The sequence below is a fragment of the Gymnodraco acuticeps genome, unplaced genomic scaffold, assembly GCF_902827175.1.
Source record: "Gymnodraco acuticeps unplaced genomic scaffold, fGymAcu1.1, whole genome shotgun sequence".
In the NCBI taxonomy this organism is placed as follows: Eukaryota; Metazoa; Chordata; class Actinopteri; order Perciformes; family Bathydraconidae; genus Gymnodraco; species Gymnodraco acuticeps.
Genome location: NW_022990459.1, coordinates 3919795 through 4063973, shown reverse-complemented (window position 1 = coordinate 4063973; position 144179 = coordinate 3919795). Strand labels below are relative to the sequence as shown.

The 144179-nt window shown below is 41.8% G+C and overlaps 5 protein-coding genes and 2 long non-coding RNA genes across 12 annotated transcripts; 5 read left to right on the top strand and 2 right to left on the bottom strand.

Annotated features, from left to right (window-relative positions):
• The first annotated feature begins 8847 nt into the window (after positions 1–8847).
• Positions 8848–9647, top strand: LOC117552422. Its single transcript, XR_004569964.1, has 2 exons — positions 8848–9037; positions 9196–9647. It is a non-coding gene; the product is annotated as an uncharacterized LOC117552422 (long non-coding RNA).
• Positions 9648–27847: 18200 nt separating this feature from the next.
• LOC117552534 (amphoterin-induced protein 2-like) lies at positions 27848–31296 on the top strand. The gene is made up of 2 exons (XM_034226091.1): positions 27848–27995; positions 29200–31296. The coding sequence occupies exon 2, from the start codon at positions 29282–29284 to the stop codon at positions 30782–30784; it is 1503 nt and encodes a 500-aa protein (XP_034081982.1). The 5' UTR covers positions 27848–27995; positions 29200–29281; the 3' UTR covers positions 30785–31296.
• Positions 31297–39442: 8146 nt separating this feature from the next.
• Positions 39443–42915, top strand: LOC117552546. The gene is made up of 3 exons (XM_034226120.1): positions 39443–39665; positions 41047–41211; positions 42215–42915. The coding sequence occupies exons 1-3, from the start codon at positions 39461–39463 to the stop codon at positions 42505–42507; spliced, it is 663 nt and encodes a 220-aa protein (XP_034082011.1). The 5' UTR covers positions 39443–39460; the 3' UTR covers positions 42508–42915.
• A 504-nt stretch (positions 42916–43419) lies between these two features.
• On the bottom strand, positions 43420–45441 carry LOC117552543 (protein ANTAGONIST OF LIKE HETEROCHROMATIN PROTEIN 1-like). Of its 2 annotated transcripts, none has more exons than XM_034226111.1 (2): positions 45091–45441; positions 43420–44538 (listed from the first exon to the last, which is right to left on the bottom strand). In XM_034226111.1, exon 2 carries the CDS (start codon positions 44157–44159, stop codon positions 43479–43481), a length of 681 nt encoding a protein of 226 aa, XP_034082002.1. In that variant the 5' UTR covers positions 44160–44538; positions 45091–45441; the 3' UTR covers positions 43420–43478. The 2 variants fall into 2 exon arrangements, with proteins under 2 accessions (XP_034082002.1, XP_034082003.1); XM_034226112.1 differs by having other exon boundaries at positions 45117–45434.
• Positions 45442–50758: 5317 nt separating this feature from the next.
• LOC117552462 (anoctamin-4-like) lies at positions 50759–132004 on the bottom strand. 5 transcript variants are annotated; one of them, XM_034225909.1, is made up of 29 exons: positions 131602–132004; positions 127813–127887; positions 107374–107598; positions 96740–96940; positions 95894–96051; positions 95621–95770; positions 83009–83109; positions 81597–81641; positions 81377–81508; positions 81178–81284; positions 80669–80724; positions 80397–80518; positions 67488–67622; positions 65567–65663; positions 65241–65301; positions 60178–60260; positions 59513–59653; positions 59162–59326; positions 58487–58523; positions 58273–58384; positions 57983–58040; positions 56204–56301; positions 55933–56075; positions 54911–55063; positions 54659–54806; positions 53803–53922; positions 53240–53345; positions 52699–52905; positions 50759–51373 (listed from the first exon to the last, which is right to left on the bottom strand). In XM_034225909.1, the coding sequence occupies exons 1-28, from the start codon at positions 131825–131827 to the stop codon at positions 52711–52713; spliced, it is 3450 nt and encodes a 1149-aa protein (XP_034081800.1). In that variant the 5' UTR covers positions 131828–132004; the 3' UTR covers positions 50759–51373; positions 52699–52710. The 5 variants fall into 5 exon arrangements, with proteins under 5 accessions (XP_034081800.1, XP_034081804.1, XP_034081803.1 ...); XM_034225913.1 differs by having other exon boundaries at positions 54911–55027; XM_034225912.1 differs by having other exon boundaries at positions 83009–83073.
• LOC117552464 lies at positions 79022–79555 on the top strand. Its single transcript, XR_004569971.1, has 2 exons — positions 79022–79139; positions 79211–79555. It is a non-coding gene; the product is annotated as an uncharacterized LOC117552464 (long non-coding RNA).
• On the top strand, positions 116644–118630 carry LOC117552463. Its single transcript, XM_034225915.1, has 3 exons — positions 116644–116674; positions 117546–117738; positions 117910–118630. Exons 1-3 carry the CDS (start codon positions 116658–116660, stop codon positions 118594–118596), a joined length of 897 nt encoding a protein of 298 aa, XP_034081806.1. The 5' UTR covers positions 116644–116657; the 3' UTR covers positions 118597–118630.
• Positions 132005–144179: the final 12175 nt, after the last annotated feature.

The following is a 144179-nucleotide window of genomic DNA, read 5'->3' as shown; positions in this document are numbered from 1 at the left end:
CGAGGCTCCCCCCATTGACAGTTTACGTGGGCTGGGTGCAGTGGCGGACTGGCCATCGGGACGAATCCCGATGGGCCGGTACCGAAGTGGGCCGGTCGGATAAGTCACGAGCACATCCCCCATAGGCGGCGCGTGAGGCTCAGGTTTGGGAAGGTTAAATAACTTTTTTTACCTGACGCTGCCCGCCTCCGGCGTCTATAGAAAAGAGATCAACTCAGTGTGCGGAGTTTAAATCTCTCAAGTCATATTACAGGATAAAGGAAATACAGTTTAAACTGCCGTATGCAGAGAAGACGCCGACGTGTCGCACTTATCATTCATATTACATCATCAATCAGATTATCGATCATATAATATCATAATATATCATATATTTCCTTATCTGAGTCAGCTTCTCCAGCCGTATCTGGCCGTGCAACACTTACAGTGTCACATACTGTATGCAGAAGGATTATTTTAACACATTATGTTGACGAAACACTCGAGTCAAATGTAATTAAAGTCAGATCCACTCGTGTCTTAGACGTGAACGCGCTCTCAGCTGGTGAGAGAAACCCTGGCTTGATTTACCGAGTTGATAACCAGCGTTGTAGGACCGCTTATAGCGAGATCTCGTTTGTTAGTTTGTTGTTGTTAGTTTGTTTGTTACTCAAACATATCCAGGGTATGTTGAACTGGCTTCGTATACAGGGCACAGGTGGCTTGCAGCGCTAATGTCAAAGACACAGACATTATACATTATATTTGTATTTTACCAGGATGCAGTGACACAAATATTTACATATTTACATTTACTATCTACAGCACCCGCCGCCCCTGACATCCCCCACTCCCCCCGTTGACAATTTACTAGCGGTACCGAAGTGGGCCGGTCGAGAGTCCCGGGATGATTTTTAGTCCCAGTCCACCACTGGCTACATGACCGTATGATCGCCCATATTGACGCACTTCATTCCTAAACTTCTAATAGATACAACATAAACCGATCCTTCAGCCTCATATGAGCTCTCAGACACGTTCAAAATTAAACTGTCATCGCAGTCTGAGCTTGCTGCTGTGTGCACCATCGTGCGTTTACATGCAGATGCTGGGATCCTGAACGGTGCAGCTGGAGCGCTGTGCCCGTAATGACGTCACAAATAATTTGGCGGGATTTGAAGAATCCCCGAGAAGATCCAGAAAATGGTCAACATTGAAGGGCAGATTAATGGTTATCAAAGTACAAATATCCAAAATCAGTTCAGTAACGGTTTTCAAGGGGACAATATTTACTCAAATTGATGGGTTTGGATGATGGGGGAAACTCGTGTCACAGGCTCTTTAAGGTTATTCTAATAAACAGGCACAACCACGATCTTTTTGTTGCGGACGCCATCCGCCACCGAGATGTTGGGGAAAAGGCAAACAGCATACTCACAGGGCTCTTTGAAATTGGCCACACTCCAACATCTGCACTGGCAGTCCTGAAACACAACCTCCAAATGGAGTATGGGCAGCGATATGTGTATGTGTCGGCCAACAGGGAGATTTGCCCCGACCTGCCTTATGTACAGAGGTGGGTATCACATCTGGAAACATGTTCAAGATACCTACTACCCACTATATAAATAACGATGCAATAAAAACTATGATGTATTCAGTGAATACAAATACGCTTTTCTACTGCATGTACAGTAAGTGACACCCATACCAACTAATTCATTTTCTACCCAGACTATTCCACAAGGTGTGTAGGGAGGAGTATGGCACGCAAACAGGTCCCACGATGTTGGCAGCGCTCAAGCTTCAAGTGGAGATTCACAACAATAAATGTAATGACACCTGTGCTATGCTCTTCGATATGCACATGTGTGAGTACATATAAGTGTGTGTTTATATATATATATATATGTTTATAAATGAATAAATGTGTGTATATATATATATATAAAATATCATTAAATAATGCTGTTAGATAAATGAAGTACACAGTAATAGTCAAGGTTATATTCAATATTCTGCACTTACACCAGCTGATAAGATATTTAAAACGTCTTTTGTTTGTCCTGAAAACGACATTTGAGAATACACACAGGCTATTTATAGATGATAAAACACCAGTAATACAATCTCAAGACTCTTATATGCAGGGCTGCACATAACTGGTGCGCAGGTGCGCATGCGCACCTCCGCTAAAAAAAGAGCACCGGGTCATTTGAAAAAAGGCGCATTTGCGCACCAACATTGAGAGGGAGAGAGAGAGAGAGAGAGAGAGAGGAGAGAGAAGAGAGGAGAGAGAAGAGAGAAAGATATTTGCGAGTTGCATATGAACTCAGGGCCGGCCCGTAGCGCTGGCGTAATAGATGTTCGCCTGGGGCGCCAGATCTGTGGAGGCGCTGTGCTGGCAGTTTTGGGAGGGAAAAACATTTTTTTGACCGTTGGTGCTCATCCTAATTTTCGGCCTTGATGTAACGATATTCACAATTAAGTAAATGTACACCCTTTTCACCCCGGTTACACGTTTCATTTGCCCTGTACGATGGGCGCTGTAAGTGATGAAAATGGGGGATATTGGCTTATCTGGCAACCGCAGCTCACAGCCAAAATGCGAGTGAGTGAGGGAGAGAGGGAGGGTGCACCGGTACCGGCGCTGTTATTAGAATCTGGTGCTAGCTGCTCTAACGGATATAAGAAGAAGATGTTTCTAGAATAATGTGGAGAGAGAGTCCTCTCCAGTCAGACTGAGAGGCTGATAATACAGCTCAGTGAGGTAAAGTAATCTTGAGTGTTTAGATAGTTAACTTTAGTCTAAGTTCAAACGATTTGGTCACAATTTATGTAAACACATATTTCCAAGGCACTCCTTTATAATTATTGGGATAAACAGGTTTGAAATCATTCCAATGTATACTATAGGACAGTAACCAAAAAATATCCTTTAAAACTGGAGAGATAAAAAAAAAAAATTATAAGGTAAAATAAGATATGAATGAACAACACAAATAAAATAAGTTACATTCATTTGTTATTGGCTATAGGTTATTGGTTATGTTCACATACTTATTTGATTACATCCACTTGTCTAAGATGACAACAGATACTTTCGACCCAAACCCAGCTGTTGACTTGTGGATGCAAGCAGCTAATCGCAGACTCAACCAGAGAGAAATAAGTAGACCTACATCATCAGCTACCATGTCTGACAGAGAGGAAGACAGTGAGGAGAACAGTCAGGAGGGTAGTGATGACAGCTTGTAGGATTACTGGTCGTGCTAATGTTGTCTTGTGTTCACCTCTGCATGTGTGTTCTGTGTTCACCTCTGCATGTGTGTTCTGTGTTCACCTCTGCATTTGTGTTCAGTGCCGTGTGTCTGGCAAATAATGACCCCCTCAAAAGTTACGGTTTATTTCATTTTAAGGATGAGCACCAAGCAACATCTCCAGGTGCTCCTTTGAGAACCAGGGCAAAAAAGTTATGTGCACCCCTGCTTATATGGCTTTGATTACAGGATTGTTTACTTTCAGTCAACAAATCCTTTGGAAAGACAAAAAACAACTATTCAATATCCTGCTTTACCGCGACCGCTGCCGAAGATGAAGTCTATGATCAAAAATAAAATAAACCCTGTGAACTTTGGAAATTACTCAATAACCAGCTTGGCTGCAGTAAAAAACTCAAAACGAGATTTTCGAACTTAAACATAAAGACAGATAACCGGCTCATCACAGACAAACTGGATGTGGCCAAGTACTTGAACACTTTTTTTTCACAAACATAGCCACAACTCTTGTAAATAAATTACCCTCCCACTCAGGGCTTTTTGGAGTAGATCACATCATGACCTACTACAAAAACCTAGGGGTACGCAAAGATGATGTCAGTCTATCAAGGGTAACAACAGCAGAGGTACTCATTAAACTGAGCGCCCTCCAACATAACAAGGCCACTGGCCACGACAATATCCCCTCCAAATTCCTCAGAGACACAGCAACCGCCATCTCACCAGTCATAGCTCACATAATTAACCTCTCCATAAAACAGGGAAAAGTACCCAAAGACTTAAAAATTGCAAGAGTAACCCCCCTGCACAAAAAGGGCAGCAAATTGGACCCAGGCAACTACCGCCCTGTTTCTATACTTACCTCCATCTCGAAAGTCATGGAAAAAATAGTATATGAACAGGTCGAAAAGTACCTCGCGGAAAATAAACTAATCTTTGAATTTCAATCTGGCTTTAGAACATCCCACTCCACTGACACATGCCTTCTTTATTTGAGCGACCACATCAAACAAGAGGTGGACGAGGGCAAGTACTGCGGCATGGTGATGCTGGACCTACAAAAGGCTTTCGACACTGTCAATCACCCCATTCTGATTGACAAGCTAAAAGCAATTGGTTTTGATAAACTATCGGTGAGCTGGATGCGGTCCTACCTGGAGGGGAGAGAACAGATGGTGGAGGTAAACGGTACTCTGTCCCCCCCCCTCCCAGTGAGCTGTGGTGTTCCACAAGGAAGCATATTAGGTCCGTTACTGTTCCTAATTTATGCAAATGACATGTCATCAGCATGTGACTGCAACTTGTTCCTGTTCGCGGACGACTCAGCCCTGCTGGTCTCTGACAGGAGCAGATTGCAGGTTGAAAAAACCCTCAGCTCCGAGCTCGGCAGAATCTGCACCTGGCTCGCCGATAATAAATTATCATTACACCTGGGTAAAACAGAGTCCATTCTCTTCGGTTCGAAACATAATCTCAGCAAATCCGACGACTTCTCAGTTGCAGTGGGTGACATTATTATCACAAGTAAGAAGGAAATTACATACCTAGGATCTATTCTTGAGGCAAACCTCTCCTGTGACAAAATGGCATCCAATGTAATAAAAAAAGTCAATCAAAGAACTAGATTCCTATACCGGATCTCCTCTCTGGTAAACAAAAACACCCATAAAACTCTGGCAGGAGCACTCATTCAAGGGTACTATGACTATGCTTGCACGTCATGGTACCATAGCACCTCCAAGGCGTTAAAAATAAAACTTCACACATCGCAAAATAAACTGGTCAGACTACTGCTTGACCTTTCATCTAGAACCCACCTCACCTCTGCCCACTTTGACAACCTAGGATGGCTTAGAGTAGACGACAGAGTACAGCTACTTGCAATGGGCCTGGTCTACAAGATCCACTATACCTCTATGGTACCCATGTACATGTCAACATTATTTCCAAAGGTCAAGGAATACTATGATCATAACACCAGAGGGAGCTCCACAAATCATGTGAAACCCAGCTTTGGCACAAAAAAGGGGGAATAGACGTTTCGCAATTATGCCACATCAAGGTGGAACGCTCTTCCCACAACTGTAAAGGAAAGTAAAACTATACTTACCTTCAAAACCTCTCTTAAAGAGCACCTTCGGGGGAGAGCATTGCAAAACTGGCCCCGGTAATGGTACAAATCTCAACCTGTCGTACAATGGACAGCTTCCCCCCCCATCTATGTATATACTCGCATTTTAGACTCTGTTACTAACTGTATATCTGTAGACTTGGTATGTCTTAAATGTCCGGTTAGGATGTATTAGAACGAAATCTAAAATGAAAATTGTAAATAAGCAATCTGTATGTAAAAAACCACCTGTTTGTAAATTGTAAATAAGCCATCTGTATGTCAAATATGTCTTATATGTCTTAAATGATATGATGAATTGGAAATGGGGGACCCTGATGTAAACAAGACGAAAGTCTTTCTCTGGTCTGCATCCCCTTAACAATTGTATGTTTTGAGCTGTACACTGTACCCAATATACAAGCTGTTAATAAACTTTTCAATCAATCAATCAATATGACGCTATCGCGTAGAGCTACGTTCTTGCGTAATGCGGAAGTGGGCGTGGTTACATCTAAACTGGGTTGGAAAAATGATAGACGCGGCCCGGCCAGCCTTCCATCTGTGCACAAACTTATCTCGTGACCTCATTGGTCACGTGTGTGTTGGAGGAGGGGCTCTGTAAGGAAGTGGCAGATTTTTTCTGGCTGTGTATTTTCAAATTCTAGCCCACTCGAGCTGGTTTCTCCAAAATTACCTACCCCACCTTTAATAGCTACTAACTTGAATTTTTATTAAAATTAATTAATCAATTTTTTTATATATTTTATTGTAATGTAGAGACAAGGCTTTTATCATCATCATTACAATCATGTAACGCTAAAAAAATAAATAAATGGGAACCACTGATCTAGCTCATACTGCCAGTGACCATCTGAAACTTTATAATCTAATTGAACAAAACTATAAACTGTATTCCATATGTGAATTAATCACTTCTTACCTGATATTTCAAGTCTCAAATACTCTAACCCTATCTTAGTCTTTGAAATGCCTTCTGCAACACCATGAACGTTAGAGTTCACCAACTGTATATAACATCTGAATATATAATTATTCCTGTATAAAATGCTATCTGAGGGCACTTAAGCCTCTGGCAAGTCCCAACAAGCAGAGCTCTCTTTCAAACTCAAAAATAGCCATTAGCTATTTTTGTCCCTATGTGACCGACAAAACTAATGGCGCGTTTCCACTGCAGGCCTCGCTCGGTTTGGTTAGGCCTTATTAGGCCCGGCTCACTTTTGATTGATTGATTGAAAAGTTTATTAACAGCTTGTATATTGGGTACAGTACAGTACAGCTCAAAACATACAATTGTTAAGGGGATGCAGACCAGAGAAAGACTTTCGTCTTGTTTACATCAGGGTCCCCCATTTCCAATTCATCATATCATTTAAGACATAAGACATATTTGACATACAGATGGCTTATTTACAATTTACATACAGGTGGTTTTTTACATACAGATTGCTTATTTACAATTTTCATTTTAGATTTCGTTCTAATACATCCTAACCGGACATTTAAGACATACCAAGTCTACAGATATACAGTTAGTAACAGAGTCTAAAATGCGAGTATATACATAAAAGGGGGGGGGGGGAGCTGTCCATTGAACGACATCATCTTCAATGAGAGCCCCAGAAAAACAACACAGCCATTAGCTCTTAGCACTCAGAGCTCACAGCTCTTCATATCTGTTCAGAAACTAGACAAAAGTTAAACAAGTACAAACCACAGACTGCCTGTGTCATGGCAAATACAGTCGCTGGTTTATTTATGTCTGTATAGGCCGTTGTTGTGAGTGTGGACGGTCGGAGCATATATAACGTTAGCTTAGCCAAGCTACATTTAGAAAACACGCATTTTAAAAGGATTTTTCGCCTGCCGTCTGTCTGCAGACTTATCAAAGCATTAATTCATGGTTTTTACTAACCGGTATCAGTATGTTGTTACTTCGGCATCATTTTGAAACGTGTATTACAATTAAATCACGGTCAAATATGTTCATCTTGTTGTAGTTGTAGCCCCCTTGCCAGCGATTCTCTCTCTAGTTTAGCATACTCAGCTCGACTCAGCCTGGTTGTTCCTGGCCCTAGAACCACAATTTGATGGGGCCAGAAAAACTGTGAATTAGGACCCGCTAGCCGGTACTAGGCCAAGTGGAAACGCAACCAAAAACGGGCCCCGCATGGCTCGGCACGCTTAAAGCGAGCTACCCGCTGCAGTGGAAACGCGCCATTAGGTTAGCCAAACGGTATGTGCTACAGTGTGGAGCCCCTTTAATGTTTGACATAAATAAACCCCTTTGCATCACCTCAGCGTCGGGGGCATTGGATAAATGATCTGACATGAGTTTTTTCAGCCATGGCATGGCTTAAGGGATGGCAACTTTGGTCCACATTGAAATATCTTAGCAATGGTTTAATTTCCATTGAAATGTGGCATAGTTATTCACTTTAGAAAGAAAAAAAGGGCAGGAAACTTACAGCGGCAGAGCAAAACAGTGTTTTTACAGTTGAAAATAAACAAACGGTTAAAGCAAACACATGAGATGGTGTTTACGGCGTTGTCTAAATGAAACATACCTACTGAACCTGTCAGTTGATTGATGATAGCCTGACTAAAACACTTGTGCACATGCAGGTTTTAGAGTCAAGAGTTAAGCTGGAGAATCAGAAATATGCAGCTTCATAAATGACAAAACTAAACAAGAGTTGTGAGGCATTTGGCTCTTTACGACCACTGGCATTTCTTAACAATAGGTTATAGCAATATCTTTTGTAAATGCCTGGATGTGAGGATTTCAGGGTTATATGTAGCGCAGAACAAAATATAATGATTCTAAATGGATATATACAAGATATATTTTTGTGTTTCAACCTAAACCTAAGAATGATATGAATGAACAGGACCTCAGGATTCCATGGAAGCAGATGTCAAAGCATTAATTCATGACCCGGATGACCGGTATCAGTATGTTGTTACTTCGGCATCATTTTGAAACGTGTATTACAATTAAATCACGGTCAAATATGTTCATCTTCTTGTAGTTGTAGCCCCCTTGCCAGCGATTCTCTCTCTAGTTTAGCATACTCAGCCCGACTCAGCCTGGTTGTTCCTGGCCCTAGAACCACGATTTAGTCGGGCCAGAAAAAAGGTGAAAAAGTAGCCCCGGGCCAAAACTAGGCCAAGTGGAAACGCAACCAAAAACGGGCCCCGCACGGCTCGGCACGCTTAAGCGAGCTACCCGCTGCAGTGGAAACGCGCCATTATGGCGCGTTTCCACTGCAGGCCTCGCTCGGTTTGGTTTAGCCCGGCTCACTTGAATGCTGCGTTTCCATTACAGTTTAGGAACTGGGGTAGTTACCATAGTAACGCAGTGTAGGCGGGGCGATCAGCTTTTTGGCGGGCGGAACGACGCTGCATACAACTGCCGTGATGTCATCTTCAATGCGACACAACTCACAAAACAATGGAGGATGTGGAAGCCATCGTGTCCTTGCTTCTTGGTATGTGGTTTTTTATCACAGCAAGAAGGAAAACTTTGTTTCGGAAAAGGCTGCTTATAGCAAGACGTAATACAGAAGAAGCTGAGGGGAGACTTATGGCAATCGTACAACGCGGCAGAGACTACTCCAGGACGACTCAACGACAACGCTACTCGGTAAGCTAACGTTCGCTAACTAGCAATGTGTTTCACTCTCACTATACGACCAAAGTGTTTCATGCTCATTATATGACAAAAGTGTTTCAAGTATTTAATTAATTGTAGCTACCACTTTTACGTATTAAAATATGTATGCTTTTGTTTGTGTATTTCAGAAGTTAGGTTGCCACCGCAGACCATGTGTTTGGATGCTTGACCGAGCAACCGAGTGGTGGGGTGTGATTGTTCCATCTTTCACACACACTCAGGATGTCTGAGGAAACCTACGTATACCTGTGCAACAAACTGCGGCCAGCGATGGAGACAGGACACACCATTCCGCGAGTGTATACCTCTAAAGAAGAGGGTGGCCATCGCAATGTGGAAGCTTGCGACCGGCTTAGAGTTTGATGCGCTACCTGAAAAGCTACATATTCATTGTATACAGGAAACTTGAATGTTTTTGGTTCATAACATCATGGTTCAGTAAGTTGATATACATTTCTTGTGTTTGTCATTATAAACACGACATTGAAAGATTGTGGGCCATTAAGGCTAGTGACATTTTGTTTTGTTTTTATTATTACTACATTGTATTGAACATAAATAAATCTATTTTTCTCTTTCACATATGTGTTTGTCAAATGATTTAAACAAAAAAATGTTATCAGAATTGACTATTTAGTAAATATTTGATTTTCAAGCACCAGTAAGTACTTCCCCATAATAAGAACATTTGAGCAAATATGAAAGTAAACATAAATACAAATGATCTCTTATCCCCCTTCTCTTTCTGTTTTTTTCTAAATACCCCCTTCCAATTTATTTGTAAAAGGAAATATGTTACTTTAAGTAATGTGTCAGTTACCAAATAATGTTTTAGAGGGGGGACCTCAAGCAAGCAAACTCAATTTCTTGCTTTAAATCTCTTCTTAAAATTAACTTTTATCTTATGGGCTTTTTCCTAACTGATGGTGTTTCTTATTGCTTTATAAATGCATGTATGTTTATATCTCTAGATCTTAATTGGGCTATTTTTACAATTGTTTTTGAGTGATATTGTAGGCTTGTTTTTAAAGATCCACAAATATTATTAGTAATTGTATTAGTTGTAGCCTATTTTTATTTAGGAAAAATATAGGCCTATAACTTCTGCCTCATGTGAATCTGAGTTTTTGTTCTGCTGATTTAAAGCCCTTTAATTGTACATTTCAGTTTATGATTGGATTCCAAAGCTGTAATTTTGTGTGTGAGTGGCCACCCAGTGACTTTGTTTACATGCTCACGGAAATAAGTTTGTTAATCAGATGATGCATTTATCAACAAGATATAAGATGAGAAGTACTTTATTGAATCCCAATTTGGGAAGTGTTTTTTGTTGCAGCATAAAAAGGCATGGCATTGTACAAATACAAAATAAAAAAATGTTTGTATTGCAGCAGCATAAATAGATATGGCATTATAAAAAAAAAAAAGGAAAGATAAGAAATAAACAAGAAAGTATAAATGTTGCATTTAAAAATTAACAAAAACAAGAGATGAAACTGAATAATATTAAAATTACAGAGGTGGTTCGTCTTCCTGAGGAGACGGGCCACGTCGGCTGCCCCCTACAACCTGGCCGAGAGTGCGCAGGAAGGCCAGGTTAAACGCATGAGTTTGAGCGTTCTCCTCCCTTCTCAAGGCCATTTCCTCCTCCCTCGCCCGGGCAACAGCCTCCATGGTCAGCTGCCAGTGCCGATCCACCTGGGCCAGGCTCTGTTCATGGTGCCGTGCCTGCTGTGCAAGGTGCTCGTCTCCTCCTCGTTTCCTCTTGCCTGTATGACGATAAGATAATTATAGCAATAAGAATTAGCAATAACAATGAAAAACAGAGGACAGGTACAGGTCACACAAGGATACAATACAATGTATAAGCAGAACAACAGTAAGGATGAACTAAAGACAGTTATGCCCTAGATGTTTACAATGATTGTGAAAGTGAATTACATTATGTCCAGCCTGTTGATAATGTATATGTATATAATAGGATGTCACAAACAATTGTACTAGCTGCGTACTAGCTAGTTTGTAACAGAGCATTTCCACACAGTGGTATAGCTTATTTTACTTAATGACGATGGATGATCTAAAGTTTTGCCTTGCCTATTTCTTACCTAGAACCACACGCTGCGGTGTCGTGATGGCACTCGGCGTTGGTGTCGGTTCTTCGACTGGTGTCTGTGGTCGAGTTGAGGTGTGTTCTGATGATGTTGAGGACGGAACACTGCCACCACCCGTTGTTCGGGACTGTTCCTCCTCACTAGTCCCAATGGCATCATCTAGAACAGCAACATGACTTGTTAATTCCACAAACTACTGTAGCACAATACTAAATAGCAACAACCAGGGCCGTATCCAGAATTTCCTAAATACCGAGGTCCAAACATGCTAGGGGGGTTTGGGGGATACCCCCCGAGATTTTTGGGATTTTCATGATCTAGTTATGGTGCTTTTTAAGTCCTATGGGGGGTCACAAATTGGATAATATATCGATTTCAAACCATGTCAGTGGGCTGACAATGTCAGCATCAATTATTTGAAAGTGTAATACATAATAAGAATCAGTTGATTGTTACTATTAATGATCTGGACATGCAGAAGAGGCTAAAATGAAGGGGTTATTATGCCTACATTCTTTTGTGTGACTGTACCTGCAGTTCCTCCCTGACTTCCATCACTTTCTCTCTCTCTCTTTCTCTCTGCCTGTCCTGTCTCTTCCTTACCAAAGCTGAGCTTCGACTGACGTAGTCTTTTCATTATATCTGAGTCAGTGTAAAAACAAAACAAAACAATGTTATATCTTCAATGTTTTACTCAAATTGAAATAAAAGAAAAGCATTACAATGTTTGTTAAAAGGTAATCCTTCTGACATTGGATGAATGTAATTAACTGTAGCTCTCTAGCTAGTTTATTCACGCTATTTAAACCAAAGTATAGCCTATAGCTGCAATATAAGTTAGTGTGCATGTTGTCGGACGTCCACTGACTAACGTAGAGCGTTCACACAGGATCTGCTGCTTATATGATGTCCTGATGAACAGAAACACAAGCAGCCCGCTGGACTCAGATCTCTAGATACCTCATCACTCCTCCGCTGCTCCGGTTCAAGTCCGGTCTGCGGTGATTTGTTGATACATGTCGTCTTCTTCTGTTTGCTTTAATCGAGGCTACGTAGTTATGCAGCGCCCCTATCGTCAGTAAATGGAAGTACTACAAAGAACCCCGTTTAGTGTAATTATTTCACAAGTTTTGTTACACAGCTCGAAAAATATTACCGAGGTCCGGACCTCGGTGACCTCAATGGTGGATACGGCCATGGCAACAACAACTGTAGAAAAGAAGAACCTAAACAATGGCGCATGTGGTGTTAGCAAACAATAGCTCTAGCTAATGCTATCTGCCAGCTAGCTATGTAGCTCTTCGGGGCTCCATAAAAGCATGGGTTGTCGAACATAAATGTAAGGATAAAATACTTGTTTGTTAGAAGTGAGCTTTAGAATAGATAGGGACACAACGCTTTCAAGCAAATAACAGAGCGTTAGCAAAGACTTACCATGCAGGGACTCCAGTAACGCGGTTGCAGAGTCCAGGCCTCCCTCCCTCCATCCCAACGTTGGCCGGGCTATGGCCATAAATAGCGTCCAACAGGTCGAACCACTTCCAGCTTTTCCTATCTGAACCACTCCGGCCGTTGTGGTCCTTCACGGCTCTATACTCACTCTTAAGCTTTTTCAGTTTTTCCCTACACTGCTGGAAAGTCCTTGAGAATCCGCGCTCGGACAACAGTGCAGAGACCTCCTGAAAAACGTTTAGGTTGCGAGTTGTGCCGTCGAGCTCCCGCTGGATTGTATCATCTGCAATCAGCTGGAGGAACGTCGCAACTTCGTCAATCGACCACGGTATGTTTTTCTTTGCCATTTTCTTAGGTTTACAAAAATGCTGCAAGCGTCCCTTGATATATGCGACACTAGAGATTAAGTCGCGCGAGAATTGTGACGATTCTCTCTGACCAATCAGCAGTCGTCACTAGTTTAGCATATTCCGCCCGGTTGTTGGCCCCGCTTGTTGGCCTCGATAGAACCACGATTTAGTCGGGCCAGAAAAAGGGTAAAAAAGTAGCCTCGGGCCAAAACTAGGCCAAGTGGAAACGCAACCAAAAACGGGCCCCGCACGGCTAGGCGCGCTTAAAGCGAGCTACCCGCTGCAGTGGAAACGCGCCATTAGTTACCTTCACCAGATCCACAAGCTAAACATATTTCCCTTTGGCGTCTTCCGCTTTTAGTCTGATCGGAGGTGCATTCACTTTAGAAGAGAGGGGGTTGGAACCCAACAGAAGCCATGAATGGAGACATTCCTGTGGCGGAGCAAACCAGGGAGTTGTGGGCATATTCAACCCAAGGCAGGTGGGAGGCCCAGGAGACTGGATGGTGAGAAGAGACACAGCGAAGGGCTGCCTCCAGGTCCTGATTCGCACGCTCAGTCTGGCCGTTGGTCTGCGGGTGGTAACCTGATGACAGACTGGCCGACACCCCCAATGCCTGGCAAAAGGCTTTCCAGACTCAAGAGGCAAATTGCGGACCCCTGTCAGAAACAATGTCCAGAGGAATGCCATGCAATCTAAAAACATGCTGGGTGATTAAACCAAGAAACCTTTGGAGTTGCTTTCTCGTTGTAGGAGTGGGCCATTCGGCCACTGCCATGACTTTGGCAGGGTCGGCTCTGACCTGTCCCTTCTCTACCACAAAACCCAAGAATGAAACAGAGGAAACATGAAAGGCACACTTCTCAGCCTTAACATAAAGTCTGTTCTCCAGAAGTCTCTGCAGCACCAACCTCATGTGTTGGACATGTTCTTGGGGGTCACGAGAGAAAATGAGGATATCATCAAGATACAAAGACAAATCTGTTAAGCATAGTCTCCATGGCCTCCCTCTCCGGCTTGGAGATATTATAAAGTCTGCTCGAAGGCAAGGGAGCACCGGGGAGCAAGTCAATGCCACAGTCATAAGGTCGATGAGGTGGTAGAGGCAGGGCACGATCCTTGCTGAAAACCTCCTGGAGGTCATGATACTCAGAGGGAACTGACGTGAGGTCAACAGGTCTGGGGGGAACAGGTTTTGAAGTAACAGTGGTGGGTATGGCAGAGTGTAAACAGTGAGAGTGGCAGAACAAACTCCAATTGACGATGGATAAGGTGGCCCAGTCTATGTGTGGGTTGTGGAGTTTAAGCCAGGGGAGACCTAACACCAGCGGAGAAAGGGGTGAGGGAATGAGATAAAGGGAAATGGTCTCGTGATGATTACCTGAGAGTAACAATGACACTGGGGCAGTATGGTGAGTTACACGGGCAAGAAGCCTACCATCAAGGGAAAAAATGTTCTTGGGCTCGGGCAGGAGTTCTGAGGGGAGATTAGACTGGAAAACCAGGTCAGAGTCAATAAAATGTTCATCAGCCCCTGAATCAACGAAGACTTGAAGGGGAAGGGAAACTTGTGAACTAGAAACCGTACCCTTTAACTGGAGATGGTTAGCGTGGGAAGGGGAGACAGAAGTATGGCTCACCAGCGCCCCTCCCCCGGCTGCTGAGCCTGCTCTTTTGGCATAGCGGAACAGTTGGCTCGAATGTGGCCAGCCTGACCACAGTATATGCAGAGCCTCTGGAGGAAACGGCGTTCCCGTTCCGCAGGTGAAAGCCTCATTCTCCCCAGCTGCATAGGCTCTTCTGGGCTTAGGGATGAGGAGACGGTGGGTGGGTCCCGGTAGGAGAAAGGCCCCAGGCGTTGGTGAGGAGGTGTAGACCGTCCAGGCGGACGTGGTGACTTGGGTTGGGAAAAGGGGAGAGGGAATCTCTGCCTGTCTGTTCTCTCCCTACGCCTCTCACGGAGGCGATTATCTAAGCGAATGGCCAAAGAAATTAACTCCTCAAGGGACGAAGTCTCATCTCGAGCAGCTAGCTCGTCCTTTAACTGGTCGTTTAATCCACGGGAAAAAGCTATCTGTAGAGCCGTCTCATCCCACCCGCTCTCTGCTGCGAGAATGCGGAAATCAATTGAGTAAGTGGAGACTGACTCAGAACCCTGGCGTAAAGAAAGGAGCCGATTACCGGCCTCCTTACCCTGAAGCGGGTGGTCAAAAACTCGATACATCTCGGTCTCAAACACAGGAAAAGAGTTATAGATAGCTGGGTTACTCTTGGCTATGGCTACCGCCCATGCAGCTGCTTTACCCGATAACAAATTCATAACGAAAGCTACTCTAGTTCTGTCAGAGGAGTAAGTTAAAGGCTGCTGATCAAAAACTATGGAGCACTGGTGAAGAAACTGACTGCATGTCCCTGAATCACCTGAATACCTCACAGGGGTGGGGATGAATGGTTCACGGGCTTGGCCGGGATGAATGACTGGAATCTCAGGAGGTGGGGGCGGTCGCGCAGGAGCTGGAGCTGTCAGCGTGTTGAGCTGGATGAAAGACTGGTCCAAGCGGCCGCTGAGTTGAGTGAAACCGGCAGTAAGGTTGTGGAGGGATTCCATGATACCTTGTAGAGCTTGTTCGTGCTGCCCCACACGAGCTCCCTGTGTCGAAAGAGCTTGCCTCAATTTCTCAGTCTCTGCTGGGTCCATACTTTGGCCAGATAATTCTGTTACGGCCTATAGAATTTTGGACCCCAAAGCAAAAGACTGGAGAGAGATGGTCAATAAACAAAAAGCTTTATTCAAGCAGAAAACAGAAAATACGGCAGTGGAGTCAGGAAGTTGGCTGGCACTGAGTCGTCAGGGACAGGAGGCAAAAATCCAAACAATTAATCCAAACGACGAGGAGAGCAGCGAGACACACCGGAGGGTCGAAACACAGAGGAATTATCTGGCAGGGAAGTGGCATGAGGACCGGGCTTATAAATCTACAGGTGAAGAGGTGAGTGGAAACAGGTGTACCTCGTCTGCTCCTGGGAGGAGCCAGCCAACTCCCTGTCACACGCCAGCCCTGCAGAGGAACACAGAGAAGAGAGGGGTGAGACAGGAAAAAGCACACAAAAGCACACAACAAAAATAAAACTAAACAGAATCATAACACCTCTCTCAACACCCATATGAAACAGAACTCTAAACAGATTTACTTTTTCTTTATGGATATTTTACAAATCACCCTTTTAAACTTTATTCTTGTTTTACTGTCATATAGTATTTCATACCTGTTTTTCATGTATTCTCTTATTTTTGTATAACTATAATGATCATATAAACGTGTGCCTCGGAAATAATTGTTTACATTAATCGTGACCAAAACGTTTGAGACCCACTGAGATAACTTAGACTAAAGTTAACTATCTAAACACTGAGAGAGTCCTTTAGCTCACTGAGTCTCTCAGTCAGACAGGAGAGGACTCTCCTCCACTTTGTTGTTGAAAAAACTCCTTATATCCGTTAGCATAGCTCGCTAGCACCTGAAGCTAACAACAACGATCTCCGGTACCGGTGCGCTCTCTCTCTCTCGCGCACACAAAATGGCTCGTTCCACACACACAGAGCCGAGCTTTAATGAAATACAGAGACCCAGACGTAATAGTACTGCATCATATTATTTTCGAATAAATAATTTTTCAATTTATCTTTTTTTTAAATCTTTTTTTTAATTTTTTTTCCTAACCATTTTTCCTCCTTATCTCTCGCGCCCCCCCTGGCATACCTCTGCGCCCCCCAGGGGTTGCGCACCCCCCACTTTGAGAACCACTGTCCTAGAGCAACATTGTGTTCTTTTTAACCAAATATCTCTCAGAGGGGCGTGGGGAGGGGCTCCTTATTTTCATCTAAAGTAACAGACAGAGAATCAGCACTTTTGAAACAGGGCTGAAACAGAGGGGTTTATGGGTTGCCACAATGCATGATCTATTTGGTATTTAATACTATAATAGACCTATAATATTTTGATGAAAAACAGTATAATAGTGGACCTTTAACATTGATTTATTACAAATATATATATATATATATTAAATAAAACTAGGCTAGTAAACTTGATTCTTTTTCTGTCCCTTTAATGTGTATGTGTTACTCGTCATGTTCTTTTCCTGTCACCACTCATGATGAGAAGCTGTCCCTCGTGAGAATGTTTGCACAAACAGGCATCTGTCTGATGGAACGTCATGCGCCAGTTGTTTTCACAAATTGAGTTGCGCTAATTCTGCACGCAGAGCTCAGGAAGAGAGTTTCTGCCATACAGGCGAGCTAAAGCCCTGTACTTTTCCATCAGACAGCTGAACAAATGCGCTGGCCCTCTAGAAGTTTCTAAACTGCCATGCTATATCAAGGGGCATCTCCCCCACCTCCTTCTTTTTCTCCTTGAGCTTTTGTCCGTACGGTTTGAGGGGGGTTGGAGGAACCAAAAGAAGTCCCTGCTAGAGAATGTCATTGTTTCCGGAGGTGCAGATGACACGCTTCTTACAGCCCATGGAGGTCTGAACGCCTACCCCCTGCATGGGCCCCGCAACCTTCACGTCAAAACTATATTTTTGGATTTGACCCTCTGACCTTCTAAGCTGACGAGCGGGGCTGACTTGGTGTGAAAATAATCTGCGGCTGGTAAGAGCAGTTTTGCAAGTTTAATACAAAATTCAAACATAAAGCTGATACAACTGAACGTGTGTGTAGTTCGTTTCAAGGACAGGCCTCATGTTCTCCACCTGGAATGTGCACTCTCCAACCTCCACTAAGCTACACCTTCCCCCAGTGGCTGCTGGGTAAAGAGGGGACTGTGTGTGTGTGTTGAGGTGGGGGGGGGGTTGTCTTTACCTTTAAACAGCGATGATAGTATGATGTATGACGCACAGCTTTTTCACCTCCCACAGCTGTCACTGCGCACACGTGTGTCAACATGCAGCAAAGGAAAATGATCCCTGACAGAAAGGGCCACACACACACACACACACACACACACACACACACACACACACACACACACACACACACACACACACACACACACACACACACACACACACACATGTTGACAAACAGACACTGAACACACCTGTACACTGCACACAACACATTGTCACTTTAGCATTTTAATAGGTTTCTCTTAGCCCAGAAATAACTCTATATAGTTAAAGGTTAAATATTAAAGATGTAATTTACTCTAATAAGAAACCATTACGAAAACAATTACAAAAGAGGCAATTTGGAGACGTTGTGAAGCAGTGGGATCATGGGAGTTTGTCATTGCAGTCAGCTTCTCCCGCTTAGGACTCCTTTTCTGTAAATTGGTCTTGGTACACATTTAATTAGTCATCTACTTCCTGTTTCCCCCTGCATCATTTTCTCTTCCTTATGATTATATAATATTGAAACTGTTGTGTCCAGTATGTGTGTGTTTCTATCTAAAAATGGTGTAATTGTTGTTCATTTCCTGTGCCATAATAATAATTGACTAAATGTGAAAGAAGAAGCTTCGACATAAAGCTATTGTTTCTTAGTAAGTGCACTCTAAGGTCCCTCATGGATCCACATGTAAAACTATGTGGCATCACAAAACAAGAATACTTCACGCTGACTGAATAACATGCCAAAAATGCTCATGACTCATAGGTATCCTTTAAGCTGTTTCATCTATGGGTCAGCGTCTACTGCTTGTACGATTTATGATCACATAAACACAAAGGTACGTTAGCATGAAGCACAAGGACACACCAAAACTCAACAGCAGTCAGACTTAGTAAACATTATGTGTGTGTGTACAATACATATTACAAAATGTCTGCTTTTCTGAGCTTCAACTGATTGCAATTATTTGCTGCCATTTGGAACTTGTACATTGTTATTTAATCCAGCCTTGCAATAAAAGCTTTGTAACAAAGTGGCTTGAGTATGTTATAATGATTATTTAAAGTGTCAAAAGCGTCAGGCATTATGAAATATGATCATGTACAAATAAAACATGAATAGTGTGGTGGTGGTGGTGAAATGTTAACAATAAGGTTTAGTTATGTTTATTTGCTTATGTCACTCACTGCCTACTATCAAATGTTTAAATACATCATGTTTTTGGATTAATATTACTGCTGCATTAATGTTTTATGTTGCATTTTACAGCTGTATATTTTTTATTTATGCTATGTTGCTTTCCTGTACTCAACTTTTCAAGAGTGAATAATAACCCTTTTTTCAGCTTTTGATGATGCTCTTCTCCAGCTGATCCAAGAGGCTTTTTAAAGACTTTACATAGTTTAAGAGGAGAATTTCCCCCAAACGTAATCCCAAATTCGAAGTAACCACATGTGAAGATAAATGTTTTCCCTGGACAGAAAAAGGAATACAAATATTTCATTTGAAAAGTAACTAAAAGCGATCCTATAACTGTGCCTTATCGTAGCAGTTTTGCTGCAACAATCCTTTTGTCCCTTTTATGATTGTCTTTTTGTTTGTTTTGCTTTTAAATATTATGTGTTAACGCCTATGTAAAGCACTTTAAATTGCCTCTGTGTCTGAAAATGTGCAATACAAATAAACTTAAACTTAAAAGCTGTCAGACAAATGTTGTGGAGCAGAAGTAAAATAATAGACAAAATAAAAATACTCAAGTGAATTACAAGTACACCAGACAAGAATATGACTGCTCAGTTATACACATGGAATTAGCGTTAGTGTCCCGCATGTGACCACCTGATGGCGCTGTTTCTCTACAGTAACCACCACAGAGGCAGAGTTCAGTGGAGGTATTGACCGCCTAAAGTCTGAAGAGATTTAACTGCTATTGAGTAAATGAATCCATACTAATTGAACATTTTTATATTGTTTCATGTTTTGGGGTTTTTAACGGTTTCACTTCAATTAGAGGATGCTTCCGTCTTCTGCAAATAAATATTTGTTCAACGAGATTGAAGAGGATTTCAAATCCTTTCCAATCCTACTGAAGCCAAAAAGCATTCTCATCATTAGATTAGAAATGTAGCTGCTAAATGGAAATGTTCTTTCAAAACTGAATATTATTCCCTGATCATGTACGCTTCAAATAGAGCAAATCAGATTGAAAGGGGAACATTGTAGGTGCAATCACAAAGACCTAAAACTGTCATTGTGTTCGTCCAATTGCATTTCTAACACTACGATTACAGCTAATCCCCCTGGTTGAGAATGTAAATAGAAAAACAATCGAGAGGATATCTTTAACATTCCGAAGAATATTGAGAGCACCTGTCAATCAAACACTCTCAGGTGTTGTCCTCTGCCCCAATGAGGGCCAGTCTAGCTCTTAGCTCTTTGTTTGGTGGTGGTTTCAATGCCAAGCTCTTCTTCTGCTGATCTCAAACAAAGACAAAAACATTGCATTCTTATTTCCTGAACTATGATGATGTTTGTTTTGCAGTGTGTTAGGGTTAGGGGTTAGGCCGGGGTTAGGGTTGAAAACACATTTTAATCTATCATTAAAGTAACTAGTTCAGTGCACAGTCTGCTGATTGCCTGCTGGCAGCTTTCTCCAGAACTGCTCATTTATTCAAATTACCGTCAACACTCTGTCTCGGATCCTGAACAATACACCAGGCAGGGTTGAAGTCCACCGGATGAAACTCAAAGGACAGACATACAGACAGACAGGGACTCTTTTCATTTGTAGTCCGCCTTATTCTTGGTGCTGGCTGCAAGACAACAAATCTATAGCCATGCTAGCCAACCCTGTCTTTTTACATTTCCACAAGTCTAAACGGCATTCTCTATTATGTTAAGAAGGAAACATATTTGTTCTACTATTTTGTAAAAATAACTACTGTATTGTTATTTAACTGACGCAAATAAAGTAAGAAAAATAAGTAAACATTGACTGTGATGAGATATTTCAATTTGGATTAAAGTGGACCAACCGTCAGACTGAAGGAGCCGTGTTGCTAGCACGACTTTAAAAGTTGCATTAGGGGATATGTAGGATTCACAGTTTTTAAAGGTTGACCCAAGAGACTAAGCTAAGAGTAAAACCCCTGTTGCCTAAATGTGTCTTTTAAGCATCCTCCGACTTCGATATTCATTTGTTATGTATTCGCCTATGGGATTGCAGTCAATGCTAAGAAATGTGGGAATGCCAATCTGATTATGATTAACCTTCTTTTCCTGTTAAATTACATACCATTTTTTAGCTGAGGCTTTTACCCCAAAGCAACTTACATCAATTCCTACAGGAACAATTTAGGGTTAGGTAACTTGCCCAAGGACACATCATTTGAGTGCAGGGGATAGATTGTAGTGTAACTCATCACAGAAATGGGGACGGAAAGAAATTGACACAGGATTTAAATTAATGATTGGTAATTTTGTACTTTGCTTGAAGATATCTTCCAGGTGAGAATTCCTACAATTCAACCGTCCTGTCTTCTATTGCTGACATGTAGTACAATAAACTTAGCTGTGCCCTCACATTAACCCAGAGGTGAAAGTAGTTCAAAAGAATGTATTGACGTACAACAAAACGTCACTCAGGAATTTCACATGACGTGTGTCTGACTTTTCAACTTTGTCAACACAGGCTCATGGGTTGAATTTTAACTTGAGGTTATGCTCAAATGTATCCCCTTGAACCCAAAAAAGGGTCAAAGATAACATGAAAACGAACGTGATTTTGATTGCCATGCCACTTTGGACAGTGTGGTTAATAATTCTCAGGGTTTTTATAGATTAAATGTGCAATATGGGGCTTTAAATGTTATAGGCACTTGAGCTGCGAGTGCCTGTGAGGTAAACAAATCCAAAATGTAATTGTAGTGCTTGATTTTTCAGCACCTACATGAGTTATAAAAACGTAGTGTAAGTGTAAGAACTGACACTCGTGCATAGAGTAAGATTAACTGGTCAAATATGTAGAAAATTATAACAACAACATCATAATAACAAAGATAAGAGTAAAACAATTACATGTATTAGTAAGTAGTGCACTTTATAATAACCATAAAAGCAAGATAAATATTTTAGTCAAAAGAAACAAACACTTATAACACATTGATTAAGTGTTTATTTTGTTGTGTGGTTTGATTAGTTTTTTCATGGATTGATATTTTAAAAGTTTTGAATATTAAAGACATCTTTACACTGGGTTCCCTGCATCCGATCTTAGTGCTCTCCCTCCAAGACGGTAGCTTCTAAGGCAAAATGCTCATCTACTGCATAATGGGAAGTGAGGGATTACTTTCTTTTTGCCCTAGAGTCACTCTGAGACCCTCAACCCTGTCAAAGCTTCCAGTGTTCGAAATGGCATTAATTTCCTTGTTAGAAATATGCATGGCAACTCTTTCTCCAGTGCATCCTGCAAAATCTGGAAAATGAGGACGAACAATCCAAGAAAAATACATTTAAAACTAGTTGAGGTTTAGCAATACCGCATATATGCAGTTAGCATAATTTCACTTTCTAAAGGAAATGTAAAAAGACAAACAATGATGTGTTTAATGGTTTGCTAGTGTTTGCACTCAGATGACGGGTGGATTCCCCTTTCTATCTGTAGACTTGTTCACACTCACCTGCTGATAAAAAAACACAGTTCAGTTTTGGATATCCAGTCCTTAATAGCTCAAGTTATGCACTTGATGGCTGTGTGTGTTTATAAGTATGGAAAATAAATGTTCAGCAAAAAATGAAACCATTATTTTTTTCTCAACCTTCTTCGAGTGCTTAACCTCTGCACCATAAAAGCTGTTAATGTTTTGTTATGAGAACAATACTTAGTCAAAAGTGCCCATGGTTTGCTTATGTTAGCATAGCAGAACTGGAAACAAGCTGCTATTGGGTTTGTGTGCCTGGCTGAAGTGACTCCCTTGAGCCTCCATTGGTTTTCATGTGACTTCACAATCCTATGGGAACGCACAAATAAGCAACTCAGCTTTTACCACACTGTAAACCGAAGAGGAGAAGCTTTGGCTAGTCTACAAAATCCCATGTCAGAAAGATATCCTGTTTTGAAACGAAAGAGGAGGAGATGATGGCTTTATGCAATTGCATGTGCAAAATCCCTCCTTCCCCACAGCAACCCACAGTAATGGTCATTTTAACTGAAAGAATGGTTAACATGAAAATGGAAAACAAAGTTGATATCATCTATAAGATTTTCAGTAAACATGGTTATTTTATAGCTCCTACAGTGACCCGGCTGTTTTTGGTTATTGATTATAGTAACTCGTACCGCAAATGCGTCACTTGAGCCCAGACTTACACTTTGTCCTCTTTTTTTTTTTAAATGATCTAAACAGCCATGGGATGTCCTGTAAGTTAGCGGTTTATGTATTACTGTAATTTAACGCTTGTGACGTTGATCTTATTCTTTGTGTCATGACCCATCCTTTGTGGCCATAGGTGAGGGTAGGATTTAGGAACAAAGATGGACCCGTAGATTAAGAGCTTTGCCTTCTGGCTCAACTCTCTATTGTCACAACGGAGCGGTAAAACAACTGCAATACTGTTCCCACTGCTCCAATGCTCCGGGCCATCTCACGCTCCATTGTGCCCTAACTCGAGAACAAGACCCCGAGATACTTAAACTCCTTCACATGGGGTAAAAACTCATTCCATACTCAGAGGGGACAGTCCATCGGTTTCGTGCTGAGAACCATATGAGTGAAATAGGAAAGTTAATAAAAACCACAACATGTCGTGTTTTGAGTTGAAGAGGGATTGGTTTAGTAGATTTTGTCTTCATCGGACAGAGACAAGCTATCTATTTACCAATTCTTCCATTCTGTGTGCAGGGCAAAGCTAATCATCTTCTGGCTGTCGCTTGATATTTAACTGACAGAAACTGGGTGGACTTGATATTCTCATCTAGTCAAGGCTGTATTTTAGCCCAATATCACAAAGCATGCCTAAAAAGACTGAACTGTACATATAATGAAAACGACAACGAGCAACAGCTAGCGGCTGCTTGGAAGCAGGAGTGGGAGATAGCCGGGTCCTCCCGCATCCATCGCTACATCTGGGACCCAGGAGATGGCGCCATAGGAGGAGACGACCAGCAATGGCTGGCAATGGACCACACTAAACCGTCTACGAACTGGGGTCGGTCGCTTCAAAACATCAATGAAGAAGTGGGGCCTGGCAGACAGTGCTGCATGCGAGTGCGGTGACCCTGAACAGACTGCCGAACACATAATAACCACCTGTCCTTTATATAGACCACCCTCGGAAGCTAGCCTCTTCGACTTAGGACCAGAGATGCGGGCATGGCTGCATTTTAAATTGTACAGCGCTCAGTACTGCTGTTGCTCCTTCTATTCATGTCACCAGTGACTAATGGTTGAAAAACGTACCCAATTAAATGGATTTGACTGGTAAGACCAGCAGGCACCAGTGGATGCTCGCATCTAATTAAGAGAGTATGCTTCATATTCTGCACATCACTTCCCTCCCATGTTCTAACCACATTCCTGTCATCAAGAGCCAACTCTTAAATGCAGAAAATCGACACATGTATATCAACGGCAGGATCCTTGTGCGTGGTTAGAGACACTGGCAAAATCCCAGGAGGTCTTCCCCTTTGATGGTGGGCGCCATGGAAACATACAACGATTTGCCCATCACTGTGTCCTGGGTGCAAAGCTCATAATTACAAGTACATTGTGATTAGAGTCAGGATTATAAGACAACAGACCTTATACTCAGTTGTCTTTCAGCTAATGGAATGGATTCATCTTCTGATATGAGAATTATCTTATATTCCCCCCCTCCCTATTTTTTTTATGTTGCCACGTATTGAATTGGATGTGTATGAAAGAAACACAAGACTGTACATGAAAAGAGGAAGTGGAATAAAAACCGCCGATGGACATTCAAGGTCACAGCTACAACCTTGAGGTAACTGATTAGGTGGAAGAATACTTTCATGTGGTATGAAAGACACCATCTGCAATTTTTCAACTGAAAATCACACACACACACACACACCACACACACACACACACACACACACACACACACACACACACACACACACACACACACACCACACACACACACACACACACACACACACACACACACACACACACACACACACACACACATACACATACACACACAACGGCACACACAGCTGGTAAACAGCTCCTGAAGGACAGACAGCAACCCTTTGAGAAAATAGAGCTTCATGTCAGAGTAATAGGGAACACTTAAGACAAAATGTGACCACATAGTGAATTAATAAGGCTGCAGCCTACATTTCATACTCCAACATGGATAAACGCATATTAAAAAATGAGGGGGATTATGTAAACCCTTTCCACAGCTTAAACATTTCTGAAATATTCTGCCTCGACAAGCAAATCCCAACATTCTGCTCTTCTTCTACAGTAAAATAAATAAATAATCAAAAAGGCAAATAGATTTTTGCAAGCTGCAATAGTGTTTGTATTTACACAACTCAATCTTTTTGTCTGGTACATTATTAGGTCTTGTATAGACCTTCAAATTGACATCATCATGCTGCACGGAAGATTTTGGTTCTGTTACAGAAAATTCAACATTTTGAAGGTCATGTGTAATTACACTGATGTTATCTGCAAACAAAGGCGAGCCAATATTAACAGCCTAATGCTGCAGTGCAACGGCAGGCTGGGCAATCTTTGCACGGTTATGAGCAGTCAGTTGTAGTTCAAACTAACACTGTTTTGTGGATTAAGCTTGTGTGATTTGAATTTAGAAAGAAAATAGAAAGGTGCACTGCAGTGGCGTAGCCACCATAGGGCCAGGGCCCAGGCCCGCCCAGTTTACTCATTGGCCCGCTCTGAGAAAGCTTCGGTGTAATTTTTATTTTGTTTTATTATTATAAAAAAATGTTATTCACCCATTGACAATATTCAAGCATTCAAAGTCAAATTGAAGTGAACAAATATCGAGTAGAATTAATGTTGTACCTGTTTTATCCCCTGAACGGAACTAATTTCCGGTCAAAACTGGTTGTTGGTTCCGGCCCGAGCCCAATTAGTAACGTGAGAGAGCTGCCTGCAAATGATGCTCTCCTCTAGCAGCGATCCAGGGCCAGGCTCTCCGACTCCGGAGACTATACAGTTATGGCCGCTTGCTCCACGGCGCTAGCAGTGCTCCCTCCACGGCGCTAGCAGTGCTCCCTCCCGCTCCCGGTCGTCAGCATGAAGCAGGTGTAGGCCTACCCGCTGATCTGTCTGCACTTGATGAACCGCCTTCACAGCCAAAACTGAAGATGTTCCCCTACACTGTTAATCATGGAAAAGCAAGGTGCTTCTCGTCGAGGTGGTATGAAGATTTTCCCTGGGTGGAATACAGCGCAAGTACACACATTTCTGTAAAAATTTACAGACATTTCCCCAGCCCAGGAGCTGAAGGTACATTTACGAGGGATGGATATGTAGACTGGAAGCACCTGCGTAACTTGTTGGAGAGACATAACAAAAGCGAGGACCACGTCAAGTCCATGAGCAGGTTTGAATGCTACAACCTATTGTTGCTGTTAGTGCAATAAAAGAGTTACCTAACTATTGTAAATAACCCAATTTGTGTTCTGTGAAACTGAAAAGGATATTACATTGTTTTTATTACTTTTGTTGCAGTTGTATATGTCTTAAATGTAATTTAAAGGGGACCTATCATGCTAAATGCACTTTGTGATGTATTTTATACATAAATATGTGTCCCCGGTGCGTCGGGGAACTCACGCAGCGTCAGAAAATAAAACCCTCTCTCTTTTCCTCCGTACCCAAATCTTTTAAAAACAGGGGTACAACGAGCGGATACAGATTTGCTGCCGATCTGACATCAAATCGGCAGCGGACCCACAGAAAATTGCTATCAGAAACAATGCCTGACGTGTTTTGGACGTAATCTCGTCTTTGTTTACATTAGCAAGCCTCGCTAACACTCAGAGCTAACCTGTACTGAAGAGCACATGTGTTTAAAAAGCAGGAAATAAAAAAAGGAACTCACCTTGTGATAAATCCGCAAGAGAAAAAGCATTTGAGCTCCATATTATTTCAGAAATAATCTTTGATGTGGTTTAGAACAGGATGGCGTTTTATCACAGCATAATTTAACTTTATCTCCGGTAGAATTCTGGTCAGGCATTAGCTCCGCCTCCTCTTTTTTTCTTTTATTCAAGCTAAGGACCCAAAATCCGCATTTCTCTAACAGGGCTGCAAAAGAGGGGTATGAGCAGTATGAGGCATGGCTACAATGGGTGAACTGTTTGGTATTTTAAGCAAAAAACTACACAGACATGTTTTGTATAGGTATGACCTAATATATTTTCCAGCATAATTGGTCCACTTTAAGTTAACTTACTGTTTTATTTAGATGCCTTTATTGTGAAGGCGAGTTTACGCTGTTGACAGGAAGTTGTTGTTGCCATGGAAACAACGTGACGGAGAAAAGGAGCGGAGATTAACGGAGAAAAGTAATATCTACATATGAAGACGGAGACAGTAAAGGATAAAGTTTGTTTAAATTTAGCACCCCCCGAAGAGGCACACGGTTGGTTTTAACTATAATATAAAAATGTGGGTTGTTAGGCTATGCTGTTTTGTAGCTTTGCTGTCTGTTTACAGTTAACATTTGGTAGTTTGCTAAAGTGATTCTAATACGGATGGAGCCTAAATGTATTTGTTATTTTTGTTTCTGTATAGCTCTTACGTTGATATTGGAGATTTCAATAAATTCATATCATCAGTCAAGTCTTCGACCATTATTTGGAGGGAAATGGTCCCCCCACCTCTCCCTCTCACAGTATTAGCTCGTGGTATGTTCCGTATTTACTCCCAGAGTGACCCCTCCCTCAGCAGCGTACATCCCGAGCTTCAGGTGAGCAGAGCGGCTGCAGCTGCTCCTCAAAGCCGGCTGGATTACCGCGGAGCTGGATCACACACAGGACCCGGAGCTGCATCGCTTCCGGGGAGCGCGAGCCGATCTGTGGGTGCTGATGATGTGAAGAGGCTGCCGACTGGTTTGTTCCCTTTCTTTTGGTTCTAGAAAAGTCGTTGAACCTAGTTGTTACCTCCCTTCAAGCCAGGATTACATATAAAATGAGCCCATAAAAACAATTTGGAATAATTATTAATAATTCATTTCACTCTACAGGTTTATGTTCTTACTTCCTTAAACTTTACCGAGGCTGTAACAATTAATTATTGACAGCATCATGTCATTTACTAATTATTTTTGGTTGATTGATCGTTTAAGCATTCAGAACATAGCGACGTCATCTTCATCAAAAGTCCTGCAAATAAATATGTTGCAACACAGAATAATAATTAATGACTTAAATGATTATAAGGAACATTTATTCATTTTCCAAATGTTGCAGATCAAAAATTGTATTTGTCCGATAAAGAAAACAGCTTCATGTGGAGATTTAGAATAATACATTTGTGTAAATTAATTACAATATGAAATACTGCATGAGTTTGTGTATAATAATCTTAGTGTAATATCACATTGACTACTACAATCAACTGTAACGCTATATGTTTTAAGACAGAGACCCTTAAACATGTCAGGTGTTATGCAGTAGATGTTAGGATTGCCTTAAGTGAAACTAATTGAAAACACTTAAGATGTTGTGAGCAAATGCAAGAAGCAATTAGCTTGTATTATTAATGGGAATATGGTGGAGGTGTATTCATTACTAACCTCTATGGATTAGGTTGCACTTGTGTAAACAAATACTAACAGTTAATGTGTGCAGGTGATAGTACTACATGTTTTTTCACACACACAAGACTGCATTAAATCCAGACAGTACATACAAATAATAAATGTGACAGTAGAGGTTAAGAAGCAGACAATAACATAAAACAAAGCAACAACCTATTAGAGAATATATTAACAAAAGATAAATGACCACAAGAAGCAGAACAAATATGCAATGAACCAACCATAAGACACAAATCAATTAAAACAGAGAAATGAAAAACAATATGGGGAATAAGAAGATACAAAATGAAATATGAACGTCAGGATGAAATAAATATCAATTTGAGTTGCATGTAATGCCTTTATAACATGTTCTTACTGTTCTTGGTGTCTTTTTAAGTCCATAAGGCTTCACTTCTTGTGACTGTCAAACATAGTAGGAACTTTGCTTAGTGCCAACATTGAAGGAAGATTGATTTAAATGTTTCCTCTTCTTTGTTTCCTGTGTGCTTCAGTTTATATTGGAGGCTTGTGACCATGACATGTGTCCACCCAGCGAGACAGTAACCTGAGAGCCCTTCCGACGGGAACACCAGGATGCGTCTCACTGCCTCACAGCTTTTAGGGAAGACCAGTGTTAGAGGCAACCGCTGGAACCGGGCCACTGCAGCCTTGATGCTCTCCCTGTGTCTTGGCTTTCCTCCCTCTGTGGCCATGTGCCCACCCTACTGCCTTTGTGCCAGTGATATCATTTCCTGCAGCGGGCGCAATCTGTCTGTGCTACCCTCTGATCTCCCAAGCTATGCAACACGGTTGGACCTGAGCCACAATGCCCTCACTGCCCTGCCTGTGGACTGGACTTCCGGACCGTTTGACCGGCTTGCTACACTGATTCTCAGCCGAAACTCCATCAGCCAAATTGAGGGAAATGCCTTCACGGTGGCGCCGTATCTCATCCACCTGGACATCTCTTCCAACCAACTAACAGTGCTGAACTCGTCCATCTTCTCGGGGTTGAAGGAACTGAAAGAGCTGCTGTTGTTTGGCAATCAGATCTCCCAGATTAATCCCGGGGCCTTCAGTGATCTTTACAGCCTGCAGAGGCTCTACCTCTCCGGGAACAGACTGAACGCTTTCCCCTTGGGGCTTTATTGGGAACCTGGGGGGCCTCGTAATCTGACCTTCCTTGATCTTTCAAACAACATGCTTTCCAAGGTTCCCGTCCAGAGATTGCTGTCTTTACCCCTGCAAGGTGGAAATTATTTACAGGAAAATCCTTTGGTCTGTGACTGTGCTTTACTCGCTTTGCTGGAGTACTGGATGTGGAGACAGTATCGCCCCCTGATAGTCTTCCGCGGTGAATACCCATGTAGAGACGTTTCAGGACCTAAATGTAGCCAGCAAGTAGTTTCAGATATGCCAGTTGAGGCAAACACGTACCAAGTAGATCCCGGTAAATGGTTAAGTGTGCCATGTCCAGGGTTGACTTCTCCAACTCAGGACGTGTTCTGGGTTACCCCAAAGACTGTGCTGAAATCATCAACCAACGATACCAGTGCTCGCCTAATAGTCTCCCCCAATGGCACCCTTGAAATCCAAGAAGCCCTGATGGAGGATTCTGGTGTGTATGTGTGCGTGGCAGCTCGAGGGCGTCACTTTGGCCCCAAAGAGTCTCCTGAGGTGAATGTTGTGGTTGGAAACCAAAGCACGGCCTCCAGAAGCGGGTTAACGCGCCGTAAAGGGGCCGAGCATTTCAATACTGCATTCACAACCCTGGCTTCCTGCGTGGTCAGCATCATTCTGGTGCTGCTCTACCTCTACCTCACTCCCTGTCGATGCCAGAAAAACCGGGGTGGGGCATCGGGAGGGTGCGGAGGACGAGCATTTGTCCTCTGTGCAGACCCCAGAGAGGTAGAATCAGGACAGCGGCGGTCAAACGGAAAGAGAGTGGCTTTCTTAGAGCCTCAGTTAGAGGACTCTGATGTTGATGGTCTAAAAACAACAGCCATTAATTTGGGTCATGTTACCACTGAGGGAATTCTCAAGAATGGAAGTAGGACAGTGGGACAGACCCTCACAGACCCTACTCAAATGGCATAGCACAAACACATTCCTGTAGTCTTGTCTAAACCCTGGATGTTTGTTGCAGATGAGAAAATCCATTTGATGTGATTTAATGTAATGTTGTTCTTGCAAAGTAGTTATGTGGGGTTTAAGTCTAAAGCAGGAAGTGCACTCATTTCAATAACTTCTCAACTGTTCGTGCTGTCTGTTTTTGATATTACGTGTTCTTATGTAAATGTTACTGTTACCACAGGAAATTGTAATTGCAAAGGTCATGTACACATGGGTAGTGTTTTTAATTGGACTGAGAGGAATATTCTCACCTGTTTTAATGAGCTGCTAGAGGCATTGATGGTCATTACACAGTGTATGCTTTGTGAACACTGCCACCACAGTGACTCTTGTGATTTTTCACCGCCTCTCTCGTAATGTGGATCATTATCCAAAACACGTCAGTAACATTTGTGAAATTACATGAATTTTAATGCTTTGCAGATCATGCTGTGTCTGCTTCACGTCTTCTTTGAATTATGTAAATCAAGTATAACCCTATGAAATGTCCTTTAATAAAAGCAATGAAATGCTTCAAAGCCTGCCGTGATGCTTTTGGGTGGAAACCTACAAAACATGAACTATGTCAAAAGGAATGCAAACTTGTTTTTAGTCAAACACAAATGCATTTAATTCATTCAAAATTGCGCAATTCTCTTAAAGAGGAGGTTTGGGGAGAAACACAGTATAGGCACACGATTAAAAAATGAACCTAAAAATGAGCATGATATGTCCACTTAAATGTTGTGCTGGCGGTTCATTGCTAATCAACCAGAATTATAAAAGTGAATTTTGGACTCACCAGGTAGCTGGAAACAAGAATCGAAATGAACAGCAGTCTTCAAGTCTGCTTGATGTGTTTGCTCACACATCCAGTATTTTACCTTATCAGGTGATAATATATCAGTGTTGTTATTAAACGTTTGTCTCACTGCACCCCAAGTGGCTAAAAAATCTATCAATAATACTCTTATAAAATAGCATTTGGATGATGCATTCTCGCTAAACTCATAATCCTCAGAGCTCACTGTGAACTAGGGCAGAAATGAATTGTTACATTTTTTTTTTTTTTTACGTTTCACCTTTCAAAAACATCTTGAAAGGGTCATTCTAAAACTGAAATGATTGAAATGATTCAATACTACTCAAGTAAAAGTCCCCTCACACTCTTGTTTGTTTTGGATTATCTGTAGCGACACATTTTGCCCAATTTTTGAAATGCCCCTTTCCAATGTTATACCATACCTTTTATTCTATTGACTTCCATTGCATTGTGGAGCAGGCAAATGTAAAGTATCTGCATGGCTGGATTAATATGGATGGATGAGTTTTTTTTTTTAAATCCACGAGGATTTGAGGTATTCACACTGCCATTATTCGAGCACCATATCAAACATGTAAACGTTGTACAAGCTGCTGTCCTCAGATGGGACGAGAGCGCTCTGATCTGGACCAGTGCGTCCTAGTTTGCATAAACACTTGATCACTCATCCTGATCTTATTCATCCTGTCAAAAATATAGTTCCTTGCTAACCTTCCACCTTGTTACACTGACACACAGCTTTACTAATGGCAGATACTCAGAAGAACTGACCCTTATGGGATCAAACGAGGGGGGTTTGGGCTCAGGGATCAGCCCATATTAGTGTCACAGAAATCAGAGGGATTTCGCACACCCACATTCGTCCTCAATTATTTTATATGTGGAATAATGTCTAAGAAGAGCCTTGTTCCCTTCGATACACATGTCCTTTCTTCAATGTCTGTATACACTTCTGTTATGTTTCAATATGAGTGTCTTTTATCCTATTGTGAAGGGAATGTAACAGCAATGCTCATATCTGACTTGTGCTCTATTTATTTCCATCACATTTCTATAGAGATCTGGTCAAAGCTGTTTTTCAGTATTACTCTGAGCTCAAATGAAAAGAGGCCGTTTGGGTGAAAAATGAAAAGTAGTGTTGCATCAGAAGGATTTGAGCATGACAAATAACCTCTGAGTGAGTCAACAAATCGCATTTCAAAAATCCTCTTACAAGCCTTTTGGATGGCTAGTGAAACAAAAAAAAGCAAAACCCTTTTAGAACCTTATTTTTCTTGTGCATTTCTCAGGGGGGGAAAGGTTTGGTGATTCTTGTTTGGGGACTGATGGTCAACTGGCATGTGATCATAGGCGGCGCGTGAGGCTCAGGTTTGGGAAGGCTAAATAACTTGTTTTACCTGACGCTGCCTGCCTCCGGCGTCTATAGAAAAGAGATAAACTCAGTGAAAGCACGGGCACCGCCTGATCAGAGCTCAGTGTGCGGAGTTTAAATCTATTAAGTATAAAGGAAATAAAGTTTAAACTGCCGTATGCAGAGAAGACGCCGACGTGTCACACTTATCATTCATATCACATCATCAATCAGATCATCGATCATATAATATCATAATCTATCATATATTTCCTTATCTGAGTCAGCTTCTCGAGCCGTATCTGGCCGTGCATCACCTACATTGTCACATAGCCTGCCCTACTGTATGCAGAAGTATTATTTTAAGCAATACATTAAGTTTGACGAAACACTCAAGTCAAATGTAATTCAAGTCAGATCCTCTCGTGTCTTAAACGGGGCAGTTATGTCATACACCTGTTAATGTGCGCATTCAGACACTTTTTCTTTTACCAGCTGTATTCACCTTGCAGTTGCAGCTATGTGGCTTGTGTCCTGGATTATATGTTTAAGTCATGGATGTTTAAAGTTCATATTTGTCTAATTTTAGTTTACTTTTCATTAATGAAGTATGACGCTGCTAAATGTTGCTAACCACGCCCCTTTCACGTGAACGCGCTCTCAGCTGGAGAGAGAAACCCTGGCTTGATTTACCGAGTTGATAACCAGCGTCGTATGACTGCTTAGCGAGAGCGCGTTTGTTAGGGTTAGTTAAGATAACTCAAACATATCCAGGGTATGTTGAACTGGCTTCGTAGTACAGGGCACAGGTGGCTGCATAGCAGCGCTAATGTCAAAGACACACACATTATACATTATTATTTTTCTTGCATGCAGTGACAAAAATATTTGGGAAGGCTTAGCCTTCCCTAGCCTGCAGTAGCCTACCCGCCGCTCCTGCATGTGATCGAACAATAGCATCTTATATACATACATCATTTAAGGGTGATGATATGGAGCTCTAGCGTACGAGTCAGGAACTGTAATTTCAGCTTCCTCTCTGATTCATCAGCCACGTCCATCACCTGTGTCCAAGCGGGGATTTTGTGTTGCTGCTGCTCAGACACACGTCCATCGATTACAAATACGTTTTGTCAATCACTTTTATTTAAATGAACCCTCTGTCCTGACTGTAAGGGCAGTGAGGACACAGAAAGCCTTCAGAGGCATGGTGTTGAATAGAGACCTCAGCTGACAGATCCCACTGGGACTCATTTATATGTCCCGCACCTCTCACCGTGACGTAGGTGCTTTCACAAGTCCAGATGGACATTAGAGTGTTGCAGGTGTTGTCTCTTCACTAGAGAAACTACTGCTTTTCCCATTGCATCTATTGATCACTTCAGTTAACAATATCAAGCTAATGCCTGTAAAAATGGTAGAACCCTAATCCTGACTTAATTTCTGGCATTTATGTTTTTTTTTAAAGTTTTGAAGGGGCATATAATATTTAAAAAATAGAAGCTTAAATACAACACATTTATGACAGAAAGACCATATAGCTGGTGTAAAAATCATACAGTCATATAAACGTGGAAGACCTGTTTATGTAGAATACAGCAGTTTGACATTAATATCCGTTTTTCCCTTAAAGGTAACAGACATCTTGGTTTGAGGAACAAAAAACGACATATTTTTTATTAAGGGTTATTTTAAATCCAAATATGTTTACACTATACTATTGCAGTTTTTGTATTATAGCAGCACTGTACTATCAGCGTAGGTGTAATAATATAACTTTACTTTTACATAAGTTATGAAATTCTGTGGAATCCTGCAAAATTAGACAAATACAGTGCTACACCACAGAGGCGTTTTAATCTCTGAGCCCGATCTATATGAAGTAATTTCATGACTATCCATAATTCAGAGGCTGAAGGAGTGTAATGGATGTGTGGGTTGTAGCTGGAATAGGAGCATTAATATGTTCACATTTTAGATTGTTTGATTAACATGATATTATTAATGTTGGTCCATTCCTCATGTTCTGACAGTTACATTAAAAGCTATGTGACGAGTTGTATTATCGTGATTTTTTGCAAGAAACACGTGTGATCCTGCTTCCTGCATATCTATGTTTCATAAGCAAAGATAATATGATACTTTCCACAATTCTCCTTTGACAATATTCGTATACAGCATACACGAAAAATGAATGCCAGTTGATAGACACTTCCTCTATTTACAGCACAAAGCAAATCTTTGAGTGGACATTTGGAGCCCCATGGGGGTTGACCCTATTGTGCTCTTATCACACCTTGTACACCTCCTACTAGAGTAATGCTGCTGGCATGAATACAAAATCTCCTCGAAAATGCATTTATATTTCATGTTTTTCATAATGATTGGAAGTGAAGAATTATTGACTCGATAAAAAATGTAACAGATGAATAATTGAAAGCAGCAGTTTAACGAGAAGTTAATGTGGAATACCTTTGAGCTTCTAACGCATATGAAAAAGGACATTTAAGATAACACAGAAATCATACAACCTGCAGGAGAACATCTGTAATAACTGTGAGAAGCTGCGTCAATAAGCTGTGGAGCATGTTTTTGTCAAGCATGCAGGATGGACTCATGTTGTGATGTCCTACTTGTTCCACTATATCATGCTTATCATGCATTTAAATCAGCTACAGTTAAATCAGGAGAGACCTAATTTTTTGATTTAAAGAACATTTATTGACGAATGCGGCATATGATATAAATGTTTACAGTCTTTGGCGATTAGACCCCAATACCGATATTGTATATCTTAAGGGAGAAACGGGTGGTGATGCTGAAGATCTGGATTTGATGAGGAGATGGGAAGAAGAGGAGGTGTGATGAGGTGTGGTCTTTGGATTAGCTCTCCTGGGCACTGGACATTATGACAGGAGGTAAATGGGGTAGAGGCGGGCCCAAAGTTTGACTGCAGCACGATGATTGGCTGCTGGAGATTGTGGTGAAATATAATTGGTTAAAAGGGAAGACCTATGATAAGATGATTATATGCAGCTGTGGAGTGACTGAATGTATAACCAGTCTTCCTGCTTGAACTTGAGGCATAAGGGGGATGTTTGAATATGTAGAATAATAAATGGATAAAGTAATTTGAGAAATAATGAGTTTATTTAAACTAGTATTTACAAAAATGATTCAATTCAATATGAATCATCTGCAGTATGCATCTAAGGGCAGCCATTTCATTACAAGTTACTTGTTAGATGCTTTTATCCAAAGCTACTTACATACTCAATGCTGTGGACAATCCCCACAGGAGCAATTTGGGGTGAAGTGTCTTGCCCAGGGACACAACGACATGCTGACTGCAGTGGGGCTTGAACCTGTGCTCCCCTGATCCGAACACCAACGCACTTGTCCACTGCGCCACAAGCCACATTTTCAAACCTTTTTATTTGACTGCCTCCAGACAGCTTTAAAGATGAATATGAAACCAACACTTCGAACTATAAGACCAATACTGTATGAGTAACCCTTTTAAGGAGTTCAAAGATCATTATTAAAGGTCATGAACATTATTTAGAGAGCTTATAATGATGAAGTGCTTGAGAGTAGAGCAGTAGGAGCTTAGGATAGAGACATTATGTTTTCTGTATGCTTTAGTTTAAGAGGCCTGTCGGTGAAAGTGGGGGAGGCAGAGAGAGGGGAGTGTGTGATTCAGTGATGTGAGAGTAAAGTGAGCTATCTGGTGAAGGAGTGAGTGTTCAGCCCACAATAAGATAGGGAGGAATGATAATGACTGATAAGCCAGGCTGTTGTGGGACCATCGGAGGGAGGAAGGAGTTGGGACTAGAGGTCATGAGGTCAGATTGTCATTAAAATGTACAATCTGGAAACTGCCGCCAATTTACATATTGTCTTGGAGTCACAGTACAGTATAAACAGAACATTTATTATAAGTTAACTCTCTCTTGAAAAAACTTGAATTGACAAACTCTCGCAGCTCTTAAGCCCAGTTATGTATTTGAGGTGTTTGTGTGTTAGTGACATTTCCTCTGAAAGAGACAAGAGAAGGTCACATACTCAGTCTAGTGACAGCTTAGAATGAAGATCATTTGCAATAAAAAGCTAATGACGGCAGCTTAATGAAGTGAAAAGCAACACGGCTGAGTTTCAGACACAGGGAGTATACAAGGACACAATTAATTCAGCCTAATTTCACCTCAGGCTTCCTTGCTGTAACCATAGCAGTTACCTCCCCCCCATCACACTTTACCCAGTCATATTGCTGGAGGGTGCATTGTTTGTCAAGTAACCTGAATTTACCTAAAGTCCAAGTGACTTCACAAGGGCATAATATAAGAGATGAACAACTTCATTTCAAGAACTTCTGAGTTGTGTTGCCCTGGAAACCGCTTTGGTTCTTTTCATGTTGTTTCTTAGTTTTCCTGGCATGGCAGCCATGATCCAGGATGTGACATCAAGTCGTTGTTCTCGAGTGTCTGAGTGCAAACAATCTGCCCGCCAGCAGACAAACAGCCCTCCTTATCTGAAGCATGCAGTGATTCATCTGTACACCATGAAGCTATCGTCTGATGTGTTTTGGCCTCCAGTGGATGTAAATATTCCAAATGAACAATGACGTCAGGACATGAACACGTAAATATTTGGGCAATCAGATGTATTTGATTTCAAGCTTAACTGAGCCTTCATCACAGACTCTCCGAATGTTTAATACCAACCCAGTCTCATGGCATTTCGTGTTCACCAACACGATTTTTAATCTATTGATTCGTGTTCACCAACACGATTTCCCCCTTTTTTTCGTGTTGCACAGCACGATTTTTAAAAGCAATGTATTTCTACTGGTAATGTGTTTCTTGCCTGCAGCACGTCTTTAGAGGCTTCTCAATACTCAAATTTCCACGACAAATTTCCATGACAGCTCTGCATGCATCCTCTGGATCTCTTTATTTGCTGTAGTAGGCCTACAAAGAGTCGATATTTTTCTAAGACCATTTAGTGCGTTACATAATAAAATACACAACGGCTGTAGCCTGATTATGCTTTAGGAGCTGTAAGTGTGTGTTGTAGGCAGTGTGTATGTGTGTGTGTGGTACAGTATGTAGGTGTGTGTTGTACAGTGCGTAGATGCGGCGGAAAGACGGGTCTCAGTTGGTTTGGTGTCCTCTGCTTACTTTTAATTTAATTTAATTTCAAATCTTTATTTATACAGATAAATCCCATTGAGATCATTGATCTCTTTTTCAAGGGAGACCTGCTCAAGTAGTTCCACATGAAACATAAAAACATAAATGGAACAACAAAAGGACATCATACAGCATCATTTACATAATTATCCACATAAACAGGTACCAATAGCTTCCGATTGAGTAGCATCCAACCGAGCTTTAAAAACATTTAGTGGCACCAGATTGTTCAGTTTCCATTTAATTTGCATACTATTCCAAGACAGAGGAGCTGCGCATCTAAAAGCTGTCTTCCCTAAGACAGTCCTAGCAGTTGGCACATTTAATAAAATGCATTCGATCTCAGGCAGTAGCCTTTACAATTCTCCGTGAGATCAGGGAGCAGATATAAGATGGAAGTTTCCCTAACATGGCTTTGTATGTTAGGGAAACTTCCATCTTATATCTGCTCCCTGATCTCACGGAAAATTGTAAGTGGCTTATTATTATTACAAGTTAATACTTGTAAATACAACTTTTGGCCCGTAATTTCAATTCCCCATTTCAGCGACCAAAGAGAGGGGGGGGGGGGGATATATCCAGTCTCTGATTGTGTTACGTTATTATGAGAGTGCTGAGCTCTCATACTTTAAATTGTATATATTTATATAAATATATTTGTGTGTGTGTGTCCGCATCTGTGCCTGTTATTGTCTCATTATACGGTATACCGCACTCTCAATGAATTCAAAGTAAATATGTGGGGGAACAATGTTCAGCTGATCTAACAGAGATTATAAAATACAGCGCTATGACAAAACACTCGACAGCTGATGCAGCTGTTGCCACGTAATAATGAACGGACGTCGCTTTAAAATGACCGCTCAGAGGAGAGGAGTTCTCATTTCTTTAAACGTCTGCTGCTTCCCCTCCTCTCTCCTCGGTTCCCCTCCTCGGTCCTCCGCTCGCATCTCCTGTGGGCGGGTCTAATGGCGCGTTTCCACTGCAGCGGGTAGCCCCGTTTAAGCGTCCTTAACCGTCCTCAAGCGGCCAGGCCGGTTTTTGGTGGCGTTTCCATATAGCCTAGTACCGGCCAGCGGGTACTTTTTCCCTCTTTTTCCGGCCTCATAAAATCGTGGTTCCCTCAGACCAGGGCCAGGGCTGAACTAGTGACGTCAACACTCTCGACTGCTGATTGGTCAGAGAGAATCGTCACAAGATTGCGCGCGAGTTCATCCCTGGCGTCGCATATATATCTAGAAGCAAGCTTACAGCATTTTTATACACAGCATTTTGTAAACGGAGGAGCTGCAAAAATGGCTACTTCTAAGAAAAGCACACCGTGGTCGACCGAGGAGGTGATGACGTTCCTTCATCTCATTGGGGATGATAAAATCCAGCGGGAGCTCGACGGAACAACGAGAAATGTAAAAGTGTTCCAGGATGTCTCTGCACAGATGTCCGAACGCGGGAGGGAGGGAGGCCTGGACTCTGCAACGGCTTTACTGGAGTCCCTGCAAGGTACGCTCACTTCTAACAAATAAGCAGTGGCGTTTTCTCCCGGAGGCCAAGGGAAGCCAGGCTTCCCCTGTTTTTTCGGATTGTAGTTATAATTTAAATAAATAAATAAAAACACTTTGTTTTGTTTCGATAATTCTCCTTTGCTGTGTGTTGCTGCCGGCCCGGCTCTCCCCCATTCTCATTGAGTATTTTACAAAGAGTGAAACAAACAGCGCCCCTCTAGATGTTATGGTGAAACAGTAGATTGCACTCACTGTTGCGAGAGGAGGCCAGCCGAATCTAGCTTCCCTTGGTGAAAAAAAATGGAGGGATTGACCAATCAGATGAGGCCCACGTGATGCCCCTGCCAACCTGTGATTGGTCAGGGCCATGCCAAGGGAAGCTAGCCGCCTCTTGCTTCCCTTCAGAGGCGGCTGGCGGCTGGCGATTTGATTGGACACTGCCATCCAATCAAATCACATCAACATCAGTTTTAATACTGTAACTGTCATCACCGCCGTTAGAAATTATCAAGCAAATGAAGCATTATGGAGGGTGGAGATTTGGCGTACTTAATCAAACATAACTTTACTAAACTTCCGCTACAGCAGCAACTAAAAATTAACTCAGATGACAGGCAAATGCCCGCACTCGAGCTGTGTGTACGCAGAGGAAAAAGGGAGAGAATCGGACGTTCAATGAGGACAATTATGTCCGCACGGAGTGGCTAACTGGAAGCGCTAAACTTCAGCGTCTAATTTGCTGGCCATGTCTTCTTTTTGACAAGGATTCGTGCTCCCTGAACAATCCTTGGGCAACTTCAGGATTCATCGACCTTGCCAACCTGTCACGGGCAATTGAGAGGCACGGTAAATCCAAAAATCACATAGATTGTGTGATTGTCTGCATACATTAATAAGTAAAATGCTTAAATTAATAAGGAGAGAGTTTCAGCTGGAGAGTGCGTGCGGACCTGTCGGTTAGATAACAGGCGTGTGCAAGTCCTGCATCTGTGTGATACAAATGTGTGTAAAATGATACCGGGCGCTGTAATCACTCATCTGGTTACGTTATTGACCACCCCCCGACCCAAAAAATGGGCTTCCCCTACATTTTTCCCCACGCCACGCTACTGCAAATAAGTCTATTTTATTCTTACATTAATGTTCGACAACCCATGCTTTTATCGAGCCTCGAAGAGCTACATAGCTAGCTAATGCTTTTATGGAGCCCCGAAGAGCTACATAGCTAGCTAAAGGCAGATAGCCTTAGCTAGAGCTATTGTTTGCCAACACATATGTGCCATTGTTTACGTTCAGTTTTTCTTTTCTATAGTTGCTGTTGCTATTTAGTATTGTGCTGCAGTAGTTTGTGGAATTAACAAGTCATTTTGCTGTTCTAGATGATTACATTGGGACTCGTGAGGAGGAACATTCCCGAACAACGGGCGATGGCAGTGTTCCGTCCACATCGTCATTGCATCCAGAACAGACCCCAGCCGAAGACCCTAACCCGACTCAACCACCAACACCGAGTGCCATCACGACACCGCAGCGTGTGGTTCTAGGTAAGAAATAGAAATGACAAAACGACTGGAATTGTGTTTTAAAGCTTGGATCATCCATCGTCAGTAATTAAAATAAGCTATACCACTGTGTGGAAATGCTCTGTTACAAGTAAAGTCTTAGCTAGTAAGCAGCTAGTACAGTTGTGTGTGACATCCAATCATATACATATATGTATATTCATTATCAACAGATAAAGTGCTTTACATATGCAATAAAAAAGCAGAACACAAATTAAAATCAATGGAATACATTTAAAAAGATGTTGCAGTTATCTGCTTAAAACACAATGCCATCATATTAATTACATCCGGCATTCAGGCATGGTATTTATTGCATATCAGGTTAGGAAGGTGCATCTGCTAACACTTCACTATCTGCACATTTGGAATATAACACAAAGACAATCAGGATATGAAAATGATGGTGTCTTTGTGTTGGTGAGCTAACAGTCTGTGAACAACAGCCTGGAGCTTCACTTCCTGATAACACATTTTTCTCACTAACAATTTTGAGGATTTAGTGCCAGTGGGCCAGAGCTCTCCCGAATTTCATAGCAGAGAAAAAAGCTACTTTTAATTACAGCATATTCATAAAATATGAATTAAAAGACACACCCCAAGTGTTTTTATGCATTTAATACAACATTTCTATTCGAATTGGTTTAAAACATATATTTTAACTTTCAACACAGATGTCAGCTTTGTCACTAGTCAAGTTTCTTTCTACAAGAGCATCAGCCTGTAAAGGATGAAACTGTAGAGCAGCCTTACCATTTTAATACACCTGGCTCATGTTCATATTCTCATATATTTATATTCATTACCAACAGGTTGGACATAATGTAATTCACTTTCACAATCATTGTAAACATCTAGGGCCAGCACTTTCTTTAGTTCACCTTACTGTTGTTCTGTTTATACATGTTATTCTTATATCCTTGTGTGACCTGTACCCGTCCTGTGTTTTTTCCTTATTGCTAATTATTATCTTATTGTCACCCAGGCAAGAGGAAACGAGGAGGAGAGTATCAGGCGCAGCAGCAACGGCACCATGAACAGCACATGGCCCAGCAGGAACGGCACTTGGACTGGGCCAAAGCGTCTGCTGAGCGGAGATGGGAGTTGGATGCCGCCTTGAGAAGGGAGGAGGCCGCCTTGGCAAGGGAGGAGGCCGCCTTGAGAAGGGAGGAGGCCGGTCAAACAGAGACCTTCAACCTCGCCTTCCTGCGCACTCTTGGCGAGGTGCTAGGGGGACTGGGCAGCCGACGTGGCCCGTCTCCTCCTCGTCCAACATAAAATAACTATGATTATCATATATTAGAAAATAATGAATAATTTAGAACTGCGTTAGGCTACTATTGTTTATGCTGGACAATAAATGCTGTAGTGTTTTGTTAAGAGTTATTATAGTACATTCATGATGATACACTGGCTATTTGTAAGAATAAATACCAATATCACATCTTATTACAATTTTTAAAAACTATTTTTCCTCACAAACATTTGTCTGGGTTTTTGTCATCTGCATTTAAATGTAGTGTTGTTTATTATAAGACATGGGAAGAATATCTTTAAGATTTTCACATGACATGTATGTGTCGTCATCTGAAGTCAAATACCACTGTCATTATAAGTCTTTACTAAACAAAGGTTATGCAAAGACAGCATGTTACTCAACAAAAAAAGATTGATTGAGTTGAATTGATTGGCTAATTCCCAACTTAGCCTACTTGGTAGACACACACATAACGATCGACAGACATTACATAAAATAACCTTAATAGTTATTGTACCTATTTTGTTTTTCTAGTTATTTTTTAAAAGTGTACTTTATTTGTTCTTTAAAATCTTCATTTTATTTTTACACTGCCATGTGCCATAATTTTTTTTATTTGTATGGTTTAATGGCATGCCTTTTTTATACACGCTTTTTTTTTTTGTATACTGCCATCAATAAAGTACTTATTTGACTTATCTCTTGTTGATAATGAATTGCACCTTGATTTAGAGAAGATAGTTTTGCTGTGTTGTACACTTTGTTTATAGTTAGCTTTGATATTCGCTTAATTTATTAGAAATATTCTTTTCATGATCTCATATTTCCTCAAATGTTCTTATTATGGGGCAGTACTTACTGGTGCTTGAATTTCAAATATTTACTAAATATTCAATTCAGATAATATTTGTTTAAAACATTTGACAAACATGTATATGAAAAAAAAAGAGATTTATTTATGTGAAATACAATGAATACAATACAATGCAATTTACATATTCAGGTAGCGCATCAAACCCTCTCTGATGTCAGTGCCCTCCTCCTCTGCACCTTGAGCCACTGCTACCCCAGGCTCTGCTGCTGATGCATCCCACCCATCATCATAGTCCTCTCCATGACTCTCGCAGAGGTTATGCAGAGCACAGCATGTCAGCACCATTGATTTAACAAGTTTCACATCACAGTCATTTCTTTTCATGAGGCAACGCCACCTTCCCTTCAGTCTACCAAATGCATTTTCAACCACTACCCGTGCGCTGCAAATTTTCTTGTTGTAGAACACATGTTCTGCTGTCAGCCGTCCAGTGTCTGGGAAGGGTTTTAAGAGCCAGCTTTGCAAGGGATAGGCATTGTCTCCCAGGATGTAATAGCCAGCATTCACCCCACCAATGTCCCTGGTGCAAGGTGGAAAGTAGTTGCCACGACTGGCCAACTCCCACAATGAGGACAGCCTCAAAAACCGACCGTCATGCATGCTCCCAGGCATTCCTGCAAACACATTCCAGAAATGTCCCTTTCCATCTACAACTCCTTGAAGGATGATGGAGTGCCAGCCTTTCCGGTTGAAATAGTCACAGTGGTATTCCTGTGGGGCCAAGATGGGTATGTGTGATCCATCAATAGCACCTACACACTGTGGGAGCCCCCACCGGTTCTCAGTGTAGGCAGCCATTTCTGCAAACTTCTGCCGGTCTGGTGAACGAATTAATTCCGGTACCAACAAAGTCTGCAGCAGCACAGAAGTCTTGCACACACCGGCACACAGTGGTGTTGCTCACTCCGAAAAGATGTCCAATGCTTCTGTACTCTGAGCCGGTAGCAAGCTTCCACAGTGCGATGGCCACTCTCTTCTTTAGAGGTATACACTCGCGGAATGTTGTGTCCTGTCTCTCCATCGCTGGCCGCAGTTTGTTGCACAGGTAGGTGTAGGTTTCCTCAGACATCCTGAAGTTATCCACCCACTGAGTGTGTGTGAAAGATGGAACTATCACAGACCACCACTCGGTAGCTCGGTCGAGCATCCAAACACATGGTCCGCGGCGACGTAACTTCTGAAATACACAAACAAAAGCATACATATTTTAATACGTAAAAGTGGTAGCTACAATTAATTAAATATTTGAAAACACTTTGGTCGTATTGTGAGCGTGAGCCTAAACACATGGCTAGTTTCAATTCAGATAATATTTGTTTAAAACATTATTACATGTTTATTTTGTAATGGTTATTAAGAATACATGATAAATACATAATACATAAAAGTAGAAATTGCTCAATTGTAATACCCTTGTTCTACTAGACTCAAACAACACATTCCTTATATATTTCAAAGATGAGAGAACAAAAGAAGAAACCTATACTGTAACCCATTCAAGCAAGCTTTTAACATGTCTAGAAGAAAGATTGAGGTTATATTTTAATATTATTTTATGTTGTGGATACTTTAGCCTCCATCCATGTTTACGATTGTCCACACTATTTTACACTTGCATTTATTATGAATATAGTTTTGCTGTGTTTTACACTTTGGTATTTATGTTTAAAGATTTTCTTTTCATGATCTCATATTGCCTCAAATGTTCTTATTATGGGGCAGTACTTACTGGTGCTTGAATTTCAAATAGCTTACCGAGTAGCGTTGCAGTCTGTTCCTGTTGTAGTCTCTGCAGCGTTGTAGGACTTCCAAAACTCTCTCGTCAGCTTCTTCTGCATTTCGTCTTGATATACGCAGCCTACTTTGCATCACATTCCTGTTTGCTGTGATCACTTTCCTTCTCGCTGTGATCCCTTTCCTTCTTCTTGCTGTGATAAAAAGCCACACACCAAGAAACAAGTACACGATCGCTTCCATATCCTCCATTGTTGTGTGTGAGTTGTGTCGCATTGAAGATGACGCCACTGCAGTTTTATCTCAACGTCGGTCCGCCAAAAAAGCCCGCCAAAAAGCTGATCGCCCCGCCTACACTGCGTTGCTAGCCCAGGTCCTAAACTGTAATTGAAATGCGCCACGGCCTGGGCCGGCCAGCGAGGCAGCCAGAGCGAGGACGGGACGCTTAAACGGGGCTACCCCGCTGCAGTGGAAACGCGCCATAAGTCTCGAGGAGGGGAACCGAGGAGGGGAGTCGAGGAGGGGAAATTTGAGTATTGAGAAGCCTCTCTTTTCTCCGGTCGGGTCGTGGAAGACCGGAAGCTGTGTGGTTCATAAAAACATGTTCTTACTCAATATCAAGCCACAATTATTGCTTTTATTTTAAATCGTATAATTTCGGACTTTTGTTGCCGTCTGTGAGGAAAATAAATGGGGCTCAGAGGCTCAGAATACTGAAATCTGTATTTTTAAAATCTTTTTTTCCTTCTAATTTGATATTCTTTTCAAAATAACACACTGTTATTAGGCTTGTTTGAGACAAGCGAGACCTGCGCAGTTGCGATCAACGTCTTGCTAGTGCGTTGCATGATGGTTAGTCATTTTGTCCGACTTGCTCTGGAGGCCCGCCTACATGAGACGTTGAAATCTCGCGGGACAAAGACGCCCGCAGCCTTGAGAGCGAGGCGCGGCGAGGCGGCGCAGTTCCTCTCCACGGGCTGCGGAAGCGAAATGCTTGATGGGAAACGACTCGCTGGTATCTCGAGCTGAGCGCTCATTGGTGGTTTTTACCAAGTGCTGGTGATGAAACTCTCCAATTGGCTCGGCAAAAGTTTGTTGTTGTTTTGTGTCAGTTTTACGTCGCCACATCCATTCCCATTTTTCATCATTGTTCCACAATGTTTATCATAATGAAATGAATATCCATATATTTTATACTATACTTGCACTGCTTACCGTTTTCATACTTTATATATCTTAGCATATTCATACACACTGTTCATACTGCTCACAGGCTGATATCTAGTGTATTCATACCCCTCACTGTTTATTCATCATTCAATTAATTCTATATTTTATTCTGTAGATTGTGTACATTACTTTTCACTTTACTGCTTGTTGCACCTGGTTTGAAGCTAAACTGCATTTCGTTGTCTCAGTACCTGTAATATGTGCAATAACAATAAAGTTGAATCTAATCTTGAGCAGGAACAAATGTATTTACTTAGTACATATCTGACATTAACGATTAAACACATGTGTGCATTCTTTATAAATGCAAACCGAGTCAAGCCGACTCCGGAGGTGGCGGTATGCACCTTAAAGTTGTTTGCAATCCGCCAAATAACCGAGAGAAGAAGAAGAAGAAGAAGAAGAAGAAGAAGAAGAAGAAGAAGAAGAAGAAGAAGAAGAAGAAGAAGAAGAAGAAGAAGAAGACTCGTAGCTGTCCGACTTCAGGCGAGCTTTTTGAGACCTCCCCCGGCTGCGATCGGCTACTCTCGTCTACTTTCGAGGCGAGCCGCAACGCGTCTCAAACAAGCCTACTTACCAATAACACACAATTATCCTTGTTTTTATTTATTGGTTTAATTCCATAATCTCGGTTTTTTTTGGCGTCCGTCAGGAACTGAATTTCAAAATAAAAATAACAGAAGTTGCCTAAAATATAATGCATTTGTCCAAGAAAGAGATTCAGCACAATGCACATAGAGCGTTTCGTTCAGATGGGATATGTTTGTAAGAATGATGGACGAATCAAATAAGGTCAGTTGTCTGCGGTAGAGGAATATCACCGCAAATTCCAAAATGTTTGTGTGGTGGTTGGTTTGTGGGATAAGATGTAGCAGGTCAAGACGACAGAGACTTTGAAGACTTTACTCTCCGTAACGGCCCCAACAGTTCCCAATGGCCTTCCCTAAACAAAGGGAAATGTCTGTTTTGCTCTGTATGCCCTGCCACCTTTGCTAGCTGGTCGCCATGTTGCTTTGTCACAGTGGGGTTATCAGCAGCTGGGAACTAAAGGGCACTTGGAACACAGATATTTTCTAAAGCCAAATGCCCTATCCGGCAACGTTAACCCAAGTGAGAAATGATTTGTGTTGCCATCCCGTTATTTGGATCTGCAACAAAATGTAATGCGTTCTAACTTGCTATACACCCTTTCAACAAGTGTCATAACAAGTTCATCCAATCATTTGTCACTTATCCTGCTGACAAACAATTTTAAGTGACATAATGACACTGATTAAAGCTGAGAGAGTGAACCAAACAGTGAAGTTAAAGGCTTTTAAACCAAAACAAAGAGCTGAAAGAATATCCAGGGAAAGGATGAGCATCACCTTTCACATGACACAGTTATTTGATCCATTGTTGATTCAAATATGTTTATGAACGCAGATTTAATATGGAACATTGGACATTCCAAGAACTGAAATCAAAAACTTATATGTCTCTTTTTCTGAGTCAAGCTTTTTTCTTTACTTTGTTGCTTCATAATTTCCCCCTGTCCTTCTGAAGTATTCACATAATTGAAACAGCACTCAAATTAAATAAAGATGTTCATTGTTGCCTTAGTTTCTTTTCAGAATCAGAATCCATTATATTACTAAGTGGATTTTACCAATTTGTTTTGGTGTAGTGGTGCATAACATTTGAAAAAAATCAAAGCAAGTTTTGCAAAGATCAAGAAACAGATAGAGAATAAAGGAAACACAAAATAAAAATATGAAAAACATATATATGTAGCTGTAAATGCACTGTACGAAGTATACAAATAATATACAATATAGTATTTATCACAGAACCTATGCTTTAGTCAACATATATTTTAAAATAGAGAATTAAGGTGACAGGTCCTTCCATGCTAAATATAAAAGTCATCATTACTGTTTAGTGAGTCGACATATCTGTCTTTCTTTTACAAACATCCTAACCGATCTACATTCCCTTAACTCGGCTGCCAAAATGAAGGATATGAGGAAATGTCAGATGTTATCCTCTGACTGCCTTACATAACTCCTAAGCGTGTGTCCGGGATAATCCTCTTAGGGAGGAGAAGAGTTCCCCTGATAGAAAACAAAACACAGTTTGCCTCCTCTGTCCCCTGCTTTTAATAATCAAAATGGAGTTTGTGCGGATGCCACCAGAGTAATTAATCTTTGCTGGAGGACAAGCCCCTGATCTCTAATCTATGATTATTTGTATGTTCAAAATGAGCAGATAGTGATAGATGTTGTTGTGTAAATGCATGTGTTTGGGATTTGCATTGTGTTAGACACTGCTACAGATGCATTTGAAAGTGAAATTATAGAAGCACTTTCCCGTGGAGAAGCCCATAGAAATACATTATTGTGGAGGCAGTGCTGTGTTTCATCAAAACGTATGGAGCTTTAATTAATGACTGAGGGGGATAACAAGCTGTTCTTCCTTTTGGCCAACTGCAGCATGACATCTGCATTTATATTAAAACATGTGTGATGTTAAAGGATAATCTCCCCCTCCCTGAATTCACTCAATTTGCATTATGTACAAATTGGGAAAAGTATATTGTTGTTATTGTTATTATGTAATCATGAGAACCATGACAATAACTTAGTGTGACTGTACGGTGTGCTGAAGTGTAAGCACTCTGATCCCCTCTGGTGGTGTGAGAGAGATTTACATCAACAATGATGTTTACACAGAGGCTGATTTTAGCAACCCTCGAGGAGTTTACACTCAACTGCAAACCTCTGCTTGGTGGGTAACAGCTGATTACAGTGTTGTTAAAGTGTTTTCAAATATGTCAAAAGTATAGCAAATAAATAAAGGCCTAAGCAATTTCTCCCCAGTGTTGATATCACAAAGTGGCTAAGGCTTTGAATCAGCACGCACTATGTTTTGTTGGGAAATAAAATTCCCAGAAGGTGTAATCATATGTATTATCATTATCTTAAAGGGCCGATTTCTGCCTTTGCAGACCATTTACATAAACAACTACATATATAACACAATACAGGAAATGGAAACCCTAAAAAAAAGCATCATATGGCCCGTTTAGGCCTGCTTTTAGCTCAAATGTCATTTAAATAAATCTGCTCTGTATTAAAACCCGTTATATTTAAGGTGGTTTTGCTTCTAACCTGGTCAACACTAGAATCTGGTGTAACGGTTCACAGAAGTCACGGTTCGGTTCGTACCTCGGTTTGGGGGTCACGGTTCGGTACGGGTTCGGTACAACAAGAAAAAGCAAAAAAAAGTCCCAAATGCATAATTCCAGGTTTGTTGTTATTTATTTTTGAACAGTAGCGCAAGTTTCAGTTTAAAAATAAGGAACTCTGGCATTTTGAATACTTAACTGTTTTTAACTGACTTTTTTCTCACTCGTAAAAAAAAAGGCGTATACGTCGTGTGACTGCATGTGCCGAACCGTGACGTCCGAACCGTGACGGTACGTGACGAATACGGATACCGTTACACCCCTACTAGAATCATTACATATTTCTTGCACAGGTATATCTTTTTAGGGAGGTTAAAAGGGTTGTACCATCTCAATTCGACACAAAGAAAGAGACAAAAGTCAAAGTCAAATTAATTTACAATAAATAATGTTTATTAATGCAGTTATGGATCTAAATTCAAATGGGAAGCATTTTCCATTCTAGCCAGCTGTAGACACTGCCACATATTTCATAGAAGAGATATCTAAGTAACTTTTATTGGTGGGATTGCTGGGCCAACATTTATTATCCTTTTTCTTCTGCAAACCTGTTCAACTTCATTTAAACGTCAAAATGTTCAGCTCATCCACGACATTGTCAGAAATAATCGGTGAAGCATAATCGGTCAAAACTTTTCTGGCATGTTGTGCAGCGTTAAATAAAAGCATTCAATGTTTTAAGTTAGTTGGGTTACATTTCTCTTTAAAGTTTCTCTTGAACTTATTCTCTATACATTTTAGAAGCAAAACAGCAAAAAAACATTAAAAAACAAGTAAACAAAGAACCAGGAATCGGGTTTCCTGACATATATATGTACCTGATTTACAGGTATGAAGGCATACAAAGGCTTTGACGCTTGGTCGTGCTTTAAGGAACGATTTGTTGGCCAAATGTGAGTGAATCATGGATATTTGTATGTGGATATCTTTTTATTTGGAGAACTGTAAGCTAGCGTTGTTTTTACCTAACCCCGCCATGCACTCACTTTAAAAAGGTAGCTCCAAATTCTAATTCAGTGAATTTGTACAGTCAACGGGTGTAACTGCAGTTTAAAATATCACACGCACACACACACTCACGCACACTCACACGCACCTCAACTCCTTCTTTATACAATTTATAAGAAAAGCTTTTATTGCTCGCACTATATCATTCAAACTCTTCATACTTCTTTAGCTGCCCCTTAATACACATTTTAGCCATAAATGCAGTTCAGCTTCAAGCTCTTTATTAAGCAATGCTACTCAGCTCCCTAATACACATGAGGCAAATACATCTTCAGCTTTCAATCAACACACTTTAGCTACCGAGGCGAGTACAGACTCATTTATTGTCAGTAGCCAGCAATAACACCGCAATTTCTTCAGAAATTGCATTCTCAGTTTTTTATTGCACTAGCAGAGCAGATGGCCTGACATTTAAATATCTTTATTTACAATAAAGCAATATGTGAACTCCTCAAACAAGGAGAAATGTAAACAGGGTTTGTCATTCAGTAAGCTGGGAAGAGTTTGTTCTCTTGTTTAAATCAAGAAACAGTTTAGTCTTGCTTGGAATCTACATTCAGGATCTGAAGACATACGCTGTAGCATAGATGGTCCAACGTGGTAAAAACACACGGACAAAAAAAAAGTAGCAAAAAGAGGACATCCGTTATGTTTGAAGCCACAAGGCCCGCTCGATGCAGTTCATCTACTGTCCTCTTGGAGGTGCTGGTCTGACATGGCTTGAGGAAGGAATGAGGGTCCATTATCATGCAGGAAACCCAGCGCTCCTCCCCTTTCTCCACTGTGCAGTGAATATCAAACACCAGCTGATAACCTGGGAACAGGAAAAACGATATGGTAAGGCCTGTTAACACTGGAAAAACATTGAGCATTATATAAGTCAACAACTCTGAAAGGTTTAATATGAGTTTGTCGTTCCTTTGTTGCTACTTGATTTTGGCCACAAATTGTGCCAACTATTCTGGCATGTTGGGTTAGGGTCAGACTAACCCTAGACTAACTCTAACCCAACCGGTTAGCCTAACCCTATCCCATGTTTTACAATGTAAAATATATTTACCTTTAACTACTTGTGGACTAAGGCTGGAAAGAGTTCAAATTAAATAAAAAACTCAACTTAACCAAATAACTTGTTATGAATCTTGTGAACGTTAGCTGAGCTACTTTCTACTTAGATTTGTATTATTGTATAACACATACAGGATGCAATACATTGATTACTGAGGCTTAGGGGAGCACGATTCAGGAAATCTCACGATTAGATTCACAATCGATTCACGATTCAAAATAGCTCAGGAGTCCGCCCTGTGAGGCATGAAGGGCGGACAGAGTGAAGAGGATTTCCTGGTGTGCTTCCTGGTTGCTGCATAAAGTCTAAGTGCCATGTTAGCGGGAGATTACGGAGCTCACGAGTCCGGCCTGTGAGGCATGAAGAGCGGACAGTGAAGAGGATTTCCTGGTGTGTTTCCCTGGATGCTGCCAGTCGAATTGCCATGTTAGCGGGACATTACAAGTGCCACATTACGGAGCTCACGTCGTAGAAAAAATGGAAAACAGTGTTGTGGCAAGAAAAAAAATGTGAATCGATTCTTGGAATTTCTGAATCTAATCTGAATCGGCAGAGATAGAATCGCGATTCTCTTATCTTTTTTTGTGCACCCCTAGCAGACATTACACTCACTTTCAGAATATTTTTTTATTGAAATGTGGTCTTTTTAAAAGAATAGGTCCTTGACTAAACAACAGACGGTAAACAATAGTAGACTTTCTAGCCACCATCCCTTGACTTTCTCCGCTCGAATAGCTGCTGTTGAATAAGCTCCAACACAATTATTTGAAAAACTCTTCTGCAAAGTTTGAATCCATCCAGCTTACACAAATTAAATAGCCAATTATATAAGATGGCTCTTAAATGTACATTAAACATGACACTGAGCTAACAGAGGCTAAAACTGTATGTCTCCGGAAAGCCTGGGCCAATTATACTTCTAAAACGGTAGTGTACATATCTTTTAATAGTTGAGCTGCTAACATTGGCCAGGCTTCCACACAGAGAAAACCCTACAGTTTAACCCGAAAATAGTCATGAACCGAGCTGAATAATGTCTTATAAACTGTTTTCTGATTCTCCAACTGTACCAGTTGTTGCGTTCAGGGCCATTCCTTGTGATGGGCCTGTTCTTTCTTCTTCTTCTTGTCGTTTTTCTCCTTCTGGAGTCTCTCCAACTCGGCCTCATACATCATCTCCTGGATCAAGTATTTCTCTCGACGCATTCTGTCCCGCAGGTCTTTGGGGAGGTCAGGGATCAGGTATGCAATCAGCGTCTTGATGGAAAACACCATATGCTGCAAAAACAGAGCACATCATCACCTAACCCTAAGGCCAGAGCCATGTCTCCTAATAAAAAAATGAATTAATGAAATACTAAAATGATGAGGTGGGAAACATCAAACACAGGGAATTTCGAATTTGAGACATTGACATTGATGATTAATAATAATGATATTAATACATTTTATTTATAGCACTTTTGATGGTACATTAAAACGCTTAGTGAGGAGATGGGCACTCAATGGTGGAGAAAGAAAGCTTAAAAGCATTGACATCAGGATATGAAAGAATCCATTTCCAAAGCCAGACTGCTGTCTGTTATCATTAGTATCAGAAAAAGACGCTGACCTCAAATACAATGATGAATGCTAGGCGGGCAGCCAGGACGTGCCAGAACTGCAGAGTGTATGCGTACGGCTCAGCGTAGTCCGGAAGCTCTCTGTAGTCCCGATACCTGATGGGTCCAACAGATGGGTTCAAAGGTCATCACAAAGTAGCACTAAATAAAGTCATGTCAGTTATTCATTGGCCAGCAGAAAAATCTCTAAAGCTCAGCATGTCGACACAGCTTAATAAACACAAGAAGGCAAAACCAATTTGTATTTTTATTAAGACTCAAAACTAGAATTATTGTCTTGCCTCTCTGCCAAAACGTCAAGTTTCAGTATATATTTACATCAGTCCAAAATCACTTCATCATTTTATTATATGTTAAAACAAAACTAACTAGCTGTTTTTTACTGCAAAGCTGCACCCAATCTCGTAGGTAACACTATTGCAACAGCAAAAACATCTAACTCTTAAAAGGCAGAGACTTAAAAACTGAAACAAATGGTTGCATCCAATTCTTCTTAAAAATGCTCCCAACAAACGTTTATTTTTTAGTGCAATAGAGACTTGTAAAATCTTACCTGCAATACTTCACAGCTTCTCCAAACAGTTCGGAGCCATTAGTCATGGACTGTGATTTCCCCTCGAAGTCAGACACCCGGAATATTGAGAGACTGGCGTTAACGTAACCCATCATACACCTGTAGCACATTAAGGAAGTCATTAAGAGGGCACTTTATCACTATATACTAACTCAGAAACTGTTATTTTAGAGTTGTATTCAATTACTTGTAGATGGTTTAAGTACAAATGATCTAACAGAGTTCAGTGTGTTAAAGGCGTCCCACAAGGATCAGTTTGGGGCCTTGTTTTTTATACAGTTTATTAATAACATTGTTTTGTCTCTACTTGTCCTCGTTTATGCAGTCAACGCTATTTTGCATTGTTTTGCTGACACTGTACAACTTGCTAACCTTAACCCAACATAACATTTTCCTTTGGAGCTTTCCAAAATGCACTTCTCAAACTATCAAAGAAGAGTATAAATATTTGTTTATAAGATCGTTGGTTGGTCATTTCTGGTGTGATTAACACCTGTCCCTTGTTATCCATACATTAAACTTTTCAGACGTTCACCACTAATTCTAACATTTATTCTGGACTGGAGCACAGTACCCAACCAAACTCTACCATATTTTTTCCCTTCGATTTTGCAAGTCTATTCTGAACCTGGAAAGTCTGCCTATAGTTTCTATGAACCAAATATACGGAATTATGCTTAAGGCTTCATTAAAGTTTTGAAATGGATTTTAACCAAAACGTACATTACGTTTTAAAAAATAAATAATGGAAAGGGACTGACGGCATTAAGAGTCCATCTTTTAACTAACTAGTATTATACGAACCAAACAAATAAACAGTTAATTCCTCACTTACCCCTCCCCTGCTCGACCCTGACCAGCACACGGTCCGTACTTGTAGGCATAAACAAGGCGAGGGATGAAGTCTGAGGTAACAGCGATGACAAAGGCATTGGTGATGACAGACAAGATGCCAATGCCCTCCAGAATGCCATACCAGATTCCTACGACAAACGCATCATTAGACATGAAATTATAACTTCAAACCATTGAACTCATGAAGGCCAACTTCAAAAGATTTCTTGTAAATACAACATTGTGAATTCACCAATGTCTTTGGCTTGTGAGGGCAGAGGGCGCCGCCACTGTGTTACAAACTTGTAGGCGTCCAAACGGATCTCGATAACATTGTTGATCAGCGCTAAGAGAGGGGCCAGAGGAAAAGCTGCCACAAAGATGGTGGTGAAACCAAACTGTAGAACTGAAACAAACACAAAACCATGAGCCTCCAGGTTTCTAGTGCCTGCAGAGGTTCAACATACAGTAACTCACACGTTAGCAAACAATTGGGTATTTACACATTCAGCAGGTAGGAGCAACATCAGCATTCATTCAGAGTCATGTTACTGGACACATAATGAATTTACGTCCAGTAATCACTCTCCTTCAGCTCTATTTTCTATCCATCAATACTTGAGGGAAACATTTGGCTCTGTTAGCAGTTAATGCTCCAATTTGCCAACAAGCACTTGGAACAATGCGCTTATGTCCCATTTGGTCTGTCTGTAATTTGGTGTGGGGCAGGAAGTGTCATGGTAGCTCATAGCAGTGAGAGTGAACATTTTTGAGCTTAGGAAAACTAAAAATATAAGCTGAAAGAAGATAAATTGCTGAAGAGAACACTCCAGTCGAGGGATAATTATTTGTGGGTTCGTCACTACGAGTTACCTGTACTGATAACCTCAGCTTCATAAATAGAGAGAGTTTGTGTCACCTACATACAGTGTTGTAGTCAAGTCACCAATTCTCGAGTCCGAGTCACTCTCGAGTCCTCACTTTTCGAGTCCGAATAGCGGGGGTTTGAGCGGTACGTGGCCTCGCAGAGTTAATCCGGACTCGAGACAAAACTTGTTTCAGTCCGAGTCCAAGTCTGAACTTCAATGTGCGAATCCGAGTCATTGTGCGCGAGAATTCACAAGTCCGAGTTTGAGTCCGAGTCCATCAGTGTGGGAATCCGAGTCTAGTCACAAGTCTAAAAAATCGGCCAAAGTCCAGGACTCGAGTAATCCAAGTCTGCCTACATGAGTAAGGTAATTACTATCTGTGAATAACAAAATGTATGCAACATACTCATTTCTAGATATTCATCAAAGAGTCCATATTCATTCATTGGCTGTAGGTTGTAATCCTTCTCCCACTGTGGAAAGCTGGCCTTGGCATTCTTCCCATGCTCTCTCCTCAGCCTCCGCCGTGTCCACCAGTTCTGAATCAGCCTGGAGAAACAACATACTTGGTATAGGGAAACAAATAGATCAAATTACAACAGCTTTTACTTACAATACAATGGCACTTTATCTGACCAATTTATCTTGGTGTTTGTAGGTTCTTAAAAAGCACTCACGGGTAGCCGAGCTCCATGAAATTGTTCCAGGTCTGTTTCAGCACCATGATGATCCCCATTTGCATACAGAGGTCGATGAGACAGCCACTTGGATGGCACTACAGCAACATGATAAATAAATTGCACATGTTGGCGAAAAAGCTCTAAGATCTAAGAAAACAAAACAAGTATGTACTATTTTGGAAAAAACATTTTGCCTACACTCTTTAAATGGCGAGGAAATCCCGGTATCACAGTTTGATTCATGGAACAGATCAAGTTTATCTAAAATGGTGTGTAAGCCACCTATTATGCAAAATCCACTTTTTCATGTCTTTTATACAAAAATATGTGTCCCCTCTGTGTTAAGGGATGTGGAAAGTTTCAGGAAAAAAGGCTATCTCTCTTTGTCCCGATCTATCTATATAAAAATCTGAAAATGATCTATTCAGATTTTTTACATTTGCATTTAAAACTACAGATACAGAGGCATGCTACAATACATGTTCTGTTTGGTATTCCAAGCCAAAAAATATCTGGGACCTAAAATATATTGTAAAAAAATAGTATAATAAGGAACCTTTAAGGGTATTTATGTAAATGTACACTGTATACAACTAATGTCTCATATGGAATTGTAAATGACTGTTTATTTAAAAACATTTTGCAGCTGTGAGAAGCTTCTTCATTTACCTTAGAGATACTTTATGTGTGGTTTTAAAGCTTTATATTGTACAGAACTTTAGCAGTCACCCATTCTATGGTACTTGTTGGTATTTCCCTTTTCCCAGTTGACTTTAGCTGAACGTCACAGTTCCCCTGAGTTGATTGGAGGTTATTCAGAACACCTGTTGGCTCCTAATGAAGAACTGAGAGCAGCAGGGTGCATTTCCCCTCTCAGCCAATCACAGTGTAGGGCGCCCCCTCGTTAGGGCATAAGAGAGCCAGAGGGTGTTTCTCAATGTCGAGTACGCTTGCTTGGTAGCACATGTCTTCCGAGTCACTTGCTTCAGAAGCGAGGCAAGAATACTTCCTGGCATTCGGAAAACGAAGAGTGGAACAGGCGAGCAAGTGTGCGTCATATGAGAGCCTTACATTTTCCGCCACAGATTTGGGGAAATTGTTCCGTGCGCAAAGCATTGTGGGGATTTTAAGACCGCGGAGTCTACACATGTGCAGCCTCGAAATTTCTCGCTACGAAGTACGCCGGGCTCGGTAGAATTCCAAGTATGCTGGACATTGGAACAGTCCTTCGGCGGCACTCGATGACGTAGTATGCTTGAAATAGTGGCTCTGGAGCAGCTTTTTCTCGACATTGAGAAACACCCAGAGAGCTGACACCACAACCATTTTGATCTTCCGCCATTTAATGAATATCTAATTTCAGCAGAGACACAAACAAAGCCTACTCTTTAGTCCCTTATCACACTTCTTTGCTATCTGAACTTCTCTGATTTAGAGTATTACTCAGATTTCTGAAACCTAGCTGGAGTGAATATCACAACTACAAGTAACTTCACACTGCAGGAAGTTAACTTCAGCAAAGCTATCCAAGGGAGAAATCGAGTTTGTTTAACTAGAGCTGCTTTTTCACTTATTTTAGTGAAATAAAGAATAATCAATGTTTATGAAAGCCATCAAATTAGAACACCTTTTAATATTTCCCAGCAGCTTTTATCAACTTTGCAAATGTAAATAAAATCCAATTATCTAAATAAAATGAATTTATAATTTATAATTACTTAATATTCATAATGCGTTGCTCTTACTACTCTGAAGGATAACAAAGTGATTACTCACTTCTTCCAGTTTCCAGCGGTTGATGAGGCGTAGATATGCTCCAGGCCTGCCAGTAAATCTGTCAAGCCAGAAAAAGAGATATAACTTTAAAAATAAACTATTTATCTTTTCTTTCAAAGACATTTTACCCAAGACACCAGTTGTAAAATCCTGTGCTGGACTATTTATGTATGGGTGTGCAGTGTTTAATGCCTAAGAAGCCTTCAGAACATCCAACAGAACCGTTTACATTGTTTTAACACAGGGAAAAGTGTTGTAGTGAATATGTAAGTTCTCCAGGACTTTCTCACCTTCCCAAGAAGAAGGCAATGTAGAAAGTTGAACTGTTGAGGTTGACGAACTGGAAAAGGAACATCTTGAGAGTGAAGCTGTTCTCCCACTCAGACTCTGTCCTTGGCTGTTCTGTGGAAAGAAAGCAGGAACAGTGAGATGAACCGATAAAATACTTTGTTACATAACACATAAGCTGCGAGAACATAAGATCTGCTGGGACAGTCAACTTACCTAAATTAGTGAGAAGAAGAGCAACTTTTTCATAGAGCTAGAGAGGGAGGAAGTTAAATAGTTGTTTTATTGACTAGAAACAGCCTATTAAAAGGTCTGTTATTATTCAACCCAGTCTCACGGCATTTCGTGTAATAGTCACGAAATAAATGCAATCTATTGATTCGTGTTCACCAACACTATTCTCTCGTTTTTTTCGTGTCACAATGAACGATTTTAAAAGCAATGTATTTCTATTGGTAGTATGTTTCACGCCTGCACCACGTATTTTTGTCCGGTCGGGTCTTGGAAGACCAGAAGCTGTGTGGTTCATAAAAACATTTTCTTACTCAAGCCATGATTATTGTTTTTATTTTAAATTGTATAATGTCTGACTTTTTTTGCCATCCGTGAGGAAAATAAATGGGGCTCAGAATACTGAAATCTGTATTTTTTAAATCTTTTTTTCCTTGTTATTATTTGGTGCAGGCACGAAACATACTACCAATAGAAATACATTGCTTTTAAAATCGTTCTGTGTGACACGGAAAACATGGGGAAATCGTGTTGGTGGACACGAATCAATAGATTACATTTTGTGACTATAACACAAAATGCCGTGAGACTGGGTTGTATTATTATCAATGCCTTTTGATCATTTCACCTGTTGCACCACTGATGACAGCAGACACTCACCACGTTGAGGAGCATTATCATGCAGAAGTTGATGCACACTGCCGTTCCCGTGGTCGCCACCTGAGAGTTGTTCCTTATGAGAGCCCAGCCGAAGGCGGCAAAGGTGCTCACGGTGATCACTCGGTAAATTACAATGCCAAACACAGCGGCAATCACCACCAGTATCTGTAACACAATGCAAAAGATTACCACATTGTATTTACATGATGAAAGTACTTTATTGTACAAATATAATTAGATTAAAGCGCTGTAGTAGAGATAAAAATGGCAAAAGAATGAGTTAATTCCTTTAGTAAGTGTCATGAAATACACACACCAGCTGCTTGACATTTTTTTGCCCCAGAAACTCACCATGAAGAAGATCCCAGATGCCGAAACGATAAGTCGGCTATATTTGTCAGTGAAAGCTTGGTACGGTTCAGGCTTTCCAGATATAGGGTTCATCCTCTCCTTCTTGGAGTATTTGGCCTCAAACTGAGGGCGTATTTCGTCCTGAAAGACAACGGACAAGACACAAGTGAGCCAAAGAAAGAAGGGAATGTAGAGGGCTTTAATACACATAAGGCTATCATGAGAACAGTATTTCTGGCTAAAACCATCAGAATCTGTTTATAAACGCTGTCCTTTCTTCTGTTCTGTATAACCAGATTGAGAATCACTTTCACACCGCCAAATCACAGTCTTTTAAAGAACATCTGCTCTACAAGATCTTTCATTATTGAAGTGTTATAATGGTATGCTTTTTTTGAGTCATGAATTAATTTGAACTCCCTTGGGGCAGGCACTCAGTAAATATATTCCGTCAAACTGGTTTAGAGCCAGAGCTGCTGTGCAGGCAACAATATTGTCAGTGTCAAAGCCAAAGAGTATCAGGTTGGCTGAATTGAAGTGCAAGGAAAAAACTCAATATAAATATAGATGGTAGCGAGTTTCCTATTTGTAATGTCTTCCCTGCGTTCAGTAGTTAAAAAAAAGTAGCTACAGAAATACAATGTCCTCATGAAGAACACAATCACCTCCTCTTCCTCCCAGTCAATAAGGTCCCAGTCATATGCAAGGACAGCTCTGCGCCTTTTCCAGAACTCTAAGAAGACCGTAGCTGAAATACATTAAGAAAACATATTCAGGGAATTCATGTGAACCGTACTGAACTCCTCATTGTATCTGATTTTACAACCTTTTACATATCTGGTAACGTTCAGGGTAAAACACCATGATGTCTTTGCAGAGACACATTTTCAAGTTTCCTTGCATGAAGTCATTCTGGAGGATAAACCCTTAAACAAGTAGGCATCCTCCAGGATTTGGAGTACATGCAAGACATGCATATAGTTCTGTGAACTGTTTATGAGATGCTGCATTATCTCTTCTTCTTGAAAGAGCAACATTTTTTTTTATAATCCATACCATATTCAATAACATGAGAATATTGAACATGTTATACATAAGTCCAATATTTATTTCCCTCTACGTGCGCGTTTTTGGTCTCAAATACAGTCCTGAGGGAAACTAAGCTAATAGCAGCTAATTGCTCCACTTTGCTATCTGCTAACTGTGCAATATGGTGCTAAGCAGGTATTGTGCCACAAGTTTTTTTATTTTATGGAAATAAGGTTGGTGGAAATACTTAAGTAAATCAAACAATAAAAGTGCGGACTGCTAAACCAAAACATAGCTGAAATACACTAACATGCTTTGTAGAGCTGAGGGGAGCCACTACAACGACCACTTTCACATTACACAGAGTTATCTGACTCATTTTCAATACAAACATATTGATTAGTGCAGCTTTAACCTAGCAGGATAGCACCACCCTGGTCAAAATGTCAGAATATGTAACTACAATTTAACAACTGTGTTCAGCATTTCATGTTACATGACATATTCTGTTGGAGGACGCTCCCAACAAAATGAAAAGGTAAAATCGGCACATAGAGCTTTGATGATGCATTGCCCAACAGACTAACCCTACTGTACAAAGAGAGAACAGTCACTATCAGCTTAAAAAAGAAACATTTACAAAAAAAAATTCTCAAAGAAAGGTGTTTGTCATGTCTAGGAAACTAATAGTAAAAGTGTATTCTTTATGTTAGTTTTGTCATGTCCCTTTGCCCTGTGCCTTATGTTTATTCCCTTAATTAATCATCCCTCTCATTTCAGGCCTCCACGCTCCCCGCCCCCTTCTGTCTCCTGCGTCCTTGATTGTTTTCCCCGCCCTGATTGTTTCCACCTGTGTCCCCTTTACCTGTGTATATATTGTGGTAGCTTCCTCCTGTTCATTGTCAGTTCGTTGTCTTACTATGACCCACGTTCCTGATTACCTCACGGACTTCCCACGGATCTACCTCATTGATCACTTGCTAGTTTTCCTCGAAAGAGTATATTTGTTTTCCTTGTTTTGATTACTGTGCTAAATTCCAGTAAAGTCTTTATTTTTTGAGAACACTATCTGTGTCGTGCAATTGAGTTCATGCCTCAGATCCCCTCCTTGACAGTGTTGACATATTAAAATGTTCTCTGTGCATGTGATGCTGACTGACAAGTGATATCTAGTTAAACCAACTGGTTTAAAGCCAAGATAGTTAGACTTTGTGAACCTGCCTGTGTTCGGGCATGGAGGGAAGCTATTGCTGAACAAAGTCCTTTGAATAGTTTACTGATTGCACAACTAGCTGCATCTCCTCTCAACTCTGAAGCTTTTATTCTCAAACCAATGCTTGTCTTTTTTGATTTTCTCTTTGGTTTCCACCTCCGTACATAGAGCAGCATGTCTTGGGTGTGAGGACTCATCTGTTTGAGAAGGGCACCACTTCCCATGAGGAGGCAGCAGGGGAGCACACTTCTAAAGAAACCCTAATGAAGGGATTTGAGCTGCAGAACTTCAAATATATTCATTTAGACAGCAGATTCCAAGAAGCAGTTACTGTAAGGTCAGTACCTAGAGCACTTTCAGACATTTGAAACACTTTAATCAGGATAAAAATGTTGAACTTGATACTTATTTATTTATTTTAGTGTGTCTGGCATGTCTTCACAGCTGTGAAAACAGCTTCATCTTCCACAATGCTCTTTAAAGACTTCAGCTATGCTAGTTTAATATCATGTTGACATGTTTTAAGTCAGATTATTTGTGTGACGATCTGTGAGTGTGTATTGTCTCTTTTTTTTGCAGAAAAGTTGTTATATATTTACCTTTTATTTGGAAAAACTAAGACATTTGGTTTTGTCTTACTTGTAACTTATATACTTGTCTTTCAGTTGCTATAGTCTGTCACAGTGAATGACAAAATTACTTAATACTCCTTCAACACAAATTAAACTCCTACCCTATTTCATTTTGCTGCATTCCATTAGTTTGCAGTGAGCTAAGAGTTCTGTTACGTAATAAAGGTTGTTAAAGTTAGCTTGCAGACAAGCTAGAGATAATTGGATATTTAAAGTTCAAATTTGACCTTTTTACTTCCGAAAGAAAGATCTATTATAACGCTGATTGGATCAAATTGTCTTTAACCCATTATGTACAACATTTGTAAATGTTAGTACCTTAAAATCACCTAAATTTTAAGGTACTGGACTCTCCAGCATTCATAGTTCACACAATTTAAAATGCAAAAAAGATAAAAAGCCAAATCGAAAAAATAAATGTGATCCTTTTAGTGTGCAGAAGAAATCGTTATTCATTTAAGAATGTTTACACAAGCAAATGGCTATTCCCGGCTACACAGGGAGGCTCCTGGAGCAGCGAGGACTGACTGATGGAATTTCTGCAGAACCCAAACCTGACCCAGCCAGAGGTCACCCACTGGGAGTCAACCCCACTCCTCTCCTCAACTGGTACTGTGACATTTATCATCAAAGCTCATGTTACCTTATAAGAGATCTACTGTTGTCAGTCAACGTGATTACATTCTTCAAATTGTTCATACATTTTTACTTTCCTTTGACTTTACATTTGTCCCACTATATCTGCAATTTGCAATACAATATTTATCAGTGTGAAACTGATATGTTTTCCACTGTCCGAGTGTCTGAATTATTAACACACACTGATACAACAGGGCCTTCACTGTAGATTAAGTTTAACACTTAAAACATGGCCTCACTTTTGAGTTCCATATTTAAGCTTTTGGAATGATGTTTAAATGTGTGTAATTTCCCCAAGAGTTTAAAAAGTACTCTATAGAACTGCATGAATCTTAAAGATCCACTGTTATACTTTAGATGCAAATGAGGCTGCTGGCCACGCCCCTCTGCAAGATGATTGGTTTAGAAAAACACAATGGTGCTCTAGGAGGATATTCAGGTTATAAGGTGGGTGTTACCTTGGTTGTTTATTGGCTTAACAACCCTAAAAAACATTGTGACATCACAAAGTGGCCAAAATCTGATCAGCTCATTTTCAGACAGGTTTTTATATAAATGGATCAGGACAAAAAGAGAGTGAGAATCTTTTTTGAGGAAAACGTTCAGACACGAAAAAGTGAATTTTGCATAATAGGTGACCATTAAGTATACATGAAAGATGTCCTGCTAGTGTTTGTTTACTTCCTTTGTATTAATCTACACAACCTCATTAAACCTCCTGTGCTCTTTCCCCGAAACAGTTAACAACACCATAATGGTGCTGGGCGTGTTGACCTTTGCCCTGCAGCTGTGTTTAGTTCTGCTCTTCATGCTGAGATGTTGGAGATTTGACAACAGAGTACAAGAGGCTCTCAAACACCCGGAGACTGCTGGCAAACTCATCGGTGAGCCTTTATTGCTAGTTCTTGTTTTAGGTTGGCCATTAGAAAACAAATGATACAATTGAAACTTCACAAGTGGTATGACTTTTTATTTTTCAACTAAGATACTGAACTGATGCCTTAGGTCATGTTTTGTAGCATATTCTGTATTAGTGTTATAAAGATTTAATCATGTTTTGGCATGGGATAAAGTGAGAGAAGCAGCATGAGTTAGGTATGTTGTGAAAGCCATCTTACTTGAAAATGGCCTGTCAACAATTGTATTTTCTTCACTACAGTCATTTCTTATTTCTTTATTTCTATTCCTCAGCCCCCTCATCCTTCCACATAGAAATATACAAACAGGCCAGCTTTCAGCAATGTGGTGAAATCACTGCCACACCATCACCGATCGTGACAGAATCACCTGAAGAATATGAACCCTTCAAACACCACCTGTTTGCACCTTCCATACCCTGGGACCTTGTTCAGCGCTAGTTATTGATGATAAGAGTGAATGCATCCTTTTTATATAATGTACAATCTACATGAAATGCGATACTCTGTCATTTAAAGCTGCAATGTGTAAGAAATGGAAGAATTTAAATGCATAACATAAAAAAAGTGAACTAAAATAAAGGTGAAGCTGCACTTTTGATATGAACAAATGCTAATGTGTATAACTTGGAAAGTGTTCATAGTGACAAGAGAGAAAATGATCCCCCACTGCAGAACATCCCCTCAATTCTAAGCTGCGTTTTAGCATCTTTCAGTTTATTTATTTAGTTTTTTACAGCCTGCAACTTAAATGTTTTGCTTCAGTCCCACTGCTCTTATCAGTTACACTTACAGTAGCAGTAGGCTCTGATAAATCTGCAAGTTTCAACTGAGCTAAAAGAAAACATTTAGTAAATGTGTTATTTTTTTTCTCTCAAAAAAGAATCTTGTCCACACAAGCGCTGTTTTAAATATCTCCAGCCAGATTAAAAGATATCAAAGTATGTATGCGTTAAAATATAAAAAGTCCTTTTAGGAGGTTATTGGGCCATGTCCAGAGTTCACGGATGTTTTAAAGCCGGCATTGTATTTTACGTGGCCTCATTACTTAAAGAAGAGTTACAATTGCCAACGCTGAAGTTTACAAGCCAAAAAATCTCAGTTTTCCCATATACACAGCAGGACTGATAACTGAGTTTCTGAAATATTGACACTTCGGTTGGTGACATGTCTTCATGAAATATCTGTTGTGCAACCCCTTGTAGCAAAAATACCTGTTAATGCATTATTAGTACATATCTAAGGAGCTTCTCTAGGAGGTAGGAGTTTTTTTCAGAAATGTCAGCTGTTTGACTTACCCCATACAGCCATGAATACAGCAAAGAAGACTGTTGCACCATTGTCAAACAGATGGGTGACCTGAGAAGATGCAGGAATATGACGGGATGCCACAACATGTTATAAAAACAAAATGTAGCTTCAGGTTCCCAGTTAATACTTAAGCAGTTTAGCATCAATCACTGACCAGTACATTTCTGAACACACCAGAGATATCTTTAAATAAATCATTTAGGTGCCTTATCATTAAGGGTGAAAGTGACATATTAAACAAACATTTCCATTAGTTAAAAGTGCTAATAACTTTTCTAGGACATAGGATATGGTGTTGGTGTGTGGACAGTACCTTGGCATAGATGCAGCTGTCTGACAGCCTCAGGTAGGGGCAGTACTGGTCGCAGATAGGGCACATGATGATGTCTGTGGCCTGGCAGATTTCCTTACTGAAGGACAACATGTAGCCCATTAAACTCTGGTAAAGTTGGTATTACAATATCCAGCAACATAGTACTAACCCAAACTGATGCCACTTCTTCTTCTGAAAAAGTAATTTGATCACACTTTTTTATTCCGTGCTTCTGAATAGTGTTTTTAAACTGTGTTTTATGAAGTGATGACAGAGCACAAATGCATCTACATCCTAAGTACGCACATTTTGTTTCCAGATCACATTTAAAGAAAGCTTAAACTGACCAAAATGTCATACACATGACAACATTTTAAGAATTAGTGGGCGAAAGAGTTGTTGTTTATTACCATAAAGGAAAAAACATGTGAAAATTAACATTGAATTCCTGTTAAGAATGTACTTTAAAGTGGACCTATCATGCTATATTTGAAACATATATTGTAGGGCTATACCTATATAAAACATGTCTGTGAAGTTTATTTTTCAAAATACCAAACAGATCATGCATTTTAGCCATGCCTCATTTCGCTCTATTTGCTCTTTTCCAGCCCTGTTTTTGCAAGGGCTGATTCTGCTTTTGTGGCAGACTACAGCGCCACGTACCCACAGTTTCCACCGGGTCCGTCTGCGCCGCGCAGCGCCACGCGGTCGTAAGGATCGCGGCCACTCTAGTCAATGGGTGCTATTCCACCACACGCGCCGTGTTACGGCTCAGACGCGTCCCAGAAGCGTCCCAGAAGCGTCCCAGAAGCGGCTCGGCGCAGCGCTTAAAATTAGGATGAATCCTATTTTTGCCGCAGCAGTAACGTAAGGTCGGGCAGGCAGCCCCCCCTCGCAGGAAGTGGAAAGGTGAGCATCCGGGCCAGGCCCATCCCCCACATATACTAATTTAGCAGACCCTCCTCCTTCATCACAACACCTCCACTATGATACGCACAATGGACGACGAGGTTTTCATCATGGAAGTGGACTATTACAATTATTATTAACTGTGTCTGTAGACTACAACACAACAAAATAGGAAATTTATAACAACAATAAACACAATTTAAATAGACACAAAAATAAAACATTTAACTACGTAGCCTACTTACTTTCTTGTAGAAGTACAAATGTCCAGGATGCCCGAATCAATAACAAAACTGCGAGCCTGCACGCACGACGCTACGCTTCTGAAACGCTTCTGGGACGCGTCCGGTGGGTTATGGCACTAGAGGAGGTCGGACCAAAACCGTGACGTGACGCGGCGCAGCGCAGACGGACCCAGTGGAAACTGGGGGTTCCAGGCCTCGCATATGTACTACAGCGTCTCCAGCGCTTTCGAGCGGTCTCTCATTCCCCTGATAGGTGGAGAGTTGCCCATATAGGCGGAGCACCCCTTTTCTGACGTCAGAAAAATTCAAATAATAATCAGCTCCGTTGCAGCCCCGTTTTTAGAGATTTGGGTATGGAAAAAAAGAGAGAGGGCTGTGTTTTCTGACACTTGGTGAGTTCCCAAGAGTTCCCGACACACCGGGGACACATATTCATGTATAAAAGACGTACACAAGTGCATTTTGAAAGATAGGTCCCCTTTAAGCAGAGAATCCTGAATTTCCTTTTATTTTATATTACAAGCTCAAATACTATTAGCGATAAGGGACATATCACATGACGATGCCCTATCCATAAAACCAAATTGGCTGTGCATTAGGAACAGTGACATGTCTTCCTTTCTAAATACCATTACCATGGTCTGTGCTTGCCGAGTACATCTGAAGCATAAATCAAGGCTTATTCTTCTGTAAACTCTAAGAATATAATACTACCCGCTCTGGGGACACTTACATTTATCAGAAAAGAGAGGAGGTGTGTTTACCTGACCTGGCAGTGCTCTAGAGTGAAAACGCCGTACAGGAATACAAAAAGGCCGACCAGAGCTGCAGGAAACAGCATCCCTGTGTACCAGCCCAGCCAGGCGAAGTACAGACCAATCTTCTCACCAAAATACCTCCTGAAACAACAGCAGAGCAAAAATGGCTTGTCAAATTCAAGATGTAATGCGCATGATAATAAAAAGGGGCATTGTGTAGTTTTCAGGCATGTCCACTCTACTACTTGCTCTATACAATCTAAATAAAAGGTGCAATTATTACATATCTTTGTAGGTCGATCTGGAAGTAAGCATAGCAGGGGCTATACAGAAAGCAATGGGATTTTGGAATATTACAGAAAATAAGATCTGGGGCAAACACGTTTATGAAGCTAACCTATTTTGTTAAGCAGGATAACCTCTAAAACCAGTTTCATGAAAATTGAAGCGCATATGCAATTGCAACAACTATAGCCAACGTAATGCTGTAAACAACCCAGTCACATGGCTTCACTTCTACTAAGCTAAAGGGGGTGTTAGCATGATGAGGTAAAGTAGCCTCATTTAGTCACTGTTAGCAAACACATTGAAGGCTTCTCAATACTCTAATTTCCCCTCCTGTACTCCTATCCTCGTGTCTTGTCCCGCCCGCAGGAGATGCGAGCGGAGGAGTCGAGGAGGGGAACCGAGGAGAGAGGAGGGGAAGCAGCAGGCAGTTAGAGAAATGAGAAATCCTCTCCTCTGAGCGGTCATTTGTCTGATGGACAGAACTGTGTTCATGATGACTTATATATTTACTTTTAATTCATTGACAGTGTGGTATAATGAGACAATAACAGGCTACAGATACGGCCATATACACACACACACACATATATTTATTTAAATATATACAATTTCAGAATCAAAAGTATGATATAATAATATAATAATATATAATACCTAACACAATCAGAGACTGGATATATCCCCCCCCTCTCTCTGGTCACTGAAATGGGGAATTGAAATTACGGGCCAAAAGTTGTATTTACAAGTAATGCTTACTTTTAGTAAGCATTCAACACCAAACCAATGAGACCCGTCTGTCCGCCTCATCTACGCACTGTACAACACGCACCTACACGCTGTACCACACAGCCGTTGTGTATTTTATAGGGCTGTCAAACGATTACAATTTTTAATCAGATTAATCACAGCTTAAAAATTAATTAATCATGATTAATCACCATTCGAACTATGTCCAAAATATGCCATTTCTTTATGCATATTGTTGTGGGAATGGAAAGATAAATGAAAGAAGGCGGATATATCCATTTAACATACCTATGTTTATTATAAAATTGTTCTGCGTATCAAAATGAAAGACAGCCCACACACCTATCAATCATCAAACCGTGGGGTCTTAATTCATTACGTGTTGATTTCTATCAACGGGGGAGTACTTCAGGAAAGTCGACAGGTGGGGGCGCTAGTGGAGTACTTCGTGACCACAGAGGGTGAACGTTGTGATCAGCTGTTTTAGCGCAGACCGATGTTAACAGCAGCCCTGTCTGTGCACACCGAGACCGACTCTGTCGTCCGGTGATCTAACCGCCTTCTGGAAAAGCTTCACAAGTACGTCGGTACGCAAATGCGCTTTGTGACACAAGTGACGGTACGCATTTCAGATTACGCACATAATCTGCGTACCAGTTATGTGCACCCCTGTACTACAGCAAAAGTATTCTCCGTCGGGACTTCCTGCAACAACACCACGCCGTTATCTTGATTCTGATTGGCCAGAAGACATTATCAAAGATGCTCTATTGAGAAGACGATCACTACGTGACAAAAGTTTTCAAAACCGTTTCTGGTCTTCGGTATTTCCAGACAAGTGGCTACTGAAATCAATCTTACTAACTGCTGTCTGTGCAATTTACTCCGCGCGAGTTGGCGGACTTTATTTTACTTACTTTAACATAATTTTTCATGGTGGGGCTAAGCCATTTCTTGTTATGGCTGTAGCCTACCCCAGCCATACCCTGGCGCTGCCACTGGTGGGATGTATTGGACGGGCCATTCTGCACATGCGTTAAATGCGTTAAATATTTTAACGCAATTAATTCAAAAAATTAATTACCGCCGATAACGCGATAATTTTGACAGCATTAGTATTTTATTATGTGAAGCACTAAATGGTCTTAGAAAAATATCGACTCTTTGTAGATATCTACTAAACTACAGTATACAAATACAGAGAGTAATGTAGGCCTGTTATACTGAGTGATATATATTTTACACTGCTCTGCTTTCTGCACGGACCTCACAGCTGTTCTCACTGTAAACATCGCGTCGCGATGAAAGCAGTTACTAAAATAATATCCAAGGGATGCATGCAGAGCTGTCATTGGCTGATAGTCCAGCAGATATGTAAAATAATTGTGCTTTTGATGATAAAAACATGAACTTTGGCACACTGTTAGAGCATGCCCTAAGGAAGATCTTTGGCTATAGAGTAGTGATGTGTCGGTCGCGAATGAGCCGATTCTTTTGAACGGCTCTTTGGTACGAACGAGGGGAACCGAGTCCTACTTGGTGAGAGCCGTTCTTGTTATCGTTCAATCGTTGGTCCGCACTCACTAACTGCCAAAATTCACTCGCCTTTTAAAAGGCTTGATTTTGTTCCCCAAACGTATTCTGTGAAGACCCGCCCCTACTCTGATTGGTAGGTTTCAGCACGAGGAGTGAGATGGGGTTGGTTTGAACGGAATACGCGAGAGAGAGAAGTCATAACAAGTGGTACAGGACAGGTAGACGACGTGTTTTTCGGATGGAAAATGAGCCAAACGCGAAATCGCAGCAGCATTTGGATGCACTTCAACCAAAACCCAGGCAGTGATAAAGCGTACCATTTGTAAAGGCAACATATACTTTAAAGCAGGGTCAACTAATAATCTCCATTGCCACTTAAAAACACAGTAGGCTATCTAATATTAAGAGTTGCATGAATTTCATTCAAGGCAAGGCAACTTTATATACTTAACACATACAGAGGGTCAATTCAAAGTACATTCACTGACATGATGACATGGATATGGCGCCACCTTGTGCCATGTTTACAATGCCGATTATTGACATTAGGTCTGGCAATACAGTCAATCATTATCCTGGTGATTATTTCGCAGATAAACCCTGTAGCCCCGCCCCCTTTTAAAAAAAACGGCTCTTTTGAACGGCTCTTTGAAAGGAACGGAGCCATAAGATCCGGCTCCCTTCAAAGAGCCACAATTCCCATCACTACTATAGAGTGGCGAAGTCCCTCCCCTTCCGGTGGACCTCCATGGGACCTTATTTTGAAAAAATGATGTATTGAAGTCAATGGAGAGAAAGATTATCTTTCAATCCCGTTTGAATTGTGCCACGAATTACACATATGATATTTGTCAATTTAAAAGATAATTTTGTCGTAAAACTGTGAAGTAACACATTTGTTTGTGTGAAACGCTCAATGAACTACATCTCTGGTCTCACAGAACAACATACAAGATGGCCGTCACTACTGTCTTGTCAACAAAACGATTGACTACCCTCACTATCACCACGTCCAGAAGAATGTCATGCAAAGCTGCCTGCCTGCCTGCCTTCCTTTGATTCTCTCTGAACTGCCTGGTCTTTTTAATGTTTAATGTCAACCATTTGTGCAGATAGCATGAAGTAGAAAATATTGGCGATCGCCGATGCTAGCGTTAGCATTTCACGAAATTCACGAAATATGACTACTACTCTTACTGTTTAACATGTTGGGTTACTTAATGTTACTTCATATTAAGGCTAATAAAAATGACAAGACTGTAATGCTAACTAAAGTGCTACCTACTAGCTAGGTAGCTAACTTGATCCAGCCATTCCTGGTCCTTTCATTAGACGGGAAGCGAAAGAACGAGCAAGACCCATTGCTGGTATGATAACAACCTGGTACTAAGCACACAGGCATCTTGTTAAAGTTATCTTATCTTAGCCAGCGCCTCGATAGATGATATCTATATGGCGCTGATCTTAGCTATCTCTTAGTGGAGGAAAACAATTGTGACATCACTTACGCGACTGGGATTTGTAGTCTTTCTAGATGCGTATTTTTCATAGTCTTATATTTCAACAGTTTTACGACAAACTGTGACTTTTTTGACATGGAAATAATTTTTTAAGATTGACAAACATCATATGTGTAATTCATGGCACAATTCAAACGGGATCGAAAGATACGTTTTCTCTCTCCATTGACTTCAATACATTATTTTTCCGAAATAAGGTCCCATGGACCGGAGATGGGCGTGACTTCGCCACTCTATAGGGCCATCACATATTTGTCCATTGGTTGTTATTTTACCAGTAGCTTAGGATCTAGACCACCTAGGATCTTGATTCTGGTGGCTAATCCTACATTTTCATGGATGAGGAATGCAGTGGTACTATTTACTACATGCTAGAATGTAGCTAACTCCATGTATCTGGTATTCAGGGAGCATATGCCGGAGCCTCACAGCGGCGAAACTGTGGCATGCTTACAGTAATTGCGCCGCATAAGTAGGGATGGGTATAGTTTGAAATTGATCAATTCCGATTCCGGTTCTGCTCATCGATTCCGGTTCTTATCGATTCCCCGTTTAGATTCCAAAATTGTAAAAGAAAGAGGTCAAATGTTTAGATAACAAAAATATATTTATTCTTTTAAGCTTTAACTGACATTTTTACAAATACATCCATCTTCTCCCGCTTATCCGTGGTCGGGTCGCAGGGGTAGCAGTTCCAGCAGAGAGCCCCAAAGTTTATTTTCCCTGGCGACATCAACCAGCTCTGACTGGGGGATCCCAAGGCGCTCCCAGGCCAGCGAAGAGATATAATCCCTCCATCTGGTCCTAGGTCTACCCCTTGGTCTCTTCCCAGCTGGACGTGCCTGGAACACTTCCCTAGGGAGGCGCCCAGGTGGCATCCTAACTAGGTGCCCGAACCACCTCAACTGGCTCCTTTCGACGCGAAGGAGGAGCGGCTCAACTCTGAGTCCCTCCCGGATGACCGAACTTCTCACCTTATCCCTAAGGGAGACACCAGCCACCCTGCGGAGAAAACCCATCTCGGCCGCTTGTATCCGCGATCTCGTTCTTTCGGTCATGACCCATCCTTCATGACCATAGGTGAGGGTAGGAACAAAAATGGCCCGGTAGACAGAGAGCTTTGCCTTCTGGCTCAGCTCCCTTTTCGTCACAACGGTGCGGTAAAGCGACTGCAGTACCGCTCCCGCTGCTCCGATTCTCCGGCCCATCTCACGCTCCATTGTTCCCTCACTCGAGAACAAGACCCCGAGATACTTGAACTCCTTCACTTGGGGTAAGGACTCATTCCCTACTTGGAGTGGACAGTCCATCGGTTTCCTGCTGAGAACCATGGCCTCAGATTTGGAGGTGCTGATCCTCATCCCAGCCGCTTCACACTCGATCGAACAGATCCAGTGAGTGCTGAAGGTCGCAGACCGATGAAGCCATTAGAACCACATCATCTGCAAAAAGCAGTGGTGCAATCCTTAGTCCACCGAACTGCAGACCCCCTCCCCCATGACTACGCCTCGAAATCCGATCCATGTATATTACAAACAGCATTGGTGACAAAGCGCAGCCCTGGCGGAGGCCAACCCTCACCGGAAATGGGTCCGACTTACTGCCGAGGACCCGGACACAGCTCTCGCTTTGGGAGTACAGAGATTGGATGGCCCTGAGTAGAGACCCCCTCACCCCATACTCCCGCAGCACCTCCCACAGTAACTCCCTGGGAACTCGGTCATACGCCTTCTCCAAGTCTACAAAACACATATAGACCGGATAAGCGTACTCCCAGGCCCCCTCCAGGATCCTTGCGAGAGTAAAAAGCTGATCCGTCGTTCCACGACCAGGACGGAATCCGCATTGTTCCTCCTCAATCTGAGGTTCGACAATCGGCCTGACCCTCCTTTCGAGTACCTTAGAGTAAACTTTCCCAGGGAGGCTGAGTAGTGTGATGCCTCTGTAATTGGCACACACCCTCTGATCCACCTATTTAAAAAGGGGAACCACCACCCCGGTCTTCCACTCCTTCGGTACTGTTTCCGACTTCCACGCAATGTTGATGAGACGTGTCAACCATGACAGTCCCTCAACACCCAGAGCCTTCAGCATTTCTGGGCGGATCTCATCCACCCCCGGGGCTTTTCCACTGTGGAGTTGTCTGACGACCTCAGTGACCTTCCTCCCGGGAGATTGGTGTTGATCCCCCGTCATACTCCAGCTCTGCCTCTAACATAGAGGGCGGAGTTGTCGGGTTCAGGAGTTCCTCAAAGTGTTCTTTCCAACGCCCTAACACTCCATCAGTTGAGGTCAACAACGTCCCATCCTTACTGTACACAGCTTGGATGGTTCCCTGCTTCCCCCTCCTGAGGTGTCGGACAGTTTTCCAGAACAACTTTGGTGCCGCCCGAAAGTCCTTCTCCATGTCTTCTCCGAACTTCTCCCACACCCGCTGCTTTGCCTCAGCCACGGATGAGGCTGCTGCCCTTCGGGCCGGTCGGTACCTTGCAACTGCCTCGGGAGTCCCCCGGGATAACAAATCCCTGAAGGCCTCCTTCTTCAGTCGGACGGCTTCCCTGACCACCGGTGTGGTTCGAGGGTTACCGCCCCTTGAGACACCTAGGACCTTGAGACCACAGGTCCCCGCCGCGGCTTCGGCAATAGAGGCTTTGAACACCGACCACTCTGGTTCAATGTCCCCAACCTCCACAGGAAAATATACATGCAATACAAATGTATTGCACAATAGCTGTGCTTTATTTTAACTGAGCTATGCCTGTGGCAAGCTATTAACAGGCATTACACTGTGCCTTGTCTTTTTATTTTTTAGTGTAGTGGAGCCTCACTTTAGAGCGTTTACCGTGATCCATCTTTAGTGTTATGAAGTGACTGAGATCGTGAAATGTCTACGGGAGGGCGGGGGGAGCCTCGCTGCGGGGCAACTGTGGACCTCTGTCGCCTGTCAGCGCAACTTACATGATGCCGTTTAAAAGAATTAAGGGCATTGCCGGCCGTCAGCGTACCGAGCCGGCCGTCGACGTACCGCTGACGAACGGCCGTCCTGTGATTCTCCAGAACACACAGATGGCCAGTCCGCCCTTACGCTGTATTCCACCGGGTCACCGCGGCGCAGACGGACCCGGTGGAATACAGGGTCTACCGCGTTTAGGAACCGTTAAGCAGAACCAAAATTGTGTATTTTGTATGGGTACCTGGTACTCGGCATTTTCTCATCGGTTCTCATCTGGAACCGAGTTTCGGTTCCCAACCCTACGCATAAGCGCATGAAGGTGCACCACATTTGCGCTTCGGACGAGGCCCCCTCCGCGAGGTGAGGCCCCTTCCGCGAGGTGAGGCCCCCTCCGCGGCCCCCTTCGCGAGGTGAGGCCCCACCCAGTCTGCGTGATCTGTGTGCAGGGAGGGGCGGGCCTGCTTCCACCCCTCTTCCACATCCTCAAACGTCATCCATGTATCCCACGCCATCTTCTTGCCCCTGCCATCAAAAGATGACAGTGTCACATCCAGTAAATGCATGGAACATTGATAAGGCTATGCCTTGATCTTGACCTTGTGATCTCACCATCTCATGAGCTGCTAAATGCCGAAAACTCTTCCCAGCTCCAAAGGCAACCCACAGCTCAGTGATGTTGAGGGATTGGGCTGCTGTGACTGCCAGTACTACCACATCCGTGTCAACTGTGCGTATTGACACCTTGCTATACCCTTCCTTCACAGCATCTCCTAGGTGCAGTAGGATGTGGTTATCCTCCTCATGTGTGCATGTTGCAAGTACTGATTATTTGTTTGCCAGTGTTGAGGGCTGTCACACTGGTTGCAAGGAACAGTTCAGCCTTCTTGTTTTCAATGCGCAGAAACTCTGGCCAGTTTCCAGGAATGACACTGGATGGCTCAACGCGTCTATGAACTCCCTTCCCTCTCTTGCTGCGTGTTTCAGCCTTCAGACTTTCGGGAAATATTCATCCCACACGACATCGACTCTGCTAACATGCTCCAGCTGAGAGCATGTCAGTATGGTGAGAACACTTTCTGCACATAATCAAAAAACGTCTTAGCAGCACCAGGTCGTAGCATGTTCACAAGAGCAGCCCCATCAAGGATGATGACCTGTACTGTGGGGTGAGATGCATTCTCTTGTAAATAAATCCGGTCCTCAGCCCACCAATCTGACTTGGTACCAGTTCTCAGCTTGCCCATTTGTGACAATGGTGGTGGCCTTTCATGAGTCTTCTTGAGCATGGCGCTGGATTTGATCCATTATGGTGTTGTGTGTTTCCAATAGTTTTCTTGGTGACTGTGGTCCCAGCTGCCTTGAAATCATTAACAAGTTCCTCCCGTGTAGTTCTTGGCTGATACCTCACCTTTCTCATGATCATCAATATCCCACGGGGCGAGATCTTGTGTGGAGCCCCAGACCGAGGGCGATTGATTGTTGATTGATGCCCATTCTTTTTTTTTCATCTCCGAATAATCGCACCAACAGTCTCCTTCTCCCCAAGCTGCTTTCTCATGGTCTTGTAGCCGATCCCAGCCTTGTGCAGGTCTACAATCATGTCCCTGAGGTACTTTGACAGCTCTTTAGTCTTGCCCATGGTGGAGAAGTTGGAATCTGATTTATTGATTCTGTGGACAGGTGTCTTTTACATTACATTACATTACATTACATTACATTGCATTTAGCTGACGCTTTTATCCAAAACGACTTACAATAAGTGCGTTTGACCAACAAAATACAAACTTGAAGAAAACAGAATCATATAAGTACATCAGGTTTCATAGAGCAAAAACATTTCAAGTGCTACTCAACTGGCTTTAGATAAGCCAGTCCTTTATTAGTAGGACTAATAAAGGACTTTGTGCTTTGTTAGTAATTCTATCGCTCAAAGTAGAGTCGAAAGAGATGAGTTTTCAGTCTGCGCCGGAAGGTGTGTAAGCTTTCTGCTGTCCTGATGTCAATGGGGAGCTCATTCCACCATTTTGGAGCAAGGATAGCAAACCCACGTGTTTTTGCTGATGGGAACTTGGGTCCGCCTCGCAGTGAGGGTGCAGCGAGCTGTTTGGCTGATGCAGAGCGGAGTTCACGTGCTGGGGTGTACGGTTTAACCATGTCCTGGATGTAGGAAGGGCCAGATCCATTCGCAGCATGGTACGCAAGTACCATTGTCTTGAAGTGGATTCAGAGAAAGAGGAGAGGAGAGCCTGATAGGTTAGGAGGTCGTCATGGTGTTTGGATTTCCACCGTTTCCGCTCTGCTGCCCGAAGGCGTCATTTAGCCAGGGAGCAGGAGGGGACTGACGAGCCTGCCGAGATGTGAGAGGACAGTGGGAGTCCAGAGAGGATGAAAGTGTAGAGAGGAGAGTTTCTGCAGCAGAGTTTGGAGGCAGGAGTTGGAACGAGTCAGAGGAAGGGAGGGCTGAGAGAACCGATGAGGCAAGGGTAGAGGGGGAGAGAGAACGAAGGTTACGGCGGACAGGTGCAGGATGAGAAGAGATTAGTTTGTTATGTTTGGAAAGGGGTAGAGAGAATGAAATGAAGAAGTGATCGGATGTGTGGAGCGGGTTTACAGAGAGGTTAGAAGTAGAGCAGTTCCTTGAGAATATGAGATCAAGGACATTGCCAGCTTTATGAGTTGGTGGGGATGGAGACAGTGAGAAAGCAAAGGCGGTTAAAACAGATGTTAGTTCAGCTATCTTCCCTGTCTGGAGGTTGAAGTCTCCGAGAAGTACAGCAGGAGGGCCAGTTTCAGGGATGTGTGAGAGGAGATGATCTAATTCCTCCAAAAGTCCCCCAAGGCGCCTGGTGGACGGTAGAGAACAACAATAGTTAATTGTATAGGATGGGTTACTGTGATGGCATGGAATTCAAAGGTGGAAGGAGTGAAGTTAGGTAGCTTGAAGAGGGAAAAGCTCCATTTGGGAGAGAGCAAGAGACCAGTGCCACCTCCTCTGCCAGTGGGTCTGGGTGTATGGGAGAAGGAATATGCTGTGGAGAGAGCTGCTGGGGTGGATGTGTTGGATGGAGTAATCCACGTCTCAGTGAGAGCAAGGAAATCCAGAGACTGCAGGGAGGCGTAGCCAGAGATGAAGTCAGCCTTAGGAACAGCTGACTGGCAGTTCCACAGGCCCCCTGAAACTAGATGTTGGATCTCAGTGGAGCATGTGGGATAGACGAGATCAGGCCGGTTATATCGATTACGAGATACACAGGGCCAGTGATAATTGCGAGAAGACACATGAACAGGAATGGAGAAAATACACATGATTATAGCCTGAGGGGCAAAAAGAAAACTAAAGAAAATAAAACACCAGCGATACTTAGTTCAATCAAAGTAGGATTTGCCTCCTCTTTGCCTCCCTCGTGACTCCCGCAGAACTCTAATGTCTTTGTCAGTCTTCGTCTGTCTGACGCTGACGCTCCAGGAACGTGCTACCTAAAATGGACACCTGATTGCTGAATTCTCACAGCTGTGGGGCCAAGTCCCTTTAATTAGTTAACTCTCTGCAGCTGGTGGCCCTCAAAAGGAAATCTAGGCTGGCTCCCTCCTGAGTTGTTATTGTATCTTTTCAGTGGCCCAATGGTTTTACAATTACATTAAACCCTAAGTTATAAAGTTATGAGTTTAACCCTTAATACAGTTACACCTACTCAATAAAGCTCTTAGTATTCTACAAATGTTTAAATCAAAGTTAACCCTAGCAGTCAGTTAGTTCAGTTTTAAGGTTTCAGTCAAATTACTTGTCCCAAGTTTCTGCCTGACAGATACTGTAGCGGTTTTGAGATTTTAAAATCACAATTTCAGTCAGATCAACTACAGAGCATTTATACAGAGTACACACACTGAAACAGAGAAGTCTAAAAACAGAATGTTACTCACACAATTCTAGAAATCACCAGTTGTTATCCTGTCAAAATCGAGTTGCACACAGGTAATAAGTTGATATTAGTAGTACTTTCTTAAAGGAAGAGGACTTACTTAAACAGTCTGTGGGAGCCAGAATTCTTGTTTTTTGCAAGGGGATCAAATACTTATTTCCCACAGTTAAATGCAAATACATTTTTATCTTTTATATAATGTAATTTTCTGGATTTTCTTTTTTATATTCTTACTCTCACTGTTAAAATAAACCTACCATTAAAAGTATAGACTGTTCATTTATTTGTAAGTGGGTGAATACAAAAATCTAAATACTCAATCAAATACTTATTTCTTCCACTGTAGGTGTCATACTGGTCCTGTCCAAGTTTCTCAATCTGGTTCAGAGTGTCAATGACTGCTGCATCTGCAAGATCTCTAGTGTCCAGTACAAGAAGATTGACAATGCTCTTTTCACAGCATGGATTGCCCATGTCTTCTATAGCACCAGTTAGTGCTTTAACATCTCGTGCAAATGACATTTGTGCATGTTTGGTCTGCTCATGGTGCCGGGTGTCACCCTTCTTTCTCTTCTCAGTGGAGGCCTCAAACTCTCCAACTACACGTGCCATCTCGGGGCCAGACAGCATCCATCGTCGCAGAGCTGCAGGGTTCTCCGTCAGGCCTACAGCATCACTATCACCTTTCACAGAGGTATTTATATAGAGTAGAAGGAAGTCAGCCTCTCTTATTGATCGCACATAGATCATCAACTCTATTTCCAGCTACAGGATGATAGACCAGAAGTGGAACTGGGGACATGACACTGGTCTTGTCCACCCGCTACCCCTCCAGGAGGTTGCCAAGTACCTTGAGTGCTGCCATCTCAATGTGAAACCTAACAAACATCACAAGCCCCTGAACTCCCATCCCCAGGTGACTGGATGCAAAAAGGGGTGCAGTGGACAATTTTCAAATGTGTCAAAGTAGGAATTCAGTGCACTTCCCATTGCTACTGTGGGGGACTGTGTTTTCAGAACTAACTCTGCATTTAGTTGAAAACCTGTAATATGACATATATATTATGTAACATGTATTACTTCACCATAATAAATATGTTAATGGTTTTACTGTGTATTTTGTTTCCTGAATACCAGATACAAGGATTTAGCTACATTCTAGCATGTTGTAAATAGTACCACAGCATTCCCCATCCTTGAAAATGTAGGATTAGCCACCAGAATCAAGTTCTTAGGTGGTCTAGATCCTAAGCTACTGGTAAAATAACAACCAAAGGACAAATATGCGATGGCCCTATAGCCAGAAATCTTCCTTAGGGCATGCTCTAACAGTGTGCCAAAGTTCATGTTTGTATCATCAAAAACAATTCTTTCAGATATTTCACATATCTGCTGGACTATGAGATAAATCAGGCCGTGCGTCACGCCTCCACCGTTCCCGGAAATGCATCTGCGAAGGAGCCGTGGAGGAACCATCAGTGTACCCTCGGCTATAGCTCCTCCAGACAGCCTCCTCGATGCACGATGCTCTGTCCTCGATGTGCATTTAGTGAAATGAGATGTCCTTCAACATGGCGCGCTGAAATCCATTTCCGGGTTACTACCGGAGGACCGAGGAGTCGAGGAGGGGAAATTAGAGTATTGAGAAGCCTTCAATGAGACACGTTACTTCTTATTCTGTGGTCTGAGGTCAGACTAGCCCTACAGTGATTCTACTTCACTTCTAGGAGAACTAGTGGTATCACAGGAAATAACTGGCTAGTCAGTTAGCATGCTAATCTCAGTAGCTATCTCTGCGACACAGCACAGTGAGTCTTTGACTTCGCGTGAATACTGTAACTTCTTCACATTCTATTAATTATGTTAGTTAATTCATTTTTTATGTTGAAATACAAATTCTGGCATTATCATACACATTGCAACTTCAAGTCTCTGAGTGTAGTTGGGCTACCTGATGAGGTCCAGTGGTTGGTATTTGTACCACACGCCCCACCAGGCCCAGCATTCGTACAGCAGGTGCCGATGGTTCTCTGCTCCGTGTGTTCTGATGGAGTTTTTGCTGTGGTAGCTCCCCTGTTAAAGTCCCAAAACATTATGTACACACACAGACATGGAGAAACACAATGTAGGAACTGTATGCATTGCTGTAATATCACAGAAAACAGTGATGACTTAAAAACAGGTAATGTAATTAATGAATTTATGGAGATCGCCAAAAATTACCTCGTGAAGAGGGAAAGCTGCCTCATATGAACTATTGCTCAACAGACGATTAAGCCCTGAAAACAAAAACAGGGGATATTTAAAGAAGAGCAACAGAAGCTATATGCTGTAACGGATAATAAGGGATGTTACTTTTTATTTAAAATATTGTTAAAATCTGATCTGCTTGAATACAATTCTCAGTGAATAAGCACAACAACATGCCTAGTGTTGCTGAGGGTGTTTGTAAAAAGGATTGTCAATCTGGCCGTTGTCCATTCTATCAGAAATGGGATCAAGTCATTGTTTTGCATGTCCAAAGTAGCAAGTCTTTGCAATCAGGTTCCAAGTCTTTAACATTCAATTTCAAGTCATACACAAGTTGTCTTAAAATGTAAGTGACTGTTTGTAAGCCTTAACCAAAGATTTAGATTGAAGAGCAAAGGCAGTTTTACGCACATTTTTAAAGCTTTTAAAAACGATGTCAGCTCACTCATTGTTTGTGTAATAATGCCTTGGAAAAAACTCACCCATCTTATTTTTACCCTCCTCATATTTGACCCGCTGAAGGATGTGATGGGCGATGCGACTTCTTGTGGCGTTGTTGAAAAAGGTGTCTTTGTTGTGGATGATGAAACTGCAGTGAAACAAACCAGTAGACATTTTTGTGTGTTCATCAATTTTGTGTCTCAGGTAAATGTTTTAAAGGGTTGTTTCATAAAGACTCACTGATGTATCCTTGATCGACTGAAGGGGGCAGTGAAGCTCTCGTTTTCCTCTAGGTCGGGTAAAGTGTTGTTGTCAAACTTCATGGGCTTTCGAGGAAGCCAGCCACGAAATTTGTTGATGCGCTTTTCCATCCTGCAAGTGAAGTTTCTGTTAAAGCTGCAAGACAAAGGGTTTTGCTTCATCAGCTGATTTCATGCTGCCTCTTTAACTGAACACTCACCTGCTCATGAACTTGGGCCGTCGGTGCATGAAAAAGATTTTTCTCCTGGAATATGCAGAAATTAAGTATTAATATAGAACAGTTCAAAGGTTGTTACTACTATGGTTCCTGTTGCTGCTACAAGTATCAGTTATATTATGTGCTTTTGCTATTACTAATAAATATGATAATACTAATAAAAGTATACATTTGAAAGGATCCCACTGGAGATTTTTGACCAGTACTGCATTGGAGATTTTTTTTAATGTATGGTCTTTGTTTGTTCTTTGCCAAAACTATTCAGGTTTTATAATCTATTCACAAGGTTGATTACCTTAAAGGTGGGGTATGTAATTTTGGAGAAACCAGCTCGAGTGCGCTAGGATTTGAAAATACACAGCCGGAAAAAATCTGCCACTTCCTTACAGAGCCCCTCCTCCAACACACACAAACGCGCACATGACCAATGAGGGCACGAGATAAATTTGTGCACAGATGACAGGCAGGTAGGCCATCCAGTTATTTTAGCCGGGCCGGCTAAAATGATTGGTCGTGCTTTTTACAGCGCTACGGCTTCCACAGATGACATTTTTTAATGGATTTTTTGTCAAAGCACTTAAGATATTCATTGCTATCGGGATGTTAAGAGCATTCCATGGAATATAACAAAAAGTGTATCTCGAGCCGGTTTCTCAAACTTACTTACCCCACCTTTAAGAAGGAATGCTGCTTTTATTAACTTTAGTGACAATGCAGGAGCAAAGGTGGAACTTGGGTGAGATAGTATAAAGCGCATGAAACTCCAAAGGGGGGGGGGGGAGAAAAAACGTTTTTCTGTGAGATCGCTGTGTGAGAACATCATGTTGATGTGTTTGTGTTTCACTTTCACTTTACAAACAGTTACTCCTAAACCTGAAAAACTTTATGTCTTCACTTAAAGAACTTATTTTGTTAGTGTTCAAAACTTTTGTTTCATTCAGTTTGACGTGTTTCACTTCGAATTTAACAGTGTAGTAGGTCCAGTTTGGCACATCCCACACAAAAGAAGGGTAGTGATGACAGGAGATTTAACCAACTATGTGAAATATGTGCAATAAATAAATATATATATGCCGTTAAAAACTGTGCAAATATGGCTACCTGGCTGCTAAATCCTCAGAACTGTTACAGGGTGTGTATTTTTGTAAAATGTGTAACTTCTTTATTATAATTAATTTGTTTAATATTAGTACTTTTTGTATGCATGCTTAGGTAACATTAAGCTGTCTTTGGTTCTTTTGGGACTAATAAAAGGTATTCTGATTCTGAACCAGCTTCGAAATAGGTGCGAACAAAAGCAATGAATAAAGACCAAAAACGTCAACATTTGGATATCAAAAACGGTTGAATAGAAGGGAAATGCCTTACATGATACACTTAGTCTGTGGTCTCACCTAAAAGGCATACGGATGTTCATGAGCTCTGCGTAGTGACAGAGGACATCCCACGGTGCATGAAGCTTCAGAAAAATCACATCACTGTTTGTCAAAGAGGCCTGGAAGAGATCAGCATCAACATGTTCAACATCAATATGTTTGCTTTGTTCTGCTCTTCGCCTCCTGCTCGTGTTACAAGAATCAGGAGAATACAATCCCGATGTTGAAGGACACAGACCACAAGTTTTCCCTGCGTGTGTTACTGCATTGGCAGATAACTTGGAATACACACAGAGATCAGTACAACCACATTTTTCACTTTTTTTAGTGACACTTGAAATAAGAATTGCTTAATATAAGCAGCATTGGAGCACAATTATTTGGGTTTTATGAGTGATGGCTGAATAACAAATGGCACAGCAGCACTCTAAATGGATTTTAAAGGTCCCATGTCATGGCCATTTCCACTGATCATAATTCCATTGTTGAGGTCTACTAGAATAGATTTATACTGTGCAATTTTCCAAACTCACATTGGTTTCGCATACAGCATCTCTGTAAAGTATATGTATTCAGCGGTATTCACTCTCTCCACTAAACGGCTCGTTGCAGCTCTTGCCCCCCCCCTTCCTGTGAGCCCAGTGTGCTCCGATTGGTCGGGACCAGTCGGGACGTTGTGAATCGCGCTGAACTCCGTGGAGGTGTGATTTCCTTGTTTAGCGATACACAGCGAAACACAGCCAAACTCACCCTGAGCACACACAAAGTCACAGCCGAAGTAAAAACAATAAGTGTGGCTTGATATTGAGTAAGAAAAAGTTTGATAAACGCTGTGAGAATGGGTCTGCAGAGAGAATTTCACCGCGATCCCAACTGTCTGTTATCAGCCTGCAGCCAGGGAGGAGAAATCAGCAGAGCTGCCTGCACTGAGTGTGTGAGGAAGTCCGTGGAGTGGTCAATTTGGACCAATCAGCGGGGGCTTAACGTAACAGCTCCGCGGACGTAACGTAACGGCTCCACGGATTGGTCCATTTCGTTCCGGGGACGACATGACATCATGATGTACCCGGAAGAATCAAATGGACAGTGACGTATCTCCAACGAGGCGTTTTGGGGAGGTATTTTCTGTTTTAGAGTTTTACTCGTTACAGGGTGTACTTTGAGGGTTTTGACTCTGCACACCATTTACATGCATACAAACCTTCATAACACACAAGGGGACGGGTAATAACCGGAAAAGCATGACATGTCACCTTTAAGGCTAAGCATTAAATGCCTTCTTCATGAAATCGGTATTGATGTTGCTAATGTTGGCTAAGTCTCTCTCACAGTCATCAGCAAAATAACCAGATATTTCCATCAGGGTTGGGGGAGAACAAAGTTGAGTTGGATATTCTGAGAGACAGCAAGCACATTTCGTGGCATCTGCAGGCAGTGGCAAGTACTTCCGGCATCTGCCACAGATGTCACACCTTGCCGATGCATCTGCCGCTGCTGAACGGGAGTTGCCACAAGATGCCAGACCTCGATTCCACCGGGTCCGTCTGCGTCGCGTCACGGCTGCGCCATGGTTTTGGTCCAGCCTCCTTCGGCGTCATACCCTACCGGGCGCGTTTCAGAAGCATTTCAGAAGCGGAGCGTCTTGCCTGCCGGCTCACAGTTTTTGTTGATTTGGGCATATTTCCTGGACAGGCTACTTTGTACAGACAAAGTTAATAATAATTGTAATATTCCAGCTATAAACACCGCGGCGCGGCCGTAACGCGGCCGTAACGCGGCCATAACGCGGCCATAACGCGACGCAGACGGACCCGGTGGAATCTAGGAGAGAAGGTTTACGGTAGCTGCCACTCGCCTTCCGTGGCAAATGCTGCTATTTAAACCCGTCGTGTAAAATGTCGCTGTTTAGGCATGACTTTATCGAACTGATCTGTACACAGGACTGATGATCTGTACACAGGACTGATGGTCCGATCTCTATTTTTCAAAAAGATTAAACATTATAATTTCTATCTACACTGAACAAAAATATAAATGCAACACTTTTGTTTTTGCTCCCATTTTTCATGAGATGAACTCAAAGATCTAAAACATTTTCTATATACACAAAATAACCATTTCTCTCAAATATTGTTCACAAATCTGAAAAAATCTGTGATAGTGAGCACTTCTCCTTTGTCGAGATAATCCATCCCACCTCACAGGTGTGGCATATCAAGATGCTGATTAGACAGCATGATTATTGCACAGGTGTGCCTTAGGCTGGCCACAATAAAAGGCCTCTCTAAAATGTTCAGTTTTATCACACAGCACAATGCCACAGATGTCGCAAGTTTTGAGGGAGCGTGCAATTGGCATGCTGACAGCAGGAATGTCCACCAGAGCTGTTGCCCGTGAATTGAATGTTCATTTCTCTACCATAAGCCGTCTCCAAAGGTGTTTCAGAGAATTTGGCGGCAGTACATCCAACCGGCCTCACAACCGCAGACCACGTGTAACCACACCAGCCCAGGACCTCCACATCCAGCATGTTCACCTCCAAGATCGTCTGAGACCAGCCACTCGGACAGCTGCTGCAACAATCGGTTTGCATAACCAAAGAATTTCTGCACAAACTGTCAGAAACCGTCTCAGGGAAGCTCATCTGCATGCTCGTCGTCCTCATCGGGGTCTCGACCTGACTCCGGTTCGTCGTCGTAACCGACTTGAGTGGGCAAATGCTCACATTCGATGGCGTCTGGCACGTTGGAGAGGTGTTCTCTTCACGGATGAATCCCGGTTTTCACTGTTCAGGGCAGATAGCAGACAAGCGTGTGTGACGTCGTGTGGGTGAGCGGTTTTCTGATGTCAATGTTGTGAATCGAGTGGCCCATGGTGGTGGTGGGGTTATGGTATGGTCAGGCGTACGTTATGGACGACGAACACAGGTGCATTTTATTGATGGCATTGTGAATGCACAGAGATACCATGACGAGATCCTGAGGCCCATTGTTGTGCCATTCATCCACGACCATCACCTCATGTTGCAGCATGATAATGCACGGCCCCATGTTGCAAGGATCTGTACACAATTCCTGGAGGCTGAAAACATCCCAGTTCTTGCATGGCCAGCATACTCACCGGACATGTCACCCATTGAGCATGTTTGGGATGCTCTGGATCGGCGTATACGACAGCGTGTTCCAGTTCCTGCCATTATCCAGCAACTTCGCACAGCCATTGAAGAGGAGTGGACCAATATTCCACAGGCCACAATCAACAACCTGATCAACTCTATGCGAAGGAGATGTGTTGCACTGCGTGAGGCAAATGGTGGTCACACCAGATACTGACTGGTTTTCGGACCCCCCCAGACCCCCCAATAAAGCAAAACTGCACGTTTCAGAGTAGCCTTTTATTGTGGCCAGCCTAACGGCCCGTCTACACTACAGGCATCAAAAAATCTTGAAGCTGGGCGTGTCTGAAGCTTGGCGATTTTTTGCGAGCAACGCGACCAACAACCAATCACATGAATCTCCCGCCCCCGACATACAAAGCAATAGCAATGTTAAAACGAAGTAAACTGGATATAAAATCCCCAAACAGGCGAAAACCTACCAGTTTCCCCCACTGTCTCTGCCACCTCCCTCCATGCCTGCTTCCTCCACTGTCTCTGCCTCCTCCCTCCATGCCTGGTTCCTCCGGTTTGTAACCCGGTAAATAGTTCTGGTCGGAAAGAACCGGGTGATTTGCTACCGTATTTTCTCGTTTGGAATATGAGGAAATGAACTGCGGTCTGGCTCTCCCAGCTTGCACGCGGTTTGATTGGCTAGTGCTTGTACTGGCGGGAATTGCAAAAACGGGATTTGATTGGCTGACGCCAGCTTCGAACAAGCATCGAGCCTCAAAAGTTGAACATTGTTCAACTTTTGACGCCGATAGACGCTCGCGATGCTTGCAACGCCTTGCCATGCTACCCACAATGCAGTTCGGCGAAGTTTGAAAATATCCTACGTCACCCCATTCAAATGAATGGGCGAAGCGTTGAAAGCATTTTTTGACGCCTGTAGTGTAGACGGGCCGTAAGGCACACCTGTGCAATAATCATGCTGTCTAATAATCAGCATCTTGATATGCCACACCTGTGAGGTGGGATGGATTATCTCGGCAAAGGAGAAGTGCTCACTATCACAGATTTTTTCAGATTTGTGAACAATATTTGAGAGAAATGGTTATTTTGTGTATATAGAAAATGTTTTAGATCTTTGAGTTCATCTCATGAAAAATGGGAGCAAAAACAAAAGTGTTGCATTTATATTTTTGTTCAGTGTATTTTATTTGGAGAACGTGGTTTGTTAAAATAAATAAACCTGCTATTTTTATGATAATAATGATATAGTAAATAAAGACAACTTATTGACATCAAGACCTATCATTGTTGACCAGAGGTGGGAAATAGGCTAACTAAGTAAGCTACATATACTCAAGTACTGTAGGCCTACTTGTGCTTTAGTTGAGTATTTAAATTGTATGTTACTTAGTACTTCTACCCCACTACAATTCAGAGGTAAATGGTGTACTTTTACTCCACTACATTTATGTAATAGGCTACCTTTAGTTACTTACTACTAGGGATGCTCCGATCGCCAATTTCGGGCCGATCGCCGGAATCAGTATCTGCCGATACCGATCGCCGATCCGATCGAGTGGGCGGGGCCTAAATGGAAGATTTAAACATCACTTTAAATCTTCCATTTAAAGTGATGTTTAAAACTCAGTTAATGGGGCTCATTCACTGGAGCTTCCACAAACAATCAACTTAATTATTACATTCAAATGATGTACATTATTCAAGTTGACATTAACTTTGGATAATAACACGGGAGAAATGAGCGGAAGCGCTCTCTTTTCCTCTCTCCCTCTCTCTCTCCCCCTCTCTCCCTCTCCTGACAGCCTGTCAGTATCTCATGCAGCTCACTGATCCAGTAATGAGTGACCCGACAGTGAAGAATACATATATTTATAATGACTAGTTTAGCTTGTTCCAGAGGTAGATAAAATAGCTAAGTGTGTTAGGTCTAACTCTTGTGTGTTTCGCTCCGCTTACCGGTCCGGCGGGCGGAGCTGCAGGATTTCTGCTTCACACACACGTTGCATTCCGCTATTTTACTGTCTTTTTCGGACACCTTAAAATAATGCCAGACCGGTGAAGTCATTTTGGCGAGCTTGTTTTGCCGCACACAGAGAAAAGTGTCATGTATTTTACGTCATGCGATCGGCTCTCGCGATCGGCATGTTTAGAGAGCACCGATCAATCGGTCGAGAGTGAGTATCGGTCGATCTCGATCGGTGACCGATCGATCGGAGCATCCCTACTTACTACAGATTCTGATTAATGATGAAAAATATAATCAAGTCTTAAATCAGACTTTAGTTTCACCTAGAGTAAATTCACAAGCTACGCTACAGTATACAAAGTCATTAAAACTAGCTGCACCTTTACCAGCTTTGATAACACTTTAATGATCACTAATTATAATGAAAACATGTAATATGTACTTTAAGTATATTTTTATGCTAATACTTTTGCACTTTTACTTGAGTAACATTTTAATGCAGGACTTTTACTTGTAACAGAGTATTCCTACATTTAGGTAGGCTACTTCTACTTTTACTTAACACTATAACCGCCAGGGGTCGCTGTAGGCTATAGCCTACCTAAAACCGCCAACGGGTAAAATGTACCCGCTATTAGAATGCATTGATTTTCAAGGTACAATGTTATTTTATTTATCATACTAGAACACAGGGTTAACAGTGAGTGTTGCCACTACTCGCCGTGGCATGTGCCTTGGCATTTGCAGGCAGTGGCAGATACTTCAGGCATCTGCCACAGATGCCACTTTGCCGAGGCATCTGCGGCAGATGCCACTACTTGCCAAGGCATCTGCCGCTGCCGAACGGGAATTGCCACTAGATGCCGGTGTAAGAGAAGGTTTACGGTACATTTGAGAAACCGGCTTGAGATACACTTTTTGTTATATTCCATGGGATGCTCTTAACATCCCGATAGCAATGAATATCTTAAGTGCTTTGACAAAAAATCCATAAAAAAATGTCATCTGTGGAAGCCGTAGTACTGTAAAAAGCACGACCAATCATTTTAGCTGGCCCGGCTAAAATAACTGGATGGCCTACCTGCCTGTCAGCCTTCCATCTGTGCACAAACTTATCTCGTGCCCTCATTTGTCATGTACGCGTTCGTGTGTGTTGGAGGAGGGGCTCTGTAAGGAAGTGGCAGATTTTTTCCACCTGTCTATTTTCAAATTATAGCGCACTCGAGCTGGTTCTTCCAAAATTACCTACCCCACCTTTAAATGCAGTTTCTAAAGCTGAAACCCTACAAGCACTGCAAAGCTGGCAAGGGGAGACGGATGAGGATGACTCACCATACGAGCTCTTCACCTTTACATTTGACCAAAGAAAGGACTACGAAACGTTATCCAGAACAGTTACAGTGAAGCATTACAAATTGTTCGCCAGTTTCGAAACACAATAAAAGATCAAAAAACATGAATTGTGTCTTGCTTTTTTACTATGCTGTCATGATTGACTAAACAGAATAACAATAACATGGTTTGTTTAGATTCACTGATATCAATATCAAATAAGAATCATCTGAAGCACTTAAATAAAAATGTTTAATCAGAATTAAAATATTAAACAACAAAACAGATACAATGACATTAATCTGTTTATTAACAACGAAAATAATACAAATTAAGTACATATGCCTACATTTAAAATAACACATTTATACAATCAAATATAACTGTCCTTTGCCTAATTTATAAAGTATAAACCTTAGCATCTCACTAGCAGTGGCAACTGCAAGATACAGCTGCCCTAAGTCTGTAGCCAAGTCTAATAACACCAGTGTACACACAACGCTGAAGTTGGCTTCCAATTCAGAGCATCCGATTCGGCAGTTAAGGGGAAAGTTAAGGGACATTTAATTTACAGCGCTGAGCGAACAATCCTCCGTGTTTGAACCTCTTAAACCGCTGCATAGCCGATTTATTTGGACTGGATTATCCCAGAGAGTCTAAAGATTATTTATAACCCAGTTTGAGATTTGTGAAACTTTTATTCTATTTGTGAAAATACAAAAAAGGGAGATTTCAGTGCTTTTTTCACATGTAGACCACATTAGACCAGGTCCTGATCTAAAACCACTATACCTAGACTCATCAAATCTGGACTGGATTATCCCAGAGAGTCTAAAGATTCTTTATAACACAGTTTCAGATTTGTGAAACCTTTATTCTATTTGTGAAAATACAAACAAGGGAGATTTCAGTGCTTTTTTTACATGTAGACCACATTAGACCAGGTCCTGATCTGAAACCACTAGACCTAGACTCATCAAATCTGGACTGGATTAGTGTTGTCATGATACCAACATGTTGGTTTCGATACCGATACCAAGTCAAGAATTGCGATTCCGATTCTTTTTCGATACTTTTCTTAAAAAAAGGGGAAAAAGTCTTAAATGTAATTATTGTGCTTTATTTCACACCAGAACCATAACCATAACACAAACTTTTAAACAATGAGAACAATAAACAAAATAAATGACAAGAATTCGTATTAAATAAAATTAAGCATCATCTCAAACAACTTTTTTGTTTTATAAAATATAATTTGTTTAATATTTTATTAACAGTAATATAAATAATTATTGACAAAATGTACATTGCAGATGTTAGCCACATTGGTAAGTCAGCTAAAAAGATAGCCATATTAGACAGTTATCATTGCCATTAATTGCCTCGTCAAACTACGAAAACGTTCGTTTGTCACAAAATAAATTACACTTGTTTGATGTGAGGGCATGGGCTTGAGCATGATGTAATTATGTTATCTATCACATTCGCTAACCTGTCTGTCTTTAAATTCTTTAAACAGCTCTGGATTCCGGTCGGCGGGTGCTTAGCCAAGTCTGATGTGTTGGCTCCCTTGGTTTACAGGGATCTAAAACATTTCTTACAGACAGGCCTCGTGGTGTCCGTAGGCTTTCCCTCACTGTCAGAGATATAGCTCAAATACTTCCAAATTTCGCTTCTGGCGTCTTTTTTGTCAACAAGCCGAGGCGCAGCGGCAGTTGCACTCCCACTTGCAGCCATGCTTCTCGTTTTCTCACATGCAGCTAGCGCGTGGCCGAGTGCACGAGAGAGGGGAGGGACTTAGAACGTGCTTGAGAGGGGCGGGAGTGCAGGCACGGCTGCAGTGCAGGGAGTGGAAGCAGAGCGCTGAACATACACGGCTCTTATTAAAACGGCGCTTTCTCACCGGAGTACCGGAGTACTTACCCCGTTATTCTTAAAGTAGCCTACCGATACTAATGAAACGGAGGAATCGTACCGTTTTTAACGACAGGGTATCGCGGTACCTTTCAAGTATCGGTACACCGTGCAACACTAGACTGGATTATCCCACGGAGGCTAAAGATTCTTTATAACACAGGTTGAGATTTGTGAAACCTTAATTATTTTAAGATTTATTTGTTAATTATTTGTATTACTAGTAATAATACACCTGGTTTATCGTAGCAAGCAGTGGAAACTCTCCTCCATAAGCGACAATTGCCAAGGGCTTGCGTTGCAACCCTCACTCGCCAATATTTCTTTTTTATTACAATATATTTTTAGTAGCTATACTATCATAAATATAGCATGTTTGTTTATTTTAGCAAACCACGTTCTCCAAGTAAAATTATCATTTATAATCTTTTTGAAAAATAGAGATCGCACATCAGTCCTGTGTACAGATCAGTTCGATAAAGTCATGCCTAAACAGCGACATTTTACTCGATGAATACGGGTTTAAACAGCAGCATTTGCCACGGAAGGCGAGTGGCAGCTACCGTAAACCTTCTCTTACTCTGGCATCTTGTGGCAACTCCCGCGTTCAGCAGCGGCAAATGCCTCGGCAAGTAGTGGCATCTGTGGCAGATGCCGGAAGTACTTGCCACAGGTGCCACGGAGTAGTGGCCTCTGTGGCAGATGCCGGAAGTACTTGCCACTGCCTGCAGATGCCACAGATATTCTTCAGGTAACGAGAATCTGCTGGAATTTTAAAAAGCAACTGATGACATAAGATTACTATATAAAAGTTATTACGGCCCGTCCACACTACAGCTTAAAAAAAAGCTTGGAGCTGGGCGTGTCTGAAGCTCGACCAACAACCAATCATATGAATCTCCCGCCCCTGACACACAAGCAGTGGTTTGATTGGCTAGAGCTTGTACTGGCATATGATTTGATTGGCTGACGCTTCCACCGAAAGCTTCAGAAGCTTCAAAAGTTGAACATTGCTCAACTTTTGCAGCCTGAAACGCCAGGAAAGCTCCGCTCTGCTTCCCACAATGCAGTTCGGCGAAAAGTGACGTCACCCCATTCAAAGTAGTGATGGGAATTCCGGCTCTTCTTGGTGAGCCGGATCATTTGGCTCGGCTCACCAAGAAGAGCCGGCTCTTTCGGCTCCCAAACGGCTCTTCAGTTTACCACATATTATACCTTTTAATTCAATCAAATGTAGCCCTATTTTGACTAATGATTTATATGTGTACAAATATATCACTTAAATTATTCAATACATCCTTTGTACTGAAGTATTCTAAAGTAAAAATTACATGATTAATATAAATGATTTGCTGTGGCCAATTGTTTTCATTGCATTTACAGACCCGTGTAACTCTCTGATACCACCCAATGAATGCATTGACTTGCTTGTAGAACCACGCTACACAAAACAGATAGCAACACCTATAACAACTATGTTAAAAAGGGGGCTACTGTATCGACCTATATTTTTCAAAATACCAAACAGATCCTGCATTTTAGCCATGCCTCATTTCGCTCTATTTCCTCTTTCCAGCGCTGTTTTTGCAGGGGGCTGATTCTGTGTGCTGCAGCTGACCACGCCCCCCTGCAGGAGAGGGGAGCGTGCTTTAGATCAGCTGCTGGGCTGTCAGAAGAGGGGGAGAAAAAGAGATCTCCGTCCTCCGTGTTTTATTCTTATAGAAGTAAGAAGAGAAGTAATGGGGCAGAAACCCTCCTTTTTACGCAGCAGTCCAGACATAGACATCAAACGGCGACACATATTCAGTGTGCAGTTACTTTGGCATTAGGGCAGGGATATCTAGATACTTTCCAAGGTTTGACATAATGAATTGTGCTACTTTTAAAGCAAGCAACGATGTTTTCAAATCTGTAATCAAAAAGCTCCTCAAAAACACTATCGAAGCAGTTCCTGCCGTTGCTACGTTAGTTCAAACAGTAACAACGGACTATTTTTCTTAGCGGATGCATGTCAATTTAAATCAATACATAAAACTATTTTTTAAATCAATAAAATCATTTTCTAAATCCATAAAAGCATTTCAATTAATATTGGGAGTCATGTCGTTACTTTGTTGAGAATGTGGCCATGTAATAAGAGGGATAATGTGCACATTGCACAATGTGCCTTCATGCCGATCTAGATCCCTCCGCAAAAACAAAGAAAAGAAAACCGGCTCGTTCGCGGGCAAGAGCCGTCTCCCGTCGTTCACTTAAAAGAGCCGGCTCTTTCGCGACCGACACATCACTAATTTAAAGTGAATGGGCAGACGCCTTGGAAACAGTTTTTGAAGCTGTCGAAGCTGTAGTGTGGACGGGCCGTTATGGTAATGATATGTAAACAGGTGACACTAATGCAGGCTCAAGCCCAGGGGCCAAGCCGCTGTGGCTTTTCAGTCCTCAAAGCAAACAAAAGCATTTTACTCTGGATTCATGGTGTATAAAATGACAAGGGGGCTTCTACGTAAATCTAGCAGGGAAGATGCCCCCCCCCCCCCCTGTAATTTTGGCCAGAATGTTCATAATCTCACAAAAATCCCATGTGTAAATTATTCTCCTTTACCTCTTAAACCCCACGGACCCGTTTCCAGGGCCGAAATCGCGTCATTTGCAGGAAACAACGAATAAGGAACCTTAATATTTAATAAACTATGAATATTTTTATATCCATATAACGGGAAAAAACTCATTTAACTGATCTTTTTCATTTTTTTCTCCAAAAAAAACACACAATGCTAACAGTGAGCCTCTGAAATAGCCCCGAGCGAAAAATGCTAACCTATTACTGCACCGAAAATCACTCCTAGCTCCCTTATTACTTATCCTAGCTGCACATCCAACACATCGTGTATGATCGTAAAGACACAGAATCTAACGGCGCCCACCTCAACACTGAAAGATACAAACTCGCGACGTTATCAACAAAAACGTACATCAAAACAAGTGGCGCTAGGTAGCCCACAATGCTAACATGGCTTACCTTTGTCTTTGTCTGGTCTAAACTGGTCTTCAATGGCATTACAACGATAACAACGATGATGTAGTTAATCCATAGGTTAATATCCAATTTGGCTGTGTACCCTTTGAAATGTTCTGATAATAATCTATAAGCAATAAAACTGCAATTCCGTTTTAAAATAGTAGAGCAGGCCATTCCTACGCTCTGTAGCTTCATTGAATGCGCGAAGACGTCACATTTGTTTAACATGAGTGTGTGCGGGACGATTTCCCTTCGATTGTATTGGCTCTGGTCAGAAAAATATGTCACATGTCAAAAGAAGAAGGGGGGCCAGAGATATGAAAAATCCACCCAAATGGCCCCAGAAGAGTTTTTTTGTGCTAAATCTGTCTAAAAAGGTAAAAATATCACTTGTTTTGCATCAATCTTGATACAGGGTACTTATTATATGTTGTACTTTGGATTCCTAAAGCTTTTAGTCTACTAACCCATCATCCAAGGTTAGTTTTCACTATAAGTACAAAATATCTTTTGGACGGACACTATAATTTACAGTTTTTTTTACCATGTTCAATCTGAACTTTCTTTAAAATAAAAAAACATCTATATTGATTCTGACGTTTCTACATCCAACTCACAGGTTTATCATTACTTTGAGAAAAAAGATTATTAATGTAACCCTTTTAGAAGGGAATATATGGTCATTTGTTCTGGGAATGTCATTTTCGAGCCTGAAACCTGAAAAACAGGCTTGGGGCTTAAGAGGTTTTAAGCAAACAAAAAAAATGTACGCTGAATTTATCCGCTGAAAAATGCTTCTAAATCTGGCAGAGCTGGTGTTATGGCTGCCAAATTTGGCAAATACTAAGACTCTTGATCGCAGATAACAGAAAGATATCACAAAATACCGAAAACGTTATTCTTTAGCAAAGGCACAAATTGTCAGATATTTTAAGCTGTGTTGTTGTGTTATTAAAGAAAGAATTTCTACATAAACATTTTATCAGTATAATCTTTTAAGATGTTGCCCAGAGAATTCCCCCTACTTATTTCACTAGCAAGTGAATATCGTGTTATTCTGCAATAACATTAAACCACACATAGTCTTTTCTAGAGTCTAACAAAATCTTCTAAATCTGTATGGTCTTACTTGACACAGAACTCCTAATATCTGAATAATATGTATGTTATGTATGGCCAAATCATGGTCTAAAATCATCACTGACGTGATGATTTAGCTGAACTCTTGTCAACATAATGAATAAACAAATGAGCAGCAGTGTATTTTACCTCCTTTTCCATGTGTAAGCCCTCTGCACGGATGTTCCGCTCAAATATCTCCCTCTTCTCTGACTGCGAGCTAGACTTCCTGTAAACCAGGATGTAGTCAATGCGACTCTTTCCATCGCTGAAGCAAAGGCAGCTGGACTTACTCCTCCCCTGACGGATAGACACATCAAGGACACACAGTCAATAAGGAACAATTAGTAACTGGCCATTTGGCTCCTCCACCTTTACACACATCATTACACACTATAGAGTTCTTCTGTCCAGCTTCCCTACCCCACTGACCTCTGGGAGGCACGAGTCCGACTTGGTGTTGTTGTCCAGGATGCTGCTGTTGGTGTCCGGGTTGAGCAGGGTGGAGTCGTCGTCTCTGGACGGGCTGCTGATGCCCTCTGACCTTTTTCTCTCAAGAAGCACATTAACATTCTTCACAGCTGGAGGCAAGATTAGCAGAGAGAAAGTTAGAATACACAGCTACTACTTGTATATTTTCATTAGTGTATATGGTGCTTGGAAAAGGACACTTTTCAATCCCCTGGACGTTATTTAAGGCATGTATCCCTCACAGTCCTTTGAAAAGTACATATTTTATCCACGCCATTTGTATACATATATGTAAATAAACAAACGTTTTGAGTTGGTGTGTGCGAGAAAAACTTACATTTTTGCCGCTGCTTTTAATTGAACTATGTACACTGTAACTTGTATTATTCATGTTTTATTATCTTTGGTTTATAATGTGTTTCCGCTGCACTATTTCTTAATGATCTTAATGTCTTTCATTGTTGTAAAGCACTTTGAATTGCCTTGTGTTTAAAGGTGCTATATAAATAAACTTGCCTTGCTTTGAGAGAGAGAGAGAGAGAGAGAGAGAGAGAGAGAGAGAGAGAGAGAGAGAGAGAGAGAGAGAGAGAGAGAGAGAGAGAGAGAGGCATATCTAGCGCCTTATAAGACTTCTTCTTTGTATTTTGATTGCTTTGTCAAAACTGTTACTTAAAACCTTAACCATTAAATTGAATGTGATAAAGAGAGTTTGGCGCTTCTTGTTTTAAAGAAATATCGGTGTGTTATGTGAATGGCAAGTGTAGAGAACGTTCAAGCTCTAGTGGCGCTGGTTCTCACCAAGGGGAGGCTCATCAATTTGAGTGCTGGAGTCCGTGGCTTTAGACGAGGATTCCTCCATGATGTCTGCCCCCCCACAGAAGGGGAAGGCCAGAGGTCTGTCCGCAGCCTGGTAGCCTGAGGCCAGAGGCTGCAGCGGGACCCTGCGTCGGCGGTGGCTCCTCTTCCGGGGCTCAGACTCATGTAGAGATAAACTCACACCTATAGGAAACACAAAACCTTTATAACACTATGTTTTTGCCACACCTGTAAGTGTGTGTTTCTGTGTGTGCAGCTGTCTGTTCACAGCTCATCTCACATACTACTGGACCCATCAGCCTAATATTTATTATGCTTATTTTTGACTGTGTGCGCCATGACCACTCGTGAGTCACTGTCTTGATCAGCCTACCGTTTTATAAGAGCAGTGTGGTCGAGCATTAAAGATGAATTTTACCGTCAAACTTTACTGTCAGATACTCAAAGCAATTCATTAGTCATGGGTAAGTTAGGTCGTAACCATTCACACAACATTTGAGTTCAAGTCCGGATTACTTCTTGAAATCAATCCAGGGTTAACAAATAAACTGCCTGGAAGATTTCTAGCTTTTTATGAGCTTAGCTTGTTAAACCCCGGGCCTGTTTTTCAGGTTTCAGGCTCGAAAATGACATTCCCAGAACAAATGACCATATCTTCCCTTCTAAAAGGGTTACATTAATAATCTTTTTTCTCAAAGTAATGATAAACCTGTGAGTTGGATGTAGAAAAGTCAGAATCAATATAGATGTTTTTTATTTTAAAGAAAATTCAGATTGAACATGGTAAAAAATTGTAAATGATAGTGTCCGTCCAAAAGATATTTTGTACTTATAGTGAAAACTAACCTTGGATGATGGGTTAGTAGACTAAAAGCTTTAGGAATCCAAAGTACAACATATAATAAGTACCCTGTATCAAGAATGATGCAAAACCTCTTCTGGGGCCATTTGGGTGGATTTTCCATATCTCTGGCCCCCCTTGCTCGATTTTGACATGTGCCATATCTTTCTAACCGTCAGAGCCAATGGAATCGAGGGGAACTCACACCTAGTCCTTATTTGGTAATGTGTGTGTATTAGACTTCCGCATAGCCAAGACCGGAAGCAGCAGCCAGCTAATGGTGGCTACCATTAGCAGCTAACTTTTGCTCTGCGATTTTTACATAAAAATGGAATTATGGATTATAAATGAAATTTTTTTTTTTTACAGAGACGTTAAAAACCTATGGATTAACCGATTCAGCCGCGTTTTTTTCTCGTTTTAATGCCATTGAACACGTCTTTTGATCAGATTGACAGCTATGGTGAGACAATCTCCCTAAACTCCGTAAAGGTACATGTTGTGATGTCTGTGTTTGCTTCCCCTGTCGCGAGTTCGGATCACTCAGTGATGATACTATATACCTAAATAATCTTTGGAACCTCAGCTTTAATCGGATATCTTGTATGTGCAGCTACGATAATTCATAAGGGTACTTTTATCTTGAGTTCTGTGCCAATGTCCGTTAGCATTTTTCGCTAAGGGGTCATTTAGATGCTTCTTATGAGACTTATGTTTTGTTTTGGTAAAAATTGTTTGTTTCGTCAGTTAGCTGAGATTATTCCCGTTAATCTGGTATAACACATTAATGGGTTCTTAAATATTAAGATCCCCTGAGACACAGTGTCGTAAAAAAAAAACCAGGGTCCCCGCCGGCGGGGACCTTGGGGTTTTAACAGGTTAAGGTCAAAGTACATTTTGTTAAAGCCGAAAAAAAAGGTTTGATTGCACCTATAATTTTTCCAACCCTTCAGGGTGATACCTCTCCCAGTTATGACGACGGGCTCATTCCGGTTTTCCAAGGATTCAGGAATAGAGTGAATAAGAGAGATTATTTTAAATCAGGCATATCTTGCCTCAAAACGATGCAGAGAAACTAGTCCATGCATTTGTTACTTCAAGGCTGGATTATTGTAACTCTTTATTATCAGGGTGTACCAAGAAGTCAGTTAAGTCGCATCAGCTGATTCAAAATGCTGCAGCTCGTGTACTAACCAGAGTTAGGAAAAGGGACCACATTACTCCTGTTCTGGCTGCCTTACACTGGCTCCCTATAGAACACAGGATATAATTTAAAATTCCTTCTCGCCTACAAAGCCCTTAATGGGCAGGCGCCATCTTACCTTAAAGAACTCATTATACCCTACTGTCCTACTAGGGCATTGCGTTCCAAGAATGCAGGGTTGTTGGTTGTTCCTAGAGTCTCTAAAAGTACAATGGGAGCCAGAGCCTTTTCTTATCAAGCTCCACATTTGTGGAATCAGCTTCCAGTTTGTGTTCGGGCGGCAGACACCCTATCCGTTTTTAAGAGTGCGCTTAAGACCTTCCTTTTTGATAAAGCTTATAGTTAGGGCTGATTAGATTCAGCCCCTAGTTTTGCTGATATAGGCTTAGTTTGTCAGGGGACATCTTACTTCTTCCTTCTCTCTGTCTATACCTGTGTACTCTCATGTTCCGATTAACCCAGCTTCCCCAAATGTCTTTCTTTTTGGTGTCTATATACGCCGGGATCCGGAGTCATGGATGATCCTGCGGTCCTGTGTCCTGGATCGCGAGCCCTGGATCTTGAGTCCTGGATGGATATCCTCGTGGATTCATCTTCTTATTAATATACACACATGCATTTCCAAACATTTGGACTACCTATGTTGCAAATGTATTATCTTTTCAATTTACACACGGCATCTATTGTACGTCTGTCCGTCCTGAGAGAGGGATCCTTCCTCTGTTGCTCTCCCTGAGGTTTCTCCCATTTTTCCCTTTAAACTGTGGGTTTTCTCCAGAAGTTTTTCCTTGTACGATGTGAGGGTCTAAGGACAGAGGGTGTCGTATTGTCATACTGATATTCTGTACAAACTGTGAAGACCACTGAGACAAATGTAACATTTGTGATATTGGGCTATATAAATAAACATTGATTGATTGATTGATTGATTGATTGATTGATTATGTGAGACAGAAAGATCTGTGAAAGTCACAGAGGGAAGACCAAAGAAAAACTGAAATTGACAGCTCAGTTACGTTTATTCCCTATTATAGGGATTTACGATTAAATACTTGAAAATACATTCTCCACAGGAACACAAAAGCTAATTGGGTCTATTTATCATCTAGGAAGTGTTGTTAAGGTTGGGGGACATACATTCTCCATCTAAATATCTCCATCACTCACTCTCTGGAGAGCTTCTGTAGAGGTGGGAGGACTGTGTGCTGATTTTTACTTTATGACATGAAAAGGTGACTCAGCTAAATCTTTCTGCTGAGCCGTAGAACCGGGGACAGAGGTTGTGGGAGCGTCCTTGGCTCCAATTAGCCATTGATGCTTGGGAACATTGGAGCCCGTGGATGCAGCTAACAGAAACACAATACAATTAACTGACAACACACAAACCGGACAAAAACGCTATGAAAGCGACATGTAAATCACTAGAGCGTAGCCTGCTTTATGGTCTATTTTACTTGAAAGGGGACTTCAGAACCAGTTAGTAAATTCCCCTCCCCATATTCAAGACGCATGTTTCCTCAGGACCAGTGGCGGTTCTAGAACATTTTACATGGGGGGGCAAAGGGGAGGCAAGAGGTCATGCCAGGGTGGCATGGGAGGGCGGGCAGTACGTGGTATTTTACACTGTATATAACCTATTTATTGTTAATTCATGCCCTAACACAAGTGTTCTTAATGCACAAGAGAAACAAGGTATTCAGACAAACAATCGGGTGCCCTTTGAGTCCCCCAAGCTTACCTCAACCATTTTAAATGAAAGGAAACTACAAAATGTATTTTAAAGCAATGAATTAATGGAACAGGTTTTTTTGCATTACAATGTAAATTAAATATATATTTTGTTTTAAAAAAAATTGGTTGTCTTAGACAGACATATTTGCATGTCCTCACTAAGCATTATTACATATTAATTTAATATTAAACAAATAAAAATGGCCAATTATCCCAAAATGTTGCTGCTAATATAATCATATGCTTGTCAACTTTAACTGATCAAAAATAAATTCTTAAAAAATACTTGAATTATCTATGAAATTGCAATATTGTCCCTCAGTTTGTTTCAACCCCGTCACGCCATACCATTTACCCTCCTATTAAAATAATGGATCAGTCCATGTGTGGATCAGTCCATGTGTGATCTGCATGGAGGGAATTACATCACAGAAGTGTCAGTTTCTTCTCTTACCTATATTTCAGTTTTTGTATTTTCAGATTAAGATTGATAAACTCAACATTTCAACTATGTTGTATGAATTAATAATAGTAAATAATTAATAGTTTTGCAAAATATTACAATGTTGTAATGTCCTTGACTTCCATGTGGTGCCATATCTTAGCTAAACAAGGTCTCATGCCTACTTTTTGTCAAAAACTTCAACCCTGTTACATTTTTTCAAGGAAATTCCTAGTAATTATTTATATGTTGTGCCTGAGGTGGGAACATGTAAGTAGTCCACTACCAGATGTTATGACCAAACATTTTGGTTTCATTTTTCAAAGATATAAAGACCCAAAAGGCACCCGATTTAGAGAATACTCAGAATTCTGCATACTGTAAGTACTTAATTATAATTAAGTACACAAATGACATCACCGCCATCTTTTTAGCGAGCTACAGGTGACCTGTGCAGCAACACATTTCAATCAATATTTGTCAATACTAAGAGCTGCTAGATTGAGCTGCTGTGATGGAATATGTAAGGAGAATAAGAACATACCATGTGGTCCAGCTGGAGTTTCATCTGCCTCTGGCCCTCTTTCTGATACTTCATCTTTATTCCTCACATATATTTCTTCTTCTTCACTAATGTCTTAATCTCCTCCTCTTCCTCCTGGTCTCTTCATCTCCTCCTCTTCCTCCTGCTCTGACCCTCCTGGTCTCTTCATCTCCTCCTCTTCCTCCTGCGCTGACCCTCCTGGTCTCTTCATCTCCTCCTCTTCATCCTGCTCTGACCCTCCTGGTCTCTTCATCTCTCTTTTCCTTTTCCTCTTTCTGTTCGTCCTGATCACTTCTCATATGTCTTTGTGTTGTTGTTGAATCACTCCAGCTACTCTGGCCTGCAAGAGTCTACTTGTGAAAAGCACTGGTACAAATGCTTGTATAACTTTACACGTTAGTGCCATGTAGCCTAGCTAATATGTAGCATATCATAAATATAACATCAGAAAGTATTGATCAAGCGCACACAGGCAGCTGTGTTTGGATCCAGTTTTTACGGTAAAGGATGTATCTTGGTTTCATTGATCTGGCCTCATTGCTGTGATGTGTAGTTTACGTGGATTTAATAGTAGGCCACCGCGTAGTTTAGCAAAGTGATCGATCTCCCAGCTAACGCTGTCTGCGTAGTATTTTGTAACGTAACGCCCCAAACAGCGCCCGTCTGTTAAACGCTATCGATTCAAACGGCAGCGTTTTATTAATATTTAGTTTCAAGCTCTCGTCCTTAGTAAAAACAAAACTAGTGGAAAGGGAAATGCTCCCAGGGGAAGCTGATCCATAGGTGCTGGGACAGCTCGCTCCCTCTCTGCAGCGGTGTGAGCCGCGGTCTGTGTGAACGCCGCTCCGCAGTTTAATGCAGGGCCGTAGCTGCGTTTTTAACGGGCCTAAAATGATATTTTAAATGATTCAATTTTAACTAATGTAATGCTTGTTTTGTTGCTTGAGAAGCTTGTGGAAATAGTGTAGGTTTGTTTTAGTACAGTTTTAGGGAAACAAAAGTTAGGGGGGCAGCTGGGGGGGCAAGGCTCTACAGTGGGGGGGGGGCAGCTGCCCCCCTTGCCCCCCGTAGATCCGCCCCTGCTCAGGACACACAGCGGTCTTCTTAACGGGATCGAGAACATCTTACTATAATGTTGTCCCTCAAATACTGAAACATCATACATGAGCCTACAACCTGCTGTACCAAGACAGTGGCCAGTAAAACAATGTGACCATCAAACTGTAACCACCCTGTTGTAAGACTGTAACCAGAGCCAAAACACACAGCCTCTTGCTCTCACTGCTTTAGTAGAACAAGGACTAAACAAAGTGAGATGGCTGTCCTGACATAGCCAAAAATGCATATTAATGCTACGTCACACAATTTTCTCCCTTCTTAATTAGTTATTTAGAGGCAGAGAGTAACTCCACAAACCACACGATTGCACATTCAACAGGCCTACATGACTTAATGGAAAGACAGGGCTCTAATTTTTCAGTCTGTGTTTTTCTGTATGATACACAGTGCTCAGACATACGTTACATTAACATCGTTGTTTTGCTTTGACTTTATTTTTAAGAAATAAAACCCATTCAGTTAATTTTCATGTGGGCTCGTCAGCTCCCACCGCGATCAATTGAAAGAACTCACATTTTGAGAGCATATTAATACTAGTGAGACTTTGGATTCAAACCCAGTGCTGAGAACCTGATAAACCTAATTAGGAAATGTTATGGTCTGAACCAGTGCAGAAAACAGACTGATTGCATCCCACCAAACACACACAGGAGACATTTAAGAATGCTGGGGATGATCTGACACCTGATGGGAAGTGTAGGATCTGGTGTTTTTGGAGCATTTAACACATGTAAATCAAGAACACTGCTTCTAACATAGACGTGACTCTATGTGTGGTACTACGTTGACATCTGAACACATTCTGGTTAATCCTGCTCCAGGATCTGTCAACAACACAGCTCGGCTCCATAGAATTGGCACCAATCGTTAAAGATCTATCGAGTTTGTCACAGTTAAACTTTTTTTGAAATGTTGAAACTGATTTCCCAGAAGTGTTAGCAATATATGTTAGCACAGCATTCATTGGTGATACAACTTCTACACCTATACACTGTGTAAATATGGGAACTGTCTATACAGTCCATGTTGCTGTTGCTTTTTACCAATCGCAACAGTGTCTTGCTTTTCAGGATAGTGTTGCCCCTTAAAAATGCTAGGTGGTGTTTTTACTAACTTTTACACTGTTTCAGTTTGATGTCTTGGATGTATCCATCAAACACATAATCTGAGACCTTCCTGTCTGCTAACGATCACGTGTGGGTGTGTGTGTGTGTGTGTGTGTGTGTGTGTGTGTGTGTGTGTGTGGTGTGTGTGTGTGTGTGTGTGTGTGTGTGTGTGTGTGAAGGTCAAATGCTTGCATGGTGAGAGAGAGAGAGAGAGAGAGAGAGAGAGAGAGAGAGAGAGAGAGAGAGAGAGAGAGAGAGAGAGCACTGCAGCAAAAAAAATAAAAGAGAACACTGGTGAACAAGCTGCCTCTGCTTCAAGACAACTTGACAACACTCACCGAGTGAAGGTGGAGAGAGGAAGAGAGGCAGCTTCACCTTTCAGAGGGGGAGGAAGGGAGAGAGGGGAGGGGGGGGGCTTTCCAGCAGAGCCGCAGCAGACGCCAAAACAGCCAGGAGATCCTTCCCCATACACACATGCACAAACACACACCAGTCACCCCTCCTTCCCCCCCAGCCCCAGCGTGCAAATGACCTCGCTGAGGAAACAAACAAACGCGACGTCCCAAGAGGAAAAGCAGCATCCCCACTTCCTACTCCTTAATCCTCATCACCGCATCCGTCGATCCAACATCACATTGGACACACACACACACACCCACACACACATACTCCTACATGGACAGGTCTGTCAGAGACGCTATATGACCACAAGCTGTCAAAGATCTCCTCTGGAGAAAAACACAAGCATGAGCAGGATGTTTACAGTGAGAGAGTGAGAGAGGGAGAGGAGCTGCGTGCCGTTCATCGGCATTCTTGATCAGTCTTCCCTGGCAGCCAATCAGAGGTTAAGCTGCTCTCTCAGCGTCCAATCAGAAAAAAGGGCTAGATGTGTCAGTGTTGCTGTAGCCAAAACAATGACAGTGTCAGTGTACCTTTTCATAGAAAGCCAAGGACACAATTAAGTAGATATTATACGGTAAGATTTTTTTTTTCAAGTCTAAAGCTGTGAGGGAATACATTTGTCTTTACTCGATATTTAACCTTATTGCCTGTTGACGTTAATAACCAACCAATATTCTGTTATCTCCTTTAAGGAATGTGCTCCAGCACTTAAGTGTTAGTTTTATGGCCTGATGGGGGGGTTTACGACTATGAGAATGCTGGCTTCTAAACGCCACTGACAAGTGATTGAGTATTTCTAGTTGGGGGATAATCTCCTCTAGCTCCACAGATGTTTACGCCTCCCCCAATATGCTGATTAACTCTCTGTAAACTAGTTAAAAGGTCTATCGAGAGATAGGCTGATCAGAATTGACATGACAACCCACCCGTGCAGTCAGAACCTTTTGCTGCTGTGACTTGTGATATGAATTCTCCGGCCGTTGACTTGTAATAAACTACCAGTGTTTGACATCAAAGCTCCAACTCTCCTCGTGTCTCTCTGAGTCCTGACTCTCCATTGCTGCAGAAGTTTCCCTTACAAAAGCAACAATATACATAATGAGAATATTGAAATATAATGCTGTAATCATTCCTTCTGGCCTTGATGACCCTGAAGAGATCTCTTCTTTAATATATTTCAATTTAAAGGTCCCATGACATGGCCATTTCTACTGATCATAGTACCATTGTTGAGGTCTACTAGAATAGATTTAAATTGTGCAATTTTCCAAACTCACATTGGTTTCTCATACAGCATCTCTGTATAGTATGTGTATTCACTCTTTGTCCTAAACGGCTTGTTGGACCAAATTGGTCCATTTGGTCCACCATACCCAGGAAGAAAAAAATGGAAAATGAAAAATCTCCAACGAGGCGTTTTGGGGAGATCTTTTCTGTGTTAGAGTTTTACTCGCTACAGGGTGTACTTTGAGGGTTTCTGACTCTGCAGACCGTTTACATGCATACAAAGCTACATAGCACACAAGGGGACGGGTAATAACCGCAAAAGCATGACATGGGATCTTTACGTGATGGGGGAAAATATTTAAAATATGCATTTCTTAGTTTTTTACAAAGCTAATATTTCTACTATCAAAGCATTATGTGTCATAACATTTAAGTCTTTAAAGTACAAATATAACTCTGTGCTAACTATGTACTGAAAAAGCTCGGGAAATATATTTAATTGATGCGTTTAACACAGACTACCGTTAGCTTCATTATGCCTTAAACGATGACATGTACATTTTGTATCTAAAATCATTTTAGATATCAATGTGTAAATTGTCTCTGCCAAGGGCTCAAGACATTTTTTAATTAATAACATTAGAAAAAAACATACTACAGCCAATCACAGCAGACTGGGCTTTTTGAGGAGGGAAGCTTAAAGAGACAGAAGATAAATACAGTTATACTCAGATGGACAGTATAATAATGTTTTTTTCTGAACATGGTCTAATAGAAACCCTAAATACAAGCATGATCTTTAAAATGTGAATGTGTGCGCTTTAAAAGTCTGCTGCTCCAGTAAACTGATGATTTAAAAACATGGGTGTCCTAACATTTTTCACTGAGGGCCACATACAGAAAAAATACAAAGGGCTGGGTCCGGTGAGGTATACTGCAAGTTAGCAAAATCAATCAAATGTAGGTCAATGATGCTTTACTTGAATATGATTTAAGAAACATCACAGCTCTCCATAGGGTTTCAGTTATCCTGTTGCAGCTCATCCCTTAAAATAAGAGGAAACATGAAGGGTCTATTTAAATCTTGTTATGGAAATAAAACTAATATTTGTTAGAACATGTTCTCACCTCTAATTGACTGAATGTATTTGAAAAGTGGGCTTATTAACACATGAAAACTACTGTGTAATATAGGCTCACATATATATTTAAGAAGTACAATATAAGACAAGCACAAGTTTCAGGTGGGGGCCATTTATCATCATACTTTAAAAGGTCTCCCATTATACTGCTTTTCATCAATATATTATAGGTCTCAGATATATCAAACATGTCTCTGAAGTGTTGGACTCGAAATACCAAACTGTGCATTGTAGCATCCCATAATCCCCTCTGTTTCAGCCCTGTTTCAAAAGTGCTGATTCTCTGTCTGTTACTTTAGATGGAAATAAGGAGCCACTCCCCACACCCCTCTGAGAGAGATTTGGTTAAAAAGAACACAATGATGCTCTAGGAGGAGATTCAGGTGATAAGGTGTGGGGGGGGGGTTACCTTGGTTGGTTATTGGCTAATGGTTACACAAGCCAAAAAATCGTTATGACATCATAAAGTGTCCAACATCTGATCAGCTCATTTTCAGACAGGTTTTTATATAAATGGATCAGGACAAAAAGTGAGCGAATCTTTTTTCCTGAAACTTTCAGAATCTCTTTACGCAGAGGGAACACATGTTTATGTATAAAAGACACGAAAAAGTGGATTTTACATAATAGTTGAGCTTCAAACCAAGTAATAAAAAGAAGATGTCTATGAATTTGATAATAAACCAATGCAATGTGAAGTTAGGATGAGTCACTACATTTAGAAAAAACGTATGCATAGGTGACCTTTAAGAATTTACTGAGGGCCCATTAGAAATGGACAACGGGCCACATTTGCCCCCCGGGCCGTAGTTTGGACACCCCTGGTTTAAAACATGTACTGCGCCACACTCCACGTACTGGTGCTGCTGTCACAGAGGGTCTCCTGACTGGCGCTGTTGGTGGGCAGCGGGGTGATTGACAGCGACGCTGGGCAGGACACCGGCTCCAGATGCTTGCTAATGGACGGGACGGCGGAGGCCTCCGAGTGAACGCAGTCCGGACTCGGGAGGTTGTGGCCGCTCGCTGGGAAAGGACTCTTCCAATGGGAGAAGCCGATGGCCACTTGACCCCCGAGGTCAAACCCTGAAAGAGGAAATCAATCACAAGAAAGACAAATGAGGAGAAATATATTTTGGATTTCTTCTGTTTTTGTATTTGTCACGCACAACATACAATTGTACTATGCATGTTTCATGACTATTCTATAACACCCCTTGTTGTGAAATACAAATGATGTGCAATATATATCGGCCGTCAATAACTGCATTATATACCTGGCTTTTATATCTTCAAAACTGTTACAGGATGTGTGTTTTGTAAATGGTGTAATTTTTTTTATCTTACATTTTTTTTTTATGCATGCTTCTCAGTTAATATTAAGCTGTCTTTGGCTCTTTTCTGCTGTAAAAATAAAGGTAAGACGAATAAAGGTATTTTGATTCTGATTCACAAGGAAAGATGACCCTGAATGTACTTTCCTATGATGAATGGTCATAGGGGGATTTAATTGCATCTACTATCAAGAAATGGTGCACTCTGACAGTTATCTGGCTCTGTGTATTGCTGGTAGATCCATAACAGTCAACAGTATCACAATCATCCACTCAGTGATGTTGCCCTCTGGTATTAAGTGTCATGATCATCTGACTTTTACTGACACAGGCATTACCCAGCATTTTACTGAATTTAAAAGCGAAAGTGTTTACAGATAGCATCAGGTGCTCTACAGTATTTGTATAGGCTAACCAAATAAGTTACGCCCTGATTTGATCTTGACAAAAGAGATCGGTATATGACATTGGCTTCTGGTTTATTAAAAAGATTTCCTCCCGGTATACAAATCTATGATACTTACACATCATCTCTCGTACATAAACACCACTGTTATCATTTTGGAGAAGAAAGCTAACGCGAGGCTATGAAGGAACTACAGCACTGTCACATGACTTCATATCAACATAGCTAAGCTAAAGGCAGCTAATGTTGGTGAAGTTTAGTAGTCTCATTTAGTCACTTGAAAGCTTTAATACTCACCAGAGGGGGATATACTCATATATTTATGTGGAGGTAAAGAATGTTAAAGTCTATTGTGTTACCCACATATCTACAACCAAAACATTGCATTGACTTCCCTAACAGAATTTCTGGGCTTTAAGACTCTTTCCTGCAGCTCTCTATAAAGAAACACATGGCATTTGCTTAAAGAAACCAAATTAGTGTCTGTGTGATTATAATCATTAAGAATGGCTCAGTTTTCAGGCAGGGTTTACTAGATGGGAGTCTCAGAAAAGAGCAAAAAGCAGCGTTCCTCCTCTGCTTTACGAGGATGTGCAGACTGCTGAGACAGGTCTGCCTGCCTCCTGCTTTCCTTTTTGTCTTTTCCTTTAGTTTTATAAGGCCTCTGACAACTTTCTTATTACAAACACTTCATGAAGTGGTATTTTGAATTCTCATTAAGTTATTTTCTTTCAGTCCGAGTGTCTTGTCTGATTTGTTTGGTCATAGTAGTGGTTCACTGAAGTTTCAGTTTTCTATGTTGTGGAATCCAATCATAAGGTGTCTGTTTTCTGAGCATCTTTTAAAGAAGGAAGATACTGTAAATGCTAATAAAAAATACCATAAAACTGAATTCATTTACATTAAATGTACTTTATTCAAGTGGTTTTCAGTCTGGCGTCACGGTCTGTGAACGGCCTTACTTCCAAAAGATGTAATCAGTATGATTGCGGGATCACATGTGTCTGAACCACGGTGGATAAAGAGGATACAGCATTGGAGGAAGGGCTGTGTTCAAGCCCAAAGTTACTCGGTGGCTTATGAAACCAGAAAAGTTGCTGCATTCACTTTCTTAGAGTTCAAAACGTTTGGTTAAATATTGGGTATTCTGGGACTGACAGACATTACACAGGAGTAAAAAGTACATGATAAATGTGAGCAACTGACCCCTTTACAGACTATATTACCTCAAAGTGAATGTATCTACATGTTTTGTGCATTGCTTTTAAGTTATCCAGTCTGATAAAAAAAACATTCATTGGTGACTACAGTGTATGTAAACTTCAGGTTCATGTGTTTAAAGTTAAAATCATGTTCTCTGTGTTATCTCCCTGTTTGTATATTCATTATTTGAACATACAGAGCAGTTTGCTTTGATTTTCCACCGGTGCAGGTAAGACCAGGACACACATTCAACCCCCACCTCCTGCTTTCCAGTAAAACACAGAGCCCAGCAGATTTCGCAGGAACGTCAGCAATGAACAAACAGAGCCGATCAATAAGCAGAATAGTGGAGAGCCTGGCACCCTCTGAGCCTCCGAGCACTTTCAGCCGGGTGATACATTCTGAGGTAAATCAAAGCTCTCCATCTCATCTCAGCTATTTTACAGCCTCAAATTCTCTGCAAGAATAAAGGGATAGGCTGGGTGTCCCTGAAAAATTATGTTTGTGCTGAAGTCAGCACTTGCAACAACTAGAACACAGAGAAAGTCTTTATTGTCCCTGAGGGGAATTTGACTAGTGCAACATCTTTTTCAAGAACAATCTGACTGCTGTCGAGGAAATGAAAGGGAGGAGGTTATTCTTTTGTGTTTTAACAAAAACAGGAGTGCAGTAAATGATGCATTTTCACGCTATTTGTATTTATTATAATGACGAAGGAATGCCTGAAGAAATTCCTTTTCTTTGTCAAGGTAATTTGGCAGGGTAGATATCTGCCTTGTCTCTAGCTCCTATTCAACTTTTAATGTCATGGTTTTCACATATTGGCTTGACCCCTGGATAGCAGACTCCACCATTTCCCCCCATTGATTCTCCATGTGTCGACCAGACAACAATCTCAGAGAACAGTAAGGGAGGCGGTGTTTATTTCATAGTCAACAACATGTGGTACTTAGATGTAGAGATTGTCCTTCTCCAACTGTAGAGCACATCATGATCGGATGATAGTCTGTTGTGTTTACATTCTGTTACACGCTGACAACTGCTGTGAGTCAGCTTGATAATCGGCGTTCAGGCAGGGAGGGCGCTGCGCGTGCGCGAGCCTCGAGGAGAGGAGAAGAAAAGAGCGCATATACTTGTGTTCGTCTGCACCAGAGCCATGATATAATAGAATCTATCTATATGGCGCACATAGTTTTTTGAAGAAATTGACGAGTAGAGGAGACGGGAAAAAAAGTATAAAAGTATCAATCCTATTGGCTCTAGTATCGATATTTTGAAACGTAACGTAATATCGGAAGTATCGATATTTTGGGATCGATCCGCCCACCCCTACTGACAACAACAACACAGCGCTGGAGAAGCTGTATGGTATTGACCTTACTTTCAATTTTAACAGCGGCAACATGAAAAAGTCCCGCTGAGATACTACTAGATCATTTCCATAGCGGTGCAAACACACTGGACCGTGTTTATTCACCTTTCCAGGAATAGTAGGACCTCCCTACCTCACTTTTGCAAATCAGACCACATGTCACTTTCCCGTATGAGCAAACTGTCCTCAACGTTCCATGAAAGTCACCTGAAAAGCAGGACAGCCAGAGGTGGTAATCTACACCTGGCATGTATCTGTATGACCTCTAAAACTCACAGCGCATGCAGCCTTTTTGGACATAGTGTGTTCTAAGCGATATCTATGTCGCAGTCATCAAAAAAAAAGTGGCTGCGTGGCTCTCTGATGAGAACAAGGCCCAGATATGTAGCACCTTCACTTCCTGACACCCTCAGGGGTAAGACAACAAAAAGCAGGTGCAGAGATCTGGGCCATACGCTGCACTGCAATAACAAGTTAGAGAGACCAAAGAGAGACTTGTGGAGGAAGTCCTTAAGGTGTATGTAGGGCAGGTGTGTTTCAGGAGTGTGTTCTATGTGCAGCTGTCAGTTAATGATGGGAGGATGCACAAAATAGCGGGAGGCGTCTAATGGAGTAGACGGATCTAACAGGTGGTCCTGATACTTCATAATAAACCCATTAACATCCTGCTATTTTTTGTTCTAATTCGACCAAAACTTGACCCAGTTTAAGCTTAAAGCTATATGTGATCTACTATCGGGATATATGTGCAGCTATCATGCCTCCAAAGGTGAACAAGACGACTGCTAGCTTATCCAGTAGCACAGTTGAGGCTAATGATCAACACAACAACATGCTAGAGGACATCCGCAGAATTGTAAGGGAAGTGATTCAAGATGAAGTTTCCTCGCTCAAGACAGACTTGCAATTGCCCCAGTAAGAGCTGAATTGGATGAATGTAAGACTCAACTTGCTGATCATCAGGAAGGTTTAAACACCCTGGCCGTCCGGATTGATTCTCTGGAAGCCCGCAGTATTTAGCTAGCTTAAGATAATGCTAAATTACAATTGAAAATGGAAGACCTGGAGAATAGAGGGAGACGTTGCAATTTACGTATTGTTTTAATACCAGAAGGCTTCGCAAGGCAGACGTCAGATAGGCACGACTGCGGATCACTTTCGGCAGTGAGACGAGGATTTTCGACTCTCCCCAATCCGCGATGGAATACTACACTACAAGGATAAAGCCTACCGCCGAAAATATGTGAACATTTGTGCTGTTTGTGCCAGGCGGGTTATCTGTTAAATCAAGGGGTTGTTTACCACGGACTGGAAATCGGGATTGGAATGCTCAGGGTGGATGAGACCATAGGTAATGGAAACGCTCACTGCAGGGACGTTGTTTGAGCCGGGATAACTTACTGTTTGTGCTATCTTCCTATAGTCATTTATCTCGAGAATTACGCTGCTTATACCTAGAAAATGGGTCTTTCTTTCTTTCTTTTTTCGTGATCATATTCCTTGTAACGTTTAAACAGACTTTTCATTCACGGGAGCTTTTGAGACTCTTTCCCTGAGATCTCCACCTGGTTTGGCCTGTCTTGTTCACCTGTTGCTTCAGTTCGAGTTTAACTTCAGTAGCTACTAAATGAATGTATCTGTTCATGTTTAAAGCATCTTATCTCACTTCTCATAGTAGCAGGTGCTCACAAGATCATACAGATAGCATATAAGCAAAACGTATTTGTGAGAGGGTTTAGCTTTACAATTATTTTACACATGTCTTTTGGGTCTTGTTTTATGTGATTATTGTTTTTAGCTTAGAATAAGGATACTAGAGGAGTTCACTGCTGGATAAGCAAATTCTGTTAACTAAGGACCGAAAGTGGTTAGATATTGAGGTAATGGCGGTTAGAGTAAAGCTTGTTAAGCTTTGGGAAATACAAATTCCCCTACACAAATACATGTTTGTGTAGGGGAAAATGGGGAGAACAATGTGTGATAAATGTTTTCTTTTTTGTGTGTTTTATAGTCTGTTTTTCTTTTGTTTTTTCTTATGGTTTCTGCTATGAATGCTCTAGAGCAGTGTTTCTCAAACTTTTTCATACCAAGGACCACTTAACCAATAAAAAAACACTCGCGGACCACCTAACTCCACAAACATCCAAATATTCGTTTTTCTAGAACAGATTACAAATCGCCTAAAAATGGTACAAACAAGTGGCAACATGTGTGATGAAGGTGTTGCGCTGGGCTATATCATGCAATCGAAACTTAAGCTCGCTCCATTGCGGAGATATTCCCGCGAGAGTGCGGAAAACTTAAAGGGGACCAATCATGCAAAATGCACTTTTGTACGTCTTTTATACAGGAATATGTGTCCCCGGTGTGTCAGGGAACTCACCAAGTGTCAGAAAACACAACCCTCTCTCTTTTCCTCCATACCCAAATCTCTAAAAACGGAGCTGCTGATACAGATTTGAATTGTTCTGACATCAGAAAAGGAGTGCTCCGCCTATATGGGCAACTCTCCACCTATCAGGGGAATGGGGGGTTGGGCCACGGCCAGCCATTGCCGCTCGAAAGCGCTGGAGACGCTGTAGTACATATGCCAGGCCTGTAAGTGGCGCTGTAGTCTGCCACAAAAGCAGCGAAGAAGACTTCCCGCGCATGGTTGCCATGTTTGCCCTTCTGTTTATTCTCCGCTCTGGCTCTTTTTCTCCCTCCCCGAGGCAAGCGTTTGCTCCTGCTGCTGTAATTTTCTCCGGTTAGTCCACCAGCAGATGACAAACACCCACCTCTCCGCCTTGTCCAAGGGACGAGGGGACTGCGGCAGAGTTAGATTTTTTCTTTTTGCCGGTCAACATGTCCGTTAAAGTTTTAAATCTTCCGGACAAAATTTGAAAAGTGCCGGTAAAAAGGTCTTCTTTGTTATTTATTGAGCTTTAAAACAAATGAATAACGACTCTATATAATCATATAAGAATAAAACACGGAGGACGGAGCCTCTCTTTTCCTCCCCCTCTTCTGAGAGACCAGCAGCTGATCTCAAAGCATGCTCCCCTCCAGGGCTGGACTGGGACAGCAAATTGGCCCTGGCATTTAGACCCAGACCGGCCCAAATCCATAAAACAAACGAATAGTAGCGGTTCCTGACAAGAAGAATAACTCAATATAATTTTAAAAAACGCTATTATTATCCTTTTTACGTACCAGGGGCAAACTAAACTAATACATACAACAAGTATGTGTAACTATCAATCATTAGAAATTAGACCTTCAAACCCTCTCACAAAGCGAACAGTGACCGAGCAGGGGGGTCTGATGGTGGTGGAGGCGGGGAGGGAGCGGATCAACAGCTTGAGCAGCTGTCAACTCAACATTGTAAATAACCAACCAAAAACGATCACCGGTTCATCTTGTTTTTGGCGTGAGAATAGTTTGGGCAGCGTGAGAGCGTGAGATTGAGAGTGAAAGCGTGGGTCACACGCTAGATGCGTGAGAGTTGGCAACCCTGGTTTACCTGCTGCAGATGGGGCCGACCAGTTATACAAGAGGGAGATAATAGCTGTACTTATTTTTTAATGAGCCACATGCCATTATGCACCAACTTCAGACTTCCTTACAGAGCCACTCCTCCAACACACAGGAATGCGCACATGACCAATGAGGGCACGAGATAAGTTTGTGCACAGATGGAAGGCTGACAGGCAGGTAGGCCAACCCAAGTTCCCATCAGCAAAAACACGTGGGTTTGCTATCCTGGCTCCAAAATGGTGGAATGAGCTCCCCATTGAAATCAGGACAGAAGAAAGCCTACACATCTTCCAGACTGAAAACTCATCTCTTTCGACTCCACTTCGAGCGATAGAATTACTAACAAAGCACTTATATACTAATAAAGGACTCGCTTATCTAAAGCCAGTTAAGTAGCACTTGAAATGTTTGGCTCTATGAAACCTGATGTACTTATATGATTCTGTTTTCTTCAAGGTTGTGTCTTCCTGGTGGAACGGACTTATTTAAGTCGCTTTGGATAAAAGCCTCAGCTAAATGCAATGTAATGTAATGTCTGGGCGGGTATGCCCTCCCCAGAAGAAAAGTTTTAAAAATAACCCCTTAAATGATGACTTCTAGTGAATTTAGGGGGGGGGACCCTATAGTGCCCTGCCTCCCCTTTCTATGACAACACAATAGAGATAGGACCAGATGAGTCTACAGGATGAGTCGACGGCATTTTTTCTTGGGCTTGTTTCTCCCACAGATTGACCCTCTGATATGACTCCCTGATAAACACTGCTATGTCATTGATTAGGTTGAAAAGTGTTCCACATTCGATGACAGTTTGGGTAGTTTCAGCCAGGACAAGATTAAGAACATGAGCATAGCACCACACATGGACATGAGTGGGTGACTGAGATACTTTCTTTGATTAGACTACCAACAGTTTCTATTATGGAGTTAACAGTAGTTTTGGAGAGTAGGGTGATGAGAGACCCTCTACCTTTTGTTCCACTGGATTGGTGCAATTTCTTGCTCTTCTCTACGCAATCAACCAGATGCTCTTTTAAGCAGACATCCTACTTTCCTAATAAAAGGATGAGCTCCAAAAAGTTACCGTGGTCCACGGTGTTGTCAGCTAGCATATATGTTCCCTAATTCTCCACCTGCCTGCACTTTCACCACATCCACCACACGCCCCAAAACCTGACGTCTCTTTCGGACTTGTTCCCTATGAGCAGACATCTGACTGCCAGCAAACATGCTTTCAATGTCTGCTTTAGAGCACCGTAAGAAAAAAGCTTCAGCACAGGTTGAATGTGTAATGCTCTTTTCGTGCTCCTCTGTACGCTGGTGTGCGTGCCTCCAATCTGACATTCCAGTTATAAATGTGCCAGTGTCAGTCCTCTTCCCAAATGCCAGACATACAAAACAAAATAACATATGACGTCCCTTGCAATATGTAAGCCACTTTCTGCTGGTGCCATCTTTACAGGTGAATACCTTCTGCACAACTGGATTTCTGGTATGTTGTTGTGAGTGCTGTTCTAAAAACATCTGTAACATAGATGGCTCGGGGCGGGCAAAGTAATCTATGTCCTCCTGCTCTTTGCTCTCCTCACTCTCGCTGACACTCTCCTCCTCTGGGGATGCTACCTGGCTCAACACAATGATACAGAATTAATGGATTCCCTGATAGAGGTCCATACAAATAGGCATTGACATAACAATACCACACAGTTAATGGTCAAAACTACATGTGTGCCTCAATTTTTTATCTATTTCTATATTATTCATTCTATATATTGTCAATCAAAACTACCACAAAAAGCTGACTATACAAACATTTTTCAGGTCCCAACAGACCACTGTTGCCCTTATAACCAAATAAGTAAATAAACTAAACAAAACAAGCTGCCAGCTGACAGTAATTGTTCATGAATGTTGGTTAACTTTCAATGAGACAACGTATCAGAGTCCCATTAAGCTATATTTTAACTTGCCAGGGAAAACCTAAACCTTTTCGCTTGGCCTTTGCCTTCGCCATTTCTAACTCGAAATTTTTTTTTTCACGAAAAAAAAGGCAGTTTGGCTTCAACGGCCGGCTCACCTCCTGGGGGCGTGATTTAATGATGCACACCGAGCGGCCAAAGGGGGAGGTGATTACAGATTTGATTGGGCCGGCCCAGTGTCAATTATTAAAAGCATTTAAACAGAGGGCCAATCTACCCGTTTTATGGGCCGGTGTCAGCATAGATATATATAAACACTAGATGGCTCATGGGAGATTTTCCAGCGTAGCTCACCTGCCGCCATCTTGCTACAGCCAACAGCTACTCTGGTACGCGCTATGGTAGCTGTTGTAAGGTGAGTGATCTGCACACAAATACTCTTAAATCGCTGAAATCTTGACTGATTTACAAACGGTTTTGTTTATTATAAACATTATTAGCATGGCTATGATACAGGATGCTTGGACATGTTGAAATTGCAGCTTTTCTTTGTGTATGACGTGGTTGTATTTATTAGCTGGCTAATAACAAGAGGCTGTGAGTGAGACCTAGTATTACAAAGTTGACCCAGCAACTTTACACCAGTGGGAGAGGCATAACTGCTCTTTCTTTTCAACATAATTTAAGTTACACATGATTTCTTCCAATTGGTTGGTTGGGCATCTTACATTTTAGATACATTATGATACAGGAAATTGCTGGCTTTGTGTTTACAGAAGTACCTGACTATGCCTGACTTTTGTGCAGCCTACGGCTGCTTTAATCGCCGCAGTCTGCAAACAAGAACCCGTGGGATCACCTTTCACGTGTAAGATATGACAATATTATGACTATAATTAGGATAATCGTTAATTACTTAGTGGATGTATGTACATTACAAGTCCTGCTACACAGGATCAGTGGGGCTATGTGAGATAATAGTATTGCAAGATTGATGTTGACCCAGCCTCTTTAGAATATGTTGCTACCATTTCTTTACACAATTATGTAATGTTTCTTTTGGACACCTTTTTTATTACTCTTAGTGTGGTTGTCTTATTCTTAAAGTATACATACATACATTACATACATACATACATACAGACATACATACATACATACAATTACCCCAAAAATATGATAATTTCGGTGTGTATTTTTGTCCTTACCCTTAATGTTAAAGGAAAGAAGGGCGGACAATGTTGACAATAATTTATATATCTGGCTACCTTTCTCATGTTTTTAAGGTTTCCCAAAACCGGAGAGAGGAGGAGGCAGTGGGAAGTTGCCCTAAGAAGGGACGGTTTTGTTTCCTCTGGCAGGACGCTGCTCTGCAGTGAGTACTTCAGGAGTGAGGACTTTGACAGGACGGGGCAGACTGTCCGGCTTAAAGATGGTGTTGTGCCAACAGTATTCAATTTCCCAGCTCATCTTCAAAGGGTATGTGTATCATTGGCCAACAAGAATTCAAGGTGTATAAGATTGATTGATAAATATGTGATTAAATGTCACACTTTAGTTTTTCTTTCTGCAAGTTTAGGAATAAATAATGTGTTTTGTATTACAGCACATTTTAAACACTCAAAATGTCTTTAATTATGTTTATTTTAGCCGGAAGCAACAAGAAGCACAACCACTTCAAGAAGAGCGGAAGATGAACCTCAGCCTAATGTTGTGAGTATTCTGAATGTGGCCAAGACCAGAGAGATGGTCATTGATTTCAGGAGGGTGAGGACGTCTCTTCTACCCCTGTGCATTCTGGATGTGGCTGTTGTGGAGGACTACAAATACCTGGGAGTGCACTTAGACAACGGACTGAACTGGAGGATCAACACTGATGCTGTGCACAAGAAGGGGATGAGCAGACTCTATTTTCTGAGGAAGCTGAGATACTTCCACGTGTGCAGCAAGATGCTGGAGATCTTCTACCGGTCTGTTGTGGCCAGTGCACTCTTCTTTGCTCCGGTCTGCTGGGGGGGCAGCATCAGAGCCGGTGACACCAGCAGGATCAATAAACTGATTAGGAAATCTGGGTCTGTCATCGGCATCAAGCTGGACCCCTTTGAAGCTGTGGTGGAGAGGAGGACACTGAACAGGCTGTTGTCCATCATGGATAACCCCACCCATCCTCTCCACCTGCAGCTGGACAGTCAACGGAGCTCCTTCTCCAACAGACTGCTGCAGCTCCGCAGTGCCATAACTCAACAAATCACCTCTGACTGGAAGATAACTCTCTGCTCCATAGTTTCTCTTGAATATAACCACGTTGTACATTTTACACATATATCATCTATTTAATATTTAACATTAATATTCCATATGCCTTATATTTATGTATATTATATATATATAATATCCTGCCAAACTCAACATGTATATTTTCCTCTTTCTTTATTTTTCTTGCTTATTTCTAATTCATTGTAAAATGCTTTGTCCCTTATGCTGCTGTAAAAATGTTTTCCCAAATTGGGATCAATAAAGTACCATCTTATCTTGTTTTATTTGCATGTGGAATGTCACTAACAAATGAGGGCATCATATGGCTTGTCATATTAAATCCTTTATCTCGCTGGTACCCAGGAAGGTCTATGATGGTGTTACTAGGAGAGCCCAATATAATTTGAGGTGGTACTCTGTGTAAAAGGTTTGAGAACCACTGGCCATCTCACTTGCTCTATGTCACTCATACGCTTGAATAAACATGTGCAAACATTGAAACTACACCCAGGGATTGGCAACCTTTACAATCAAAATAGCCATTTTTGTCCAGAGCCTCAAAACATATGTTTGCCTTATAAGGGGAAAAGCCTATTAAGATCAATTTCTTAAAAGTACGCTGAGTTGTGTTTTCTGTTGGAGAATGTAAGAAAAATCAGGCTCACAGTATTGATAAGAGAACATTGAATTGTTAAAAAAGTAACTTATTAATTTCCATATTACTATTATTTATATATTCGTATAATTGTGATAAATGAGACAGAACTGGCCTGTCTGTGAGCTCATTTTATGTTGGTTTGGTTCTTCTGATAAAAGGTGTGAATATCTAAATAATATACCACCATATGCTATTGTCATTAGTTGTGTCCCTATTCTTCAAGCTAAGGCATTGCTAATTTAACAACTCTTGGCTTACAGAGTGGTAACATGAGACCGATTTTTATATATAAAATATAAATATATTTTAATTTTATAATTTATTTTAAATATTAACAATATAATAAAAATAAATGGAAATATATACACCGGCAAATATTTAATATAAATACCTTGTGTGTGTGTATAGCTATTGCTTTATCTGCTTAATGTTATTTTCATAAGAAAGTCCATGACTATAAGTATACAGTATCATAACTACATCTTTGATGTTTATAAAAAACCAAACCGTTTGAAAATTGGTTGAAAATTGAGCAAGCTATGGTTATTTAAATAGTAAACCATAATGTTATGAATGAGAGCACTACCTGTAGCAAGATGGCGGCCATGTGGCAACGTCGGTCTCCATTGGCCAGCAGCGCGGGTGAGTCATCTAGTGTTTATATATATCTATGGGTGTCAGTCATGGTACTGACACCAGGACTTCAGAAGGGAAAAAAATGACGTGTCGGCCCAAAAGGCACGTCGGCCCACCGGGATAATGCCCGGTATGCCAGATGGCCAGTCCAGCTCTGCTCCCCTCTCCTGCAGGGGGGCATGGTCAGCTGCAGCTCATTTGCATTAAAACTATGTCACAGAATCAGCCCTTGCAAAAACAGAGCTGGAAAAGAGCAAATAGAGCGAAATGAGGCATGGCTAAAATGCATGATCTGTTTGGTATTTTGAAAAATAAACTTCACAGACATGTTTTGTATGGCCCTACAATATATTTGTCAAATATAGCATGATAGGCCCACTTTAAATGTATTTATTTATATCAAATGTGAAATTTTACCAATATACTCACTGACCATTAGGGGGCGCTCATGGACCACACTTTGAGAAGCACTGCTCTAGAGTACGGTAATATTTTAGCACCTTAATCTATGACCAGCTTGCACTTCAGCTCTCCATTCTTTCAGTAAGAAATCTTCAATGACGACTCCATCTACCTGCCCTGGGGTGTATGGCTGCCCAGTCAACTTTATCAGCTGGAACAGTAAGGGCCTTAATCAACCTGTAAAGTGTAAGAAAGTCCTCTCCTATCTTCAGAACCTCAAGGTAAATATTGCATTTCTCCAGGAAACACATTTAAGGATTTCAGACCATTCAAAACTTAAAACTCAGTGGGTGGGTGAGGTGTATCACTCCAAATCCAATGGTAAAGCTTGAGGCACTGCTACACTTATTCACAAATCTGTACCCTTTGTCGTATCTCAGACCACTGAAGACCACAATGGTCGATATGTTATGATATCGGGCTCACTGTATAACACACCCTTAACTCTTATTAATGTTTACGCTCCAAACTGTGATGATTATATGTTTTTTAATGAGCTATTCTTAAATGTGCCTGTTGCTGAGGGTCACCAATTGATAGTGGGAGGAGACATGAATTGTGTTCTAGACCCAAAGTTAGACCGCTCTTCAGCACGACCTGTGCAGTTAACAAAATGTGCATTGGGTCTGCAGTCACACTTAGAAACTCTGGGAGCCGTAGATGCGTGGCGCTTCCTCTTCCCGTCAGCTAGGCAGTATTCTTTCTTTTCCCCTGTACACCAATCGTACTCACGCATTGATTACTTTTTTATTGACAAACGCCTTCTTCCGATGGTAAAAAATTGCTCATATGATGCTATAATAATATCAGATCATTGTCCTTTGATCATGGAGCTATGCTTTGAGAATCAACCAACGCCTTCTCGATCTTGGAGATTTAATACTTACTTACTATCTGATGAAACCTTCATAAAATACATATCTTCAGAAATTGACATATTTTCTGAGATTAATATTGATAAAGACATGAAATGGAGTTCTATCTGGGAAAGTCTTAAGGCATATATCCGTGGGAAAATAATCTCTTATAGCTCCTTCAAAAACAAACAAAAAAGGATGCGCTTGCTGGAGTTGACCAATATGATTTTAAATTTGGATCAGCAACATTCTGCTTCTCCATCTCCTGATTTATATAAACAGAGATTATGTTTACAGACAGTATTTAATCTTCTTTCTACTAGACAGACTGAACAGAATATTTTTAAAATAAAAGGGATTGGTTTATGAGCAGGGCGAAAGAGCATCCAAAATTCTTGCTCACCAATTGCAACACTCAGAGAGCTCAGGACTAATAGCTCAAATCAGAAATGAATCTGGCCACCTGACCCATGATTCTAGTGAAATCAACAAAACATTTAAGAACTTCTATAGTAGACTTTACGAATCCTGTAGGAACGAAAAACTGTTAGATACTTTTTTTGAAGGCATTTATTTTCCCACTTTAGGCGATGATGCTAGAAAGCATGCTCGATGAACAAATTACTACATCTGAAATTGAAGAAGCTATAAGAAACAATGCCATCTGGGTCAGATGGCTTCCCAGTTGAATTTTGTAGAACCTTTAACAAAAATCGTACTCCTGTTTTAAAATAAATGTATGATGAATCCTTAAGATCCAGTTCCTTAGACCCATTAGAACCTTCGTCATACTGCCCAATCTCTTTATTGAATGTTGATTTTAAAATATTATCCAAATGCCTTGCTAGACGCCTGGAAAAACAGTTGCCAACAATAATATCGCAGGATCAAACTGGGTTTATTAAAGGGAGGCACGTTTTTTTTAATATATGCAGACTGTTTCAAATCTTATACACTCCCCCCTCACCTCAACCTGAGATAGTTGTATCCCTTGATGCTGAAAAAGCCTTTGACGGAGTAGAATGGGATTATTTATGTTATACCCTTGCTAAATTTGGATTAGGTGAACACTATATAGGGAATCTTATTCACACTTTTTGGACTTGTCCCCGCCTTTGCAAGTACTGGGAAGATGTTTTTTAAAACTCTCTCAGAAGTGTTTGAGATTCCTCTCAATCAGTCTCTGCTGGCAGCATTGTTTGGAGTTGTTACTAGAGAAGCTCAACTTCCAAAATATAAATTAAATGCCATTGCTTTTGCATCGTTGATAGCTCGACGACTAATTATTCTTAAATGGAAGGATGAATCACTGCTCACCCATACTCACTGGATTAGAGACCTGTTGCAGTTTTTGCATCTGGAGAAAATCCGGTCCACTCTGAAGGGATCTACTGATAGATTTTACAAGGCCTGGCAGCCATTGATCACACACGTAGAGAAGTGCAAGCTGGACTTAACTCTTTAAAGAAGAGTGTGTATAGATTTGAGTGTTGCTGAATCTGGGCTACTACCATTTCTAAAGCAATATTGTAAGTTTTGTATATATTTTGTCTTTTTGTTTGTCGTTTGCTTTGTATGTTTTTATTCATTTAATTCTTGTGTAAATTGTGAGAACGTGTACACTTATCTAATTCACACTGTTTTTTTATTTGTTGTTATTATTTTCTTTCATGCTGGGGTAGGGGTGGGGGGTACATTTGATCTGCTTTTTGGCAGTCTGGTTTAAATGTGCCCTACAGCAGGGATGGGCAAATGGCGGCCCGGAGGAACAGCAGAGTGCGGGTTGACAGGTGTTGACTTATTGTGCGTCAGCAGAGACAGGCTACAAGTGTCTTAGGTTCAGGTTAGACAACTAATGTCTGGGTTAGTGTTCATGACTTCATGTTTATGTCATCTTAATGGTTAATCTCAATGCACACACATTTTCCGTGCTTTCCAATAGTTTAAAATAGTTGTATTCCACTGTTAAATAACCTGTTCAATACAAACATGCCACTTGTACAAATTAAATAACATTTCTGTGAACTGATATTTGTTTAGCGAGCTTATTAGAGGATGTTCACTGAAAGATTGTAAAATGTCAATGAAGATGTCAGACTTAGTATATTTGTTAATAATTACATACAATACATGGAATTTGTGTGTGTGTTCCAAGTGAATCTGCGGCCCCCTGGTGGCCAGTACATAAATGATGTGGCCCCCACCACCATCAAAGTTGTCCATCCCTGATCTACAGTATGTATTTGACTGCTCAATGACATTCTGTATGATTTTTCTTTGTAATGAAATCTTTCAAGAATAAAGTGTTAAAAAAATAAATAGCAGATTAAAAGTTGCTCTATTCTGCAGTTTGTTCCTGGTGTTATAAGATAAAATAAGAAGTACTTTATTGATCCCAATTTGGGAAATGTTTGTGTGGCAGCAGCATAATAAAACAAGGCCAATGTACATAAGAGAAATTAAAAGATTTATCAGCAATGTGCGAATTTATGACCGCTTATATAATGACACCAATTCACTACATGTTTGTAACCAAGGTAAAAATATAGTTTGACAGAAGGAAGAGGTGAGTTCACTAGATTTTATTGGACACAATAAAAAGATAAAGCTCATAGCTTATCATTCATGTTGTAAAAGTCTTACAAAAGCAAACATGGACAGTAGCAAGTAGTAAGTTATGTGTGGATTCATTTCTTACCTATTTTGTCATAATTATGTTTACCGTTTGGATTTGAATAGAACAGGTTGGATTGTATGTTTTAGAAAGGAACAAAGGTGTCAGACAAAGTCCCCTCCCGATATAAAAGTTGGACAACTGCAGGGTGAAGTGTTTTACAATCCAACTGACACTGACCTCTTTAAACTGGATAAGCATAAGCAGGCTCTTCTGGTGATAATACAACCGAAAATATCAGTAATTAAAGAAACTCTTAGAAACACAGTGAATCATTTCCAAAAATAATTATTTCTTCTTTGAGAAAAGAATGACGTAAATAAACTAAGGTTGATGGGTGTGTATCAGTCAATGCTGTGGAAGTACCAGCATGGTGCCAATTATTTATGGCTATTTAGTATTTATACCCTGGGTGTGCCTTGATTTATATCACCCATGCAAGTTATGTGACTTTGAAGCAGGGTGGATACAACAGAAGAATAGCTTAGCCTGGTGATGACAAATATGTTCCTCTCAGACAAAGGGCAGGGCTTTTAAATCACACCCAGCACGCTAACTAACCCTTTGCCAAACCAAGAGGGTGAGTCTCAACGGTTCAAAGCTCTCCCTCAGCACTTCATTATTGTGTTTATTTAGATAAGAGAGAAGAGAGGAACACCATGCAGCAGCAACTCAGCCTCAGCCTCAGATGAACCCAAAGTCTGAACAGCATTCAGTTTACAGCCTCTCACAGTAACCACACTGTAATATTCATTGAACATTTTTCCAAAGGCAAGGTCTGAGTATTGCAAAAAGCAGGAGTTTGCAGTATTGAGACAGACAGGAACATTATTGCAGACAGCTTTGTCAACAATGCACTATGTCCTGTCAGCAGCCCCTGATATACAAACAAAAAAACATGTCAGGGGAAAAGTTGAATTTTCTTAATGCTCAGAATAAATCACTGTACTGTACTGCAGTACTACCTCTCTGAAAGGTTGCTGGAATACTTCACAAACTAACACACTGCTGTTTTTATTCCAAAAATGTACAAGGCATCAGGCTATGTTCCATAATCATTTAAAGTAGCAGTGATAAAACCTCATCTTAAAAAGCACAACCTCGATCCAGAGGTTTTAGCCAACTATAGACCTATTTCTAATCTTCCGTTCCTCTGAAAATTCTTGAGAAAGCGGTCGCAAAACAGTTGTGTGATCATTTAAAAAACAATAATTTATTTGAAGATTTTCAGTCTGGCTTTAGAACACATCATAGCACAGAGACAGCTCTTGTTAAAGTCACAAATGACCTAATAGCCTCAGACAAAGGACTTGTCTCTATTCTTGTCTTGCTCGATCTCAGTGCTACATTTGATATTATTGACCATGATATCCTATTGCAAAGACTAGAGCACTTAGTTGGCATACAGGGAACTGCTTTATGCTGGTTTAGGTCCTATCTGAACGCTCTCAGTTTGTACGTGTCAACGATGAATCTTCGATGCAAACCAAAGTTAGCCATGGAGTGCCACAGGGCTCAGTGCTCGGACCTATTTTGTTCACATTATATATGCTTCCGTTAGGCAATATTATAAGGAATCACTCTGTACATTTTCATTGCTATGCGGATGATACTCAACTATATTTATCAATCAAGCCTGATGAAACCAATCATCTAAATACAATTCAAGTTTGCCTCAAGGACTTAAAAACGTGGATGACCTTACATTTTTTGATGTTTTCCTTTAACGCCCACATAAAATCACATAAAATCAATCTCTAGAACCGCCTTCTTTCATCTACGTAACATTGCAAAAATCAGGCATATCTAGCCTCAAAACGATGCAGAAAAACTAGTCCATGCATTTGTTACTTCAAGGCTGGATTATTGTAACTCCTTATTATCAGGGTGTACCAAGAAGTCAGTTAAGTCGCTTCAGCTGATTCAAAATGCTGCAGCACGTGTACTAACCAGAGTTCGGAAAAGGGACCACATTACTCCTGTTCTGGCTGCCTTACACTGGCTCCCTATAGAACACAGGATAGAATTTAAAATTCTTCTTCTTGCCTACAAAGCCCTTAATGGGCAGGCGCCATCTTACCTTAAATAACTCATTATACCCTACTGTCCTACTAGGGCATTGCGTTCCAAGAATGCAGGGTTGTTGGTTGTTCCTAGAGTCTCTAAAAGTACAATGGGAGCCAGAGCCTTTTCTTATCAAGCTCCACTTTTGTGGAATCAGCTTCCAGTTTGTGTTCGGGCGGCAGACACCCTATCCGTTTTTAAGAGTGCGCTTAAGACCTTCCTTTTTGATAAAGCTTATAGTTAAGGCTGATTAGATTCAGCCCCTAGTTTTGCTGCTATAGGCTTACTGTCGGAGGACACCTTACTTCTTCCTTCTCTCTGTCTGTACCTGTGTACTCTCATGTTCCGAATAACCCAGCTTCCCCCAAATTTCTTTTGGTGTCTATATACGCCGGGATCCGGAGTCATGGCTGATCCTGTTGCTGTGGTCCTGAGTCCTAGATCGAGAGCCCTGGATCCTGAGTCGTGGCTGTGCCTGTTGCTGTGGTCCTGGATCCTGAGTCCTGGATCCTGAGTCCTGCATCCTGAGTCCTGGATCCTGCATCCTGAGCCCTGGATCCTGAGTCGTGGCTGTGCCTGTTGCTTTGGCCCTGGATCCTGAGTCCTGCATCCTGAGTCCTGCATCCTGAGTCCTGGATTTCGAGTTGTGGCTGAAACGGTCTCTGCGGTCCTGCCTGACTCTCATCATACTACTTCCCTGATGGCTCCCACAGGATTGTTGACATCCTCGTGGATTCATCTTATTATTATAGACACATGCATTTCCAAACATTTGGACTACCTATGTTGTAAATGTATTATCTTTTCAATTTACACACAGCATCTACTGCACGTCTGTCCGTCCTGGGAGAGGGATCCCTCCTCTGATGCTCTCCCTGAGGTTTCTCCCATTTTAAACTGAGGGGTTTCTTTGGAAGTTTTTCCTTGTATGATGTGAGGGTCCAAGGACAGAGGGTGTCGTATTGTCATACTGTTATTCTGTACAAACATGTAATATTTGTGATATTGGGCTATATAAATAAACATTGATTGATTGATTGATTGATTGATTGATTGAAGGTAATAGTAATTTATATTGTTTACTCCTCCAACCTTTCTTATTACAACATGGCAGACATTTTGAATTATATAAAATATATACCTCTAACGCCCACTCTTTGATATTATTAACCCTTGAATCTAACTTAAAGGTCCCTATTATACTCTTCTAGGACACGTGAAGAGTATGTCTTCTAGGACACGTGACTCATTTTTCTTGTCAAGTCACTTTACCTCCAATAATACTAGAGACACACCTGCAGTCCTGTTGAAGAGGAAGTACCTGTCTGTCTAATAATTATACAATTGGCCAATGTATCTAACCCGTTCAAAATGTATGATTATTAATTGAATTTGAATTACAATTTGTTGATATACAGATAAATAAAAGTAATCAGAAATATAACAGCTTATTTATTTCTTAATATCTCCACAATCACTTGAACATTCCCTCCCAATCACCTTCAAACAGTGAAAGGCTGTCATTTTAGACTGAATCTGATGTACTTGCAAGAGTTTGTTTCTTCTTTGTTGAATGCACCTTGTATGACCTTGTAAGTCACTTTGGAAAATATCGACAGTTAAATTCAATTCAATGGAATGTCGTCTTCGAATCAGGCCACTGACGTTTCCAGTGTATACTAGCACGTCTCACAGACATACTTTAAAGTATTCTTTAAACATCTCATTCAATATTTGAACATACACTCTCAAGTCTTTTATTTCCTGTCTAGTCGAGTATAAATTCAACACAACAGTGACCTGCGTAGACTCAAGATTTGATTGGAAACGTTTTGCAACAGTTTTTATCAAACGTAAATTAAATTGAAAATTAACAACTTAGTGATTGTCTTGTGTAGATTGTATTGCTTTACTTTTTCTTCTTTAAAAATCAGTCTTAAACTTACCAATGGTGATCTGACTGACACAGCTGTAGAAGGTTCCTGAAGAGGCATTGTAGCTGCTGCTGCTGGGCTCACGGTCTGTGACAGGACACACAAGGTATACGATGGCATCACTTACACTCTGTTATCGAAGAAACCTTACAATGCAACAAAGACATTGTGTTTTGTTTAAAGTGGTCCTATTATGCTATATTGGAAACATATATTGTAGGGCCATACCTATACAAAAGATGTCTGTGACGTTTTTTGCTTAAAATACCAAACAGATCACCCATTTTAGCCATGCCTCATACTGCTCATACCCCTCTTTTGCAACCCTGTTGCAAACAGGCTGATACTGCTTTAAATTGAACATCTGCTTCTAGCCAGGCCCCTTTGTAGCATCACGCAGCTTTCCCCTGCTAGAGAGATTTCTACGGGGAGAAGCTCAGCTAAACGCTGCGGTGATTAAATGCCATGTTATGCTCCTAACCACTTCAAGCTTTATTTTTGAAACAGTATGGTGCTCAAACCTTTCTCTCTCAAACTACAAGTAGCACAAAATAAGGCAGCACGATGTGCACTGCAGTGCTCCTACAGAACCAGAGTCACTGAAATGCTGGAGACACTGAAATGGTTAACTGTCAGACAGAGGTCAACTTATATTTTGTTAAATGTTGTCAGAAATATTACAGTGACTCACCACATATATTATCACAAAGGTTTATAGCGCAACATGCTCAACATAACTATCAAACACCACATACAATAGAAGGAAGGTTTGTATTACCCAAATCTAAATCAAATATGGGACAGAAAACAGTAATGTACAGAGCCATGATCAGCTGGAACTCTTTTCCGGTTCACATCATTCAGGAAAATTCTCAAGTACATTTCAAAAGGTTGCTAAAAAATTATTTAAGTATTATAAAGTACATTTGAACTGTGCCTGTGGCTATGTATGCATATATTATTATGTATTATTTGTATTGACTTTTGTTTGGCCTTGGGATGGTGATAATTGAATGACAGTTTTAGTTTTCACTTCATACAGCACTGTAAATTGTATTACATGATGAGCTGTTTTGTTTTGTTTTAATTTTGTTGTATGTATGTTTATGTATGTTTTGTGTGTGTGAGGACCCCAGGAAGAATAGCCAATGCTCATGCTAGTGCTAATGGGGATCCTAATAAAGACAATAAACCTCCATGGTTAGCTCTGAGTGTTAGCATGCTTTATAATGTAAACACACAGCATCTTACTCCCAAAACACGCTGCGCATTGTTTCTGATACAGCACATATAGCTTGACATGTTCTAAGTGTTTACCGCTAGAACAGTGCCATTATATTGCAGGTCTCCCTTGAAAAAGAGATCTATGATCTCAAGGGACCAATCTGATTAAATAAAGGTTTGAAATGAAATGAAAATATGTATTATATATATAACAACTTTACTCTAAGCCTCCAGCAGAAATCCTGCTGAATACACAGACACACAGCTGCGACTGTTTACGGAGACGATAGGTTGGGACGTGTCACGTCGGCCGGATGTCGCCAATGACGTTATAGGAGCGAAAATTCTGGATCTGCTTGTTAGCACCCCCTTTTTTTTTGTTGAGAGATGTGGGTACGGAGGAAAATAAAGAGGGTTTTGTTTTCTGACACTTCCCTGATACACAGGGGACACATATTCAAAAAATACATTTAGTATAATAGGTCCCCTTTAAGTCCAGGTGATCCCTATAATTGTTGGGGTACTTTTACAGCCATTGCTTTTCCAATAGATGTATAGGGAAAAAAGTGTGTCTTGGTCCCATAGTATCCTACAGTTCCCCATGAGTCCACTAACCTGGGGGGGTTGAGAAAAGCCATGACCCTGCAGCGTTACACATAAAACCCTAATACTGCAATGTTAGTGCTGTTCCACACATCGAGATGCACAAGGGGAAAAAGCATTGACCTTGCCAGAGCTAAGGCAGGAGTCTGGCAGCTCTAGTGCCGTGGTCTAACAATTTATGATGGGAATTAAATACATAAAAACAGATCAGCAGTGTTGTGAGAATCAGACGATAACCCTGGAAGAAAACCTTTATTGACCCTTATGGTGTACAAGCTAAAATGTCTAAAACAATGTTGTTGATTACTGATATGTTCATGTCCTTGTCTGGATTTATGAAGTGTGTCACCTTTATAGCCATTAGCCCTTTGATAAATGTCCTATGACATTTCACTATATAACTCAAGCAAATGTTGCATAAAGAATTTGGGGGGAATTATGGCTTGCAACTACACTGACACATAATCAGAAGTTTAATTTACAGATTGGTAAATGGTCATATTACTCTATCCTGTGTACAATTTAGTAAAGCAAAATGAAAAACTATGGCTGCAACAAATGATTATTTGTATTATACAAATAATCTGCACAACATTTTCTCAATTTAAAGGGGACCTATCATGCAAAATGCACTTTTGTACGTCTTTTATACATGAATATATGTCCCCGGTGTGTCAGGGAACTCACCAAGTGTCAGAAAACACAACCCTCTCTCTTTTCCTCCATACCCAAATCTCTAAAAACGGGGCTGCAACGGAGCTGATACAGATTTGAATTGTTCTGACTCAAAAAAGGGGTGCTCCGCCTATATGGGCAACTCTCCACCTATCAGGGGAATGGGGGGTTGGGCCACGGCCATTGCCGCTTGAAAGCGCTGGAGACGCTGTTGTATATATGCCAGGCCTGTAAGTGGCGCTGTAGTCTGCCACAAAAGCAGCGACGAAGACTTCCAGCGCATGGTTGTCATGGTTGCCCTTCTGTTTATTCTCCGCTGTGGACGCTCTGGCTCTTTTTCTCCCTCCCCGAGGCAAGCGTATGCTCCTGCTGCTGTTATTCAATGCAATCCCTCCCTCGCTATAATTCTCTCTCGGTAGTGAATTATCATTCAATTATCCCAATAGTGGCATATTTATTTTCTGTCAATCAATAAATCAATTAATCATTGCAGTTTGACATATAAGTTATACTTTAAAGCTGAATTCATTAATTGTGTTCTTAGTAGTTAGATGATAAGTTGCCATTAACAATCTCCCACTGTACAGCTCTCATCAGTTTCCATTTGTACGCAGACGATCGACAGAATGAATCTGTTGACTGAATGTTTATCATAATTCTGTCATTATGCTGCTGTCAAATCCTTGTCTCAGTACACCAGTCACCTCTGTGGAAACATTGGTTTAACTGCCTTTTTAATTGTCTTTTAAAAATGGACCTAGAGTCTTCAATAAAGCTGATGATGATGATGATGATACTCAGATCTATCTAAGCCGTAACCCACAAACCAGAACACTGTCAAAGGCCTTCAGGACATTCACAAGTTCTTAGTATTAAATTTAGAGATAATGATAATAGGTCAAAAATATGCAATCACCCAAATAACAAGGAGTCTTGGTTCTACCTTTGAAAACGTATAGTAACATAGACTCTACTCGTTTAAAAAAACAAAGTGTTACTTGTTTTATTTTTATTTTGTATTCATTTTCTGCACTTTTGTCGATCATTTGAACTTTTCCTGTTTATATTTGTTAACTCAGAATTTTGTATTGGATTTGTCTTTGTGTGTGAAGTACCTTTTAATGTTTGTACAGAAAAGCTGATTTATAAATAATCAAAGTATTTGTCCCAGTTATTACCCACACCATCATTTCAGCCCTCACTCAACAGAGAAACTAGAATAAACTGAGGATGAAATATCAGCCACATAAGCAAACATATGAGATGAAAGTATTGTCAGTGATCACATTTTACCGTTACCTGCAGATCCGGAGGAGAGGCGCGTCGCGATGGCGCAGCGAGGACTGCGCGGACTTCCCGGACAAACCCGCACCACCTCCTCCTGACACTGTACACAGATGACCTGGTTCTCTGTGTTTTCTCCGACCTTGCTGCAGCCCATATGTTCCCCCGTGGCCTGGATCTTCATACCTGTGCTGATCTGACGGACCAGTCGCATGTCTGCTCCTGTCTCATGCTCCAGCATCCTCCTCACCGGCGGCGGTCGCACTTATTACGCATGGCTTCTGCTTGTGAAGGCAACGACTTCTCCCGCATCTTTTATCTCCACCGACTGCAGTTCGAAATATAAGCGGTGTATGTATGTGTGTATGCTCATCTCCGCTCCGTGTCGTTTCTCGGCTCGTGTCGCGATGATGTTGCAGTCTTTACGCACGGCTGCGGGCGTGGCTGGCTGCTCCACGTGGTTGGTGAGGTCGCAGTGTCAATTCCTGTGGGAATATGAGTGGTAACAAGATAAAGTAGTAATACATTAAGAATTTGTACACATGTACCACTGTAAGTCCCAAAAGGACTATAACTGTAAAACGAATTGAATGAATACGACACAACGTAAATTCACTCGACAGGGACGTGCAGAGGATATAAGAGGGGCGGGGGGCTCCAATTCATAAAAGCATTGCTATTGCAAACAATAAATAAAAATACTCCTGGAATCATTTACATACATATGTGAGATTGTCAAATGTTTATTAAAATCATTTAAATGAACCAATAACCAAGGAGCATGTTTCCAGTTACATAATTAGAAATCCTTTATTAGTCCAACAGCCGGAAATGTACATTGTTACTTGCATAGCAGGTAAAGTCATGCAATAATACAGAATGAATGAGCTATTAATATATAGATGAACAGCACACATTAGTTATAATATAATTCAAATAAAGACACATCCACAAAAATGATGAGCAGCAATTTCAGAACTTAGTGGCATACACCAGGCTATCAGCCATAACATTATGACAGGTGAAGTGAAGAACAGTGATTAGAATGGCCCCCGTTGTAGAATCAGAGGATGAATTGTATATAAGTGTATGTATTTCCTCTGACATTGGGTCAATTTACTTAACGTGGGTACATCTGCTGATAATTGCAGAAGAGGCTACCCAGCTAGAAATGTTGGGTTCTAAAAACATTCTGAGAATGTTTCTAACCCTAATGTAAATGTAACCTCCTAATGTAATGTACAACTCCTATGAAAATGTTCAAAAAGTGCTCAAACTTCACATGTGCTAACAGTCCAGCCTTGAAGACATCTACGGGAAAGTTTTGAGATTTCTTCAAATGCCGTTGTCATGGCAACACAATGCTCACCATGAAACACGGTTTTCTCATAACTTCAGTGAAAATGCTCGAAATGGCCCAAAACTTCACAGGTTTGGTAACGATGCAGCCATCAACACATCTAAGCGTATTATGGGATGTCATCAAATGCCATTGGCATGGCGACAGATCATTCACCATCAAGTTAGTTCAAAAGTTTGCAGTTCAAATATTCTTCTGCTTTCCCAAGCCTTTTTACTTTATTTTCTCATCTTAATACAAATTCATTCACTACTACTTACATCTGATATTTAACTCCTTAAGCCTATTTTCAGCTGCAGAAACCATTCCCTTTGTTGAACAAGTTCCTGTTTTAGTCTATTAGTGATTGACAGTTTCTGTTCCTCTGGAAAGCTTATCTCTCCTGCCAGGGCCCCTCCTTGACAAGTGACGGAATGTTGTTGAACTGTCAAGATCCTATATAACCTGTATGCATCTTTTACTCTGGGCGCACTCTTCCAGAATACTTTGTACTCTGTGAGACCTGTGTCTTCGAAGCTTTGAATAAAGAACCAGAAAGACAACTCTGTTTTGTTTCACCAGTTTATTGTTTGATCATTCTGATTTGTATATCTCCACAGTATTGACTAGGTCTAAGATTTCCGTAACAACTATTAGATTATTCAGCTATTTCAGGACATCAAGGCTATACATGTTGTTGTTTATACCTTTTTTTTTAAACCTTTTCTTTTAAATATTAAGCTTTTTCTGCATTTTTGTAGCTAAAAGCAGCTACCATTCAGCTAATAACATATTCAGCTTTTTCTGCATTTTCAGCTAAATTCAGCCATAAATGTTTACAGCATTCGCACGCATTTTATGCAGGAAATGCATTTTCTAGTTCATGTATACATGTGTTTGCACAACAATGGGAAAATAGGGGGATGGTAACATCCACAAACAAACCTATTACACATAAATATTTGATCCTATCACTTTTGGATGCAGTACAACTCCCTAAGAGAGTGGCGGTCTGTAAGTGTGCAGCACACAGGGACGGACCCAATTTCCACAGGGAACCGGAAGGCAGATGAAGAGGCTAAGAAAGCAGCGCAAAGACAGTGACAGGACAATGACCAATATATTTCTGAAAATATGGAACACATTGATCATGACATCCTAAAAGACATGCAAGCGAATGCACCTGACAAAGAAAAGGTATACTGGAAGAAGAAGTTGTGTACACAGAATAAAGAGGAGTTGTGGGAAAGTACAGAAGGCACATTTGTATTACCAAAAACCTTATTTCGATATGCAGCTATATTGAGCCATGGGTTGGACCACGGCTCAACAGTGGGAATGGTGGACGTAATACAGAAGATATTCACAGCCTATGGCTTTACAAACTACTCTAAAATAATTTTTTTAGCATGTTCTGTGTGTGCACAGTATAACCCTCAGGGACAGTTCAAACCAAAGAGAGGTAAAATACCGGAGCCAGTATCCGTTTCAGCACATTTGCATGGACTTTATTGAACTAAATAAATGTGAGGGAATGAAATATTGTCTAACAATCATTGACATGTTCTCAAAATGGATTGAAGTTTTTCCAACTAGGAATCCAGATGCAATGACAGTGGAGAAAGCATTGACAAATCACATAGTCACATGTTTTGGAATTCCGGAAAAGATCCATAGTGATAATGGCACACACTTTGTAAATAAAGTAATTCAGGATTTGACAGCTGTATTTTGAATACAATTAAAACGACATTGTTCTTATCATCCACAATCAGCAGGGTTGATAGAAAGAAATAATGGTACAGTAAAAGCTAAACTGAAGAAGATGATGGCTGAGACAGGGAAAACATGAATGAGATGCTTAGCACCAGTGATGCTAAGCATGCACATCCTACCTAGTGCTAGAGGGCTATCACCTTTTGAAATGTTATATGGAAGACCATATTATCTGCCTGAGTTAAAACCATTTGTAAGAGAGGACGAGAGTATAAGTGAAAACACAGCAGAATTTATGGCAAACATTTTGAGAATAAAAGAGATCACAAATGTTATTGTCCCCTCTGCACAGGAAGTACCTGACACTACACCAGTGGTTCTCAAACTTTTTCGGTCAGGCCCCCCCTTTGGAGAAAAAAAAAAGTCGGGCCCCCCCCAACACAAATAGTCAGGCTCAGTGGCGGCGCCAGAGATTTCTTTTGGGGGTGCTGTGGGGTAGCTTGACCTTTCATAGAGCGTGATCAAACATTTAGGGTTTCCCATTAATGTACCGGTCGCTACAGTGGAATTTTCTACTGCAACACTCCCCACGCACATACACTATGTACTCGCGACTGTTACAATGAAGGCTCGATATCAAGTCTCGGCATATAGGTGTAAGCAGGGGTAAAGTGCTATTTTTATAGGTGGTGTGTGGACCTCACATAGGGGGGTCCGGGGGCATGCTCCCCCGGGAAGATTTTTAAATATTGAAGTTGAAAGCATCAATCTGGTGCACTTTGAGAGCAAAATGAAGCGATCTATGGATACATCTCTCAACACCCAGATGAAACAGAATTGTAAACAGATTTACTATTTCTTTATGGATATTTTATAAATCACTCTTTTAAACTTTATTCTTGTTTTACTGTCATATAGTATTTCATAGCTGTTTTTCATGTATTCTCTTATTTTTTTATAACTATAATGATCATATAAACGTGTGCCTCGGAAATAATTGTTTACATTAATGGTGACCAAAACGTTTGAGACCCACTGAGATAACACTGAGAGTCCTTTAGCTCACTGAGACTCTCAGTCTGACAGGAGAGGACTCTCCTCCACTTTGTTGTTAAAAAAACTCCTTATATCCGTTAGCGTAGCTCGCTAGCACCAGAAGCTAACATCAACGATCTCCGGTACCGGTGCGCTATCTCTCTCTCTCGCTCACGCACGCACACAAAATGGCTCGTTCCACACACACACACAGAGCCGAGCTTTAATGAAACACAGAGACCCAGACGTAATAGTACTGTATCATATTATTTTCGAATCAATAATTTTTCAAAATATGATTTTTTTTTTTTTTATATAATCTTTTTTTTTTTTTAATAACCATTTTTCCTCCTGGTCTCTCGCGCCCCCCCTGTCATGCCTCTGCGCCCCCCTGGGGGGGCGCGCCCCCCACTTTGAGAACCACTGCACTACACAGACAGTGAAACCAGGAGAGTGGGTGTTCACCAGAGCGATAAAGAGGAAGAGCTGGCACTCGCCCAAGTGGGAGGGTCCCTACCAAGCACTCCTGTCTACACCGACTGCAGTTAGAGTGGAGGAGAGACCATCCTGGATACATCTGACTGTGAAGCTGTTTAAACCTAAAGACAGAAACTCGCCTCTACTGTGGTGAAGTCTGGCTACAAAGGGAGGTGATTCCAATAAGGGCACTTGTCTCAAACCAGTGAAGAAACCAACAGAACCCTGTAGAATTTAAAGAGTGGACGTTAGCAGGGAAACAGTAACAGGTCTGAGTGATAGAAACGGACGATGTACAGAGAAATAATTAGGAGACTTGCTGTCTCCGAAATATCTCATTTCTATGAAGCGTGAAGGAAGTACGTGACTCTTTCCAGAAGACGTCACAGATTACCCATCACAGATGACCTGACTTTCCGACACCCGCGGCTGATATTAGCGCCACCTCGATTTATGACTTTGTTGTTGTCTCCTGTGTTTTGGACTATATAAGCCTGATGTTTTTTGCTGTTCCTTTGAGCAACATACCCCATGTGTGTGAGTTAACCCATATCCTTTGTATGTGATTTAACTCTGCTCCTTCTTGCAAGAATAAATTAGTTACCTGATCATTGATTCTCAACCTGGTGTCGAGTGATATTTTTCTAACAGGTACCCTGTGTGTAATGGTGTGACGGGGAGGGGCTCTGACCGTCCGTCAATATGTGACGAGTTGGGAGTGAGAACTGAGGTTACCTACTGTAACCCCAGCTTCTATGAGTAATGGCGTAGCCCTCTAAGGCTATCGCTATTGGGTAATCCCCTGCGCACCCGCGCAGCACTGAAACACTTGTAGTCCACGCCCACCCGCAAGGTGGGCCCCACCCGCAAGGTGGGCCCCACCCTCGGGCTTCCTTCCGGTATAAATAGGACGGCCCGACAATCTGCTCCCATACAAAATAACTTTTCTTCAGCTATTCGTAGAGCCAGTGGGGCCCAGCACTTAGAGGGCTACACCATTACTCATAGAAGCTGGGGTTACAGTAGGTAACCTCAGTTATATTTCGTATATGGCTTCGCCCTCTAAGGCTATCGCTATTGGGTTAAGGGCGAAGCATGATGTAGTCTGCGCCCCACTGGGTCCGCCCGGTACTAGAAGCACAGACACACCTGCTCAGATAATAACCCATGCCTATTGCGCCATGCGTAATGGCGCATCGTCGTCCCTCGAATATAGCATATGAATATTTTACATGAGGGGACGAAGGCTGGGAACAATACATACCAGCCGCTGTGAGAAAGTAGAGACGAAGGTCATACTTTGCCCAATGACAAAAAGAGGGGGAACAACAGCTCTCTGCGTGCAGACAGGCAGGAGAGCGCACGGCTGGATCCCTGACGTCACTCACTCTGACAAGACACTCCCAGGGATGCAAACTTGTCACCTTTCGGCGAAATTCGCCGTTTTGAATCCAAAATAGGTCGTGTGTGTGATTCATGTAGATCTGCAATACAAATATTTTTGGGGTATGGAGGGGGTCTGGGACCCGGAGTAATCTGCGGCCGCGATGATGGTCTAGCTTCAGCAGCTACATTACCTACTGGTGCGTTCGTTAATATTAACTGTGGTCCGGAGTCACTGTGGCACAGACTGGACCGCTGGTGAACTGCTGTTAGAACGGGCCGTTCAGGTGTTCAGAGCAGAACTCCCTGTCGGAGCGGCAGAGCGTGATGTGCACTGAAAAGTGTTTCTGTCGCAATATTATCGTCACTATCTGCTAACGTTAGCTTTAGCCTTCGTTTTCTAATAGTTTTTTTCATAGGCTATAAACAGAGGTGGTATAAGTATAGATCTTGTACTTGAGTAAAAGTAGAAGCACTCAGATCTTGTACTAGAGTAAAAGTAGAAGTACTCAGATATTGTACTAGAGTAAAAGTAGAAGTACTCAGATCTTGTACTTGATTAAAAGTAGAAGTACTCAGATCTTGTACTTGATTAAAAGTAGAAGTACTCAGATCTTGTTCTTGAGTAAAAGTAGAAGCACTCAGATCTTGTACTAGAATAAAAGTAGAAGTACTCAGATCTTGTACTTGAGTAAAAGTAGAAGTACTCAGATCTTGTACTTGAGTAAAAGTAGAAGTACTCAGATCTTGTACTAGAGTAAAAGTAGAAGTACTCAGATCTTGTACTTGAGTAATAGTAGAAGTACTCAGGTCTTGTACTTGAGTAAAAGTGGAAGTACTCAGATCTTGTTCTTGAGTAAGAGTAGTAGTACTCAGATCTTGTACTTGAGTAAAAGTAGAAGTACTCAGATCTTGTACTTGAGTAAAAGTAGAAGTACTCAGATATTGTACTTGAGTAAAAGTAGAAGTACCAGAGTGTAGGAATACTCTGTTACAGTAAAAGTCCTGCATTCAAAATCTTCCTCAAGTAAAAGTAGAAAAGTATTCTCATCAAAATATAGTGAAAGTAGTGACAGTAAAAGTAGTCGTTGTGCAGATTGGTCCATTTCAGAATAATATATATGATATGTTTTATAATGATTGATCATGAAAGTGTTCTCAAAGCTGGTAAAGGTGCAGCTAGTTTGAATGACTTTGTATACTGCAGGGTAGCTTGTGGATTTACTCCAGGTGGAACTAAAGTCTGATTCAACACTTGATTATATTTCACATCATTCATCCAGATCTGTGAAGAAACTAAAGGGATTAAATACATGTAGTGGAGGAAAAGTACACCATTTACATCTGAACTGTAGAGGAGAAGAAGTACACCATGTACCTCTGAACTGTAGAGGAGAAGAAGTACAAAGTAGCAAAACATTGAAATAATTAAGTAAAGTAGCTCAACATTGTACCCAAGTATAGTACTTGAGTTTATGAACTTAGTTACTTCACACCAGTGGCTATAAAGATAGAAAGACTACGCCTTGCACAGAGGCATGAAAATACATTTTCAAAATGCTCAAGAGTGCTGCCAAAATTATAAACTGACTGCTGCAATTAAAATAAATGCTTTTATATATTTCTATTAGATGTGACTCTTTGGCGTTTCTGTTATTACTAACTGCTGCTTTAGTTGTTCTGACTGCTAACATCCTGTTATTCCTAATTTTAAAGCCGATATTCCGTGGGGTTGGGGGGCTCGGATCCTTGTCACCTTTTTCATACCTGATGAGTTTGCATCCCTGCACTCCGTACAAAATGTGTCAGAGGAAAAAAAGGAAACATCCCTCTCATAAGAGGGAAAAAGGGCCGCTCTCCGCGTGCCGAGAGGCAGGAGAGAGGCGCACAGCTGGATCCCTGACGTCACTCACTCTGACAAGACACTCAGTACAGGGTGCGTCAGAGAGGAATGGGAGACATCCCTCAAATACAATTGAATAAATGAACAGGGGGAAGACCAAGATGCAGCAGTGCAAATATCTTCCACTGACATTCCTCCGTGCAAAGCCGTGGAGGAGGAAATTCCTCTGGTGGAGTGCGCATTGATGTTCTCCAGGGGATCCACCCCAGAGGAGACACATGCCTGTGACACAGCTTCACACAGCCAGTGTGACAGCCGTTGTGCAGATAGAGGCTGCCCGATCGAGCGCTCTCTATAATGCACAAACAGGCGCTGAGAATGGCGCAAGGCAGCCGTGCGCGCCACTAGCAGGACAGCGCGCGCACAGGACAGAGGAGATGAGACGTGGCTTCTTCCTCCGACCTGTGAGGAGGGGGAAAGAAGCCATCCAAGGTGATCACTCTCGACTCTAAAAGAGCTTGTCCTTAGGCATAAAAGCCGGGTTAGGGCGTAAAACAGCTGAACTGCCATCTCCTTCGATCCGGAGACATGACGGAGCCACAGAGAGAGCAGACAAATCACTCACCCTTTTCGCTGATAGAGCCAAAAGTAATTGGCTGACAACAGTTTAAGGGGAACCTGGTCTAAAGGTTCAAATGGGGCTTTGCTTAGTGCGCGCAACACCAAAGCCAAATCCCACTGAGGCGCCAGTGCGCGTGACACAGGTCTGAGTCTCCGTACTCCTCGCCTAACACGGCTGCTGCGCTCTGCGAGCCCCTCGGTTCAATTCGCTGGGAATATACATTGCTCTGATGAGAGCAACGTGTGTGCGCGCCCAGAACAGCAGCCGCCTGGCTGCGTTCAGAAGCTGCTCAGATCGTACTCCTCCCTGGCGATTTGAGGTAGGCTGCTTCCATAGCCGTGGTCTGTTGTCTGTGCGAATCAACACATTGATTGTACAGCAACGGGGCGACTCCCTCGTTCTTTTCCGAGATTTAGAAAAATAGCGGAGTAAAAACCCACAAGACACTGTTCCTGGGATGACAGGAGTGTTTCTTGTATCCCATGGAACTGCTGGGGGGAGAGGCTTCTCTGTGATGTGCCGTAATGGTCGTCATGGTGACGAGCCACGCCATCGCCACCCGTGAGGCAAAAGGGCTGCGAGGGAGTTTCCACACGCTGCATTACACTCCGTCTCATCATGAGGCGCGTACACGCCCAGGGGATGAGAGGTGTGTGCATGCTGTCCACACGAGGCGTTATAACGGTGCTCGTGGGTTTATTATGACCGTGTGTAGGAGGCATATCTGGGACAGAAGAATGCCGCGAGCTCTGCAGTTTATAAACCAATAGGTTAAAAACAGCAGGCTTCTGCAGTGAATGAACCACCTCTGGAGTGTCCCCCTGTTGGAAGAGACCCAAGGGGATCATCACGTGACCAGCTGACGCCAACGCCGAGCAACTGCATCACGGATAGGGCTGTGTGGGTTGTGACATGCCGGAGGAGAGCTGTCAGTTCCTCCACTCGCTGCCGCGAGAGCCGCGCTCTCATGCTGGCTGAGTTTAATTCCACTCCAGATAAACGTTTGTCTGAGAGGGAAGAGGACAGCTCTTCTTCCAATTTATTATGAAACCCAGGCTTTGACAGATGCGATACGAGATGTACCGTCTGTAAAGCGACTTCCTCCCTGGAGCGAGCCATCAAATAGCAGGTCTTCCAGAGAAAACCACCCTCTCATCCCTCCTCTGTGTAGTGGCTCCAGCCTTCTCTACACAAAAATGCGAGGAGCCAGGAAATATCCGAACGGCAGACGATTGTCTGCTCTGATATTCCCTGAAATGAGAAAACGCAGGAATTTCCTGTGTTTCGGGATGATGGGTACGTGGAAGTATGCATCCTTCAGGTAGAAGTGAACCAGTCGTCCTGGTGAACACATTCCAGCACCTGTTTGACAAGGCCGGATTAACCATATGGGCAACCTGGGCAAGTGCCCAGGGGCCCTTGAGCAAAGAGGGCCCTCAGTGACAAGATAAAAAAAAAATGTTCACTCTTCGCCATAAATAACATATTTTCCATAGGGTCAAATTACTGTAGGTCTCTGTACTGTAGGTCTCACTATGTATAAGCTCAACTTTATTACTACGCGGCGGCGGTGTATAGCCGAATCACAGCCCCACCCTTGAGCAACCACACAATTTCACTACATATTTTACTTTTGTAACTCTCGATGTTTGTGACAAATAGAACTCCTCGTGTACTTGTACAGCCAGCCAGTCATAGTTTGGCATTAAGTGGGGTGCTGTTCTGAGGTTTTTCATGAGTGCTCAGTGCCCAGGGCCACTGGAGGTACTAATCCGGCCTTGCTGTTTGATCGTCAGCATGTGGAATACTGACAGATCGAGGATGTCTCATTCCCCCAGTCTTTTTCGGGATTCCTCCCTTTGAGGAACCCTGGAAATAGCCTCTTTCAACTGGAGTTCCAGCAGCGCTGAATGGAGCGCAATACATAGCTTCTGGGAGGACAGGAGTGTTTCCTGTATCCCATTGAACTGTGGGGGAGGGGAGAGGCGAACTGCAGGACGTATCCTCTGCTGATCAGCCTGCTCATCCATCTGTCCATCAGACCCACGCGCTGCCACTCTGAGAAAAACTCTGAGAGCGGGCGCACGTGCTCGAGATGTGTTTTTGGTCTTCATGGTGACGAGCCACGCCAGAGCCCCTGCCGCCGCTGCCCGTGAGGCAACCCAAGGTGTGCTTGGACCGAAAGGGCTGCGCGGGGGCCTCCACACGCTGCGTCTCACTCCGACTCTCATCATGAGGTAGGTACACGCTCAGGGGATGGATGGAGGTGTGTGCAGTGCTGCCCACATGAGGCGTTATAACGGCGCTCATGGGTTTATTATGACTGTGTGTAGGAGGCGTATCTCAGACAGAGGAATGCCGCGAGCTCTGCAGGTTATTAACCGAGGTTAAAACCGGCGGGCTTCTGCAGCAAGCCCTGGCGCCGTGGCGCTGCGGGCGCTGCCGCTGGGGGCACTCAGCCTGGAATATTGCTCATTCCCCCGTTCTGGCTTCTCTGTGATGCTGTAATGGTCGTCATGGTGACGAGCCATGCCATTGCCCTCGCCGCCGCTGCCCGTGAGGCGAAAGGGCTGCGAGGAAGCCTCCACACGCTGCGTTTCACTCCGGCTGTCATCATGAGGCGTGTACACGCTCAGGGGATGAGTGGAGGTGTGTGCAGTGCTGTCCACATGAGGCGTTATAACGGCGCTCACGGGTTATTATGATCGTGTGTAGGAGGCGTATCTCGGACAGAGGAATGCCGCGAGCTCTGCAGGTTATTAACCGATAGGTTAAAACCGGCAGGCTTCTGCAGGTAGCACTGCTGTCTACTTAATCAACAGATTAGTGGGAGCCGGCTTAATTACCGGCTCTGCTTCCTCGGAGGCTCTCGCGGAGCAGACTAGGAGCGGGGGAGCCTCACTCCCCTTTGACTCGCCGCCGGGAGACCCTGTCTCTGGGGTAGCGGGGGAGCGGAGACGCGGCTGCTGTGGGCGTTAGTGCCGCTGTGGGCGCTCAGCAGGCTGGAGCCAGCTGTACATAAAGGCGAATGCCGTCCGCCTGTTCCGCGGCCATCTTCATGGACTCCACCATGGCGTGGAACTGGGGTCCGAACAGACCGTCCGGGCTGATAGGAGCGTCCAGTAGCACTTTTCTGGCCGTCTCCGTAACAGACGCCTGCTTCAGCCAGAGGTGGCGCTGGATCTGTGTCTATCCCACCCCCTGCTGGCCGGAGGGACTATCAATGGTACAACTAATAGTAAAATATCACAAAGCATGCAAATAACGCAACACATGAAACTTCTATTAGGGAATCGCTACACACATGACACGTCTATTTAAAGAAAGCACTACACACATCACACAATGAACATGCTCTCCCACTCACTGGCCGCTAAGGAGTCAAATGGAGCAGTCACTGGCACTGGTAGGCAAATGACAATGAGTGGCACTATTTGCACCCCATACTCTCCTTGTTCATTTAACCAGTGACAGCCTGCCAAGACATGGCCCGAATTAAAATAGTTATGGGTCCGCTCTCGGTCAGGAACACCTCAGACCGAGAGGAGTTAAGTTATTTCTCTCACCCTTCCTTTAGCGCAGCGTGTTTCAATACGGAGCGACCCCGGAATCTGGTCGGAAGACAGCAGTTGGAGACTTGGCGTGCGTCTCCCAATAGTTCGGAGCGCGTCCGACTCAGATGCGCACTGGCCCTGATAGGAACAAGCGCACGGTGCGAAAGACAGGAACTTGAGGACGTTGCAATGATCAGGAACTTGAGTTTGTTGCAATAACAGGAACTTGAGTGCGTTGCAATAGACAGGAACTTGAGTGCGTTGCAATAGACAGGAACTTGAGTGCGTTGCAATAGACAGGAACTTGGGAGCGTTGCAATTCTGCCTTCAACCGACCCGTCGATCAGCGGCTGGCAGCCGTACAGCAAATCGCAGTGCAGCAGAACTTCCACAGTGGACCTTCGCCTCACGGTCGCTTCCTCGTCGATCCGACCAGAGCCTTGCTTCCCGTTCCCTCTTCACCTCGTAGCTTCACCTTCTCCGTTCTCCCGGCTCTCCCGGTAAATGTCCCGGCTCCTCGCTTTAACCAACCACCGGCCAATCCACGTAGCTTCCTGGAAGGCTGGGCAGGCAGCAGCCAATCACGCTGCCCTCATCCAGCTGATTCACACCAGCTGCGACAAC

Excerpts from the sequence above, each read along its gene's own strand:
- LOC117552534 (XM_034226091.1), top strand. The coding sequence starts at position 29,282 with ATGCGTCTCACTGCCTCACAGCTTTTAGGGAAGACCAGTGTTAGAGGC.
- LOC117552546 (XM_034226120.1), top strand. The coding sequence starts at position 39,461 with ATGGCTACTTCTAAGAAAAGCACACCGTGGTCGACCGAGGAGGTGATG. Across the intron at positions 39,666-41,046 it reads TTTACTGGAGTCCCTGCAAG|ATGATTACATTGGGACTCGT; the intron begins GTACGCTCACTT and ends TTGCTGTTCTAG. Across the intron at positions 41,212-42,214 it reads ACCGCAGCGTGTGGTTCTAG|GCAAGAGGAAACGAGGAGGA; the intron begins GTAAGAAATAGA and ends ATTGTCACCCAG.
- LOC117552543 (XM_034226111.1), bottom strand. The coding sequence starts at position 44,159 with ATGGCTGCCTACACTGAGAACCGGTGGGGGCTCCCACAGTGTGTAGGT.
- LOC117552463 (XM_034225915.1), top strand. Across the intron at positions 117,739-117,909 it reads TCCCAGCTCATCTTCAAAGG|CCGGAAGCAACAAGAAGCAC; the intron begins GTATGTGTATCA and ends TGTTTATTTTAG.
- LOC117552462 (XM_034225909.1), bottom strand. The coding sequence starts at position 131,827 with ATGCTGGAGCATGAGACAGGAGCAGACATGCGACTGGTCCGTCAGATC. Across the intron at positions 53,923-54,658 it reads CAGGGTCGAGCAGGGGAGGG|GTGTATGATGGGTTACGTTA; the intron begins GTAAGTGAGGAA and ends AATGTGCTACAG. Across the intron at positions 52,906-53,239 it reads CATTCATCATTGTATTTGAG|CATATGGTGTTTTCCATCAA; the intron begins GTCAGCGTCTTT and ends CTGTTTTTGCAG.